Source organism: Cyanistes caeruleus, chromosome 9, assembly GCF_971803275.1.
Source record: "Cyanistes caeruleus chromosome 9, bCyaCae1.hap1.1, whole genome shotgun sequence".
NCBI classification, from domain to species: Eukaryota; Metazoa; Chordata; class Aves; order Passeriformes; family Paridae; genus Cyanistes; species Cyanistes caeruleus.
This window is the reverse complement of record NC_141709.1, coordinates 17165119-17286962: the sequence shown is the minus strand read 5'-3', so window position 1 is coordinate 17286962 and position 121844 is coordinate 17165119. Positions and strand designations below refer to the sequence as shown.

The 121844-nt window shown below is 40.1% G+C and overlaps 2 protein-coding genes and 1 long non-coding RNA gene across 6 annotated transcripts; all 3 read left to right on the top strand.

Annotated features, from left to right (window-relative positions):
- The first annotated feature begins 2851 nt into the window (after positions 1-2851).
- HCCS (holocytochrome c synthase) lies at positions 2852-9439 on the top strand. 2 transcript variants are annotated; one of them, XM_086841900.1, is made up of 7 exons: positions 2852-2950; positions 3367-3517; positions 4196-4344; positions 4928-5076; positions 6172-6291; positions 6813-6899; positions 7140-9439. In XM_086841900.1, exons 2-7 carry the CDS (start codon positions 3403-3405, stop codon positions 7336-7338), a joined length of 819 nt encoding a protein of 272 aa, XP_086698026.1. In that variant the 5' UTR covers positions 2852-2950; positions 3367-3402; the 3' UTR covers positions 7339-9439. The 2 variants fall into 2 exon arrangements, with proteins under 2 accessions (XP_086698026.1, XP_023787792.2); XM_023932024.2 differs by having other exon boundaries at positions 2944-3202.
- A 6488-nt stretch (positions 9440-15927) lies between these two features.
- RWDD3 (RWD domain containing 3) lies at positions 15928-26980 on the top strand. The gene is made up of 4 exons (XM_086841902.1): positions 15928-16107; positions 21466-21944; positions 22638-22753; positions 22852-26980. Exons 1-4 carry the CDS (start codon positions 16023-16025, stop codon positions 22964-22966), a joined length of 795 nt encoding a protein of 264 aa, XP_086698028.1. The 5' UTR covers positions 15928-16022; the 3' UTR covers positions 22967-26980.
- A 4307-nt stretch (positions 26981-31287) lies between these two features.
- LOC111932773 (uncharacterized) lies at positions 31288-109380 on the top strand. 3 transcript variants are annotated; one of them, XR_015273784.1, is made up of 15 exons: positions 31288-31570; positions 44948-45141; positions 45670-45804; positions 47198-47334; positions 52092-52202; positions 52816-52996; positions 53079-53177; positions 56881-57148; positions 101382-101586; positions 101664-101858; positions 102072-102170; positions 102571-102728; positions 103772-103911; positions 105117-105263; positions 107928-108231. It is a non-coding gene; the product is annotated as an uncharacterized LOC111932773 (long non-coding RNA). The 3 variants fall into 3 exon arrangements; XR_015273785.1 differs by lacking the exons at positions 31288-31570; positions 44948-45141; positions 45670-45804; ... (4 more) ...; positions 56881-57148; positions 101382-101586 and adding an exon at positions 78084-78141; XR_015273786.1 differs by lacking the exons at positions 31288-31570; positions 44948-45141; positions 45670-45804; ... (5 more) ...; positions 101382-101586; positions 103772-103911 and adding an exon at positions 78084-78141 and having other exon boundaries at positions 107928-109380.
- The last annotated feature ends 12464 nt before the right edge of the window (positions 109381-121844 follow it).

The window sequence follows — 121844 nt, the reverse complement described above, 5'->3', positions numbered from 1 at the left end:
GGTGGAGAGTGATGGTGGGAAGCAGGGAGATGGCACATGGACATCTACAGCATTATGTACTTTGAGAAGAAGGAGTGGAACCAATTTTCCATTTGAGAACACCAGAGAAAATCTTTTACTGTGGAGTCCTAGCACTGACTTGAAGTATTTAGAAGCAGAGATTTCAGTTGCTCTGTGGGAGGATCTTATCAAACAGTGCCATTAATTGAAGACAGGATAGGTGACTTGTGGTTCTTCAGCCTGGAGAGGAGGAGGCTCTGTGGACAGTCTAGAGTCCTTCCAATATGTAAAGGGGCTACAAGAGAGGGAGAGGGACTTTTTACAGAGGCATGTAGTGATAGAACAAGGGGGAATGGCTTTAAACTGAAAGAGGGCAGGTTTAGATTGGATGTTAGGAAGAAATTCTTCCCTCTGAGAGGGGTGAGGCACTGGAACAGGTTTCCCAGAGAAGCTGTGGATGCCCCTGTCCAAGGCCAGTTGGATGAGGCTTTGAGCTGCCAGGTGTAGGTGTCAGGAAAATTAATCCACAAATACCAGAGGTTTATGTCCAAAAAGGAGACAGGAGTCCTGTAAATTCACTTAAATAAAGGGAGAGGTCATGGGGCATTCCCCATGGGGCATTCCCCATGGGGTCTCTAAAAATTTTTAGGGGACACAGCCTCCTTTTTATCTGAATTTCCTGGTCACATTTGCCCTCTCTCCCCCATTGGCTGAAGTACTTGAGAGGTACAGACTCCCCAAAATGTCTAATACCTATGACCCTCTTCTAATGTATACCCTGTCCCATTTTTCTTTTTCCTTGAGTCTCTGTTCCTTTTCTCTAAATCCAGAGATTTAGTGCACTCTTGAGTGACCCTGTGTCAATTAGAGGAATTTCAATAGAATGAAATTATTCAATAGAATAATTTCAATAGAATTATGATTACCCCCACTGCTTCTTTCACCTCTCTGTATCTGGCCTTATCTACCATCAGGCCCACAGTTTGTTTGTAAAGACACTTCCTTCTCATTCCTTTCTTAGGGGAAGATGTCCCTGCCTATGGCAGAGGGAATGAGAGGATCTTTAAGGTCCCTTCTAACCCAAAGTGTTCTGTGGTTCTGTACATGCAGCAAGTAAAGACTTAAAATGATTGTTTAGTGCTGTTTACACAGCTCTTACTGTGAGTGTAGCTTTAGATACTGCAGCAAAGCCAAATACACCTAGACTGGGAAATGATAGACGCAATCAGAATTTTTTCTAGGCTATATAGTAGAGATTCAGTTACTGATGTGATGCTAAATTTCTGTCTTAAGATGCTCAATATGCTGTACTAATAATTCCTGCATGCTGAAAGGGAAGAAAACAATTTCCTCTTCAGTAATAAAGACTATAAAAGGGAAAAAATAACTGAAAGGATGAATATTTGGTATTGCTTTATACTTGTATTTTTATGTCATCTTCACACTGAATGGCAATATCCTGTTAGAAAGATCCTACTTAGAAAGAGGGCATGTAAAAGTTATGTTAAAAACACTCTTGAGAGAAACACATAAAAGCTTTTTAAATTCAGGTAGTTACATATTTTGAAATACTGCTGCTTAGAACTATTTCAGTGTGGTTTAGAATTTGTCTTTTTTGATAGAAATGGGAGAGAATAGCTCATTTCTGTACGTATGTACACCCTTCTTCCACATATGAATTTGGATTTTCTTCATCCTAAGATACTGTAATAACTGTGGCACTTGAAGATTAAATTTCTTTCTACTTTAGTTTTATTTTTAATTGGTACAGTGAAATAGAATTTGGAAAAAAAAAGGTTATTTTTAAAATCAGTTCTAATTGTCATATATCTATAATGAATGCTTCTTGGCTCCCTACCTGCGTTTTGCACTTGACAGCTTTAGAGTCCACGTGGTGGGATGAAGATTAAGAGTCCTGCGGGGCTTGTACCTCCTGTTGCAGTGGTTACTGCATAGCCAGGTCTTATCACTTGTTGGTCAAAAAGGGATGCGATGACGGTAGTATTCCGTCCTCTGATGCACAGTGAGCTCCATCTTCGTGTGTTAGGCACGGTACTTCACACCTAAACTGCATCTTCTGGCTCGGAGATAAGGCAACATTCTTGGGTAATCTTAAAAGAGCTGTGATACTTTTCTTGGCTAGTTGATGTTTAAAAACAATCTTAAATAACTTCACCATATTCGTAAGTTTAATAGTAAAAAGGATACACCTTTACGGTGTCGATCCGTGTTGCTAATATATGTTGTGGGCTCCTTCTGTACTTAAGCAATTATTTGCGGTTGTAAGGGATAATGATTCCACAAACAAGCCCACAGCACGAGCTACGAGCACGCGTAGCTCTCGCTAGCGCAGCTGCCCGGGGATTACTGCGAGCCTCGGCTCGCACAGTTCGCTGTCGCTGCCAAATTTAGGGCCAGCTCCTTTCCCCTGCCCTGCTCCCCCGCGGGCTCCCCCGCGCCTCACCCGGGCTGCGAGGCCTGGGCAGCCGAGCGCGGGGTGAGGGTGAGCCCCGGGCCCGGCGGCGGGCGGGGAGCCGGGCGGGGTGAGGGTGAGCCCCGGGCCCGGCGGCGGGCGGGGAGCCGGGCGGGGTGAGGGTGAGCCCCGGGCCCGGCGGCGGGCGGGGAGCCGGGCGGGGTGAGGGTGAGCCCCGGGCCCGGCGGCGGGCGGGGAGCCGGGCGGGGTGAGGGTGAGCCCCGGGCCCGGCGGCGGGCGGGGAGCCGGGCGGGGTGAGGGTGAGCCCCGGGCCCGGCGGCGGGCGGGGAGCCGGGCGGGGTGAGGGTGAGCCCCGGGCCCGGCGGCGGGCGGGGAGCCGGGCGGGGCAGCCGGCCCCGGGCCCGCCCCCGTGCCCGCCCCTCGCCGGCGGGCGCAGCCGCGCAGCGGAACCCCGTTCTCGCGAGGCGCTGGGGGCCGCCGCGGAGGCGCGGGCCGGGCCGGGCCGGGCCGGGCGAGGTGAGGAGGAGGAGGGTGCGGAGAGTGCGCGGTGTGCAATGGCTCCGGGCACGGCAGCGGCGGCTCCGGGCTCCGCGGCGCTGGCAGGCGGGCGCTGAGGGCGCGCAGAGGGGCGGGCCTGCCCTGACCTTGCGGGTCGGTCACGGCCGGGCCGCGGCGCTCCGGCGGGAGCCGCTGCCCTTCACCGCGTGCGGGCACAGCCCCCGCCACTGACCCTGAGGCGCGGCCGGGGAGGAGCTCAGGATAGCTCTGGTAGGGGCTTGGGTTTTTGTTTGGGCTGGAAGCTTGTTACTTACATCGATTTTTCAATTAATTTTTTAATTGGGGATGCATCACTGCACCTGCACTTGGCGTTCACCTTAATAAATAACCGGTATAGTTTTGTGTTACGAATGTTTGCTTTGTTTTTTCTTTAGAAGTTTGATGTTAAAGGGCCCCGGTGTGCAGAGGCCATGGGTTTGTCTGCATCCTCCCCGGCTGCTGCAGAGCAGCCACCAACTGCATCCAGGCAGTATCAGACGGCGTCTCCACCTTCAGAATGTCCCATGCATCAGGAAAAAATGAGCGGTAATCACTCTTGAAACCTAAATGAGATAAATTCAACATGGAAACCAGTCATAAAAATTTTGGGGTGGGAAGGAGGAATTCTTCAAATAAAGTTGAGGTTTTTGCTTAACAAAAGTAATTCTCCAATAAATTTTCCTTAGGAGGAGTCAGTTCTCCAGAACACTGTGCAAGCTGCTTTGTTTATAGAGACAGGAGGTGCTTGCTGTAGAACCTGTGGGTCACTCCCAGTAGTGCGGTTTCACTGGGGCCCTACAAATCTGTTCTGTGATGTGGTACACAGAGAGTCAGAGAGCCCCTACAGAGATGGTGACTGGTTGCCTGCTTGTCTCATCTGGAAAAGGGCAGCAGAAGGGTGGAATGAGATGAATGCCTGGAGAAGAACATCAGCTCTTCTTTCGATCAGTCAGTGCACTGGGTTAGCTTTCCTGAGGAAATCTTAAGTGCAAACAGTTCAGTATTGGGACCAGCATAGGGGTAGGAAATGAGCATTCAGAGACTACACAGGAAACTCAGATCTTATCATTATTTTGTGTCCTAAAGTGCAGGAAAGAGAGCAGTTAAAACTGTTGAAAAACTCAGAAGAGTGAAATACCCATTTGCATTTACATGAATCTTTTCCATTTCATGTATTAGAGTTTTTATCTTGTAGTAAAATGTATACTACTGTTGTGTTTTAAGGTTGTCCAATGCACATGAAGACTGCTAATCATAGAACTGAGAACACAGATGAAGTTCCTGCACATCAAGAAAGAGCTTATGAGTTTGTAGCATGTCCTGTGAAGTCTGGTGCATCTCAAATGAAAGATGACATAGATCCCAGCAATATGGTAACTTTTGCTTACTTCATGTGTTTTCTTTAGTCTTGTTTCTTCTGAAGTACTATACCCAAAAATGTAAATAGTGGTACTATGTAAGCTAGAAACTGGGAAATAACTTTTTTTTTATTATTATTTTTGAGACTGCCTTTCATCTTTTTGTGCAAATTTTTATTTAAAAACAAGTTACATCTTATTTAATATTGTGTTAAAATTTAAATTTCTGGTGATTTTCCTGTTTTTAAGTATCTTTTGCTCTCTGTTAACTAGTTGCATAAATGGTTTTTTATGATACATTGGTGGATTTTAGTTTTTGCATAATAGCATAATTAGCATCTCCAAGATTTCCTCTGATTTACAAAAAGCGTTGCTCTTTTGAAAATTGAAGTTTAGGCAGAAAGCTTTCCTGTAGTCCTCTAATGACAAACTTGTGAAAAGAGTTCTGCTGCAGAAAAAGAAAATTTTTGGTGGACTTAAAGGCTGAACTTCTTGATCTTTGTAGGAGTTGATTGACTATGCTTTGATTTTTCTCAAACACCGTAACGTAAAAAAATGCAAATACTCTAGTTTGTTGTTGGTTCTCCTTGTTCTCTAGATGCCTCCTCCCAATCAGCAGCCATCCCCAGGTCAACCATTTCCATTATCAACTGTGAGAGAAGAATCTTCCATTCCTAGAGCACATTCTGACAAGAAATGGGTCTACCCTTCAGAGCAAATGTTCTGGAATGCTATGCTAAGAAAAGGGTAAATACACTGTGAATTATCAGATGTGTCTGTGAGCCTGGAATTCATGAACTAGTATCATTAAATTTTTTTTTTTTTAAGAGTTTGTAGATTTTAACCAGTAAATAATAAAGTAGCTCTTTTAAAAAAGTACTATTTTTGTAAACATCTTTATTTTAAAGGGTGAGTTGGTTTCAAAGGCCATGTGTCTTCTAGTGATCAGGAGGATGGTAAAAAATGTCAAGCAACTACTCCTGGCTCAGAAAATTTTCCTTAAAGGCCATGCAGGTGTAGACAAAGTTTGCTTGATTGCCAACTTTCAAAATCAGTTGGTTTCATGGTAATGCTGTAAAATGACAGTAGAAGTTCTGTGATGTTCTAAGAACATCTAACTTTGCAGAATTGCTAGAAATGGGGAAATTTTTAAGTAGATATTTTTGGTATTTACAAAAATTTAGTGTAGGCAAGACTAAAAATCCTCCTGTGCTGATGTTTCCTTGTTCTTTTGTAATGATTTGTTTGTCATTCTCTAACAGGTGAACTTTACAGGGGTTTACTTTTGGAGCAATAGTAATTCTTTTTCCTACATGTCGATATGGTTCATAACACAGTATGAGATAAGCAGCTTGTATGGAACATTCAAGTTTTGGTCCTTTAATGTGTTAATGTTACACCAGTTGAAAAGGAAGCACAAATGCAGTCAAAGTGCAGTGTCAAGAGAGATGAAAAGTATTTCTAAGTGTTTGTAAAATGTGTTGAATACAGGATTTCTGTGCATTAGGAATGCAAGTGGGATTTTTCCTAAGCATTTTTATGAATACTGTGGGTGTGGTGATGTTTGCATACGCTTGATAACTTTCTGATCCAGTTAAGCTGTTAATTTAGCTATGTAGACTTTGTGGATCTCTGTGATGATAAGTTGGACACCCACACTTCTGCACAGAAAATGAAGTGGTTCTCAAGATGCTTAAGCAGATGAAGCAGAAGCTTTCATACTTGTCTTGTGTCTTGCATACAACCTTAAATCTCAATTCAAAAGTTCATCAGATAAACCTAGGAAGATGGAATAGTTATGCTGTAATGTTTATAAACTGTTCTCAAGTTCTTGTTTTTTAGGTGGAGGTGGAAAGATGATGACATAACAAGTGAAGACATGACCAACATTATTAAGATTCATAATCAAAATAATGAGCAAGCTTGGAAGGAGATTTTGAAGTGGGAAGCTCTACATGCTATGTATGTACTTATGAAATGTTGCATATGGGAATATTTGTTATGACAAGATTGGAGTTGTAAACTTAGCATGACTGGTGTAAAGCAAATTCTTAATTTTTAGGTCAGCATAGACCCTGTTCCTACAAGACACAGACTAGTTAAACATTCAGTACTATAAAATTTTCACTGAAATTCCATGATCGTTTTTACACAGTGGTTTGGATTATGGTTTTCTGTTCTTCAATCTATTAAATGTGTGGATTAGATTTGCAGAGAACTGCTTTCTTGACAGAACAGTGGTGTGGAGCATATCAGAGATACTTTATCATATCAGCAGTAAGTGCTGGCAGAAACTGGGTCACTTTTCAAAGCTTTAAAGAAAGGAAAGAAGTTGGTTTATGTCACTTGTAATTAATTTTTACTGTTGCTTTCTTCTACTCAGTTTCTCTGTTACTAAGATAAATTACCATAGTGGTTTAATCACTGAAAATATGACTGTGTTAAAAGGTAAAAACTGTTTTCCTTTTTAATTGTGTGCACAGGGAATGCCCATGTGGGCCGTCACTGATGCGGTTTGGAGGCAAAGCAAAGGAGTACTCACCAAGAGCCAGAATACGTTCATGGATGGGGTAGGTGGGCAGGGAAGGTCTTGCAGTGAGATGGGAGGCTAGAGAAATGTGCCTGGAAACATGGTGTAGAATTAATGTAAAGATGTTTCAAAACAGGTACTGCAAGTTAGAATTGCCAGAAGATAGAAGTACTGTTAGGATCTTACAGACAAATGAATCTTGAATTGGACTTCCACTCCCTCTCCCAGGTTCATAATGTCCATTAAAATATCTCCATGGCCTGTTCCCTGGCCTTTCCAGGTATGAGCTACCCTTTGATCGGCATGACTGGATAGTAGACCGCTGTGGGAAGGAGGTGCGCTACGTTATCGATTACTATGACGGCGGAGCAGTGGACAAGAACTACCAGTTCACCATCCTGGACGTGCGCCCTGCGCTGGACTCGCTCTCAGCCGTCTGGGACAGAGTGAAGGTGGCCTGGTGGCGCTGGACTTCCTAACTGCTCCTGTGGTGTGTACTCGAAAAGTAACCACTTTCCTCCTAGACAATGGACATGTGAATATCAGGAACTTGAGATAGAAGTTTGCTGCAGCTGTCATTGCTTTCATCATCACCACTGTTCTTTGGGGGTGGGAAGGGAGGACAGGCAAATCTGTCATTGAGTACACCAGTGCTTTGTGGTGTTTCAAATGGAATAATAAAGTTACAGTGGCAAAAACATGTATCTTAATTTTCTTAAGAACTGGGAAGCCTTTCTTACTTCATCTCAGATTCTGCATAAGTTCGCCTTCTTTTCATTTCATGACTTCAGTGCTGGTCCAAATACATTAAAATTCTGATTCTGACTGGAGTTTTAAGTATTACTTGATTAGTGAAAACTGGAAATTTCATAAGTTATTTCACATATGAATAAGGGGTAAAAGATCTGGACTCTTTCAAGTTACACGTTTTATTTACACTGTAAAAACATATATTTGTTTTCACACGGACATTTCACCTATTCAAATACATCCTCAGAAAACTTCAGTTAATCAGTTAAAGGAGGTGTAGCTTGCTATGAGTATTTTGAAGGTATGTTGTGTAGAAAAGGAGAATATACTCATGCCTTAATCTGCAATTTTTCTTGAACAGAAGAACATCTTTTAGAAGCAGGTAGTGAGTATTACTTCTAAAACAGCATTTCTAAAGGGACATAAAATTGATATTTAATGGCTATTTATTTGAATATTTAAAAGGTGGTTTTCTGATGTAAGAAAATGGATTATTTTAGTATTTTCATGTCCATAATATGTATCATGTAATGAATTCAGGACAGAACTAAGCCTTATTTAAAGAACCTCCTGCAGTGCACCTGTGTTTGGCATCCTGGCTGCATCAATATTTATTACAGCATGTTTTTTTTATATAATAAGGAATTGCACAAGAAGGTGTGACTACACAGTCACACTTGTGAGTACAGTGAGTTGTATTACAGGTGTGTACATAACAGGGCTAAAAAATGTATCAAAAGTGCCAAGGGAGAAGGTTGATTGGAGTGTTTTCTAAGAGCGACACATGGTGGAAAGAATTGATTATTGTTTGTGCTTAGTAAGGGAAACTAATTTAAGTCTTCCACTGTAATAGCTTTAAGTTTGCACGACTCAGTAAGTTTCAGGTGCTGTGCAAAACACTTGGGAAAGGAGTTAGAGAACAGCACATTGTAGCTTCTCAAATGGGGAAGCTGCCTTCTTGAAACTCCCCAACCTTAACAGGAAACTAGCTGTACATTTCATTTTCTGAAAGTGGCCTATGTTCAACTGACATTGGAACCTTTTTCACTTTCCTTTCCTTTTTTTTTTTTTTTCCTCCTTGATGTGAAGCCCCTCTTAATGTTTCAGGAAAATCATTTCCCATTTAGGGAAAAAATAGGGGAGCTTTCCTTCTTTAGAATTCTAATGATCACGAATAGTTCCCACTTCAGAGACAACTTGTGCGTGGTAGGAATAAATATTATCCAGAATGCTATGAGGAAAACCATGCTCTTACCAATACCTGCTTTCTCATTCCATTTTCACCTTTTCTGTGATTCAGACATAGATATATGATAAATACATGATAAACAGGGAAGAAAAAGGTTTCATCTAAACAGGCAATGTGTGGAGGAGATAACTGAAAAGTGAATTTGTATAAAGCATATCTGACTCATGAAGAAACTTCTCTCTTCTAACAGTAAAGATTGAGGAGTACTATTTTAGAGTGGTAGGTTGTTTTTGTTTGGGATTTTTTTGTAGTTGTTGGTTTAGGCATTTGACAACTTGCTACAATGAGGATTCTGTATTTCTTGTAACAAAATATGGAAAGGCTACACCACTGTAGGGAGTAGAAGCTTCAAAAGCATCAGTTTGCTTTGTTGATTTCAGCAGTGTGATGTTGAGAGCATGGAAATTGTAATCGCTGCTAAATCTGAGGAAACTGTCATAAGCCACTTCATGTGTTTACTATCTCCTGTTACCTTCCATCTTCCATAGATTCAAAGTTGTTCTTTTCTGTGCTGCTGTTGATGATATGTACTACTTTGTCATCAAACTAAAAGGAGAATCAAATAAATATACTTTTCTTAACTTTGGTATTTGGTGATCATGCTTTTAGCTGTAAGAATTATTAAAATAGCTTTTGCATGTGTCATATGAGATTCTAGGCTATTACAACTGAAACCATGATGTAGAGTATATATTTCATATTGTTACTATGTATTATTATGAATTACTACAACTTAACTCTCATCACATCTTTGAATATATACACACTCATTTTTCAGGTGAATATGGAACCAAAATCCAAGGACTAAGTTCAAGTGTTTGCTAACTGAAACAGCAGTTCTCAGAATAAGAGCATATGACAATAAATAAATTCATCCTGAGTCTGGCTAGCTTGAGAGGAATACAAGAAAATGAAATAAAAAAAAAATCTTAGAAGAAAAAATGAAAATAATTAATTTCTACAGGCAGTAAAACTTAAGGAAGTAAATGGAGTTTTCTTCTTTAGGCTTGGGTTTCTTGATGCATGATGCATAGATGTTGGAATTAAAATTATTATAATTCAAATGTAATTTTGAAAAATGGTGATTTTAATGGGGTATTTTTTAGTCCTTAGGAAGGATGTTTTAACTGAAAAACTATTGTTCAGGCTATATTAAAAGGAATGATTGTATATGCATAAATAAATACTTTTATATCTTTTTCTTTGTAAGTATAAGAAGGCACGGAGTGTTCATGGAGCCCAAGAAAGTGAAGAAGTATCCTGAGGAAGCTCTTTCAGGGAATTCTGCAGTGACATCAGGTTCAAAATCCTGGTCAGGCTGAAGCAGAATTTTAGAACCAAACATCTCAAATTAAGGTTAACATTGTGCACATTCCAAAGGGAAAATGCAGGCACTCAATAAAGAAAAGTTGCTTCTATAATTAGTTCTGTATTTAGACACTTAAAGTTCACCTGCGTTCTGCTTTATTGTATCAAAGCCCTGTTTGATCTATTGTGTTTGACTCTTGTGGACGAAAACAGCTAGGGGTGCCCTCCTGGTCTGAAGATGTGTTCTTAAGGATGTTGCAGTGCCCAGAAACTGCATTCTGAGACTGGTGGAAAAGGGTTCTAGCATAGCATTCCCAGCTGTAATCAGGCCTTGGGTGATGCACATGCAGTCAGGAGTGGCTCTGACCTTTATTTCCTGGAGCAGGAAGCCGTTCAGGTGTGGGTTCTGGCTGTGGTGGCTCCCCTGCACTGGGGTGCCTGGCACTGCTGCCGCTCTGCAGGGGCACCTGACCGGCTGCTCTGCCTCCAACACCTTCCCTGCTCAGTCACAAGGGACCAACTCTCTGCTCTTCTGCACTTTGTGCTGTTAGTATCTGGCCAACACGAGTGCTCCTGTAATTGGGGGTAATTCAGAGGCTGATCTTTCTGGAATGCCTGGAGTTCCTGGCTCTTCAGTTATCCTGTAACAATTTGCGCTTGCAGGCAATTTGGAACGGGGAGCTGTAGCTCTTCTGTCACTTTTGGTTTTTTTTTCCCCTGTTCCCTAGAAACACCTTTGCTCTTTCCTTTCATACTATGTTCGTGGTCCTAGCTTCAATCCCTCTAATAATTTTTCAGCTAAGCCTTAAAATTTCTGCCCTGCTTTGCTGTAAAAGAGACTGTGTTGCTGTAAGAAGATAGTTGTGTCCATTCTTATTATTGCTACTTTCTACTGCCAAAGCAAAGTGTTCTGGATTACCACTTTTGAATGATGAGGTGAAAGAGGCATGCTAGTTTAGTGTGAAATTCTGTCTAGTGTTTACATAATTTATTTACCATCAAGACTTTAATGTGCTCTGTAAATTTGAAGTCTCAAAGGCACTGATGAATACAGTTCTGCTTTCAAAAGGTGTGAGAGTGGCAAAGGACCTCTCAGTGCTCTGAAAATGGTCATAAATAGTCTGTCATCCTCTGCACTCCCATTGTGTTTGTTCCACTCGTATCAAAGTGTGGGGAAAGAGTAGCTAATGTGCTAATTGCAGAAGGTAAAGGCAGATACATTGCTGTAGCTCTGCAGCTAAAAATGAACTGGCAGACTAAGAACCACTGCCTAGTATTTGGACTTTTACTAAAGTTTGTTTTTTATAGAGGGTAGAAATGCCTCTTTCAAAACCATCTTTTTAAAGATGTCTCTTCCCAACACTTACTAAATGATATGGCATGCTGATTCTCTGTATTCTTTGCTTGCACCTGGAGAATCCATGTAGTAAGGTTCCACAAGCCAATGTACTTGATGTAGAAGCTGAACGTTTTGAGGATAAAATACACTCCTCAATGCTAGATGTGCTTATCTCTTCCGTATCATACCCTTCCCTACCCACAATTATCTTTACATATGTTCTTTTTAAAAATGCATAGGATGGCTAGCTTTTTACAAATGTTTAGGCAACTTCCTGCATTTTTACTCTCACTGAAAGAAAATATATTCTATTTATTATTCTACCTTTGTACAAGGTAAATTGCATGTGAAGATTTTTATGCAGTGAATCGAGTAAGTATTGATTCTCTCATCACTGTTAGTATTAGGAATCTATGGTCATAGTAGACATGACAGGTCATAAAAAGCAACCTTTTTAGTTTGCATTAGATGGCTAATCACTTTTATGTGCTTCTCTTTGAAGAAAAAATGGCTTGTCAAACTCCTAAGAGAAGAATCTTGGATTCTTTTATGAATGTGACAATTACATCTATTCGGTGTTGCTACTTGTATGTCACATTACACAAGAACATCTGGGCAGAGTACTTGACTCCAGACCTTACCGTGGGGCCTTGAGCATGTGTGAAATGACGTGTTATGGCCAGGGAGCCGCAGATTCCATTGGCAGCTCCCCACAAGACAGGTCTGCATATTTGCAGTGAGGGTATATATTTTTGACTGGAGTCAGAATGAATCCCATTTTCAAAGGATTATGTAAGTTTATTGGAAGTATTAAGAAAATTATTAGGCTGCATTAAGAAAACTTAAAAGATTAGATTATTTCTTTTGCTGATGTTCAGTTTGGACCATGGCTTCTCTCATAAAATAGAAGCCATCACATTTGTTTTCTATGTATTATGGAAAAAAAAAAAGACTAATATTTTTTGTTTTCCAATGTTTTGCCAATTTTTTTTGGTAACTACAGAAAGTTTTAGCTATTTTGCTAAACATGCTGCTGTTCTTGCCTCCAGCTTCTGAAGACTATGACCCCATAAACCTCCTGTCTGCAGAAATAGCTAATGCTTTAATTGATCATTAGTTCACTTTCAAAATGAGTTTCCATCTGCCAAAAGATTAAGTGTCTCAGGGAATTGACTTCGAGCAGTTTGATGCATGGAGAATAAATGCAAGTGCCTTTAAAAAGCACTGCTAGATCACAAATCCTTGAAAAACTTGCTTCTAAAATACTTACAAGGAAAAGAAATAGAAAAGGTTTTTCCTCTGTTTTGTTTTTCCCTCGAATTAAAAATCTTTTTTTATATATCAATGAGAATTTTTTACCTCATTTTCAAGAACTGAAAAACAAAACCTCATAAAAATTCTGAATTTAATCTTACAGCAAACCATGCAACTTTTGGCAGCTTTAATTTGCAATGTAAATTGTTTGTTTACTGTAAAAAAAACACAGGAAAAATAAAGAAAAAGGAAAACTTTTCTACTAGCTGTACGCAAGAATACTGGGGGGGAAATACTTCCATGTTTTATCATGTATTTTCAATTACTGGGGTTGCTTCTCTTTCTGTTTTCTTCAAGCTTTTGCCTCTTAGTTTATTATTGGAGAGATTTTTACAGGTTTCCTGTTGGTTTCTCCCTGCTATTTTTGTATAAGCCACTTTGGGTAAGACTTCTACCATTGCAGTACCACTTACAATTGTTATTAGAGAAATGGTAACTTCTTTCTCAGGTCTCTGAAAAAGTGGTGCTATTTAATTCAGGTAAGGACAGTTGTGACTGGTAAGAATGCCATTCTGGCTGCATTAGAGCTGGCAGCACTCTTGTATCAGAAACTGTGGGCACTGCAGCTGTCCTGCAGCAGTGATAAAAAGCTGGTTTGTGTTGCGCTGGTCAGCTGTCACCTTCGCTGTGGTTATGAGTTCTTCATTAGTGTTGGTCTTGTGAACCTCAAATTGGCAACTGCAGTGACTTCTAGACTTCCTAGTGGTCCTTTAATGCCTTCTGGAGGATGTGCTTTTAGCACCGCCTGCAGTTACGACTGAGGAGGTGGCAAATGGAATTGATGGTAAAAAGATACAGATGGATGTTCCAAATTTACTTTTTTCCAAATGTCTGTCTACTCCTCCTCTGATTTGCCACTCAGGTTAGGGAAAAAACAGTCTAAATGCACCATTTTATATATATTCACTAGTGGTTGTTGAAACAACACCTAATTGAGGCTGTAATTATATAGTGTGTGGAAGGCAAAGGATACTGCTTTTGCAAATAACACTTGGAAGATTAATCTAACCTATGTATGAAAGGTTGCATTCTGTTTGCCTTGTCAGGCAAAGTGGAAGACACTTGTGGCACAGTCATTTTGTGACAGGATGTTTAATATAGGAGCTGGTTTAATATAGGCTGAGAAATCAAGACTTTTCTTTTTTAACTTTATTTGCCACATGTTGATGGGGAAGTTTCCATTTAAAAAATATGGCTAAAATTCTATCAAACACTTCAGTGCTTGAAGAAATAAAGAGGGGAAATAAGATCTTGACTTACAATTTCATAATAATGCAATGTGAAGGCCAGATTGTAACTGTAGATGTTCATTTCAAATTTAAATATTTAGCATTTTCAGTTGTCTGTGAATACACAAAAATTTATTACATTAAGATGGAATTTAGATCTTTGACATGAAGCTGATATTTTCATAGAGTGAAAAATATCAAGCTGACATTATACTGTCTCATTTGATGACTTCCAAATGTCAGAGTGCAGTAACTTATTCATAGAGACCTCCATGTCTTGTGATAGTGTCAATTCAAAAGACATTTACATCGACTTTTTTATTTAAACATGTAAAATGGAATATGCAAAGTGGCAGAGGAGAAGGGGGGAAGACCGGGGCAAGGAAGTTCTTAATAATAGAATGGAGGCACTTCAAAGGCTAATTTCCACCACAGCCTTCATTCTGACAGCAGCCTGGCTGTGCTGCTCCCTCCCAGCATCTTCCTCCTCCCCTGCTCAGCCACCTCATAGTTCTTGTTATTCCAACACAAGTTAGGGGGTTAGAAATAGCAGGATATACTCTCCTGAAAAGTAACCACCCCCAGCCCTTGCTTTTAAAAGGGATTTTGTAATAATAGAAGATACTGGATTATTTTACCTGGGAGTTAATTGATGCCTGAATGACTTATATCAAAGTTTCAAGGTGCTTATATAGCTTGAGTTAAAATATATCAGTATAACCTGATGTATTTATATAACCTGATATCACTATAACCTAAATCATAACTTTTTATGTATCTATATAACCTGATACCTATATAACCCAAATAATGTCTTTTTATGCCTATATAACCTGAATCATAACTTTTATACCTATATAACCTGATAGAAATAACTTTTTATACAATGTAATGGCTAGTGTATTGCTAACTAGTTGCTTAATGCTGGATAGACAAAAAAGAAGAAAAAACTTGCCAGGTGAATAAATTTAGAGGTAGATAAGTATAGTGCTAATGAAAAATTGGCAAGTGCAGAGCCAGTGAGCCACAAAACAAAGAATTTAGGCCAGTTAAGAGCAGACAGACCAAGGAACACTGTAACTGCGCATGCTCTGAAGACAAAGTTGGAAAGCTCAGATGTGAAGATCTTAGAAGCCTTCATCAAAGACCCCCACGACCCCCGAATTGGGGAGATGCAAATGCAGTGCAAAATAACTATCAAATAACCATGAGATCATACTATGTGAATTAGTTCAGGCGTGTGGTGTCATCACATAGTGATACTACGCAATATTTACTGTACTTACTATACTGTCACAGCACTTGACAAAGGTGGTTGAGTTAGGTGGAAATATCCCCCTCACCTCCAATCTGCAATAAACACATACCTGCTCTATAGACACCGGTCTATGGGAATTTATTTCCAGCCTATCTTTCGGGCATCATTGTGGTACTGTGGCCAGTGCACAGACTCGGTCTGAGGGCTGGTAATAGGGATTGCGAAGCCACAGCAGTTAATTATGAGAAACATTATTTTATACTCTAGTAACTCTTCGAGCAGGGGTGTGTGCGGCTGCGACCCGGGTCGTGTACAGCCCGCGGCCTAGCCGGCTCTTCCTCCCTGCGTGTCACATCATCGAACGGTGCTCCACACCCTGGGCCACAGCGCGGGCTCCTCGGGCCGGGGCCGAGCACGGGGACACGGCGGGGGCTCCTCGGGCCGGGGCCGAGCACGGGGACACGGCGGGGGCTCCTCGGGCCGGGGCCGAGCACGGGGACACGGCGGGGGCTCCTCGGGCCGCGGCCGAGCACGGGGACACGGCGGGGGCTCCTCGGGCCGCGGCCGAGCGCGGGGACACGGCGCGGCCTGCGGGCCGCACGGAGCGGCCATTTTGTTCTCTTCCCTGCGGCGCGGTCCGGGCCGGCGGCGCCCCCTGGCGGCCATGGTGCAGGTCCCGCGGCCGGCAGGGGGCGCGGCGGCGCGCGCCGGCGGCCATGTCGGAGCTGGCGCGGGAGGAGCTGTCGGCGCTCGCCGCCATCTACTGCGAGCCGGGCGCCTGCGAAGTGCTGGCGGCCTCAGGTGACGCGGCCGCGATCTCTGCCCCCTGCTCGGCCTGTCCCGCGGCCCGGCCCGGCCCAGCGCCGGGAGGAAGCGTTGCGGGGCCGCTCACGGCAGGGATCAGCCCCGGGGCAGAACGGGCTCAGTCGCTCGGCGCTGCCGCTCGTAGCCTGTCCCTGCCCCGCCGCGTGTGTTTGCTGCCGGCCTCGCGTGGGGCACGGAGCCCGGCGGGCCCCGCTCGGTTATAGCTAGGGTCCCGCAGTGCCCTGGGGGCGAGCGAGGGGCAGCGCTGGGAACAACGGCCTGGCTGCTCTCTGGGTAAACAAGCAGGTGAATCTTGTAGGCGTTAACAAGACCAGGTGTTTATCCGGTAATACTGAATAGGGGTACGGCTCTTGCAGTGCATGAGAAGAGGTCACATCTGTATTTTTCTGGGGTAAGCTGACACCCTGGGAACCGTGACATGCCAGATGTTCTCCGGCTTCACGAGATGTGTACGGCTGTAGGTTTTACAGGATACTGAGGCTGGTGTGTCGTGTTTGCCGTGGGTGGAATGATCAGGTTTGTAGTACTTATCCCATCATCTGCTGGATGCTGTAGGCAGGGAGTGCAGGGAGTGTAGATGTCTTCATGGCTTCTGCACCGGCCGTGGTGGCCACTGATCAGAACATAGTACTAAGAGATGGCTTTTATCAGTCTGTGCTGTACGGTACTGTGAAGAAGTGCCTTCAGCAAGGGAGAATAAGTCTCAGTAGTTCCAGTGTGCAGTAGAAGCTCTGTCAGGCTTAAATGTCAGGTAGGATATGCAAGTGCTGGTGTCTGTTCAGATCCAAACCACTAGTAAATCTTGCTTAGTGCCTACCACAGATATGACAACTAAGATATTTGTTGGAGAGAGATACACATGCACATTTACACACAGTGTGCCTGTATTGTGTTCCACAAGTGCGCAGTGTCTGTGAGCTATTGAAGAGTTCTGCCCAGCGCCCCAGCAGAGTGGTGGACAGGGAGCAGCTTCCTGCTGTTGGACTGCAGTGAAGTTCTGGGGAATGCTGCTAAAGATGGATGTGGTGGCCTGCTGTCAGATTGTGTCTGCACGTGTCTGTGTTCAGCCCTAAAGATCTGGGATTGATAAGGAAACTTTTTACTGTGAGGATGGCTGCATGGTGGAGGCTGCCAGGAGAGCTTGTGGAGTCTTCCTCAAGATACTCAGAATATTTGGATATTGTCCTGGGCAGTTGTCCTATTGTAAGTGACTGTGCTTGAGGGGAGAGGTTGGATGAAGGCATTAGTGTCTGCAGGGAGCACAATTAACCACAGTAATCTAAAACCAGAATTTTGTATCTAGATACGCATGAGACAGCTTCTGCTCCAGTGAAGGCATGTAATTCTGCCATTTTATTTTTTTAAATTGGTATTTAGGGTTGTATTTTTAAAGCATGATTGATGAAATGTTTCAACTGAGCTTTATTTTTAAGTGAAAAATTTCAAGAATGTTATTTTGGGCGTAGTTTGAAAAAGCAATATCCAGGCTTATCAGATGTTAATTTTAAAAAACGTGAATATATCTGAACATTGCATATATGCGTCTGTTCCTCCAAATCTGTTGAGAAATACAGGCACATTCTTCTCTGTGCTTCATATATGGAAAATGATCTTGTGTTTAGAAGTTATCAAAATCTATAAGGTGTAAAAACCTTCCTGGAGATAAAGTGAGGTGCCACAAGTGCACAGTGGGAGTAGGCTATTTTATTTATATTGATGTTTTGTGATCTTGGAGGGCCTTTAACTAGGCTGTGTTCATGATGTGGTATGATCCGGTATATTTAATTGGTTTCTATAGTTTTCTGCTGTAACTGAAAAGATTATTTTGCAACAGTGATTACTGGTATTTTTCTTACTCTTGGAATTTACTTTGTTGGAGCTGCAGAATCTCTAGTCAGTATACAATTAACTTTTGCTCCAGTTACAGCTTATATTTGCTTTATCTCTTCAAACCATGTAAATTGTCATTGACAAAGGGTGCACAGACATAACTTCCAGGAAAACTGTTGTGTTATGCAATCTCTTAAGACATTAAGAGTAATTTGTGTGTAGATCCATGGGATCAAAAAGGAGGCCATTGGGGATTCATGGTTTTGAGGAATGTAAGAACGCTTTTACAGGTCTCTTGGTATGGTAAAAGCTTTGGCTTTTTGGAATTTAACAATGAAGTATTCAGCATGTAAAATGTGTTTTTATCAAAACCGATGTGTGGATGAATTTAAATAAACTAATTACAGCGTATCTTTTTTACCTTACATATCTATTTGCAAAGATTAGTGTTACAGATAGAAATCCGTAATTTAATTGTTAATCTGCTTTCTTTTGGTCTGTTCACCAAGCTTGCTATAAAAATATATTTAGATATTCTAAGCTTGTACGTTAGTAGGTGCCATTTTCTGAATTTAAAAATAGACTGCATGTGTTGCATAAAATGCCTTTGGGCAGGAGAGGAGGGGGATATCTGTCTGGTTGACATGGAACATAAGAAAAAATCTGAAGTATGCTAGAGCTAAATATACTGATAAGCATGCAGCTATGGGGGAAAATGAGTTAAAATGTATTGAGTTTAGTCTGATTAGCACATTAAATGCCAGCAGAACAGTCATACCCAACCTTTTATTTCAGAAATAATCACCATGTTGCTGTGAAGACAACTCGGCCCTTGTAGCATGTGCAAACAAAGGAAATATTTCTTTGGAGCCAGGTTGCGCAGGGCGCCGGTGGTTTGCTCTTTGTTCTGCCAGTGTCTGCAGCACTGGTGCAGAAAATGGATGCTGCAAGGTTTAAATAAACTTCAGATGCTGTAGCCCTGCAAACGTTATGAACTGATTCTTTTTAATAGTAAGTCTGAAGCAGATGTAAATGAGCACGGCTGGGGTTTTCCCGATGGCTCAGGGTGATACACCTTGGGATACAAGGCTGTTCTGTTTCCTTCAGATTAGTTCATCACAGGGAAAGGTGTGAGATTTTTTCAGGTTTAAGAATAAGATTACTGCAACAGGAGGCCCTTGTTGCATGGGCACAGGTTGGCCTGTCTCTATGCCTCTGTTACTTCTGAGTTGGTGAGATCTGTTGTGACAAGCTAGTGAAAAAATCCTAGGAGGATTATCAGAAAGGTAACATGTTTTTCTGTCCCTGTAATTAAGCTGGTGATAGAGAAGTATTTTTCAGTTTATATAGGTTGTGCATTTTAAAGTCTCTTGGGCAACATAGTTTAAAACAAAGTGATTCATGGGCAGGAGTACAATAATGCTCACCCCATTCAGCCAGATGCCAGCTGGCTGTGTACCTGGTGGGGCTGCCCTGAGAGGGACATGGGGCAGCAGCTGTGTCTGGTGCAATGGCTGTGTGTGCAGACACCTCCGTGGTGGCCAGGAGGGTGCTGGGGGCCCCAGGACACGCAGGACAGGTTTTCTGCCTGTGTCTCTTATTGTGTGCTCAGCCCGGTGTAATGGCAGAGGAGCTGCTGCTGCTGGGACCCAGGAAAAAACATTTGGCAGGGTAGCAGAAGACAGGGATTAGGAATGGGAAAGCTTGATGTCCTCTGTAGCTACTTTGTGCAAGGGTCTCTTCCAAGGCTGATGTTTTTCTGAGGAATACATTTGTCTTGAAAGTAGTCTGGAACCTTTGATAAGGTCTTGGAAGATTGAAGACAAACTCCTCAGCAGGATACGACTCTTTTGACATGTGGTGCCTATACATACAGACATGGTTGGGTGTGATTTTGTTGAATTCACTGGAATTTCATCTGCTGCTTTCACCACTGCATTTGACTCTTAGGTAGTGGTGGTCTGTAGATATTTGGAGACTTCTTTATACTACTGCTAGAATTTGATTATTGGGTTTAGAGGATTTTCTGATTTTATTTAGTGACTTCTCTGACCTTGAGAGTTCTTTGTATGACCCAGGATGGAGGTTTGGAAACAAGCCCTCGGATAAGCTCTCTAAAGTACTTCTGTCTGTCCAAGAAATTTTCAGGTTATTTCACTGTTTTAGTAGGTTTCAAATATAAAATCATACATATTTTATGAGAGGCACTGTGAGAGGTTGGTTAGTGGCATCAGCAATACTAATCAAACATAATTCATCTGACTGTCATGTGAAAGAAGGTAAGGTAAGGTGGGGGGGAAGAGTGCAAGTCTCTTCAAAAGACCTGCTCTGAAACTCAGCTCTCCTCTCATCTGCCTTTCAAATCTGGCTTCTCCTGCCCTCATAGAATGACTCAACCTGACATTTTAGCAATTTTTGAAAGAAAAGGGGTGAAGTTCTTAGAATGCATCAAAGAGGTGAAGCAGAGAATATCTGAAGAAGATCATATTTTGTCTGATTGATACCCTCTTACTTCATGGCAGAGGAGTGAAAGTAGGTTAGGACTTTGTCTGTACTTTTCACTTTGTCAAGTTTTGTATTGTTTTTCTGTGAACCTTCTAGTTAAGAAAGTTTTATTTCATGAAATACTGTACATAACTATGTAACTGTACATATTAAGCATCTTTGGTTATATGATTTGTCAGGATAATGTGGTCTTTAGCCTTTCCTGCTGCATACTGAGTGTATCCTTTCCACTCTGAAAATAATTTTGGTCTTAAGTAGACCTATAACAGATTTTGAGCAGATATGAAGATATATAAACATACATTAATATGAGTAGATGCATATTAATATATGTAGTATCTAGGGTCAGGTGTCCAACAGAGATGTGTTCCTTATGTCAGTCTAATTGTTGTAGAGGAGCTGGCAGAAAAGATGTAAGTGTATTTTCTTTGCAAGTTGTAAGGGACTAAGAATCTAACTTCTTTCTTTCCAAGTTTGTGCTTAGTGTGAAACTGCTTTTGAATGATTGTCTTAAAAAATACCTGTTGCAAGTCTGTTTCTCTTACATTAGTATTGATGTTAGAAGTCTTAGAGATTTCTTTAGGAGAAAACTTGGGGCAGTGCTGAGTCTATCCAGAAAAGTCTCTATTTTCAGTTGTCCTTGCTTTTCCTTGCTATTGAGCTTTGGAAGCTGAGTTATGTGTTTAAGAGAGACAATTCTTTATTATTGGCTTGTCTACACTTTGGAAGAGCCAAAAGATGTGAATGCTTTTTAGAATGTGTTAATTTTCCTTCTACTATGGTACAGAAATGTTTCATTTCAGGATTCCTGGCAGGTATAGCTTGAGCCATTGGTTGCAAGCCCCCAGCCTGCAGGAAAAAAAAAAAAAATCCTTTCTTATTTTATAGGAAATGTCAGTTATTTGAGTTGAATTGTTAAAGTAAGGTGATTTAATGATATATATGTATTTCAGCTTCAAGCAAACTATTAATGTTTATTTTTTTGTTAATATTTTCCAGAGACGCATGGAATCTCATTTAGAATTCAAATCAGTGTAAAAGAACTGCTGGACACAGATGTACTTTTAAAGCTGTTATTTCGTTTACCAGTCAATTACCCATCAGCTCTGCCGGATATTTCTGTTAACTCAGACCAGCTTACAAGGGCCCAGTGTATGGATGTGAAAGAGAAATTACTTGAACAAGCAAAGAAGCATCTTTCTGAGCCCATGGTACACGATCTGATTCTTTGGGTACAGCAGCATCTTAAAGATGTCATTAAGCAACCAGCAGCAGTTTGCAATGAAAAAACTACTTTGTCAAAAGGAAAAGAAGATGGTATCTGGATGCTCCTTTTGCATTTAGATCACATGAGAGCAAAGGCAAAATATGTGAAAACTGTGGAAAAATGGGCTTCAGATCTAAGGCTGACTGGAAGACTGATGTTCATGGGCAAGATAATATTGATTCTTCTTCAGGGTGATAGGAGCAGCATTAAGGTGCAGGAACAATGAATGTTGACTAGGTCTATCGATTTACCGCTGAAACCTCCATGTCTGAATATTTTGTGTGTGTTTTTCTAAGATTAACAATTTTGGAAGCAAATTGATCATTATGAGAGTAGGAAGACCCAGCAACTTTATTCTGTATTTAAAAAAAAAGAAAGCATTCTATTCCATCTACAATGATACCTGTAGACCTGTGCCCTGTATTGCTTTGCTCCCCACTGGATTTATAACCCCATATCCCTTTGTTTCCTGACCTTAATATGCCTAGATTCAGTTTCCTGTATTTCCCAAATACCCCAGAAAGTCGAAAAAAATTTGGTGAGGAATTAATAACAGATATATTTCTAACTCATTGCTTTCTCTTTCCTGGACTTAAAACCACATGGTGCTCCTAGTGCATGCCTGGGCTCAAAGCCCAGTTCTTGTCCATATGTAAAAACTTCCACTGTTTGGGGAAAATGTTTTGGCTTTTCTATCTCAAGTTCTCTTAATCAGTTAGGCCTATTTAATTTAAAACCGATGAATAGAAGCAGTTGTGCACTTTTTGGGATGGGTACTTTCAAAATTTGATTGCTATGTTCTAAGAAAAAGACTACATTTTGAGTGAGCTTTTTCATTTTACTAAACTTCGAAAATCATAGGTGGCATTTAATATTTTGGGATTTTTTTTTTTTTGTCATTTAGGAGTACTTGATTCTTCAGAAAACTTCTAAGGTAGATGTGGACTCAAGTGGAAAGAAATGCAAAGAGAAAATGATGAGAGTACTGTGTGAGACAGAAGTACAGTCACAGCATAAAAGGTATAATTTAGTACTGTTGTGGATAGAAAAGTAACAGAATCGATAATTACATTCTGACAAATGCAGGCATATTCATGAGTTTCCCTTTTACAATATAGGTTTCAGATGTTTGAAGTCAAAGAATATTCGGCACTGGAGGAGCTACAAAAGGAATTTGAAACTGCAGGACTTACAACTCTTTTCTCTGAGTTTGTGCCTTCTCTCTTAAAATAAAATTAAAATATACCACTGGACCTTTGACCAAAGCAGTAGTTGACTGTATGTGCTGATGGAAGATAAAAGGACTAATGTGGCAAAACAATGTTGAAGCTTTTCTGAAAAAATTACCAGTAGTAGTCATCCTCTTGCAAGAAGAAGGCAATTAATACATTAAGAATTGATATTTTTTGACATTTATGTATTAATAACTTTTTCAAAGCAGTGTGATGTTGATTGTGATAATTGCATGGCAAGCATGAGATTGGGAAGAAATAATAAAACAGTCAGACTGTTTTATAGTTCCTGTATTTCAGTGTTCTGTTTCTTCTCTCTCATGGTTGAATTTGTCGATAATGGCCTGTTAGAAAGCATAATTAATTTTGCTTTGGAAGACTGTATGAAGATATTTCCATAAGAAAACATAGCAAGCACACATTTGAATATGTGAGGACAGAATATACTTAATATCCCTCAGGAGTTCATTTGCTAATTTTTCATTCTCCCTTTAATTGACTATAAATGCTCGATGGTTGATTTGAAGAAAAAAGCTCATGTCACTTGGGGCCTGAAAAAAAACTGAGAAGTGTTTCTTTGAATATTAGTTTTCATTCTAAAATTTATAAAAAAACCCACTTGGAGGATTTAAATTGATAAAAAGCTGAGGTAAAGCCAATTGTAATAGTTTCTTTGATAGTTTACAGATGTCTTTTTTGCACTTTACCTGATTTTACTGTCTGTGCAGCTTTAGATGTCTTGATTCAATTAAACTGTTAGAGCAGTATATATACAGACTTCAGTCTTCCATCTTTCAAGGTTCCTGATAAGTTGTTTTTGTTTGTTCGTTTATTTGGGATTTTTTGGATCAATCACTGGCCTTGGCCATCCTGTAATTTTTTTTGTCAGTAGTCTGTGTTTTACATCTGTATAGTGTTAAAATTATACGCATAATTTTATGAATTGTGTAAGTTCTGTTTACCTAGGGAGGATTAGATACTTATTTATTACAATTACTGTGTGTTCTTTTGTTTTGGTTTTATCTGAAACCATTCTCTAACAAGACTAGATAAATTATCCAGTAATAAAAACTTTGCAGTCGTGAGTTTCTTAGTAACTAGCTCTGCCATTTGCCATTTCAATTGGCTTTAGCAAGTAGCTAAACATGTGCTTTACTGCTCTCTAAAGTTCAGTCTCTTCTCTTCAGAAGCCAAATGTCTCATGTAATCTGTAATTAAACAGATTTGATCAATTCAGTATAAACTAATCTATTTCCATTGTACTGGGGAAAGACCAGTACAATTTGCCTGTCTGACCAGTACAAAGTATGGTTTGGCAAAGCATTATGTTAGATCTAATTTCCTATTTCATGCTCAGACCATGAGATCATACCTCTATCTATTCTAGAAAAGCAGCTGAAGCAGACTAGGAAGATTTTTATGTTTTACTGTTTGATATACCAGATGCGTAAAGGGTTGTAGATTGTTTGAAAGCTTGTGAAGTTTTTCAGGAATTTGATGATTTTCCCAATATAGAGTGTCTCAAATATATATGTTGCATGTTATTTTATACACTGGTGCTGATTTACTAATTTACTGAGATTTACTAATTTACTAATTACTGATTACTTAATTTACTGAGATAATAGCAAAGTTTTTCTTAATGAGTCTTTCATGTTTACTGCATATAGTACTTCAGGCTCAGCAGAAAAGAGACTGGGTTGAACAGGTTTTATGAATCTGTTTTATATTATTTTGAAATGGCTTTCTGAGAGGCAGGAAATCTAATTTTCTATCATTTTAAGTGCATGTGAAGATGAATTCTTACTTTTACAAAGAAGAATAAAACAGAAGTATCTTTAAAATATTAAAATAACATGTATTTTAAATTACAGTTTCCAGAATTGAGCAGTTCTCAGGTAAAATAATTGTTGAAAAATAGTATGTCAATGAAGTATAAACTTTTGAAAAACTGCAGAAGGTCTCTCCTTATCCTGTGTGACAGATGTGACAAGTATCAAACTAAAGAAAAGGTCTATGCACATATAGCATAAGAAAACATAGTCTCTCTGCAAAACTAAATGTTGTAAGATTTGGCCGGATATACGTGACTTCAAAAATAATTGCGGTGTTAAGTTGTTGTGATCATCTTTCTTGCAAGATTAGATGCAGACTTACTGAAGTTTTCCTCCCTACTAGAAAAGCCATATATGGTGTCAGTGGCTGCCAGTTGCACTTGAATATAAACCCATATATTTTTTTCATTTTTTTTGCCTGATGCCTTCTTGGTCAGCTATTTGGCTGGACCTGGCATTCTGCAACAGCCAATTAAAAAGAAAATGACAGTTGGGTAAGTTGCAGCTCTCTCCTGATCTGTGTTCGTCTTCCTGCCAAAGGAAGTTGTAAGAAGCTGTGTTTCAGGAGATAGAAACGCAGTTCATACAATGGATTTTTACCATAGTTGAATTTGTTATTCACTAGCTCACACTGGAAAAATCCACAAATTCACTGTAGGAAAGGACTACAGTTTATAGCTTGCCTTGATGTGCTTCAGGAGAATTACAAATCTGATCAGCTTGATACAGTTCAGACAGCAGAGAACATGAAAACTGATGTCAGTCTTATTCTGTTGAAGCAAATGCTTTTTCCTACCTATCAATCAGTAACTTATTTTGAAGGGTAGGAGGATATCTTCTGCTCAGACTAGTAAACAATATTTTTAAAGGCTGTTCTTTTGAAAGGATGTTGCAGCTGTCTGTTAACTGATGGTTTGTTTGCATTCATTGTAAAAAGAGATGAGCTAGCCTGTGAGCCTCTGGGGCACAAAAGTAATCAGAATGGGTCCTGTGGTGCATGTTCTGCCTTCCAAGGGAGCTGAAGCAGACACAGAAGAAAAAAATGCACAGATACAGAAGAACAAGAAGCAGGGGAAAAAATGCATCAGCGTGTAAAAAGTCAGTGAAGTGTAAGTAACTATTGGAATCTGACAATTCAGTTGCAAAGAAGAAGAAATCCACAAATTAGGGGTGATTTAACAAATTAGAAGCTAGTTTTCATGTGGATATGGTGTCTTCTAACATCATGGTCAGTAAAGCCTTGTTTCCTGTGGCCTTGCTAGTTTTTCAGCTTTAGAACACACAAAGCCTTCCCTATAGGAGATGCTTTCCTGATGGTGTTCTCCCAGATGGGTTCCCCTATACCTGGTATTGTGCATAAATTGATTATTACTTGTGTGGATCTTTAAAGTGTGAATAGCATTTTTTCACCTGTTACCTTTTTCATCAAAGTTGTAGGTACTTGGTTTCTTTCAGGTTCTTAACCTCTCATTTTAATTGAAATTACTTAAATTCAGAAGTTGTAGGAAAACTTTGTGGTAAATATGCATGCTTCTGTATAGACAGCACAAACATATAACCATAGTTTCCTTTAAAAATCAGGCTAAAATGAAAGCCTGTGTTTCCTTTAAAAATCAGGCTAAATTGAAAGTTCAGCAATAGAGCTGACAACTTGAATAATCAAGTTTTTTTTTGACAAAACTGAGGTTTAATTGGTCTTTTTGAATACCTTGGCTTATTAATTATGAAGGAAACAAAAAAAGGTTGATGAAACGAGAATGATCCTGAGGAGGGAAATAAATGGGGACATCATCAGTATTGGGAATTTGCCTGGTTTTCATACTTACTCTGTCTCATTAATTCCTCCCCCCCCTCCTGAATTTGTTATGTTACAGCGAGGACAGGACACTGTAAGAGCTCATATAAAAATCCTTGATACAATGAATTAAAAACAACTAAAAATAGATTTGATTATTTAGTGAATAAGGGTGATTTTTGTGGTTACATCTCATTTTCCTGTAATAAGAGCATTTGTCTCTTACTTCTGGTGTGAATGACCCACAAAACCCACTGAGATTAATATAAATTATATGCAGAGATACTGTAATGAGCCTTAAGAAACTTCATAATGGAAAAAATATTTTGTTTATGTTGTTTCTTTTAAAAATAGTTTAATAAACTCTACATATGGATGATTTAAAGCCTACTGTCCCTTGATTTGTTCAGCTTTATCTGTGAAAATACAAACATAATCATGCTATAGTACATTTGAAATAAGATGATGAAATGTTGCACTCACTGTATTTCTGCCAGAGTTTGAGACTGAAATTGCTTATATTATGAAATAGTGCAATTGCTGGAATCAACTTTAATATATCTTACAGTAGTACTAAGCATTATCTTCCTGTCTTATTGTGTATAACACAGGCAACACTGGCAGCACTCTTTTATGGTTTAATATTTTGTATGTATACTTAATTTTTTGTTATCTTATGCTAGAGTTATGATTGCTTATATTCTTAAATATAGACCTAAATGGAACTTGGAATAGAAATACGCTGATATCATTTTGCAACTATTGTTCTGTGCTGTGTTCATGTATTGGCTTTTATATTAGTTTGTGTTGTCTAACTTCAAAGTATTAACCTGCAGTGAAGAGAAGTCTTCAGGGTGACGGAAAAATTTGCCTAAAATACACTAATTTAAGGAATTTGTTGGACTCTAAAGATGAATCCCTTAATGTTTTGAGTTAATTATGCACTCAGATGCTTTAATTTTATGCAAATAAGGTAGCAACTGCTGCACTTCTGAATTTTCTCTGTGTTTCTTAATGTGATACCTGTAATCTGTTTGTATCCTATATTAGAACATAGCTGATCATGGAATTTGGGTCAATATTTTATTAGTATTTCTCATTCTAAATATTTATGATTCTTTCTATGTATACATTATTACCTATTATAATTGATTGCAAAGTGTTATTTTACAGTGAGGCTTGTTACAAAAGGTCTCTGCATGAGAACAGTAACTCTACTTTGTGCTGCTTTTCCTATTGTCAACTTCTACATTCCTGCAGCTATGGGAGGCTGTCCAATGATCAGAGTTTTCTGGAGCTGAGCTTAACAGGCCAACCCAGTGTTACACTAGATCTCAGTGCCAGCTGGGTGGAGGCAGGGTGCTCTCCAGGCCTTTGTGGGACCACTTTTGGCAACATCTAATTGCCACTGAAGGGGTTAGCTGGATATTTCTTGAACTTCACATAGAGAATCAATGGAGTGAATTCCACCAATGCAGAAGGTGAATGGCTGGATGCTGCTTGATCTGAGCTTTACATCAAGAAAGCCCTCTGGTACTCCTTTCATGTTAGTGCCATGGAGGGTAATAAGCTGAAGTTTGCACATGTGCTAATCCCAGGGAACACTGCACAGCAAAATCAGTGCCACGATTTTAAGACTGAAGGTGGTAAACTCAATGTACTTTAACCATTTTTTAGTTGTACTTAGAAAAAAGACCAGTGGAAAATGATTTTGTTGGTCACTGATCAGTCACTCATCTGTGCTGGTATACAGAGGCAGGGTAGATTTTTATGGGAGATGGTGCTATGACTACCTTTCAGTCAAGATAAAATAAAAAGCAGTTCTTTTTTGAAGTAAAATAACTGAGTTTCTTGTGAGAACACTGTCCACGTGAGATGCTGAAAGAAGCTGAGCTGTATGGATTGAGCTGTGCCAGAGGCTGATTTTTATTTGGTGGAAGTGGAGGTGTTAGAAAGGAACAGACGGCAATAAAAACACTGGTGATGTGGCTCTCAGAGAAGCCAAAAAGAAGGGGGTTTTGTGTTGATTTCTTTCTGGAAAGAAGTTTGGGAATATGGGCAAAGAAGTTGCTACTGTATTCAAGCTTCAAGTAGAAATTCTGAAATAAATATGCAGCTTCATTGTAATTTTCTCTTTTCAGCAGAAACGGCGTGTAGAACTGAGAACAAGTAGGGGAAGTTTTCACAAGTATAGAATTGACAAACCTCACTCAAGAGCTGTAGGCTGTCCATGAAGAAATTAGTGCAGTTCTTAGAAATTGTCCTCAAATGACTCAGAAATGACAGAGACTTTGTAGAGGCAACAAACTCCAAAAGTCTCATGGTTTGAAAACCAGGCTGTTGTGGCTCCGAGCAGTTGGGAAGATTCATGGAAGAGGTGACTAGCAGCTCCCAGGAGCAGATTTTCTACAAAATTTGGGCATTCTGGAAAGAAAGGGCCAAGGGGGTTGACAAATCACTTTTGGGGAAAAGAGATTCTGCTTATTTGTGGAATCAGAGAATAAAGGTAAGTGTTTAATTTTTACAAGACTTTTTCTGTATTGATACTATAGACAACTGGTATGGAGATTTTAGATGGTTCTTGCTCAAATAGTGTCTAGTGTCTTGGGAACATGATGTATTTCAGTTCCACGTGAATTAAGAAGATTTTTGGGTGATGTTGGTGGTCAGTGGCTTGAAAAGATTTAAGTATTGCAAACCTATTCTGGATCAAGGATTTGCTATGGAATTGAGAAACAACTTTTAAGTATGAATTAGACAAGGCACATCTAGTAAGGGCAAACATGGGAGGGAAGGAAAATGCTCCACTGGAATGGCTACAAGAGATCCAGAAGTCGTGTTTCTGAGGTCCTGATGTAGCAAAGGAGAACTTCAGGGTTACCCTTACATTGACAAGGAGCCAAATGCTGTAAACTCAGCTGGGTTGTGAGGGTGCCAATCAGAGTTTCTGGCCTGTACAGTACTTGGCTCAGTATGTGTGTCTTCTCTGCCAGCATTGCACCAGATTCCTTTATTCCCCCCCCTTTAATTTTTTAATTAGTTTGAAAGCAGCTACAGGAAGGAAGATGGCAATTGCTTGCTATGAATTCTGTTCTTACGATACTAAAAGATGTTACGGGTTTCCTTCACACTAATTTTGAAGAAGCAGGGGAATGCTTTTTAAAACAAATAATGGAACAGAGAGAAAATCTCAGGAGAAGCTGTTCATTTACATATTGGAGCTGAGAAAAAAAAAGATCTGTCACAAGAAGAAGAGTCATAAAGCAGAGTGGGAATAAAGATGTCCCCCCACTGGTCCAGAGTTACCATCTCTCTGAGTTCTGGCAGAAGCTGATGTTAGTGCTTAGCAGAGAAGAACGGGTATTTCTACTCAGTAATGCCTGATTGCTGGCACTAAAGGTTTTTTTTTTTTTGCTGGAAGATTGGGGACAGCTAAAGGCAAAGCTTGGAAGCACAGGCAGCATGCTGACATTTCTTAGGGTTTCAGCTTTCCAACAGTCATGAAAGCTGGGCTACTCGCTGTGTAGCACTGTCAGTAGTCCACAGGAGCTCTGGGACTGGCTCTTATTTAACTGATCAAATCAATTAGAAAAGGTAACAAAATTGAAATTCTGTAATCATACCCAAAGAGAGGTGGTGATTGTAGAGGGTGAAAACTGTTCAGTACTGGAGAACACTGGTTTGTGAAAACTGGGTAGTTTTTAGCAGCTGGGACAATGAAAAGCTAATCCCTGGGATTTTTTTTGCATGGTTGTTAGCAATAGCTGTGACAGAAAGGGGAAAAAACATTGATTCTGGCTTATGTAATTATGGATTCTTTTCCAGAAATTCATTGCTAAGTTGAAACAAATGAGTGTGGATAATTGTTTATCAGCAAAAGTTTTCCTACTTTAGGTAGAATGTGAGAGAGTTCTAAGAGAAATTCTAAATGTTAGGTTTCTTATGGATCTGAGGTAGGAATGGGTTACAGGTCCCTAAAAATGTCTCATTAAATCATTAAGGCACTGCAACAAGCACTAGAAAATTTCAGCTGCTGTGGAATAAACTACAGCAGAAAGTTGTGAATGTAACTCCTGTTATCCAGGGACCCTTGGGATTAGCAGTAAGCCAGGGGTGGGTCAGAATTTTCTGAATAGTAATAAGAATTCAATTTTTTTTTTTCTTAGCCAGCAGCAAGAGTTTCCATTTATGCCAACTTTCCGATAGCAGAAAGAAAAGGGACATACTTCTGGAATACCACGAAGGGGTGACGGAACTTTACAAATCTGTAGGCCTCATTCATAAGTTTCAAAACCAAACCACAAGCAAACCCCAGAACAATCTGGGAAAAGATTACTTTCATGGTAAAATATAGCTTGTGGCAATCTGAAGTGATGGCTCTTGGATCGTGCACATGTATTTCAGGGATTATTGTCTGCACAGGTAAGGGCTGCTTTTTGGCTTGGTTTAGTTTTTTTTTTCCTGTTAAAGCCAGAAGGGATGCTGGAATGTGCTGAAACATTTGAGCAAGAACAAATAACCATCAGTAAACCTGAGGTCACCACTCAAGGTCCAGCATGATGTGAGTTGCTCCAAAGGTTTGCTGAGGAATTCATTGAGTGCAGGGAGCTCTGGGTGAGCCCAAGCCCCAGGAAAAGGGCCTGGACTGCCGGCACTTGGCAGCACAAAGGGCCCTTGACCTGTGGCACAGCCAGGGCTGGACGCTGGGGGACACGGCAGGAGCCCACGGCCCACAGGCCTTCCCGCCCTCGGCCTGTGAGGGGATAAAACACCTGGCGCTCCTTTCTTCGGGGTCCCTCTTGGGAGGCACCAGCTCCAGCTGTTACTTTGGGACTTAGTTGTTGCACGATGATTAAATGTTTCTCGGGAACAGGAGGTCTGGGAAGCCTGGTGTGTCTGAGGGTGGTGAGAGAGGGACTGCTGGACTGGCTCCTGGATGGTCGGACAGGGAAGCTTTTTAACAATAGGATACAAAGTAAGAAGGGTGGATGTTGCACTGGTAAACCAAAGACTCAAGTTCTTCAGAGAACAGGAAGCTTTGGCAATTCTGGAGGATCATTGCAGAATATGGTAAAAAATCAGAAATGTGCAGTGGTTAACGTTGCTCTTTGGTCCGCTTGGTTTCACAACCTCTTGTGTAGTGAATGTAGGCAGGAGGGTAATTAAAGGGCTAGTGATTATCAATTATAGTTTAATTATTAATGATAATTAAAGGTGTAGTGATTGACTTGTGATGGCAGCATCCTAAGGTTTTTAGTGATGAAGTGTCATTTTCCTGGAAAGCTGTAGCTGGCATGGTAAAGCCAATACTTGCCATGGAGGGTGCTTGTGGTCAGGACAGGCTGGGTGTTACTCAGTGTCTCCATTTGCCAGTGATGACCTAGAGAGGAGGGCAAAGGTTTGCTTGTTCCAGGAGCAGGCACATGCTGCGAGCGGTGTTCTCCCGGGCTTTCTCCGGCAGTGTGTGTTGGTGCAGCTGCTGGCTGAAGGGACACCAGATGGGCAAGATGTCAATCTGGCTGGCCCCAGACCTGAGGAAGTGGCTCTGGCAGCTGGAGCTGCAAGAAACAAGAAAGTGATGTCCTTTCTGTCCAGGTGAAAGGAGCAGAGGCTGTTCCCAGCCGTGGTTGTTCCTGGCCACCTTGTGACAGGCACAAGGGGTTAGGTGGGTATCAGAGCTGGTTTTGGGCTGCGTGAGAGCTGGTACTGACAGTGCCTGGGGACACCTGACTGTCACCCCACTTACATTACGTGACATGCCCCATCAACTGTCCAAGTTACATGAGTGGTTTTGTGTATAAAGGTATTTCTAACCCTGACACAAGGGACTGTCTTGTTGTCTTGAGGATGAGAAGACCTTAATTCTAGAGCCTTGTGCTACAAAACACCATCCTTTTGTCTTTTTACCATGAAATGTCTTTCCATTTGTAAGCAGTAAGAAAATAACTGAATGGTGAAAGTCAACTAGACAGCATACTACTCACAGCATGGGATGTAACTGTCAATCTGTCACTTACAGAAATGGAACAATAATTGTTGTTCCTCTTCAGAAATGTAGTTTATGCAGTCTCTATAAAGGCGTATTATTTAGTGCAGTGCAAGGAAAATTCTTTTTTCTTTTCTGAAACCAATTTAATGTTAACTGATGAAACCATTAGAAGATACTGAGCCCAGTATGAATCCCTTTGGTGGAATACATGATGTGGAGGAGTGGCTTATCTCACAAAATGCCTACCTCCATTTTTGGTAGTAATGAGTTTTTTATTTTTTTTGCTTTCTTAATAATAGAGGAAGAGAGGGATAGATCTGCTAGAATACTCTCCTTATCATCTTTGCAGCCTATGGTCTCATGGAGAGGAATAGCTGAGAGTTGAAAGGGGAAAAATCCTGACTATTGTGCTTTCCCTGAGATAAGGAATATTTTAGAATCCCTTGTCTCATGCCTGAAGCCTGGTAAAAGGGTTCTATATTAACATATGGAAGAGTTTTTGGGGAAAAACAGATCTTAGCCTCAGGAATCTGCTTTTGACTCTTGGTTTGTCTGGGTGTTTTATATGGCTTTGAAAATGAATGTTAAAAGGGGGACTATGAGCCACACAAGCTGAGATTGCTTCATTGACCTCAATAGGTGAAAGCACAATTGAAAAGGTCTGTTTTAAATGTTTAAGGAATTAATAATTGCTGAAAAGTGCAGATACTAGAAGAGCAAGCATCTTATATGTCGTGTACAGACAGATCTGGCACTCATGGGAGACATTTGTGACAACAGTCTTCCAGTGGGTGACATTTATGTACATGATAAAGAGACAAGACCTCTTTATGTAAAATTTACAATGAGCTTTCTAATGTCATCAGTTTTTTCAGGCTTACAAAATTGTCTCTTTTATAAAATTAACTCCTCATATTCGGCCATCAGCCTTTGGTGGTGTGGAGAACAGCCCCATGGGTGTGCATGGCAGTGGATGCCCTGGGCAGCTGTGGAGCTGGGGACCCACAGAGACACAGGACAGGATGCTGCTGGCCATGGACACGTGGCAGTCAAAATAGCTTTGGGCAACAGCTGCTGCTGTTAGACTGAGTGCAGCAAAATTGATGTTCAGCCTGGAAGCGACTGAGGTGAGACCTCATTGCAGGGGGGAAGAGGAGAGGCAGACACTGATCTCTTCTCTGTGGTGACAGTGACAGGACCCACAGTTGTGTCAGGGAAGGTTTAGGTTGGATATCAGGAAAAGGTTCCTTACCCAGAGGGTGTTTGGGCACTGGAACAGGCTCCCCAGGGCAGTGGTCACTTCACCAGCCTGGCAGAGGCTAAGAAGCTGTTAGACAACGCTCTCAGGCACATGGTGTCACTCTTGGGGATGGTGCTGTGCTGGGCCAGGAGTTGGACTTGATCCTGTGCATCCCTTCCAACTCAGGATATTCTATGGTTCTATGAAAGTGCATATTTACCTTTGGTTTTTCCTGAAACTGTATTTGAGAGCTGGGAAGACACTTTTTATTGATAAGGGGCCAGCAAAGAATTACAAAATAGAGAAGAAATAGAGTCAGAATACTAAATGAGGGAGGAGGAAAAAGACATTGGACTAGAAACTGATGCTAAAACCAATGTGAGGGAATGGATCAGAGAGTGCCAGACAGAACACAGTGTGTTAGAGCAGAAAGCATGAGTGGAGACCACAGGCTGCAGCAAGGCTTCTGTGTCTCCCTGCAGCCTCCTCTGAGCAGTGTCACTCATGTCTCTTGGTCTCACAACCCGTGTAAACTCCAAGTGTAGCCACTGACTGCTTGGATCCCTTGTTGGAGCAGGTGGCTTCTACATGAGGGAGATCAAGAGAAAACAGTGTGTACTGACTTTAATTAAACTGGGGATTGCCTGTTGTGGTGAGAACCCTGGTGAGAGGTTTGCAGCATTGTTCACCCAGAATGCTTTCTCATTTTCAATGTGTGAATTGATAATCACTTTCAGTAGAAAGCCATAAGCATTGTGTCTCTTGAAAGCAACAAGATTCTTTCATCTCTCAAACTCTTTCAACAAATGAAACCCAGTAATAGCTAGAGCTGTCCAATCTGAATTAATTTTCTCAAGCGGAACTCTGTAGGCTAGAATTTTTTGTTGGGTGATAGATGGACAAGGCTTTGAATTCAGCCATCACTTGACATTCGTACCTTCAAAAGTAAGTATTTTGTTTTAGGATAGTGTAGGTGACACCTTTGTGGGAGTTTGAAGGATGTGCTCTCTGTAGGATGCATGCTTTTGTCCAACCTTTCTGTATGGAAAAGATGATATGTACAGGGAGGCTACATTTTGCTGAGCGACGCTGTGAAAGGACAATTTCAGCTTGAGAAATCCAAGGAGGTGAATGGGTGGCTCTGGGGAAGTGGTGGTGCTGTGGGGGGCTCTGACCACATGCTTTGGCTGCCTGTGATCTCTCTTTACTAGTTTTATCCTGTTTAATATGGCAGTAGTATGTACAGGAGAAGGTTTATAGTGTGGATGTGTGCTCCCCTTGCCTCAAAAAACTGCCTTCTTGCTGAGCCTGCTGTGTCCCTGGTTTAAAGCAGAATAAGCTGCATTGTGCTAAGAAGTTCACTAAACCATTCAGATACTGTCTTAGATCTGGCAGCCTGCAGTGCTTTGGAGTATTTTGATAAGCATCATGTCTCCTTGGAAACTACTACTTAGCAGTAACTTGACGCTACATTTGAAGTGTTATGATTAATTTAAGCCTTGCTTCTGCAAAGACACATGGTATGGGCCTCCTCCTACAGAAGTGCAGAGTCTTGTCGAGCTTATCAGAACGGCTCGCGTGTTCCAAAGTGTCCCTGTGGGGTTTAGGAGCTCTTCTCTGAATCTCTTCAGGCTCTGCTTTAAGCTCGTTGGTTATAAATCTCACTTGTTGTTCTTAGGTATGTTTTTAGGAGTCTGTTGTCTAATTTGATATTTTAAAAACATTTCTAAAAAGTCTACATCCACAGTTATGAATAAATATAAAGCTCCTTCTGAGGCCATTAAATAGTATTTTAATTAGGCTGGCAAAATTGCTTTTGGCTTGTCTTTAAAGTCTTTAGTATCTTATTTCTATTAACAAAATGGTAATCAAGATTAAATTCTAAAATGTAACCAAAGTAGGTCATATTTTTATTAACTGGAGATAGATAATGAATGTGCCGTATATAAAGATTTGGATTAAATCTTCTGAGATGCTGAGGATAGTGTTTTAATTAAGGTAATCCTTATTGCATCTAGCCAACACTATTGCTGCTTAGGAATTTAAGATCTCAGTCATGCATATTAGTGCATTACCTCAACAAATCTAATAGAGATTTAATACTTGTATTTGAAGTAGCAATCTGTTATAAATTAAAAGCATTTGAATAATAAATTCAAATCATGTTATTCTTTGCAGAGTTTTATATAATTAAGGGATGCATTCAACACATTCATTAGTGTTTTGTAATTTCTATAGTGCTAAGAAGATGTGCTTTGTTGTTGCTCTTAAACTAGTTGCTGTTTTCACCTGCTTGTAATATAGGGAAGTCCAGCTATTGCAGCAGTGTTATATATATGTGCTAAGTGTCCCCCTAATCCCCCAGGTATTTGGGACACCTGGTATAAAGGATGGGACTATGTGTGCTATCCTACTGAATGCTAGAGTGAGGTTTACAAGATAATGCCTTAAAATAATAATAATAATATAAATAATACATTAATATAGAATAAAAATAAAATAATGCTTCAAAAAATGGACAGAAGGGTTACTGATTTGCACTGTAAGTTGCAGTGTATGAAGATTTGGCCTGTGGTACTGGCAAAAGGACTGTACTTGATGCAGTACATTGTAGTTTGCCAGTACAGATGTGTATGCAGAGGCAATACTCGTCTGATTTCAGTGAGAACTAGCTTAGCAGTCCAGGCAATTTATGTGTATTAAATAACATAACTGGAGACTTTTACACTGCATACATTCTGAGCATCTTTTTTCCATGAAGACATTACTGTTGCTGTGATTTCTAGGCTGCATTTCTGAGCTCTGCTCTGTATTAATCCATAGGAGTAACAGCTCAAAGCGAAGCAGGCAGACACTTTCTCACACAGCGCTTTGCTCTCGGTGTGCACTGTGATGCCAGGGTTAGCTGGAGTTTGAGTTGGAGCTCTTCGAGTACGCTGCTCTGAGTCAGAGGAAATGTTAATTTTTGAACTCAGCTTAGCTTAAGAAATACTGGTTGAAGTGTACTGGGGTCCTGTCTGTCTCAACACTTGTTCCCTGTAAGCAAATTGGATGCTTGTAGAACAAGGATAAGGAATGGGCAGTATCTGCAGAAAGGCTCCTCCCTGGTCCGTGTTGTTTTGGTTTTTCACTTGCACTGGCTTCTCCTGAGAAGACCATCTATCACTTAAAATAGGTGAGGTACAGGGACTTTCTGGCCATGTTAACCACAGAGCCCCACTCCCCACAGGGCGGGAAGAACGTGACAGCAAATCCACCATCTTCTTCCATTAAAAGCTCCCTCTATGCTGATGTAACTACCATTGTGTCAGGTCTTTCCATTTCACACGGTGGGAGGCACAGAAGAGTCAAAGCAGTTTTGGATGTGCTTTGTTGAGTTCCTATAGAGGTAGGGATTTCCTTACCTCTTTTAATTCTTCCTCATGAGGGAAAGCCATACTGATATTCAAACTTTAATTTTTGTTTGCATAAATGTTACCCTGCTGCTCCTCTGGGAAGCATGATGCACAATTCTCATATCTTGGCATTTATGGCCATCAGAAACAGTATTTTTCTTGCTCGCAAACAAAAAGCAAATCAATGGGAAGATCATAAAGATTATCTTTATTACCTTCCTCCCTGCATAACTCCACAACCATAAAACAATGTCCTATAAATTAACATTGTTCTATAAATTAATGTAAAAGAATGTTCCTCTTAGGAGTTTCCTGTTATACGCAGTCAAGTAATATTAAATACTTTATTTATGTCATAGTCACTGAATATAACATATTATTGCTCTCTGTAGATGACAACTACTAGAGTAGTCACAGATGAATATCTCTCTTTTGGGATGGATACTTTTGCTATCCTTGGTCTGATGTTCTGTTTTGTGGTTTAGTGAGGAATATAAAGAGAAGCCAGGACTACGTAGTACAGCAGGACAAGCTTGTTTAGGCTCTTCACTAACTGTTAATGTTCACTATTTGTTACAGATATTGTCCTTTAAATTGTTAATTGATATATAAACTTTACACTAATTTACACTGTTGGTTTTTGGCATCATTAGTTGGAAAATTGCAACCTTTCCTATGTTTGTTATGCTTTGAATTCTGGTTGCAGTGATTCTGCCTCTCTCCTCTATTTTAGCATTCCCTAGACTGATGCTGAAAATTACATGTTATTTTTTCCTCCTTCATAAAGCTGTGTCACAGAAGTAGAAAGACTTCAGCTATTGAGATCAAAGGTTGCTCAACTTTGCTGGATAGCATGGCATAAAGTTCGGCTGTGATGAATGGTGCCAGGACTTGAAATAAGAGTAGCAAGTCTAAGAGCATGAGTCACTGTACTAGGTCTTCATGTCTGCAGAAAATTTGTGTGAACTGCTGGCTGAAAGCATTGACAATTTTCCATTAGTAATGAATTACAGTAGTAATTTCATTAATTTCTTCACCTCAGTCAGGATATGTTAGTATAAGTTGCTTAACCAAGCATCAGAGGAGCCATTGCCGTTAACCTTTAGTCCTTTGCTGTGTAACCAGGACCAGTTAAGAAGTAAATTAGTGTAGCATCCCTTTTAAAAAAAATTACTTTAGATAAGCAATGGACATAATTTTTGCCTGTTTTTAATTTAATAGCAGGTTTATGGTTTTATGCAAAACCATTCACATTACAGCTGACCCTCTGGGAACTGGGCTTTTTCGTCTGTGTAATTTGGTGTCTTTAATAATCTGCTGTCTGTTAAACCCAACACAGGCTTGATTAATGAATTGTGATGAACCAATGCATTAATTTACAGGTTTGGCCTAATACCCTAAAAGGCTACATCAGTGCTTCCAGTTATTAATGTTAATAAACTTAAAAGAAAAAGCAATGTGAGGAGGGGTAAGGGAAGGTAGTATGTGGCAAGTTTTGTCATTATACAAGCTTTTATGTCTGCAGCTACTTTTCTTACAAGAGAACTGCAAAAGCTCTTAACAGACAACATCAAATGGAGAACAGCTTAGTAGTGTTTAAAAAGACCGTAGAATTTCTGAAGCTGTCTGTGTTCATAGTCAAATCTTCTTTTCTGTGCTGAAAGTCCATATTCAACATAGGTTTTCATGCTGTTTTCCTAAATACTGTGTCATAGTTTAGAAACCTGTTGCTATTAAATCTGTGGCTGAAACACAATCTTGAATATGAATTTCTCTGAAAAGTCACTCCAGAAGCCTGGCAGATGATAGGTAGATGTGCATATAAGGAGGCATACGTGTGAGAATGGTGGGTATTTGACATTGACAAAATTGGCTACGATGAGCAACTCATTTCTAAGATGATATTGAAGTTTTAAGATGATCCTTTTGAAGACTTTAAGTAAATCTACAAGCTAAATTGCAAAATTTTACTCTATTTTTTAAAAAAATCCTTCATTTGTCTATTGCATGTAATGATTCCAAAGTGTAGAGTGTATTCTGCTCAGTCTCAAAAGAGCTGGTACATTGAGGAAAGGGAATAGTAATTGAGTTTATTTTTTATTGAGAAAGTAGGGTTTGGGAATGGGATAGTAATATGGTGTGAGGATTTTAGGGTGGTGTAAAAAAAGTATGAAATTTTGTCTTTGATGCTGAGCCTTTAGATCTTGAAAACATCTTAAAACAGCATAGGAGTTCAAAGAAGGAGCTGTGTGTCCTCTCTCCTTGGATAATAGCTCACAGTGCTGGAGCTCAGACTTCTTCAAATTACAATTCAAGCCTTGCCTTGTTCTGATAAATATAATCTAAGAATTATTATTTTAGACATTGATGTATCCATCTTTCTGTCTATTAAAATATAGCATGACGTTTAAAGCCCATTTTAGCAATCATGCCTCAGGCATTGTCTTTCTAGTGGGGCACAGGAATTTTCACTTGTCCTTGAGATAAATGACACTGGTATAGAATTGGCATCTCTTAAGTCTTTCTTTCAGCATCCATGGCACCAAAGTATTGCTGGAAATATTGGAATGAGACAGAGAAATAACACTGTTTATACTGAGCAAAATAAATTCCCCCTGTTTCTGTTGCTTCTTTCACTTCCTTACTGGTAGGGGGAGAATAATTTCTGCTACATCTTGGCTATTTTAATAGGATTCAGAATGCACGATCACATTAGATACTGTACCTGAGGCAATCTGTGTTTAGACTGATGATAATTACATGCAAAAGTCATTCAACAATGAGGCAATTAATGCTGATGAACTTTAATAAAGTCAGCTGTCAGCAATAGATATTGCTGGCAAGTTTCCTAATCCTATATTTATAATACTTTGAAATTCCCTTCTGTTCTATTCTATTCTATAATGCATTTCTGTTTAATGTGTTAAAAAAAACACCAGAAAATATTGCCAGCAACATATTTATGTATGGCACAAATATGAACAAAGAGGTCAGAAGTCAGCCTGCTTACCAGATTTACTGCAGTGATTGGTATTTACCAAAGAAGATGATAGACAGAACAAGGCAAATCCTCTAACTCTCTCAGCAGAGGAAAGGGAAAGCATTAGATAAGGAACACAGGGCTTACATTTCCCCTCACTGTTGATTAACAAGCATTAAATTATGCTTAATGTCAGATGTAGGCAGGTAATTGTAATGTGGTGTCAGTATAAATTAGATGATCAAGCCAGTTAGTGTCTGGGATTTGTAAAATTCTAGAATCTTTGTCTTTTGCTGCAGAGACATACTTTTGTGAATTTCTTAGTTAGCCTAATTGGTTATATGAGCAGATGAATTTTGTCATTGGAAAATTCCATTTTAAAGCCATTATTCTTTGGAACAGAAAGCAGAAAGTAACTCCTAAGCTTTTTTGCCTTTCCAGCACAGGCAACTATGAAGTTGCAAGGAGCTGCTGATGGAGAAAGGAAGTGTCCTACTCATTAAACTTTATTGAACATTACAAAGGCAATGCAGACTTGTGTGCCTTTTCCTGGAGATCAGTTGCTTTGGTGGGCTGCAGTTCAGGAACCACTGCTCTGACATGAGGAAGATGGAAAATACAGAAAAACCTGCCACAGGGTACAGATGAGATAGCTAACAAGGGTGTGGAGCCTTCTGTGAAACAATACAAAAACTCTAAAAATGGGAGTAGTTTTTAAATGGCAGAAATATAATTTGTCTCTTTCCTAATCCAGCAGAATTCACATAAATCATGTGCCATTGTAGAGCTGTTTTGTGTTAGGTTTAGAGCATGAGCTTGCTCTGGGTCTCCTGGAAGAGCTGTTCTAACAGGAGAACTGAAAACTCAGTTTGGGGAAGGACTGTTTTTGTCAGAAGCTTTCTCCCCCTTTTTTTAGGAATGCAATGGGAAACAGTAGCCAGGTGTTCTTTCTTGTATGTTTTCTTACTAATATAAAGGCATTATCTCTAAGGCCAGAGATGGCCAGAGTGAATAAGCCTGTTAGGTGTATGTGTTCTCCTTTTCCCTGGTGGCTGTGATGAGAGCCCTTGCACTGGTGGTCTAAGCCAACACGTCTCTTTTCACACTCTTCCTTTATCTGCTGGAGGAAGAGCAGTGTTGGCTGTCACACAGAGCAGCTGTTAAGTACAGGTTCAGTAGCTGAAACTACACAGTATTTTCTATTTTAGCTGTTTTACTATGTTAATCAGTAAAAAACATACACAGCTGAGGAAAATCTGTTTATGGTGGCTGGAAGTGTGTCATGGTGAGCATTAAGGTTACAGATGATGGTTCATGTGTGTAAGCCTTTGTTTCAGTTAGAAAACCCCTGCTATTTGGGATGAGGTTAAGTTTCTAGGGTGAGGTTGGAGATGAATCACAGCTGGATTTTGGCCTTTGGCTTTAATATCTACAATCTCTTTTCAGCAGCTGACAGAAAGATCATATTGTACTAGATAAGCTGTAAAAATTCCTGCTGTTTTAACCTGAAATCATATGATAGAAAGGTTGAGAGTTGGAAATGGAAAATGTAATGGAAAATGTTTGTCATGAAATGTTGGAGGCAACCTGCAGCAAAGGCCCAGCTGGAGACAGGTGAGAGTCAGGAGAGGCTCACCTGGGTCTCTCTGACCATGGAAAATGTCTGTTTTGGCCTGTTTGGCTTTGGCTGCTTGTGTCCTTCAGGAGTGAAAGTAGAAGGGAGAGAAGAAACTGAGACAGGGGCTCTAAGGACAGTGGGGAGATGGGGGTCTTGGCACAGGGAGACAGAAAGATACAGGCAGTGGAGACTCAGAGGAGAGGCAGTGGTGAAGAAAGAAGTTAATGATGTAAAAAAAAATGGGGTTGGGGGTTCACATCTTTTCCTGCTTGCACTGAAGCAGGTGACAGCAGCATGGAGTGGCTTTTACTTGCTAGTTAGATCTGTAAAGTATTGAAACATCTGTTACGCTGTGTAATGACTCCTTGAATTGCTCAGGCACTTATGGCATAAGGCAATGCTGCATAAACAAGCTTGTCTCTAAAGTCAAGTGTAGGACATTCCTGTGGTTTTCTTACTTCTCCACTCTTTGTTAGGAATAATGGTCTTTTCCAGTGATTGGGTTGCCTCATCTGCCTATGGAGTAGGTTTGTACTGTGACATTTTTGTGTTACATCAGTTCGAGAGAAAACACTTTTAAATAGGAGGAGGCTGGCAAGTACCCAGATTAGGAGGCTAAGACCTGGATGGGTGGAAAGCTGTGATACTATAAACCCAAGAGGGGTCTTGCTCTGCATGTCCCAAGTGTGGTGCTGGGGTCTGTCCTGGCATCTGTCCTGTTTGATATCCCTGTCGGTGCCCTGGGGAGGTGATGGAGTGCACTCTCATCAAGTGTGCAGGTGTCACCAGCTGCAGCTGGGGGAGGGATACCAATCAACATACTCGAGGCCTGGGCTGCTCTTAAGGGAGAATTAGCCAGGCTGGAAAAGGGAGCTGCCAAGGGTCTTGTGAAATTCAATAGTAACAAATGCAAAGTTGTGCCTTGGGGAAAGGGAAACCCCTGGGTTCCCCTGGGATGGGCTATCTGGGGACAGCTCTGTGGAAAACTGCAGTAGAAATGAAGGTCGACAGCATCCTGGGCTCTTAGCAGGAGCAAAGCCAGGAAGTTGAGGAAAATTATTATCTGCTTCTCAGGACTTGCTAGATCTTGTCTAGATAACCATCAAGTTTGTACCTCCAATACAGTCATGACATCCTGGAAGGGGATTTCAGTGAAGGGCCAGCAGCTTGGTCTGGCCTGAAGCCCTGAGAGGAGAGACTGAGGGAAGGGGACTTGTTCACCTGGGAGAGGGCATGGATGGATGGATTTGGTCACCTATCAGCAGCCTGTTGGAGGCACTTTCCCCATCGTGGGTGGGAGGTCAGGCAGTGCAGCAGGGGCCCAGGGAGGCTGTGCAGCCTCCACTCTTGGAGGTTTTCAAGAACCTGACAAAGCCCAGAGTGACCTGGTCTGCTCTCCTGGCTGACCCTGCCCTCAACACAGGCTGGATAGGATGGACTACCATGCTCCCTTCCAATCTGAATTGTCTGACGATTCAGAAAATTTAATATAAAAAAGGGGAGGAAGTGTTGTGGGGGGAGGGGAAGTGGGAAGAAAGGAGAGTTGATCAAAATATATTACTCAAAAATACAATGGCAGACACCCTAATGTTGTGGCTCATAAATACTTAGGTTTCTGTGGGCTCCCTAGTCCAGAACTTGTTTGCCCCATCAGTCTGTTTAGATTAAATTTAACAATTTACATTTGTTCTGGTTGGATAATTACTTGAAAATAATGCTGTGGGCCAATTTACCTGCTTTTATGTGTTTGAGTGACCCTAGAGATATTTGTAACTTCAGATGGGGCTCTTAAAGGTCTTTTTTTTTTCTTTCCGTTTTTAAAAAAAAAAAAATTTAAAAAATATTTTTGAAATTTTACTTTCTTTTATTTTGTGTTTTTTTTTTTTCTTTTTAGAGATTGATTTTATGCACTTATTTTTGAAAAACTGATAGTCTGTGATAAGGCATGTTTTAAGTACTTTGCAGGCACAGTGAAATAGCTTTCAAGAATAGTCTGAAAAATGCAGAGCCCCACTTTTTCACTTGGGAGGAAGCAGACAAAGATGGAAAAATGGTTGTAAAATTCAGCTGCTGGTGCCACCTGAGCGAAAGCAATTCCTTTTCTAGGTGCAAGAATGAGTCATGCATTGTGCTAGAGTTTGTGATTTGGGCAGATGTGCTTCATCTCTCACTTGCAGCCGGTACGGCAGTTCCCGCAGTCAGTTCCCACAGCTCAGTGGCAGCACACGAGCTGCTGGTGCTGTCCGAACCCGTGGAAGGGTCTGTGCTGCACAGCTCTGCCTGTAAAAAAGAGGCAGCGTTAGGAGAAGAAATGGCACGTGCTGGTTTGGTTTGTCCTCATGAAGAGGTCACTGCGAGATATGTTGGTCCAAGGTGTCATGGTGAAGCGGCCTGAGCTCCTGAGCAGGCACACAAGCACTGGGCAGTGGCTCCTGCAGTTCATGCTCAGTGTGTCCAGACCGCTGTGTTTAGTGGATTACAAGGATGTAGAAGAGATTGTGTAGAGACCCCAGGTGCAGGAGCCTGCTGCCCCCATGCTTGGGGTTTAACACGAACCCCTCGAGTCTCTGCACAGCAGCCCCGTCAAAGCCTGCAGAGCTCTGTCCCCAGGGCTCTCGAGGGGCCTTCGGATGTCAGGTAAGTAGCAATTAATTGTTAGGGCTGAGATTATTCACACTGTTTGCTTTGCTCACATTCATTCCTCCCTTTCTTGTTCAAATAAAGTGACATTTAGTAGAAACTTACAGTGGAGCTTTTTATCCCCCTTTCAGCGGTTTATTTGATTTCAACCATCTTTTAAACTCATAATCAAACTGATTTTTGTAAGCAGAAACTGTCTGATCTTACCCCTTTTATTTTCCTGTGTACTGAGGGAACAGTTCAGTCTTGCAGAGCTCAACAGTCTTTGTTAGAACCGAGTTTGGGCCGGGGCTGTGAAGCAGTCGGAGCTTTCCGCATGTGCTGGTGCGGGACAGGAGTGCGGATGGGGGGAACGCGGCAGCTGCGCCTCCGCGGGGAGCCAGGGGCGAGCTGGCCGCCACCCCGGGGCTCCTCGGTCAACGAGGGCTCGTTGCCTAAAATCGGGATACATATGCGACGCCTAATACTATACATGCCCTTTTAAACCCAGCAGGGGCCGCGATCGCAGGAAGCTTTTGAGAGGAAATTTTTGTGGAATTGCGAGCTTGCCTGGAAAATCGCCTGTCTGAAGATAACGGCATTTTAACACGACGAATAGATATTTTTGAACATTCCCCACCGGTTTTTCCCTCCCTGAGTGCCAGAAGGAGACAGACGGTGTGGAGGCACACGGCGGAGGGAGCGGTACGTGTCTCGGGGAGCCGGGCCGCTGCGGGCGGTGTCGCGGCCGGGGCTGCCCCTTGGCCGGGCGGAGCGGCGGCAGCGCCTCCCCGGCTCCGCCAGGGGCTGCTCGAGCACCGCGGCGGCGGCGGCCGGGCCTGCCCGGGCCCCGCTCCGCTCCGCTCCTCCCCGCTCCGCACCGCTCCGCACCGCGCCGAGCCGAGCCGAGCCGAGCCGAGCCGAGCCGAGCCGAGCCGAGCCGAGCCGAGCCGAGCCGAGCGCTCCGCTTCCCCTGCTCCGCTCCCCTCGGCCCGGTCCCCGCGGCGTGAGGCACTTCCCTTGCCGGCCCCCCGCCAACCCCTACACGCGGGCTGTAATTAATTCCCAGAGCCACACCGGATACTTTTTCTTTCTATTTTCCTTTAAAAATTATTATTATTATTATTATTATTATTATTATTATTATTATTATTATTATTATTATTATTATTTTAATAATAATAATAATAATAATAATAATAATAATAATTTTTTTTTTTTTCCCCCCCCAAGGCATGAGTGTGGTGATTTAAACTCCTAGTCCCAGCCCGCCGGTGTGCTGTGAAGGGCCGACTGCCGCTCAGCCCCAGCGATAATCATAGAGGAACGTGTTGGCGGGGGATAACTCACGCGTCTCCCTTCCGTGAGGTGGTATCAGCGCGATTTTTATCTTGGCTATCTGCCAAAGACGGTGTCGTGGTGCCTGCTTATTTCTCTTCCCATGCTCTGGCTTCTTTCTGCTTGGTTTTTGTAAAATAATGATTTGAAAATTGTTTTAACATTGGAATTAATCTAAAATGCCCTAAAAATGTTTTTAGCAATACTATCATTCAAAAGTGATGGAGATCACTACACTAGGCTTTCCTTCAATGCAGAAATATGTAAGGTAACATGGAACTGAGTAATGCAATTTTTGTTTTCCCAAGGCTAATATCTCACTTGTAATAGTTAATGAGTTAACACCAGAGATACAATAGATTGAAGTAAGCAAAGGTAAGGCTTTACAGATTTCACTGGAATTTATGGAGAAAATCTAGTGTCAAGCAAAAAGTCCATTTTGTGCTTTCTGATAAGTGAAGTCAGGGTAATTAAAATGCTTTGATGAAATGTTTTACCTACATAATAGGTGTCCTTGGTCTGTTGCTTCTCAAGTTTTATGTTTTTGGTTTTTTTTTTTTTTTTTGTTTGTTTTGTTTTAATCTCCCAAACTTTTACAACAGCAGCAGTAGAAGGACCAGAGTCACAGACTTTTGGGAGAAAAGGAGTTTGTTTCTCCTGGTTTTGTTTTACTTTGAGTAGGTTTCAGGAGTTTGTCAGTAGCCATGCTGAAAGCATGTTTATAATAGTTGTGTGCTCTGCTGTCAAAAACCTTAACAAACCTTTAAGTGAATCTAATTAAAGCAGTCTTTGATAATGGCAATAATAAAAGATTGCTTTAATTTACACTGTAATGAAAGAATTGTGCCATTAAATGTAGCAGGAAATAGTGGAGCTGCTTTTCCAAACTAGGTAGAAATTGCATGCTGTGCTTTTATGATCTCAGTGAAGTCCCAGTGATTGTCTTTCCAGCCATCAGCCAGAACTTCAGAAATGAGGTAGTTCCTCCCTCTTCTGAAGGAGCGGTATGTATGGTCCAGTTACCCCGTTTGGTGTTTCCAGTGTGTTTCTTCTCTAATCCTTGCACATCTATCCCCAAAGCCTGTCATTTTAATGGAGCCTGGCTGTTTTTGTGGTGTCTGAATACCAAGCCTTGGGCTTGTAACATTAGAAGTTCTTCTGGTTGGTAGGCTGATTTTTTTTTTTTCTCCTTGTAGTTTCTTTTGCATTATGTTGTTTCTTGGTGTCTTGTTGTTTAAGCCAGGATAGCTCCAGAGACATGAAATGACAACTTCTTTTTTGGACTGTAATTCTAGATACCAGTTGGATTGCCAGTCTTTGAGGAGTGGTGTGGTGTGACAGACATGTCAGCAGGATGTGTGGCTTTGCACTGCAGGTTAATCACCAGAGAGCCTCATGTCATTTCTCCACTTTTCTGCTGCAGGTTCTGGTTTCATTTTTGTTGTGTACTGAATTTTATATTTATTTTCATGGGACCCTGGATGAAGCCTGAACTTTATGTTTTTGAGAGAAGAATCCAAAAAAGGAAAGTAAGCAATTTACCCCAGATTATTTCCTAAGGTAAATTAGAATGTTGAAGTTAAGTTCTATTTAATTTTCTGAAGTTTCAGTGTTGCAGTGAACAAGCAAATGAGGTTGCCAAAATATGACTAATTCCCACATTGTATTAGTCTTTACAGGATAAGCTGTTGGAAGGACTAAAACCATATACTTTTAAATATTGAGATACAAGAATAAGATGAGACTCAGGAACCTTAGAGCAAAATATAAAATGCTGCAGCTGGAGCTCATGCTGATTCTTTATATTGTACAGAAAACACCAGCAAAACAAAAAGGAGATAAGCAACTGAACTGTGAATTCCAGGTTCATTTTTCTGTTCTACCTAACTCTTCATAACTTTACAGTGAAAGATTCAGAAATTGGAGCCAATTACCATAATATGTGGTGGTTTGGTGGGAGCATGTTCTACATCAGACAGTTAAAAGGTTTTATTGCTATTAGGAGCTTGTTAATGCCCTTGATAATGTCTCCAGTTGCTTTGTAATGTCTCTTGTTGAAGTATAGAATTCTTTTATCTTCTTATTACATTATGCAGAAACTTGAATTGAAACGATATTTGCAGGAACACTTAAAGTAGTGCATCAATCAGTTTCAAAGAAGAGAAAATGTTCTCAGAATAGGTTATAAAAGGATAACTGTCAGTTTTATTTTGGATGAACAAAGAAACCAACGTAAAAAGCACTTTATTGTAAAAGCACACTGTGCAATTCAATAAATATTCCATATAAATATAAAGGAAAAGAAAGTTCATAATTATCTGATGGCTTGAGTATAATTTAAGTAATACTTCCAGAATACAGCAAGCAGTGAAGCTCCTTCTTTCTTGTGTATTCTACCCCCAGATCAAGTCCTTGGTAGGAGATAGTTTAAATCGACTTGTTAATGATTTGAATGGATAAAATAAGGTTATAATTTAACATTATCTTGCAGGGATGTAAAGCTCCTCACAAACAACCTCACCACATGAGAAAAATAAGAATAGCACCTTCTCTCACTCTCCTTGTTTTTGGTTTGTTCGGTTTTCTTCCTCAAACATGATTTCTTGTTGTTTGTTTTCCCTCTGGCATTTTTTACCTGCTCTAACACAAAGTTATTTGAGTATTTATACATTTGGATTACAAACCTTCTATATGATTTGGTTAAAAAACACTTGCACGTGGCATTATTATCCAGGAAAACAGTTGCAAATACTCTGCTCCCTGAACCAGTAGTAGCTTGCTAGACCACACAAAATATGGCATGTTGCAAATCTCATCTTGTAGCCTGTAAACCAGAAGCAGCTCTCTCCCCTTCCCCCCTTCTTTATCTTCTAAAAAAAGAAAAAAAAAAAAAAGAAAATACCGAAGACTGCACATAGAGAGTTGTAAATGCTCTGCTCACACGGCAAATGTTTCACAAAGAAATTTGAGTGTCTTGCCCTTTGGATCCATTGTCTTTTCAGAATCCAGTGTTCACCCTGTGACTACAACAGAATAGAGTATTTCTAGTTTAAGAAATGTATGTTTATTTCTGAAGAGCTTATTAAGGCAGAGAAGCAATTGACTGGCTGAACAGATTTTGGGTTATTTATTTATTTCAGACTGTTCTGGTAACTAAATTCTATGTGCAAGGGACTTCTAACCTTTTTTGCTGGTCATTCTGAAAGGGTATGCAGCATGCACCTGCATTATTCAATTGTTTATTCTTCACTTCTGAAACTTTGAAAAGAAAATTTATTTTTATTTAATAATCATACCACAGTAAACTCACCTTATTCATGCACCATTCTCAATTCTACGCTTCAACCTAGGTATGTTTTTAAACTTGCAGGTGGTTTTAAAATTGTAGGCTATTAAAAAACTCCTGTGGGATTTAGGGACTTACAGTAGTGATTTCATTGAAGTCTGCTATAATTGATCAATCAATTCACAATATTCACAATGTATTTAATGAAATTTTATTTCCATGACACATTTTTCTACATAGGACTTCCCTCCTTTAACTGCTTCCCCATGTTTCCATAGCTGTGCAGCAGCTCTAAGGGCAGGGTGCCAGCTGGCCTTTGTCCCCCAGCACATCCATACCCCTGCTCTTCTCTCTCTGGCCAGCACCTGCCTTTAGTGTCACAGGTGTCATTTCAGTGCCCCAAAAAGAGTTTATTTCATAACACTTCAAGCAACTTCTAAAGGAGCACCTCCATAAGTTACTGAGCCCTTGAGAAAACAGTAATTTACTGAGAGCAAGCTGCTGGGCTGCATGCATCTGTGTGCTCTGCCTGGCAAAATAAGGTTCCCATGGCAACCCCCCCACGCTGTGGATGTGACATCCTGTACACAGGTGAGGCTGGGGATGTTGTGAGGCAAGCCCTCCTTGGCCCTGCACTGTGGGCTCTGTGCCTGCTGCACGGGCAGCCTGGTGTGCAGCTCCATCCCTGACTTGCTTCCACACTGCTCTTCCCATTGGACAGGCTCCTTCCCTTAAAACTCGGGAACATCAGCCCTGGCTTAGAAACCCCAAATGCCCAAGGTAAACAAACATCATGCTTTAAAAATATACTGTACAGAAATCACAGTTGAGCCCATGATCATCCTGGCATCTTACCAGAAGGCACTGGTAAGATATCAGATAATCAGTTCTTTCTTTGGGAAGGAATGTTTACTTGCCTTAAATTTACTTGGCTTTTAAATTCGGTTATTAATAAAGCAGCCTTTGCTGACCTGAGGTGAGAGCAGGGGAACAGCTGTGCTCGCTCCAGGAGCATGCATCAGAAAGCTGACTTGAGTAAGATGTTGAAACTAGGCAGAAAGAGCAGTTTGCACTTTATCTGTTCCAAAATGTAGGTTACTGTGCCAAGTGTGATGACGATGGCTCTCATTTTGCAAGAGTTCCTAGGAACTAGACCTGATGTCATTTCAGAGCAGGACTTTGGTTTGGGAGGTGGCCAAGCTCTGCTTTCACCTAAAGGTGCAAAGGAGGTAAAACACAGGGCATTCTTGGGGAGATGGGGGTCAAGGCTTTTTAATCCACTATGGGTTAAACATAAGAGACCTGTGGCATATAAACAATTACACAAACATACGTAAAATTGTTGCTAGTTGAGCTGGAAAGCCTCTTGTAGGATGTAATACTTTAAATATCTCTGAGGATAGGAGGAGGAATCTGGCTTTCCTAGAAAGAAGCGTTTTTGGAGGAGTAGAAAATGTTATGAATAGATGTGACAAAGGCAACGACAAGACAGACTTTTGCATGAAGCACAGAAAGCTGATCTAGCTTGGGTGACAATAGTGTGAACCATAAAGAACCTTAAAACTGATGAGTGTGTCTTGTTTTACTATGGTATGACAAAAAAACAGAAAGAAGGGAGCACCCACTGCACCAGCAGCACCCACAACACCCAGCCAAGAGCAAGAGACATGAGAGACCCTTTAGTTTATCACTTTCTAAATCAAAATGGAGGGGAGGCTTTAGGAGGGAAAAACCCAGAGACTGAGTAGCCTTGCACGGTGTTTCTTCTGGCTGCTAATAATGCTTCTACAGGTGTGACCCAACTTACAGAATGAAACCTCTGGCCCAGGTAGTGAGCATCACATTACTGTGACAGGGCTCACTTCAGATTGCAGCAGAGGAGAAGTGATGCCTTGGCAGAAGAATTGAGTGGGAAGTGACAGCTCTTGCTGTAAAAAAAAGCAGAGTGTCTAAGAGTTAAAATAGATTCTTCTCTGAAATGCCCATGTAGCTTCAATAGCTCCACAGGAGTTTTAGGATTACAAATGACAGCAAAATTTGTGCCATTCTGCATAATTGTGTTCTCTACAAAGAAAGTTTCCTACATCTCCTAGCAAAGACGGTACTTTCATTAGAAGGAAAGTAATTTCAAAATGACATTTCTTTGTGCCAAGGATTAAAAAGATCTAACAAGGAGTTCTAAAAAAAAAAAAAAAAAAAAAGCATTTACACTGAATCCTTTGGTTTTACAGGTAGAATAACGACATGAAAATAAAAGAAAAATTTAATTGGTGAAGGGTAGGGGAAACATCTTCGTTCCCGACTCGTCACTACGTTCATCCTCTCTATATTCACCCTCATTTTTACTGACAATATACAGAACTATATTTGTCTTTACTGAGGTTCAGCTCTGTTAAAAACAATCCAATTCTATCTCTCTGCTAGTGTAAGATTTCAGCCTTCCTTAACATGAGCCTATGACAGACAAGGAACCCAGAATGTCTTGGTTTGGCAATGGTTCAATCCCCCATAACTGTGTTAATTTAAATGTAGTTACAGGCTGCACACTCAGGAAATGCCATCTCTTTTTGCCCCGCCGCAGCCTAGAAACTCTCCGCGATCGCTCTGTTGTCATAGCTGGAGAGCACGAACCCTCTGTGCTCAGCTTGCAGTTCCGACTGCCATGTATGGACATTTCTAATTACTTTGGAGGCGCTCCATTTTGTACTGCATGCATAATTAGTTAGTTATTTACATTTTATTTCTGCATTTTTTCTAGCCGGTACACTAATGAAATCCCGGCGTGACATCAGAACCTTCCCGTTGAAGTGGGTCTTCCCTTCAGGGATCAGCCACCCTTTTAAATTAATGAGCCGCTTACAGAAACAGCTTCATGATTTTATGTGCAGTGTTTGCAAGGAAATTTATAAATGGTCTGACTCCTTTCAGATCCAAAATCTGTTGAAATTAAAAGAAAATCTCCCACTAGTATTGCATGCTTTGGGTCATCTCTTATGTGGATTTTTTTTCTCATGTATTTACCATAACTCAGGGAAAAGGGTCCTCCATCTTTCACACAGAGGAGCAGATGGTGGGAAGGAAAATATGGATGTAAGGAAGCTGATTAGCACTGGAGCCCCCAAAAGTATATAATGGCCTGTAGGTAAGAATTAGTAACCTATTATTAAGAAACTTGTTTTTCATTTGAAGACTTTATTTGAAGAATATAGGGAATACAATTAGTCTCCACAAAAATGGGCTTCTTTTTGAGGCACTGTTTTCATAAAGAAATTGAGAATGTTAATCTTACGTTGTTTTTCTTGTAAGTTCAATTGAACAGAAAAAAGCAAAGCAAACCAAAAAAACCTCCCAACCAAACTAACCCCAAAAAAACAAACCAAAAGAGAAAGGAAAAAAGTGTTGCTTAGCAACAGCCTCATTCAAATGGCCAGAAATTGGTGTATTTGCTGGAATTTGGGAGATATCTCACAGAGCTTGCCAGGCGCATGGGATAAGGAAAGAAAAGAATTAATGTCCAAAATGGAGAAGGGAACCACTGCTGCCATCAGATTAAGCATGTGCACTTGGCTCAGTGTGGTTTGCAGCACACTTCTGGTTGCCTGGGTTCCGCACATTTGCACCTCCTCATGTGCCTGTGTTGTTTCAGTGGTGCAGGACTGTTCCGGTGGCAGGTGGACACTGATAGTTTCTTTGTTATGTTTGTTAGTGTGGTTTTTTCCTTCATTTCTAGGTATGCTCATCTTCTCTCTCCTCAGCCTGGTTTACTCACTAAGCAAGCTTGTCTCGAAGGCAGCACTTTCCCTTGGGTAGAGCTGATGTGTTTGCAGCAGCCACCTCTCCCTTACGCTTTCTTGCCTGTTGAAGAGTCCAACCCAGCGTGGAAAAAGAAGAGCAAAACTGCCCAGGGAGCACAGCTGTCTGTCTGGATGGAGGGGAGTGCCTGGAGAGGAGTGGGGGAAAGGAGGGCTTAAGAGTGCTTATTCCTAAGTGAAATCCTGCACCTGCCATTTTCTCGTAGGAGAGGCAACCCTTATGCTGGAGTCTGGGGAGAGCAACATCATTGCTGAGTAGGAAGCCCACAAGGCACAGCAGAAGGCTCTATTGAGCTGTTTTGGTGGTGAGTTGCAGCCTTAGGTGTTTTTTTGTCTCTTCTTTGTATACTGGTAGGTGACCACGATGCTTTTGGGCTGCCATGTGGTCATTGTTTTGTGACTTGGACTTTTTTTTCTTCAACCTTTTGTGTTCCCTCTCTTTCTTTCTATGGTGTTTGAGGAAGGAGAGAGAAGTGACTCAGTACAATTCCATGTAGTCTTGATTTGCCATTCACCAGCCTGGAGAGGGATCTTCAGCCTTCACATCCTGTCCTTAGGTCACACAGGATGAAGAAAATATGACACTGGCATTCTGGATACCTGGACTTCAGGAAAAGCACCCTTGAGGGTGTGCATTATTCTGCATCCCTATTGAGAGCTAATTAGCCTTTTGCTTTCCTCGGTATTGCTAGGGATTTCTTTAATATCACTGTAAAAAGTATTTTTAAGTCTGGTTGTGCTCTTTAGATCCAGTAGCTGGGGCATGTTGACTTTGTGGCCGACAAGTATTTACACTCTTTGTACAACAGCGGGAAGGAACTGCAGGAAGGTAACTGAATCATCAGCTCTGTTTTGGAATTGACCATTGCTTTATTCCTGCCATTTCTGTTGCTTTTTGGGAATGGCTGCCTTTCCCACACAGCTCCAAGCAAGAAGATGTGCAAAAGAAGAGCCAGTAACTTTTCACTTACACAAAATGAGGAAAGAGCTCTGAGAGGGAGAAAGTGACCACACCTCACAGGCAGTTAAAATTCTGTGGCTCATTTCTTTGTAGAGAATTCTCTACAATAGAATTCTCTCTTCTTTGTAGGGGAAGAATCTCATTTTTATGTGGATTGACTTACCAACTCATTTGCAGAAAGAATTATAAAATGCAAATATTTATGAATCACTGTATATGTTGTAATCTTATTTCTAAAACAAACATTGCTTTGTACTGTGGCTCCTGTGGGCTGTGAGCTGAAAGATTTTCCAGCATTTATCCCATTTTGAGCAATAAGCTGCAGGGAATAAATGCTGCTAGTCAGACTGGGATGCAGTGTCTCCTGGAGCATTTGTGCTCCTGGGAAGTTGTCATCTCCTTTCAACAAGTGTTAGCAAAAATATTCACATTAGCATTAAAACTGGTTATTTTCTGATATTTAGCTTATATTTAGGCAGAGGTCATAGTCAAACAGGTGATAGCATTCTTGTTAAATGTGGCTTGTGAAGTCTGGCTGGGGTTTCTTTTTGCAGGTAGAAGCTTCCTTCCTCTGGGGTGGCTTTTCTCCAGGGGGTGAGTGTGGAGCAGGCTGTGGGAGACACGAGGCATGTCTGCTGTGTGCTGAGATAGGAGAGACAGCTGGGAGGGGAAGGGAGAGCAGGCAAACGACCAAGGGCACCCTGGAGGTTTCGGAGTTTGGTTCCTGCACAGTGAGCCTCCAGGACAGGGGAGGGAGTGCTTTGTGTTTTTAGGAAGGCATGTTCCTGCAGTCGGGATGGACGGGGTCCCTGCTGAGTGGGTGTTTGTGCCTGAGTGAGCTGCAACCTGGCTGGGTGGTGATGGTGGCAGGGCAAGCCCTGTGCCTCCACTGCTGCCCCTTGCAGCTCTCCCTGGGAAACCATCCTGCTGTGCAGTGCTGGGCAGGGGATGTATTGGAAATGTATTGGATGTATTCTTGGGTGTATTGGAAAACCTTCTGAGAGAAAAATCGGTTGTACCGATTTTGAGAGAAAGCAACTTGTGATCCAACATATTGGCAACTGGTGGGAAATAAGGCTGCTGCCATAAAATTATGCAATAAATATCTCTGCACCATGAATTCTGGTGCCTTTTCTTGATTATATTTCTTCTTATAAGAGGCTATATGAATAAATATTGAGGCTAAATAAAAGAGTAGCCTATCTGCAAGGAGCTGCTTTGTGTCTGGAGCAATCGGTAATATGCTTGTATACAACTACTAATGGTTTGCATGAAGCCTGAGGACTTCAGGAACTGGGTTAGTTACAAAGGTTAAGACCAGTCCAGATGGATGGGTGCAATGCCCTTTATCAAAATACAACACAAAAATAAGAGAGAGTAAATCAAATGATATGAAGGAAGCAGATTCTTTTGTTGTGGAAAATATCTTGAGCATTAATCACTTCTTCTGCTGGATAGATGCAAACATGAGAAAGGAGATGATTTCCTTCCAAATTACAGTGCAGAGTGTTTTTAAAGGAAGATACTAATCCCTGTGCAGAACAGTAGTTGCTGATCTCCAAGCTGAAAATTATTATGCACTTCTTAATTTGTCTCTATTTATGATTAAGCTCAAATAAATCAGGGTATAAATGCATTATTAGAATGAAGTTATGTAATATGCATGTGCCCCTAATACTAATATGTTATGTATGTCTGCTATATACAGCTGCATGACACAGTGTATTTATTAAAAATCTAGAAATTGTACATTCCTGAAACTGCAGATTTTTATTCACCTGCTTGTGAGCCTGGGGGTATGCAACAGTTATTTATCATTGTACTCTGATGAAACCCTGCTAAAAATGAAACTTCTGTGAAGAAATGTGGACCTACAGTGGGAAACTAAAATTTCAGGTGCTAATACACTTCTGCATATCAAAAATTGACTTATGCCTTTGCTTATTTTCAAGGAGCTCCTTTATAAAAAAAGCAAAGAATATGTAGTCTCTGTATGCTCAGTAAGGCAGAGATAGAAAATTTTTTAAAAAGGCAAATTGAATATGATGTTATGCATTTAGGATTCTTCTCAGCCTGGTTTAGATTTCTCTCATGTGTTTCCCCAAGAAGTCAGACTGCTTAAAGAATAAATGAAATAAAAGTTTAAATTACAGAATCAAGCCATGGTCACAGACGAGGATGAAGAGCAATGAATTGGTGAGTCAGGGCTTTTTTTTTTCTTTCTGTGACAGGTCATAAATAGTTACTGTTTTTGGAAAAATAAAAAGGTAAAAGTCTACTAAAACTTAAAATCTTTGCTGAAAGATTACAAAATGGACTGCAAAGACATTTTATTTGATTACATTTCTAAACATTTAGCTTTCGGGGAAAAGATTAAACTCAATAAAATTGTCACTCTTTTGAGCAGTCTTACAGGTAATAAATAAACAGAAGAAGGCAACTGTCTTCTCTCATTACGCTCATCAGGGTTTTTCTTGGAATATAGACAATGCATCAAGGAGTTTCTTTGTGAGTTATTGGAGGGAGTAATCCACAGGCTAAGCAACATACACATGCATTCTGAAACAGGATGGCTGTTAAGGCTTGCTGAGAGTGTGGTGTACATTAAATACTGTAGTACCCCTTCACTTTTACCAGGCCTGACAACTTTACAGGTTGAAGAAAGACTTAAAACTGGTCAGTTATGGAATACAGAAAACGGAGCAATTTTTGTGGCACAATCCAAAATCTTTTTCTTCAGCCATCATGTGGTGTCTCTTTTTATTCCTTGAGCCAGACTCCTGAATGATGAGAGCTGGGTTTGTGCTTCATCATTTTCTCTCACAGGAGCAGGGAAGCACAATGTGTTTTATTTCATGTTATTAGCTGAGCTATCACTGGGTTGCTTCATGATTGCAGGCCTCTTCCTCTCTCCTCATCGTTTTCTGTCATAGTGGTAAAAGCATGGTGGTGATGAAGGAAGCAAGCAGACATTAGGAAGGGAAGTAAAGGCTGTAAATTGCAGTAGGGCAGGAGGATCTGTAAACATCTCTTGTTCTGCTTTGCAGATATCTGTATAATTCTGCTGGAGCTGATATGAGAAGGCAGTAAAATTTTAAACAGAAATGTTGGCTATTGCTGCACATTACTGCACAAGCATGCACGAGTGAGAATACTCCTCCCTGCACAGCAATATTCAGTGCCGTGTATCCTCCTGTCTTGCAAGCTCTTACGTACCTGTGTAGGAGTGCTGGAGCAGACTGAACCTTCTGCAAGGAATGAAGGTTTCCAAGAACTGCTGTGGTGATCCATGTGCTGCCAAAGGCACAGCTTGAGGTGAGCTTTGTTCAGAAATGCATATTCCAAGCAAAATATCTAGAAAGAATTAAAGTCAGAATTGTAGTAGTGAATGAAATGAGAGAGTCACCTCCTTTGTATGTTTGAGAAGTGAGGACATTGCACAGCTGGAACCAGAAGTAGGTGAAGTCCTTCTATCAGCATTTCCCCTCATGACTCCACAGATGCAATGTTTTGTAAGGGCTGCTGAGCAATTACATGAGCAATTTGAAAACCAAATGGCAAAAGTATGGCTTATCCATAGGCTGCTGATTTCTAAAAATAGCCCCAAGTACTGGCTATGTTCAGGACAGCATCTCAGCAAGTGCCCGTTTTGAACTTGTCCATGACTGTTTTCATGAACCGAGATGTTTCCACTGTGAAGATAGTGCAGAACTGTCACAAATGCAGCTATTCAATGGTTTGTTCTTTGCACTTTATTTTTTTTAAAACTTAAAATACTTTATGCTGCTAAAGCTTTTCTAAATTTCCCAGTTAAAACAGCAAATGTGTATCTTTTCAGGACTTTGACTGCTTCTGCATATTATGCTTTTAAAAGCTAATTTCCCTTGCAGAATGGGAATAATAGACTCAAAATTATTGTGCTCTGTAACTGAAATAAATCACAGTTCCTGGCCTGTGCTGTTGTCTGCCCAGAGATGGGCATAGGGGGTCATGGTGGAAAAGAAATACTAACCAATAGCAGAGAAATACAAATGTTCTGGTCCAGAGGAACATGTCCATAAACAAATATTTCCTAATGGGTTTCATAAAACAATTGGTTCTGAACTGGTGAAGGGTAAAATTGAGCCTTTATGCTTAATTTTCGTGGGAGTAACTTGTCACAGCAGTTAAGGATTGAAAACTGCAGGGTTTGTAAAGCCCTTCACTGGGATAAAACACCTGTTATTTGCATTGGTGTGTAACTGAATATGTTGGCTTGTAGCACCATCAGCGAAAGGTGATGCTCTCTTGAGCTTTGGGAAGTTACCAACCTCTGAATGCAAAACTCAGGGCTGGAAAAGTACTTCAAGAGAAACAGCTCAGCCTAGTCTTTGGTGACTACCTGTTAACTGAAAGCAAGAGTGGAAGGTCAATCCCTCTGACAGGGCTTCAGAAATAATACTTAAGGACAATATCAAAAAGTAGTGCTGCTGTATTGTGTTTAATGTGGAAATTAAAATATAAGTTGCTAAAGGATTAAGGATCCGAGAAACATCAAATCAAAAAGGAAAGAATTGGTCCAGAGCAGCAGCACATGATGAACCATGGCACAAAAGAGACAAGAACCGGTTTTAAATGAGCACCAAAAGCAAAAGCTGCCATTCCAAAAGCATATTATTGAAGCTGTTTGCTAGCAGCACACCACACAGTTTTGCAGCATAGTGTAAGCTTTTAAAGAATAATGCTTTTACCTTGGATCATAGACTATACTTTTTTATTTTAACTTCTGGTGCTAACCTCTTTGGCACTTGACTTTTGAAACTCCTTGCAAGTTTGAACTCCTCCTAGCTTCTCAGGTTAATCTTTTGTCCTTTGAATTGCTGAAATGGACATCCCAGCCAACAAAAATATTATTTAATTCTTCCTTATGTTTTCCATTAATTCCCTAAAGAACACCAGAATAAACTTTCATATTATCTCTGTATTTCTCTGTACTCAATAGGCTTTAGGAAAGAGCTGGCAGTTTCCAGTCTGTGGGAGGATGGGCAACATTTAGCCCATTTTTTAATTTTTGGATTTTATATCTTTCCTGCACTGGATAGAGCATCTTCTGGGGGAGTTTATGGATTTTCTCCCATTAAACCAGTCCATAGCCTGCATATCTCTCTGTATCCTACTTGTCATTAAAATCTAAGCAGTGCCCCTGTTCTAGAATGGCATCTTGTGTTTAATTTTCCTGCCTTCTTTCAAATAGAAATGACTATATTTGCACATAATGTGGAAACTTGGACTCAATTATTTAAGAGGTTGGGACTGGGCTGAAGAAGGAAGTAAGACATGTGTTTTAGAAGTGTTGAAAAATCAAGTCATGATTTGAACCTTATAGTAAAAGTGTCTTACCTGTAAGTAGGTAATGATTCTGACAGAAGATGGAGTGGTATCCATCAGATTTGGAACAGATTTATGCTTAGATTATCAGAAGGGGAAAGAAGAAATATGTCTGAAAAAATCGTGAGTGAGCATGACTAAAAAAATGAATCACTTATGTGTAAGAGCTAAAAGTCCCATTTAAGTATAGTTCTTTTCTGAAAAGCAGATGTCATCTTCTAACAGCTTTCTAACAGTTGACCAGAACATAATAACCATTCAATAACATACATGATAATATATACTATGCTCAGCTTCTCAAATTTGATTTTTATTTATTTTTTCTGAATGATGCAAAATCTACCAGTCATCGTTTATTGGGCTGTTTTTTCAGAGGCTTGGAGGAGAGTTATTCCCCATCCTAGAGCACCACTAACACAATTTTCTTGCAAAAAAATGCTTTTAGAAAGTGCCAAAGATTTGAATCTTAATTTTGTAAATGTCATTTCAGTCACATTTGTGCTCTTCGTACTGTCATTCAGGAGCTCTTTTGTGCTACTTGTTGATCATTCCATACCTGTGGTTAGAGATTGAAGGGTTTTGATGTTTGAGTTCTCTACATATTCTTGTTTTTTTGGTTTTTTTTTAATGGTCAAAGGCAAATGCATTCTTAGATTAAAAAAAGGAAGAAGAAAGGAGAAAGCCAGGGCCAGTGAGCAGCTGTGGAAACAGGAGATAGAAGGATACTACAGCACTACATATTTTTTAGCTTCTGAATGGAAATGCAATTCCGAATGCAGCAAGCATGGTGGTTTCCTGGTTAGGGTGAGCAAACATCTTGCTTGCCAGGGCCAGGGTGATGTCCCAGGGCAGAGTGTGCTGGCCAGTGGGTGGCAGGAGTGGCCAGCAGCCAAGGGCAGCTCTGCTCTCCTCCTCACCCAGATTTCACTTCAGCACCTGAATTTTTCCCTACTGTTTTTGGCTTAAACATGCTCAGCCAGGCAATGAAACTGGGACAGTGAGTGGAGCATTTGTGATGGGTACTGAATACATGACGTGTTTCCTTTTGGGATGAGAGCCGGTGTGTCTGCAAGAACGACGTTTTGAAGGAGCAAAGGAAAGTCATACTGATACATCCCTTTACATGGTGAAGTCATGTCATAAGTACAACTTGAAAGAAACCTTTGATGGCCTTAGAAAAGGCAGACTAAGAAAGAAGACTAGCAGAGTTATAAACTACCCACAGTTGTAGATCTTGTTTTTAGTTTTGTTTCTTTTTTCTGATCAGCACTACCCACATCCTGTAATGTCTGGCAGACCTAATCTTTTCATGTAGCTGACCGATAGAAATAAGTGTCACTATAAGCCATTTAGATTGAAAGAAGAAAACAATCCCTTTTGTGTTAAAATCATTCTTCAAAGTACAATCTCAAGAATTATGTATAGCCTCAAGCAAGTCTCATTGCTTGATCAGACTCTGCAAAGAGTGGCTGGGGCAGTTTTTCTGGCCCAGAAATGGAAAAATGATGCTGCAAGTGTTCAGAAAGTCTATCTCCAGCAGAAGGAGGACATAAATCTGAAGGCATGGAATTTTCCTACCTCCATAAATACTTGTGCTTATTCTGAGAGTGTGAATTCCGAGAGTTGGTGTTATCCCTTTCTTCCCCCTGAAGGATGAGGAGGATGTTTGGAGAAGCAGAGACTTCAGGTGTGACAGTACAGTCAGTTATGCTAGGAATACTGAGGATTGATTTTATGAAAGTTAATTCTTCTTCCTTTCAAAGACTGAAGGTTGTATACAAGGGCATGAGAATATATTGACTGGCTGGGAATGAATGTAGGGTTTAAGGAGTCTGAGCTGCTTTGTGACACATGTCATTTCTGGAAAAATGAGCCATCCAGAGAAACAGTTTGTCTGCCCTGATGTGCCAAGGAACTTTATGTATTGGCAACAGTGATGGAGTGAGAGTGCAGCGAAAGCTAAGCATTGTGAAAGACTTGAATTTTCATGAGCTACATAAGCAAAAGACAGAGCTGTCTGAAACACAGACCACAGAATCTGTGCTAATTTAGTGAGTCTAAGCAGCGTGCTCCAGTAGGTACTGTACTGCAGGTGTATCAATAACCTAATCAACAGCAGTTTACAGCCCACTCAGTAACATAAATGACCATAAAGGAAGTTTAGGTAGAAGTTTAGGAAGAAGATATAGAAGGGTTTTTTTGTTGTTGTTTGGGGAGGGGGTTTCTCAGTTTGTTTTGTTTTTAATTTCTATTCCTTTTGTTTGTGGGTTTTCTTTTTTTTAAAACTATTAATTTCCTACTAAAAGATGTTTTCTGCTAGAAAAAAATAGACTTCCAGCAGCCTGAGGTTCTATTTCTTAGAAGGGGTCTTTTGAAAGTAATCTTTTTAGTTCTGTTATCCACAAGTTTGAGAACTGTTTCCACCTGATGGTGGCTTGGGCTGCCTCCTTCTTAAGGTTATAAATGTTGCCCATCTTCTCAGCACCTTTAACATATAAGGAGAAAGTGACTTGCAGTGGTCTCTTCTTGCTCTGCAGAGAGTTATCTTCAATATGCTTAGACTGTGTTTGGTCTCATTTTCTGGAATGGGTCTTTTCTTTCCTCCTCAGCAAACACCTTATACTTACACTCATTCTCAGATTGGAAGATGGCCAATGGCTCTATCTGTTTGGACAGCTTTAAAAATATCTGCTTGCAAAGGAAGTTCTGCTGAGATTTCTTCTTCTGACCCACCGACACAAGTCTGCTATTCTTGCAGCGTGGAGGGATGGAGAAGTCTGTAGCACAGTGGAAAGGTATGCATTCATTGAAGCAAAGAGTAGAGCACAGAGAAAGAGGGTACTTCAGGGGTTAGAAAAAAGCTCAGGAACAACTTAAATATCAAATAAAGAAAATGCCAAATGCAGCAATTATCATTGTCAGTGGTTTTCAGGATTTTGGTTGGACTCCTGTCCTTTGTGCCTCCTAATGAAATTTTTGAACCTGACTTAAACAATAGGGAATCTAATATCTGAGGTTTTAATTTTCCTTCCCTGTTGAGTAAAGCCTTCTGTTTTTGATTCATGCTTTAATGTAAAACAGGTTATTTTTTTTTTTTTTTAAAAAAATGATGGGTCCACATCCCCTCTGTACTGGTACTACAGGACTATTGAGATGTGGGAAATTAGGGAGCCACCACAGATGGAAGCCTGATATTAGAAATTTAGCCCCTACATTTTTCTCCTTCATCTCATACTACACTATGAAACATCCATCTCTACTCAGGAAACAAAACATGCGTGCAAACTTGGAATCTCAAAGTTAATGTTTTTGGCATTATTTTCCTAATACAGGAGCCAAGAGTCCTTTTATTAAAAATGCACAGTGGCTATGCTTCTTTATTTTTTGAAGAACAGCACATTACTTGACTGAATACAGAGGTAATCAAAATTCAGTCAAGTGGGATGACTCTGTGAGTTCTGACATCAAAGGGCAATGTGTTTGATTGATATCAGTCAGATGGCAATATTGTTTGAAGAAATGTAGTCAGAAGACTGGCAATTTAAAGGCTGTAAAAAGTTAGGGGAGATGCGAGTGCAGTGTTCCATACTGATTTCCAGTGTACAAGACTGTGTATTAGAGAATTGGAAGTAACATGGCAATCTTGTCTCTCAGACACAGGCATCACAGTTTGAAAGGACAGAGAGGAAGAAAATCAAGCTCTACTTTTCAGGCAAGACAGGCAGTGAGGCATTAAAGATACAGTAGTAAATAATTGTTTTGTCATTGTGTTCCTTGCTGCATGAGACCAGGGTTTGCATTTTGCTTGAAATATACACAGCACGTGATATAACTGGGCATTAATAAGCAATAAGCAACCTTTTTTTTATTTTGTCATATATTTATTTGTAGAATAGTATTGACTTCACTCTCTGCATACAGAAAACAACTCTGTTATGTCTTTCTGACAAATATCAAACATTAGCTGTACAGATACAGTTGTTTTTACTCTATTTCCCTGTCTTGTTCTTTTGTCTTTTTTCTTAATGTAAGTAATGGAACAATGTCCTTTTACAGTAAATGGTTCCTTTACTGAATATGTCACACAGTCATTACTCCCTGCAGGGTTAAAAACAATGTAGAAAGCTACCTACAGGATTAGAACATTGCCAGCAAAGCAAAGTGAAAGGGAATTATTACAATTACTAGAAAACATTTTCCACTGCTGGAAAAAGTACAAAAATTATATCAAAATGATTATGAAAAATAAATTAGTTGCACAATAAAGCCTTATGATAAAGAATTGTCAAAATAGTCACAGAATATCAGAATAACTCAATGTTGAGATAAAAGGGCTAAAGGCTACAAGATAAAATCTTTATACCATTTGATGTATAAATGCCAAACTAGACATAGACAATAACTTGAATTATACTAGTCTGGGAAGAAGAAGCAAAGATATTATTGAAGAAATTAGCATATCAGGGTTGTTCTTAGAATAAAGTAATTTTTACTGCTAATAGAGAGAGGTGCCTTGAAACCTGGGCTTACAGCATAGATCTCACTATGCCAGATTTGCTCAAACATGAGGTAATGTAGTGACCTAATTTAGAAACAAAATTTAGAATACAGGAGATAGGTGTAGTTGAGCCAGCATCAGTACAGTAGGGTCTCAGCATGGGTGGTTTCTTCCTTTTTTCTCTTTGAAGCAAGTAAATCAAAGCAGTTTTAGGGAAACTAGATATATTTATGGGCTGCTACCACTGGAGCATAAGGAACAGTTAGAAGGAAGCAATATATCTTTGGAAATGTAACAAGTGGGAGACAGGTTAAAAATACCGCCGTTCTGTATTTTTACTTATCAGCTTTCTCCATATTTTTTATTTTATTTTATTTGTATCAGGAAAGGTGAGATTTGTCTCACTGTTGAAGTGATGCTAATTTACAGAATCACCAAATCACAGAGTGGTTGAGATGGGATGTCTGGAGCCCGTCCAGTTCAGCCTCCTGCTAGGACAGGGACAGCCACAGCAAATTGCTCCAGACTGTAGCCAGCTGGGTTTTGAAGATCTTCAGGAATGGAGACTCCACAGCTTCTCTGGGCAACCTCTTCCTATGTTTGATCACTCCCATTATACAAAAAAAACCCAAACCATCCAACAAAACAATTTGTTTATGATTAAGTGAAATTCATTGTATTTCATCTTGTGCACATTGCTGCTCATCCTTCCACTGGGTACTACTAAGAGTTTGGCTCAGTGGTTTTTGTTCCTTCCCATCAGGGATTTATAGGCACTGTATTTGGGTCTAATTGTGTAAAAACTAAGGAGTTTTGAAGGGACGGTCATCTTTGTTTTCAGAGAATTTAGTTGATGTTGAAAACTGAAAAACTCAGGAATTTTGTTCCTGTTGCTGTCTTCTTCCTTGCCATGGAAAGCTGCAAACCAGAGTGGTTTCTGTTTCTCTTCCTATGTCACTTTAACCCCTTTCCTCGCCTGAGGTCTGCAGAGGGGGCTGTTGTTATGAATATCAGCACTTGCCACTGAGGACAGTGGTACTTTGGGAGCTCAGACCTGACAGGATTTGAGCCTGGACAGCAGAGGAGGGTCTGGATGCAGCCTGGTGGCTGCAGTGTTTCTGAAGCTGGCTGGAAGGGGCTTGGCAGGGGAGGTGCTGGGTTTCTTTTGGCTGGTGCTGCCACTTGGGGTGAGATTTGGCAGCATGGAGGGAGCAGGGTCCTTGATAGCAGAAGCCAGCCAGGCATGGATGTTTGCAGCACCCCACAGCTGCTGGCTTCCTCCAAGCCCAAAATGGATGTGAACAACTCTCAGTAGCTCCTTGCTGCCTGGGCTGGGCGCTAATCTGCTCCCGCTGAACAATTCAGGTCTTTACGCTCTGAGTACATCTTGCTTTGGATAAAAGGCTCATTGCCCCTAGGCTGTCAGTGGAACAAAAATAACCATCATACACAATGAGTAACTTCTGAGGCATGTCAGTATTCTGTTCAATAAAAGAGTCCTTCTTGGAGGTAACATCGCCATTTCTAGCTTCTGCATAGTAAGCTGTGCAATCTTGCCACTTGTGTAGTTTAGGGATATTTCTTCATAAGTGAGTGGAAATACTAGCTTGGATTTTCAGCCAGGCAAAATGATTGGTGAGGAGATTTGTAGCATGTAAAAAACAGGAACTGGTAACACTGTACACCTGGTTAGTGTTCCATCTTTCAATTCCAATTATGTACTAGTAAACCTGTTAACCTAAAGTTTTTGTTGTCTCGTTTGTTTGTTTGTTTGTTTTTTAATCAAAAAAGAAAAAGAGAAAAAGGAAAAAAAAAATGGAGTTTGGAAACTCCTTTGGATCTCTAAGCATAGTTTTGTTGCCAACAAGCTGGGGGATGTAGGCTGACATGCATCCTGTTTCTCATAGCATACACACTGTTTCTTTATTTAGAGCCTCTTTACCAGTATCAATTAAACCCCAGTTAAATTTGACACATCTTAACCTTGCGTTGGATCCAATTCATTGCTACAGCAGAACCCATATGGCACTGAGACAGTTGCAGGCATCAATTCATTGCTTATGTAGAGTTACTGGCTAAATGCCAAGCAGTAATCACTGCTTTTTGTTAATAGACATGTTTGCTTTTGCAGTAGTTTCTATACACAGTGCTCTAGATTAATTAGAACAAAATCTGTCATCCATCTAAGAAACAACCAGAACTCTTGGGAATTTTTTGCCTCAGATTTAAAGAGAAATGAGTTCTGGCTACCAAATGTGGTGGTGGAGGAGAGTTGTTTATTTTATATACTTGGTTTATTCTAGAATGATCTATTTTGTCTATTCAACACATAGGTATCTGCTATTTTCTTGTGTTACTGGTGTTGCATTTTAGAGAAATTTTAACTTGTGATTATACAGTTTTGGCCTTCCCCACAGCTTGATGCTTGAATAATTAACATAGTTAGGTGAACTACTGGATATTGAAGTCTTCTGGTTAAATCATTAGCAATTTAAGATCAAATTACTTTGTATCCAGATCTGATCTGGTGAATACATATATGATGCCCTATGCTATGCCTGAAATGCACTTGAGAGTATTTTACTGTGCTGAAATAGGGGAACACTTTTAAGCTAATGCATTACATGATAGAAAGATCATAAATTCTTTCACTAGAAATTCTTATATTGGCACCTACCATCATCAAAGCAGTTTAAGAAAGCATTTTGTTGCACGTTGTTTAATCAACTGTGTAGTTTTTTATCTCCATAAGGGTATTTTTCTTGTGTTTTTTTTAGGTCAACTATTTTTGTTTGCATACATTCACAGTAAATTGTTTTGGTTACTCTGATTTGAAAGTAAAGCTTTCCGATACCCAGTTTTTCCACTCATAAATGTGTCACATAGGTCCAGATTTAAAATCTACTGTGACTTTCCACTGGATTTATTGGGGATTGGATGGTGTCCACCATCCTGAGTAACGACCTCAGACTACTGATTGACCAAATACTTCTTGTTTTTCTGTTTCTTGCTAAGGGTTTGAAATGGTCCCATTTGAAGTTGAAAGAAAGAGACCTAATTGTGTTCAGGGACTAATGGCAATTCCAGCTTTCATTTAAAGTAGCAATGCTGTTTATAAACTTTGAGATATTTCTGTTTATATAGCTGATTAAATGTGATTTATACTTTAGCAAAGGATCCCATTAACTGACTCCCTTACCTCTTCCTGAGTATTCCTGATATATGCCCCATACCTGTTACATAAGAAAATGTGCGTATATACAGATCTGTTTATCTATCTATCTATCTATCTATCTTAAATAATTTCACCTTGCATGAAGGGGAAGTAAAAACACCTATATTTATGAAAGTTACAATCTCTTTCAAAACTTTTCCTAATGTTGAGTTAATGTTTTAGTATTCCAGTGCTGTAGGTCCATTGTTCGGAAGTACAGCTTTATCAGCAGAATGTGTGGCAGATGGTTTACATTTGCATTAGCCTTCTGGAAAAGGAATCAGCTCCCACCAACATAAGCTTCATCTTTTCTTTTCAAAAATTACAACAAATTCGTCAGAATAGCATTTTTAGAGGAAAAAAACCCAATCTGACTGTCTTTGAGTTTCCTTTTTGAAGAGGAAAAATGAGTCCTGTTCTGATACCCTCATCTGCATATATATCTTTTGTCCCCTCCCCCACTGTTTGTTAAAATGATTTAAGTATTTCATTATGCAAAATGACTTTTATAAAAAGACCTTCCTTTTTGCCCCACAGTCATTCTTAATTTCGTTTGTCACTTGTTATAGAGTGGAGTTATGTGAAGCTAGGATATATTATTTGTTCTAGTCTGTATTGGATAATTTATTACATTAAGAAACCAATAATTTTCAAATATAATCAGATTTAAGTTTTTAATAAGATTCATCCTCCCATTCACACTTGCTTAATTTAAGGATATTAAATCTGCTCAGGAATGAGCTGCCTCTCAAAGCCTCATGTGCCTATTAAAGGATTTTATTCCTGATGTGTTAATAGGATTTAATTACATTAGCCCTATAGTCCAGAGACACACCACAATTGTTAAACTTGATAAACCGGGCAAATACATGCTAAAAGAGTCACGGCCAGCTCCTCAAAAAGAAAAAAATTACAAGATGTTAATATTTTAATATCTTTGCTATGTAACTACAGGTTTGCATAATGCTGAAATTTTAAATCTTGAATGTTTAACACATTGTTAATACTTTTTTTTCCTTACAAAAAATTAAAATCAAGACTAATGCAGAAATTAATAAACCTTTCTATTGAGTGCTTCTGTTTGTTTCTTATTGCTGATTCCAAGAGATTAATTTAGATAAACTTTTGGCTTTTCTCTTCTTGTGACATCCTCTTGTTGTGTACAGACAAAAGCTGCAGCAAATCATTCTGGAAATTCAGCACACTAAACACTGTCTTGATTTCTTGTTTCCTCTTGCTAATTAGGTTAATGGCACAGTGACAGAAACAGACAACAATGGCTTGGGACATGTTGCAGAGATGTGGCTGGGGAGAGGGAGAGAAAGGAAAGCACCAAGTCCTGTAGTGTGTAAATCTCATCAAGGCCTCCTCTGGCAGCGCTGGCATCGATCAGGAGCGCTGGCTCCTGTCAGAGTGCCCGAGTGCTCAGGGTCCAGGAGGCAGCGCTTCTGATGGCTGTGGACATGCAGAGATGCAGGGAGGGACTCGGGCTGCAGGAAATCACAGGGAAGGAGGAAGAAATTAGCAATGTGCCATCCGGTTGGACATTTTGTTTCCAAAATTAGATTGATGCACATTATGGCACATTTCCATCGGTAATCATAGACATGCAACATGTATTTTGAGAAGATTTAGGCCCCGAGTTTTTCTCTCACTTGCACAGAGCTAGACTTCAGGCCTCTCTGACGTGGTCTAGGCTGCATTTGTTTGGAGGAGCTAAACGTGTAAAGAAGGCTTTCATTTCAAAACAAGGAACTTTCTGGCACTTTTCCTTGCCATGATAGTCTTGGAAATGTAAACTGATATAAGCTGTTCTTTGGGTTAGAAAGGAGGTAGAATCAGGGTTGTGCCTTGCCCAGCAAGTGGTTGGTGTGGAAGCCACAAGGATTTGTGCTGGCTTCTGCCCCAGCCTGCCTGGGCCTCAGCCTGGTCTGCTGCAGAGCTGCTGCTTCCCAAGCAGGGAAGGACAGGAGCAGGCTGGCCCTGGGATGGACCTGCAGGAGGAGGCACAGGAGAAAGAGTATAGGCTCCACACATAAGAGAACTCCCTTCTCACCAGTCTTGTGGCTCTAACTAAAATAGGCTTTTTGAAAATCCTATTGCTCTGGGGACTCCAGGTGGTTGAAACACCCAGACCAGCACCAAGGTGGGATGCGGATGAGCTGAGCCCAGCCGAGGTCAGATCTTGTTAAGGCTTAGGCTAGGCTACCTTTGCACTACCTGCCCCAGACTCTGGAGCGGTTTGATTCAGGAACTGACTGTGGGGTCTGCAGCCAAACCTGCAGGGAGGAACTGAGCCACGCTGCCAGACCTTGGTTCCCAGCAGAGTGCAGACAAATAAGCATCTTTAAGAGAGTCTGAACAGCAGGCAAATAATTATGGTGGTCTTCTTATACTTAAGGTGGTTTCTGCATTTTTGTACACTTGTAAAGCCTTGCTTGTGTCATTCCTAATTTATGAATAGCTTTTTAAGACAGCATTATGGCTTTCACTTTATATTTGATAAACTCCTGAAAAAAATAATTCAGGCTTGATATCTACTGTTTGAGCAAGATTATTGATTGCTTTGTTTGTCTGCATTGGCATATATAAAAAGCTGCATGTGTTAATTAAAGACAAAAGGTATCTTGCTTAAAGATGAGTGTCTGTAAACATGCAGCTCATCACCATTTATATATATATTCACTTTTTTTTGCCTGCAATACTGTGCTTTAGGTCTTTCCTAACTTAACATGGGATTCATGGCTCTGTAGTGTTTTTCCCAGTTAGGTGCCCATATTTCTTTTCACATGAATCTCCCAGGCATTTAAGGGATATTAGCTGCCTTGTGTTGCCACTAGAAGCAGAAGCAGAAATGGTAGCTGCCAGCAGGGATTAGCTGAGTGTGCCTTTGTTGTATCAGATACCAGGAGCATGAATGCAGCCGTCTGCCAGGTCTGGCAAGGTAGTCACCCTGCTCTGCCTCCCCACTGCTCCTGGCTTTTGTTGCTTGGTTTATAAATGATGAAAATTGAAATGACATAGGAATTGTGTTGCTGTGAAAAATACTGGGATTTTGAAATTCACCTTTTTTCCTCTTCCAAAGTTCCAGGACTCTTCACTGAAGCAGGAAGGATGGTCACTCAGTGGGATTGCTGCTCCCAGGGGTTATGGGGCTTGTTCTGGGACACTGGGGCCATGCCTTGTCAAATGTCAGAGAAATGCTCACATGGAAAAAGGGTCTGAAATCACATCTCAGGCTGTAAGCAATGTTAAGGAACTAAAACATAAAAGTTTAATTGCAAAGGAAAAACAGGAGACCTGAGAGTAGGAGGATGCATTTCACAGGGACTCTCAAAGGAGAACTGATACACAATTTGAAAAATAATAGCAACACTGAAAAAATCAATGTTCTTGAGAAGATATAATGATAAAAATTAGGAGGTACTTTCAATAGAGACAAGGATTAGACTATTACATGAGCAGAAATAGGTCATGGTGGACACTGAAATATAGAAGTGGGATGAGTTTCATAGCATTAAGTGTAAGGTCCTCTGGTGCAGGCGTGATAGGAAGAAGAGCAAAACCTTTTTGGGGACATTTGTAATGAGACATTATGGCCCTAAAGGAAAGATTCTTCTAGGCTGAGGCAGGCAGAAAAGATACAAGCCTCCTCACTCCCTCCAGACAGACATCCCATCCTTGTAAAATGTAGCCTGGCTTGGGAAAAAACAGAACCTGACATGCCCTGATGGTAGAATCTGCTGGCAAGCACTGCAGTCTTTAACACAGGTTTGAATTTGCTCTGCACATCCTTTTTATATCCACTGATGCTTCTCTCTAATGCCTCATATGTTGGTGGGGAGGAGTATCTATTTGCACTTGAGATGCTATTGTTATTCGCATAGTCTGTATCACTCACACTTTACCTCTTGTATTATACTGACAAGATCATTTTACCTGTCTCTCATCCTTTCAGTGCTTCTTTTTAATTGGCTTGCCAGGCTCCTGCCTGCATGTCCTGCATGTCTGGCTCTTTTTACATCTCTTTGTTCAGGCTTCTAGTAGGACCTTACTGGAGTACAGTAGGAAATTCACATTTCAACTGCTTTTCTCTACATCTCTCCTTGCCATTCCCTGCTTCCATCCAGCCTGTCTGGCATGTTTTCTAGCTGATGTCCTCCTTCGTGATGCATTCCATTGTTTTTTCTTTTTCCCTGAATAACTTCAGCTGCTGTTTGGAATATTTTCCACCTTTTTCTTCAAAGTGGGAACCATCTGGTGCTCTGTTTGGCGTGTCTCCCACGCAATTTGGGTGAAAACAGGCACAAGGGAAGCTCCCTGCATCCCGTGCTGTTGGGTGCCAGGGCAAGGTCAATCAGCAGTTGCTGCTTCTCCTCTTCCTCACACCATGTTTGTCATTGGCAAGCTTTGGCTTCTCTTGTACTTGCTGAATTCTCATCCTTCTACTTTTCTTCCAGACTTAAATTGGGGCTGAGGAAAAGGTCACATTAATAACAAAAGTATTAATTTCTAGGCGTCCAGAATAGTTCAATTCAGTGCTACCAGGCATTGTGTCGTCTTGCTTGTGTGGTTCATGAACTACACGCTAATTTTCTTTATATTTAATTACCGTCGAATGCCTCCTGTGCTTCAGGGTACAAGCCATCTTCTGAACTAATTAGGGCTTTTTCTCTGAACAGGCTATTCCCTACAAGTCTACAAAGGGTTTCTTGTGCTTTCCTTTGAAGCATGTGGTAACCGGCCTCTGCCAGCAGTAAATGGATTGCTGGACACTCTGCTCCCAAAGTTCCTCTGTTATTAAATCCACAAATTTACACAAAGCAAACTTAATAAATGTAGAGCAGGCTTGGATCAAATCTTTGGCAGGAAGATGTAATGGAGTGCATATTGGGCAAGCTACTGTGCTTAAAAGAAAATAAATGTATTTTATCTTAAGACAATTGCACATTCTTTCATGATAAGAGTGCACTCCATGTTAACTCCTTCTAGTCCAGGCTTTATCAGACAAGTCTCCCTTGTCATTATGTAAAAAAAGTGCAGACAACAGAATTTCATCTTTTGTACTGCTTGGTCAGTGCTTGAATCAGCGCATGCTGCATACTAAAAGTGCTATAGTAATGTTAAATATTATTATTGATTATGCATATAGCAGTCAATACCAACATATTGTGTTTCGACTGCAAAAATGATCATCTTAATTAGCTAATGATTTTTAGTCTGATTTCTCAACAAAATGAGAAATGTGGTCGCTCTTTCTATCTGACTGTTCTCCCTCTCTCCTGTCCCTGTCACTTTTGAACGTGTTGGGTTCAGACAGTGTCAGTCTGGTTTGACTGAGGGTGGAGATTTCAAAGGCATCAAGTCCTTATGTGTTTAAATAGGGTATCTGAAACCTTTCTGATACACCAGCGAGGGCAGCGCTGTGTTAAAGCAGAGCAGACACTAGAGCGCCTGCAGGCACTCACCCTGGGAAGAGGTGTGTGCAGGAGTGAGGCTTCACTCGTGCTGCTACACAACAATTTAGAAGATTTTATCAAAGCTTCAGCTTTTCATTTAAGAAGAGATGATGTGTCCTCTACTCTTAAGTAGCTGAAATGTGAGATCACATGAAGAGCCAAGTCATGGTTACCACCTACTCAAAAGTAAAACCTCAGATTATTTTTCTTTCCTTTGTAGATCAGCTTATCCATTTAAATAAATGAATCAAACATTCTAGGCTGCTGTAGTTGGTCTTTCAGAAAGAATAAGAGCCATTTAATGTGCCAAACAGTTTGTGATGTAAATGACAAAAAGCTGCCTCTGTGCGCAGGACTCCCCTTTGGGACGGGTTATACCAGGCTTCCTCACACAGCAGTCACTTTCTACTAGGAACTACATCTCCAAAGCCTTTTTACAGACACAAAACCTTCTCATTTTCGGAAGTTGGGTCATGTCCAAGCATATGAGCTTCTTCAAGCATGAAATTCCACTTGACCCCATTAAGGTTTCCTTGGCATCAGATATGTACACCACAGAGTGGTTAATGTTCATAACTCATTTCACATTACCCCCGGGTAGTGCCAGTGGAGAAATCCTGTCTAGTCTAATGCAATCAAAGCTGTGAATATGAGGAAATTGAAACATCTGGCCAGGTTCCTCTGTTGTGCTCCAGGAGGTGTGACAAGAGAGATTCAGGTCAGAAAGAGGGGGGGGGGGGGACAAAGACATCTCTCTAGGGATGCATGTGCTGCAGAGGACAGATGTCCCAGCAGTGTTACCAGCAGCACCAAGGGGTGCCTTGGCTGTGCATGTCACCTCAGCTAATTTCCTATACTAACACTGAAGTTCAAAGGTACAACTACAGTTCATGTAAACTTGTTGAAGCTAACCCAAGAGTAGGGATCTGTACACAAACAGGGAGATGCTGTGGGCTGGAGGAGCTTTTCTGGACTAGCTGCGTGGATATTGGAGTCCACTCAAACGCTGCAACACTGTGGGGGGTGTGGCTCATGGACTGAGGTGGGTACTGCATGCTGAGGTAGCCCAAGGGCAGGAGAGACATGAAAGCATGTTTAAATCCTTACAGAAACAATTTTCATTAAACTTGAAAATTTGTAATCTTTTTATTTAGTGCTCAAATTCTAAGCTTGGTCTTGGCCCCTCAGTTTTGCAGTCCTGGATATGAAGTTCTCCAGGCTGGTTTCTTATTAAAGGAACAGATATTTTTCTGGAAGTCTCCAGGACACACTGCTCATGACTGTCAGGAATAGTTTTGCCTTGGTGTTTTTGCCTGTGCTGAGAAATTCTCCTAATGCTCTTGTGGATTTTGTCCTTATGTTCATAAATATTTTTTAGATTCTTTAATTAGAATATCCCTATACAATATGTAGAGTACTATCTTTCATTGCTTATTTTTGAAGGATGAGACATTGTTCTTTGCCTGCAAGTACTGAAACCTAGAGCAGCACTGTTTTCTTCTCCATAATTAGACATACTTGCCAGAGTTTCAACTATTGTGATAGACAGTTCCTTCTGAAACTGCTGAAACTTACTGTATGCCTTGAAAAGGAGAGGAGGGAGAGGGGAGAATGGTGATATCAGACTTCAGCTTTTAAAACCAGGACATTTTTTACTGGATATCTCCTAAAGTGAGGCTTTAACAGGGATTGATGAGTAGATATTTCTAGTCTTTACATTTTCTAGCTCAGTGGGTTTCAGTACAGAGGAGAGCACAAACTTGTTCTTGCACAAGAGTGATGATGGACGGACTAGAAAAAAAGTAGTTAGTAAAACTGTCCCTCATCCAAATTTCAGGGAATAATACTTTTACCATTATTGTTCAGCAGAAGTCACATTAGCTTGGCTGGATGTGATAGCTTAGCTGTATTGCCTTAATTAAAGCAGCTAAACTGTTTATTCACAAAGAGCCGGTGTGACTAGGATATGTGTTTGGAAAGAATGAAAATCAGCTTTCCACAGAGGATGCTTTCTTTTTGAAGGATGTTTATAGCCTGGTCCCCAGGTATTCTTTCTTTCTGAACACATCCAATTTTTTCAGTTATCACTGGCCGTTCACCACGATGATTGATAACAGCACAAAAACAAATAGTTATTTAACCATTATAAAAAAAAGCCTTTCAAAACAAGCCTTGAAGAATGGCTCACTTTGTACAAGTAGGATTTTGCTGGGCTGTCTGAATCAAAATTAACCTGCTTCCTTCTGTGTCAGGGAGGATGTAATGGATGGCTCTCAAGGCTGGCAGGTTACTCCCGCCTGTCTGCCTGAAGTTACTCCTTCGAATGTGGGCCAAGTTGACACAACTTGAAATTTACCCTCAGGCAACATTCAGGACCATATTTGATGATTTTTGGGCTCAGTCCTACTCTCCCTGGGCATATGTTCTCACAATAAAAATATGCTCCCCTTCCCTGACTTGACACTAATTGCTCAGCCAAGAAGTGAAGGATTCTGACACTGATTTAAGCATGTTCTCGAAGCCATCATTCTTCAGCACAAAAATCAGAGGCAGGTAACATACTTAGCTACACTTCAAGTGCAGTAGTATACTTTAAACACATACGGAGGTGCTGTCCTGAGGAAGGATACTTTCTGGATTCACTCTGTGACCTGTCATTTCTAACCTAGAGCTCACTTGTCAAAAATGATGAGGCAACACGCAGAGATGCCCATGGCATCTATGGCTTTTCCACAGCATCAGGAACTAGGAGAAGTCTACGGTCATCAGTGGGGCACTTTTTGGAACAAGTAACATTCCCTTTTATCCTCTCTGCATCTCCTGGGAGGTTTCTCTTGTTTCCCTTCTCCTTGTGTTAGCTAGCTGGAGCCTTAGGACTGCCACATAATGTCTGGAACCTTTTCTTCGGTATTTTTATTTAAAGCCTCCAAAATTTACAGACAGAAAACTAACTCTGCATAGACAACTAGCCAGCCCCCTGCTGCATGATTACTAGTTGCACCACAAGGAGGAGTGAATGTGGGAGCCAATGCCTGGAGAAATGTTTTTTAAATATCTTTTTTTTTTTTTTTTTTTTTTTTACTTTGGCTTTCACTCTTTGCTTTTAGACTGTCTGTGTTTTTTGACATGTACATTTGGCTGTCCTGAAATACATGTGACTCTTTGAATGCTCTATAGCAAAGATGTGTTTTTGTTTCTGACCACCTCCCTAATCTTCAGCTCTACTGCCTTTCTCAGTGGGGAGGCTCTATTTTCTCTTGTGTCCTGAGAAGTGTCAGCACTGTATGTCCAAGAGGCAAATCCTTGGGGTCCTCCCTATATAAGGAGTCCCTACTTTGTGATGACTTCTCAACTATAACTAGTTCGAATTACTAAGATGAAGCTTGACTGACTGTTTTTAGCACATTAAGTGCTAACTGTGTTGACCCTGTATTATTTGATCTCCTCTATCAGGACTAGCAAGTCAAATACCCTACAGAAGGCTGAGTATATTATTGCTGTTCTCACTGAAACTTGTCCTTTTCTTAAAAAAGGTAAACAATTGCTTGGAAAGTTCTATTCTTCTTCATAAATCCACATTATTTGACATCACACAACCTTTCATCACTTCTTCTTAGCTGCATTCTGTATCAAATGCTTCATTATTTTCCTCTGGTTTCAAGTAGGGCTGAGAAGTCTACAATTATCCAGATCATCTCATTTACCCCTGTCAAATACTGTCACGAAATATTTAAGTATTGATAGTAATGGGTAAAAGGTCGAATCGATGACTGTAGCAGATTCCTGGCCCTAATGCAGCCCTCACTGTGGCATCCTGGCAAAGAGCTGAGGGTCTGAGCACCTGAAGGAGACACAGCTTGAAAGACCTACTTCCAGTGTGTAACTCTCTGTCACTGTTAGCTATTCCAAATGCATGCTCACTTTTGTTTTGACAGTGCCTGAAAACTATTTAGGAATCATAAAAATGACATGATCCCTCCCAGGTGAGCCCTTGGTTGTCTGTGGTGTTTCATGGTTTTAGGCAGTTTTACTGAAATCTGGAGCACAAAGCAGATCCCCTTCTGATCAATGTCCCTGGGAGATAAATGTAGGGCTATTCATCAATAGTGTTAGGAGACACCTTGCAAGTGAAGCAGCTGTAGCTACATCTGTTTGGAAAGTGAAATCAGATCCCATAGGTACTGTGTGTGGATGAAAAATAGTCAAGAGTTTTGTTCTAAGGTTTCCTCCTTTTGCATTTCCCAGGATGCGTGTGTGAAGCATCCAGCATCACCAAATAGGTGCTCTTTGCATCCTTTCCAAGATCCTATTCATACATTTTTACTGTGATTGCTCTTTCAGGGGCTATCCTACTTGATGGCTGAACAAATTAAGGCAGTCCTGAATTGAAAGGTTTGAAATCACCAGGTTGACCTATATCAGCCAGTTGTATTACTTTAATTTCTTTGCATGACCTCTGCCTCTTGCATGACAGCCTTCTAGTATATGGGTGTTTTGTAGTGGAAAGTTGCTGAACGAGGAAGAAAAAATTAGCCACTCACCTTGAATATGAATCATGAAGAGCTTTCTCAGAGCTGTCTATTCTTAATTTCCTGTGGTCAGTTTCTTAGTGACATTGCTGGTGGAAAGCCAATATGATCTGTATTGCTATTTCAAAACAAATGCCTCTTTATCTGGTAAGACTATGTGTTCTTTCAGCTTTCCCAGCAATTCCAACAGGAAATAAAAGAAAATCAAATTGCATTCTTCTCTTCTCTTCTTTTTTTTTTTTTTTTTTTTTTCGTATTATTTTCCCCACTGTTGGAAGTAGAAATGCTCAAAAAAATACTTAACACATACAAAATAATAGTAGTAATAATATTATATGAGGATATCTTGTCTGTAAATCAGCAGTGACAGTCAACCTGCAGTGCAAGCAAAAAAAAAAAGTTCAAATGGCTTTATTGAAAATCAATGTGCATTTGTAACTGAGGATTGTTTTTTAAATCCTTTGTGTTCGTCGCTGGCTTTGTAGTGATGACACTTGCAGGGAACGCTACAGCTTCGTTTCCAAGAGTTAGTCTTAAATTGCTGGAACAGTTAAATGAATTTCCTCCCTGTTTTCTTTCTCCACCTGTCCTAACTGCCATCGTTCTTGAGTAAAAGGAAGCTGGGTGGCAAATGCTTTTGTAGTTTGCAGTGTTGCCTATGGCACAGGCAAGTCAGCAAATGCAAGTAGGACATAATTCCCTGTGCATGGCTGGCAGACAGCTCCTCATCCACAGAAGAAGAACTCACATAAAGCAGGAGGATGAGAAGGACCCTGGTGCTCAGCTGTGCTCTTCAGACACTTGCTCTATTGCCATGGATGTAACACTTGTGACATTTTAGTGGTGACAAATTTTCCAGCAACAGCATAGAAAATGTGTGTGCCTGGTGTTTTTCTCTCTGCACAAAAGAAAGAAACACTTGTACCTCAGCCAGTTCAGGGAGGGGAGCTTAAACCAATGTTAAAGGCAGGTTTCCATTGAAACAGGGAGTTTGTGGTGGGGCAGCTGAGGTGTTGGTGTGTGCACTTTCCTCCATCCCTTGCAGAACCGGCAGCCTCCTGCAAAGGGGTGAGTGAAGCTCCTGCGAGCTGCAGCGGCTCATCTGGGGCACCTATCGGCTGAAGGTCCAGTTGGCTCCAGGTGTGAAAAGAGCTTTTTAGGGGTCCCTCAGCTGTGGGCCTGTAAAGGTGGCAGGATATGCCTGGGGCTGCAGCTCCTCAAGCTGGATTGTCCAAGGAAAAGTAGGTTGCTTATTTTTTTTAATTCGGTTTTATATTTGTGTATGTCAGCTGTTCGTTGGAGAACTGTTTTTCAGCAATTTCTACTTCTGTCTGTGTTGGCTTCTGGCAACATTTTTAGTTTATGCAATCTGGTGGGATTTCAAGGTTGTTTTTCCTCAATAGAGATTTCTCCTGTATTGTTATTCTATCCATGTGCATGCTATAAACTTAGGTGACCTTTTCTATGCACTGCTACCAGATACATGTGGATCTCTGGAAACGCTAAATCACAAAGCTGCTGTGATCAGGTCTGTGTGCTCTGCACAATCTCCAGTGACTGGGCCAAGCTAAGGGGCATTTTTAGGCCCTGAATAACAGTAAAAAGTGTTTTGTCTAGGGAGTGTGGTAATTGTCAAGAAAAAGGACTATTCTAGCATTTGTATAAAATCCAAGAAGACTGTCCATTTTATGACTGAAGATTAAAACAGGAAATGCTGCTCTCATTTGACTTTTGCCTGATCATCCAAGCAGTTTCACATGTATGCCATATGCTTGCATTATTTATACTTTCACATTTTGTTATGTATATATTACCCCATCTGTGTTTTTTTTTTACTTTTAGTCTTTACCATTTTACCTTAGGATTGTATTCAAATAGAAATGTGTAAAATAAGTTAAAACATCTGTTTTACTACTTGGAGTGCAGCACGATGTACTTTTCAGACAGGAGTCCTAATTAATGTTTTTTCTAGTTTTCTTACAAGATAGAAGATTATGTATTGGGCATAGAAATGCTATCTTAAGTTATGGCTTACTGACTTGTTAAAACAAGTCTGAATTAAAAAGAAAAGTCTGCTATAGGCAAATCAACTTGTGTTATCCTTGGTTGCTTTATTTGAATAATTTTGCATATAAAGTGGTAGTATTCTGGGCATAGTAAAGGCTTTTTGTAGAGTTTCTGAGAATGGTAAAAACCATTGCTTTTCACCTAGTATGTAAAGCAAATACTTTCTCAAAGCAGACTGTTGTTAATTATGTTCTGTGTGCAGCGTTTTGACTGAAAGTCCCTATCACCTGTGCAGCTGTATAAAGAAAGGATTCTGTAAGATGCATCCTTTAGCTTCAGAAACCATTCTATCAGCAAAGGAAGTCTCTTTGAAAAAACAAGGGAATGAGAGAGAGACCAAAAAATCCACATACTACTTGGTATGTGTGAATATTCTAGCTGCTTACAAAATATCAGTTTTCCAAAAGGAGAAAAGTTAGAAAAAGCTTTTGTGCTGTGCTGTTAGAGATGCCACAGCTCATTACCACCCCTTCTCAATGAGGAATGAATTAAAGACAGCTGACTTGGATACCACAAGGACCAACATGGCATAGAAAACCAGGAAAGAAGAAACCTAAAATATGGTGAATTTGAACTAAGAAGCTTTTCAGGGAATATACAAAATGAGAGAAAAAATGTCACATAATACCTGTTTTTTTCAGTGTGGAGGGAGGGGAAAAAATGTTTCTTAATTAATGTACTGGCATGAATCAGTGCTAAAGGTTTGACTCAGTGTTCATAGCTGCTGCTTCACCAAACTATGAACCTTCTGAAAGTTCCTTTGTGGTTAAAACATTGAGTCCCATCCAATAAATCACCAGGATTTTACATATATCTGTTCTACATAATGCAGTTACTTGAGCTAGCTGTAAATGGGGTAGATAAAATACCAGATATAGCTGAACTGCTAAAATGTGGCAAATGGAGAGAGCTACTTAATCCCACTGGGCAAACAAAATAATACTGCTCCTTTTATGCAAGTTAGCTGCTGTCTAGACATACCTGTAGCTTCCTAAATCTCTTAGTACTTTTGAAAGTTTTACCACTACACTCATCAGTCATTTTATATGCTTTAGAAAGCCATGAAATGGCTGTTTAATTATGCAAAGTGAAGGTGTAATTAAATTTCACTGGAACTGTGGGGATTTGAATATGATGAAATAAAATGGGTTTAGTTTTACAGGCTCAGTGTGCCACGGAGTAATCACAAAGCCTTCTGATTTTCTTTTTTTTTTTTTTGTATTTGTATACCTCTGGGGGATATACCTCTGGGGGAAGGGAGAGTTTAGGCCCTCCCAAGGTGGCTCTCTGCCTTTATGCCAGGCAATATGGATGTATACTTAAAAAAAGTTAGATGTTGGCAAGCGCAACTCAAAGATGGTATTTGTTTTGCTCTAGAAAAGCTGCCAGGGGTGTTAATATGCACATTTGAATCTTCTTGATCCCTGGTAATAGGAACAGTGACTAAAGCCAAATGAAAAGTCTAAATAAGCAGCTCTACACTACAACATTGAAATGTAGTAGCATGAAACTGGACACCAGAGCACGAGGACTGAGAATATAATACTGACAATCTGAGAGCTGCTAGCTTAGCTGCTCTGGATAATCAGGCTGATTGCCTAAAAATGGATGCAAGAGATTGGTTTTTCCTTGATACTGCAAATCTTCCTCCTTCAGCCTTTTAACATGGAGCTGGCTGGTTGCTTCTGTGTACTGCTTACCATGTAAGATAATGTGGTAGAGATTTGGTTTCACTTTTCTTTTTCTGATTTAAGACCCGTTTTGGAGAGCACAAATTGAAGCCAAAAGGTGTTTAAAAAATTATTTGAGTAGTTGTTGCTTTCCAACCAATGGAGTGGAGACTGAGGAAGAAGAAATGGCTGAAAGGGAAGGAAAATGTGGTGGAAATACAGCATTACTCATCTAGGTCAGGCTCTCCTGAAACATGCTTAGTGATGGTGGGCTGGTACATGCTGGCTTTTCTCTGTCTTCAGTACAATGCTATAATAAAGATAGAGGAGAGGAGGTGCTTTGTGGATCAGTCACAGCACAAGATACCTCTATCACGTGGTTGTCTATTATTGCAACTGTATTGTACAGTGACATAAAATATGCACCTGGCATCACAGAGGTGTTAAGGGCAAACTTATAGCTCATATCATGACTCTCATTTCTTATAGTGTTTGCTGATTGTACCTGTTGAGTCTGAATTTTTCAACTGTCTGACATGAGCTGGACTCCCTTTGTTCTCTCAAAAAAAAGTTTGAATGTAATTCAGCCATTTCCAGGGTATGCCTGTGTAGAAAATGTGTAATTTTTTTTCTGTTTCTTTCTTTTGTGAGCGTGTTTTCTTTTTTCCTTTGGTATTAGTATAATATTTTTTCCCCTTGTATCTCTAAATAATATGTCAAGAATTCAGTTTTATTTGGATGTAATCACACAAACCCCCATATCTGTTCAAGCAAATGTTTTGTAGATCCTGCAGTACAAATAACTGGTGGGTGGGGAGTAAGTGCACATGTCAGGAAAGCCTTGCTGGCCTTGGCACCTTTTGTGACACTGCAAAGCCCTGAAGTGACATGCAGCGTTTCCCTCTGGATTATCTGTCAGCTGAGGAGAAAAATTATATTCAGCAGCAATACCCTGCCTTTTTTTCCTCAGTACTGATTCCTGACCTCACCTGTAGGCTTTTTGGGAAATGTGTGTATTTTTCTTTATTCTCTTAAAAAGCTACCTGAGCACTACTGTGTGGTGTTGGACCATCCTCTGAGAGAGTGGGCTCCTGAAGTCTGAGGAAGTTTTGGCCAGGTTTCTCAACTGTTAGGTAATAGCTGTGGTGTATAAACCATTTACTGACTTGCCTAGTTTGAGCTATTTTCCTTTTAAAAAAGGAACAAGGCTCCCCAAGGATAGGTGAAATTGAATGCTGTGGAAAAAGATGCTTTTTGAGACAAAACAGCTGTTTCCCTACATTCTTTTCAGGTAGATGACTGTGCCTCTTTAGGTTTCTCATAATCTTTCTAGACCATAAAGTAAGGCAGAGGAAAGGCTGAAACAGGAGCTGTATGAAGTTACAAGCAAATCAAGTACTTAATCAAGTACTTTCTCACAACACTCTTACCTAGAGCTGAAATAATATTGAGGGAGAGGGATAGTAACCATCTATCAAAAAATGAAACAAAAAAACCCCAAATAAACTGAAATGGTTCCTTTCAGAAAACACATCTACTTACTTTAGAACATTTTCTCAACATTCTTGCAATGGGGGAAGGAGGAAATCCTAATGGTTCATTTGAATTTTGTATTTGATATATTAGTTGTACTCTTCTCTTAAATGCTTAAACTTCTGGGCACTTGCACATCTTCCTTCATAACTGCCCTTGGTTTTTTTCCCCTTCTTAGAAAGAATATCCTGAATAACTGATGGATAGAACATTTTAAATGTTTTCTCTCACTTTGCCAGTGCTGCACGGTTCCTTTACCATTTCAAAAATGTGATGTTATGAGATAACTTGAGGTAGCATATACAGTAAACAGGTGATATTTTTCTGTCATATGATTAAACTTTGAAAGAAAATCTTTGGGGCTTGTGTATGCATGAGCTATAGTTCCTGCAGGGAGCTTATGGCCAAGCTTGCAGATGACTAAATCGATTTGTTTGCAGAAGTGCTGTATGGGTAGATAGCAAGACTTCCCACTTGGCTCTTGCTTGTCTGATTTTTTTTCTTCCTTTCAAGTATTATTTTTCTCTAGAATACAGAGCAGGCCCTTGTTAATGTTTTCATCTCTATTTGGGCAGGTTCTCCAAGGGTGACCTTATAAAAGAATCATCTTTCATTTCTTTGAAAAGAGCTTGTCTGCTAAGGAAATCAGTAGGCTTGAAAACTTGCGATTATGTGTAACTGAGATCTGCAAAAGAAAGAAAAAAAAATTAAAATAAGTACAAGATATTCAGACTTAAAACTGTAATAAAAATAGTTTGTCAGCAACAGGTGTTCTTTTCATGCTGCCAACTTTCTGTTTATTACACTGTTGTCCATCTGTGTAGGTCTGTTGCTCTTGGAGTTTCCTACTAAAGTGAACAGGACATTTTTCTTCCTGAAATCAGTATTCTGATGAAATCTGCAGACTAGCATAGATGAGGGAGTTGATCTTACCTTGTCCCTTTTCCCACAGGCATTGTTCCAGGGTCTGTGTTTTGCTCGGAGTGTGTGAGGGTTGTGTTAAGACACGGGAAAGGGGAAAGAGGTGTTGAGGTAGTGCTGGCTGTGGGGAGAGATGAGAGGAGCTCTTTAGTACTGGAAGAGTGGGCCAGAGGGGAAAAGAACCTGAACATGTTTTTTGTTAGAAATGTCTTACAGGGAGGAGGCCAAAATAAAGCATGAACAAGGTACTTCCCTTTTCTGAGTTCTGAAGAAGGAGGAAAAATTAGTGATAAGCTCTAGTTCATGAGCTTTATACTATGGGCTAGCATGTTCACTGATATGAAAGCATGTTTTTAAAAAGTCAGAGTGCATTTCTGGTTTGGTCTGTGGTGACCACTAAAGGCTTTATACTAATGCTGTTACCGGGGGCAGCTGCATTATAGTAGTGCTTAGGTATTTATTCACTGTAGTGACAGTTACATTCCATGTAGCAGCTGCTGAAGCCACGGCTGTTCAGCAAGGATGAAATGTGATAAAACTTCAAAGAGGTTTTCTTCTGCAGTATTAATTCTTTATATAGGAACAAATAATTTTTATTACTATTTTTAACTTTTCTCTTTAGTATTATCAAAGAAATTCATTAGCTACTAGTTAGGAGTGTCAAGTTCACTTTATAGCATTTGATTTTCTTATATGCATATGTGTTCTAGATTTGTAAAACTAAATTCAGGGAAGTCTTGACTATGATAGAAACAGCCCACCTCATGTTATAAACACTTTCAGATTTCCTTAATTCCTCTAAGTGTAATGAGGACTTAGTCTCTGGGCACTGGGAGGAGAAAATCCAAGTGTTGTATACAAACGATTTAAGAAACTCTTGACATGTGCAGAAAATAGTATCTGTTTTGGAAGAGTTATTGATTGCTTCTGCTTTTTAGCTAAGCTTTGATGGGGAAAGGGCAAACTCCATCGTGGAGGATACCAATGAGATTCTCAGGTTAGTGAGAAAATATGACCAGAATGTCTGTGGCTTAAGGGTCTTTATTCTGCTGTAATTTTTCAGTGTAGTCATTTTTGTTGTGCTGGAAACTAGATCAAACATATCTGTGGGTTGGTTTTTTTTTTTGTTGTTGTTGTTTGTGGGTGCATTTTATTGGTGGGTTTTTGTTGCTGCTTATGAGTTTTTACTTTGGGGCTGGAGATAGTAACTTGTACAGCTGTAACTGAAGGCTCTGGGTTTGGCTCCTGCTGGCAGCCATGCTCTAATGAGTGGATCCAGTTTGGTCACCAGTGTAAAAATATGTCTTTGCCTGGGCTCCATTCAGCCTGGCTGGGGAGTTTTTAATGTGCTAGCCAGACATGTGCTTGCAGGGTCTTGTGGTGGCTGACTCCAGATAGACCTGCTCCCTGCCTGTGGCAAAACTAATGGTGCAGTGGGCCAGTCTGCTTTTGGGAACTGGCTCCAGAGTAGAGCACAGGCCATTTGTCATCTTTTCTCCATCTGCATGAGGAGTTTGGCTACTGCCCAGCAAAGAATGACACTTAGAGGAAAAGGTTGTTTGGCCCCATTTCTGTTAATGCTGTGTCACATTCTTCACTTAAAACTGATACTAACCCCTTTGTTATATAATTATTTCTCTCTTAACTTTGAAGGAAAGTGTCTATAACTTCTGGTGAAGTACCAGTACTAGACTCTGTGGATAGCAAACACACATTCCAAGGTAATAGATGCTGTATGCATAATCATGTCCTGACATAAGTTGCTACCAAAGACATTGCAGGCTTTCTCACAGTTGAGTAATGGCAGCTCTGAGAAAATACCTTTGATTCAGGATTTGCTGACCATGATAAAGAAGGTAGAATTGGTATTTGCATTTTACTTGCTGAAGGTCCCTGAAAAGCAGTGATGTTTTTTCTTCAGTACATATACAGGGGACACCAATAAAGTGACCAAAATGAACACTAATGTTCTGTCTCAAGATGTTCCCCTCACACTTCTCATTTTTTGTGAGCTATTACATAGCTGTAGTGATAGAAAACAAGCTGCTATATTTAACTATATTTTAATATATATCAGTAACTGACATATGTTTCATATGTTTAGCTCTAATTAACAGGTTTCCAAATTTATATTATCTAGCTTTCTGTAAGTGTTTATTTTTGTGCAGCACATGTAATGTTATATTCACAGAACCGGTCATAAATTTTTCAACAAAACAAATGTCAGAAAGTGGCAATTTTGAAACTTTCTTAGGGAATGTGAATTTTTTAATGAAAAACTTATTTCCCGAGAAGCTTTGACATGCCTTCATTATGGGTTCTGATCTGAGGAAGGAAGCGACTGCTGTACTGGGGTGTAGGACATGGAAGGAGCTGGTATGGGATGTGCTCCTTTTGGCAGAGGAGGCAGTTGATCCTGGTGAATCTTCTCCCTTTGGCTCATTTACATCCCAAGAGGGAATGCAGAAATACTGAGTCTCAAACAGATACCATGTGGATGTAATCACAGCAAAAATGATTAAGCTTAAAAATTGTTAAGCAAGCAATAGAGTCCCTGTTAGAACTGTTGCTCTCTTTGTAGGACAGCTGATGCTGAGCACTGTGCTCATGGAGTACTGGCACTTGGAACCTGCCTCTGACTTCATGTGACAGTCCCAGCTCCTCCTCAGCTCAGCCATGCTTTGGAAAGCAGACGCAGCCTCCACACAGACCTGCTCCCTGCCATCATGGTACACAGATAATTCTGTATGAGAGGGCTTCCTCCGGGCCAGGAGTCAGGGGTGGAATAAACAATGCAGTCTTTTGACAGTCTCTTTGAAGGAATCTGGGGGAAAAGCCATGCCTCAACTCCTCCCTGCTCCCCTCCTGCCCCAAACCTCACGCTCATTTAATTCCTTTTGAACATTGGATATCAAACATAAAATGCTGGACCTGGTTGTCCTCATTCACACTCAAACAACATGAATTCACAGGAGCTGGTGAGAAGTTTGCCAAGCCCATTTATCTACCTAAAGGTTTATAGGATAAAGGGACACAAAAGCCATCTTTCTTTGCTTTTCATGATCTGTAAAAGGCAGCTGCCTCTGCTGATTGCTGTCAGGTCCCAAGGAAAGGCTGCATTCAGGGGAGGGTGGGACAAACTGACAAGGATGTTTGTGAGCCAAATCCAAGTCTCCATCAAATAAAGCAATCTCCTGCTTGCAGGGAGTTTGTGACAGAAATGGTATAATTTGCCTTGAGTACATATTTTTGCCCTCTCTAATTCCTAACAGAAAGAGCTGACATTCTTTCCCTATAGAAAGGGAGGAAATCCCCATTTGGAGTTTTCCCCCCTAATTTGCCCTAAACTAGGACAAGAAATTTCTTGGAAATTCCAAGTTTGTCTCCTCTAACACCAAGTGTTTCTGCACCGGGCTCCAGTAGAGTCAGAACTTGCTATGGCATTGCTGTGTGAGGTGTTCAGAAAGGTGTTTCTTGCCTTCACTAGGTTATGGATGTGGCCTTGCTGCTTGTCAGGCTTACTGAGCCTTCCTTTACCACTGGAGCTGGTACTTCTACTTCTCTCATTCCCCAGCATGTAAAATAACTTTGTTGTTTGGAACCCCATATCTTAGCTGTGCTCTGTGCAGCTGCTCTCTCCTACATGATAAGGGTAAGGAAAGCATCAGCATCTCACTTCTGGCTCCCCTGCTTGTTGCAGAAGTTTCAGTACATCATTGCCATATTCTCTGCCTATGTAGCATTTGGTTTGTTTTTTTTTTCTTTTTAAACTGAGCTCTGTGTCTTTGAAATGTGATGCCACGGTTTCCATCATTACCTTCCCTACACAGGGTCTGATTTTGAAACACACATTTTCACTATGGTGGAACCATCTGCTGCATGTGGGGAATTAGCAGTACTAGGCATAATGTTTCTTTATACTATCTAGAAATGTGCCCAAATAGTGCAATATGATTGGGCATAATAAGATTTAAATGCCTGTTCAGTGCATAGATCTGCAGGAAGGCCATTTTCACATCATCTTGCATTGCCTTACATTATGCTATATTGAATTTCATTTCAGGTTTTGTTTGCTGGTGTCATACAGGACCTGCTGTTGTTATTACCTCAGACACATGTGTTTTTAATAATAGTGATCTGAGATTCAGATATAGTTGAATTTACATGAGCTGAGCCATGAATGTGCTATAAGCTGCCTTGTATTTACTGGACAGTAAAAGCATACATGTGGGTAGTTACTGTAGAGCAATAAATGTATTGTAAATTCACACTTAACCTCCCAGGTGGTACCTGTTTGTGGAGCCATATCTAAGGGTGGAAAGGAGTTACAATAATATTATTGTTGTTCTTTTCATAAATCCATGGCATTTATAGGGCTCTAAGCAAGCTATATACTTCTTTTCACAGTTGCTATTTATCTTTAAAGGCTTGTATTTTCTTCTTTCTTTTTATTTCAGCATGTCTCATATACAAGCCTGGGTGCATTCTTTCACACAGTATTGAATTACACTTTCATGGGCATCATACAAAATGGTTTTTTCCTCCCCTCAATAGCTGGTGGCAGTTTTGTGCCTTTTCAAGCCTTAGGTCCCTTAAAAATATTAACTAATCCCTAGCCCACAATTATAATCTATAATTTTCAGAAGTGAAAACTGAGGCAGAGAGGTTAACTTGCTGCAGATGTAGTGGTACAGCAGTAAGCCATGAATTAATCATTGCAAGCATCCTTGTAGAACCACAAGTACAGAATCTTGTCAGGCATCTCAAGTGTGTGACTTCCCAGCTCCCAGTCCCTAAATTGCACCACTGATCTTCAGAGCGTCCCCTCTGTGTTTTTCCTGTGTCCCTGATGATGACTGTTCATCGAGAATGATGTATGCTATGCTATTAGTTACGTTTCCATACTGTCAGAACATAAAACCTACTGAGGGTGAAAGATGTGGGGACACCTTTTGCTCCCTCCCTCATTCCTGTTTCTGCAAGCCTTTTGCAAATTATCAGTGTTGAAGGAAGTCATGAGGAAAGGAAGATGAACGCATGACTGAAGAAAGCTTGAGATGCTAGAAACCTGATAAGTTTCTAATGTCCTTTAGCTTCCTGGCAGGTTGTAAGGGACCAGAAATCTGTTTTTACTATTTCTAATTTTGTGAAATGCTGTTGGCTGAGAAAAAGAATGTTGAAGCCAAAATATTGGTTATGAAACTCTTTATCTCTCCTTTTGTTCAGGCTGATAGTGTCCAGAAAAAGCAAATGTTTCACATGGATCCTTGGTGTTCCATGCTGACATAAAGAGACCTACAAACATAGAGAAATGTGACCAGAGCTGTTCTCTCTCACATTTGCCATCACAGATCAGGCTCTCTTCATACCAGAAGATCGATGTTCTCTCTAATAATTCAATAGTAATAATTATTATATAATATAAACAGTATAACTTTATATTTGATTAAATTTAAAGTATAATAAAAATCTAATAATCGAAAGATGTCTTTTGATTCTGACCCACTTTTATTCTATGAAATTATGCTCACAAGAAAAATCAAATCAGGTTTTACTTCCTTTTATTGCACCTCCCTGCCCCTACTGCAAAACACACCGATTTCTAGCAGGAGTAGGATTTAGGCTGTGTTGTATTAGAGTTGTTGCAAATATTCATCTTGGCACCACGCCAAGTGGTTAAAGAACATTTCATCTCTACACAGAGATGAAAGAAATACAAAAATCTAATTGGAATTGGTGTTGTTGAGACGAGTGGGAGGATTTAGGGCTAATATCAAATAAATACAAGCTATGTTCACCTCCTATTTGTGGAAGTGAAGTTCTTGGAAAAAGCAAAATGGCTTCTGAAAGAACCTTCACAATAATGTATAGAATACATGTTGGAAACATTTTTATGTCCAGAAGAAAGGCTTGAATCTACTTTTTGTTGTCTTTCATTTGAAATCAATAAAACTGAGTTTGCTTGGTAGATTTCCCCAAAAGAGGAGTTCTGCCAGCTCTTGAAATGATAGATGTATTTTTCTCATCTTTCTTTCTCCAGACTCTTTAAATACATTTGGGTCTGCCTTGGACCTAAGCTGTGTGAAGCACTGTGGGGATTTGTGAGCCCCCTGCCCCGGAGAGTGGTAAATCCCCTTGGAGGGATGCCACTATAATTTAAGGGTTAAGGCGCCCCCATGGTCCATCCCTGTTGATGGTGCCAGTTCTACCCTTCCCCCTGGCCAGCCCCTTTTCCTTCCCCCTGGGCAGTTCCTTCCCTGCCTCCTTTCCTCAGACCGTCCCTTATCCCTAGAACCTTCCCTCGTCCTTGGACCCCTATTAGCCCAAGTTCTCTGATCCCTCCCCTGCCTCAGACTGGTTGGCTCTGGCACCCTGGACCCTCCTCTGTCCCACCCCCCGGCCCCAAGTTCATTGGTCCCACTTGCTCTCCACCCCTAGTACAAAAGATGTTGCACAGCCCTGCCATGGGCCCTTTGTTCCTGGACCGTTCTTGGTCTAGGGGGAATAAATTCTCCTTGTGGAACCCATACAAAGGCCTCTCTCTACTCCTTGCTGCTGGCTCCAACAATATCTGTCCAGCTGCGTGAGTGTCTGTGTGGGTGCGTGGCGCTGACCAACGCGGCTTTCCCGGAGACGCTTCTGGGAAGGTTGCGGCACCCTACCATCGACCCCACGCCGCGACAAAGCACTAAGCATTTCCAAGGGGTTTGTCACTTAAGGGCAATGTTGGCTGGTCACAACATCCACAGCATCATTCAGTCCTGCTTGTGCTGTGTCTCTTGCCTGTGCTGGTGTTACAGCTGGTGGGGGCACTCCAGATGCAGTGCTCTCTGGGGTCCAAGGGATAGCTTTGTGAGAAGGCAGTGCTGTGAACTGGATCATGGTTTCAAGCCCATTTACACAGAATCACAGAATTACTAGGTTGGAAGAGACTTTCAAGATCATCGCGTCCAACCCATGCCCCAACACCTCACTGTCATTAAAGGATATGAAATGATTCACATGAATACCTTTTGGTGTCAGAACAGAAAAGCAGAACCTCTATTCTCTGACTTCAGTATTTATAGATTCTCAACAATGACCAGGGATTGGATAATTAAGTTACCACTTCCCAAGCACACTGGTCATGAGACACATCCATCAAAAGATGTTTCTTAGAAGGAATGTGATAAACAACTTATGGTTATAGAACTTGCATGGGAAAGTAACTGAAACTGTGAAAACATTATCAGAAGGCTTTAATTTTCAGGGTGACACCTCACCTGCTGAAGGTACACCAAGATGTTTAGATGTTATCTCCCAGTGGCAGATTCAAATGAGTACCCTATAGGCGGGAGGCTTTTATGCTGTTCTACTCCTCCCACCTCCTTCCCTGCCCTGTAAACATCCTCTTTCACAGCCCTGTGCTGCTTCTGCAGACCTGTGCCCTGGTGCCATGGGAGGAAGGGTACATGGCTTCTGGCTATGCAGCATTTCCAAAGCAAGGCACCAGACTGTCTGGGAAGTGGCGAATTCTGTGCACCCAACAATTCTGGGCACTTTGCTTTAATGTTTTATGACAAAGGATATTATTGAGTCACCTTAAGTTTTGTGGCTCTCAGCTGTTTTCTTAGATTTTTTAAATTTTTTTTTGTTGTTGTTGCTTCTAGTCAATTGCTCGGTCTGGTGAGGTGATTGGCCCCATACAGACCAGTATAAATGGTAATGGTACCCTGACTGACTGGGCTGTATGCATGTAGATTGAAAAAAGTTGCTGCCAAACATATGGCTTTCACAGCATGTGCCAAGAACTCTTTCATTCCTGTGGCATCCTACAGCTAGAGGTAGGATGGACAAGATGTGAGGGAAGGAAGAGAGGCAACATAACGTTATCCTTGTCGAACAAGATGGAACACGTCTGTTTATTCCTGGATACGCAGGATTACATTTAGGGCTCTTAAGAGAAGCAACTGCTAAAGTCAATCCCACTTTTGCCTAGAAAATGGACAGACTGTCTCTTGGTGACAAAGACCCTGTGACAAGCATCAGAGCAAGTGAAGCTTGCTGTGTCACATTTTGTGGAAAATAAGATTGGACTCATTCTATCAATCTCCTTCTCTAAATCTCTTTCTTTTTTTTTTTTTTTTTTTTTCTTGTTCTGCTGCACACCCCAGAGGACATGATGGTTATTGGATATATTTGTTTGCTGTGTCAGATGAGTGAAAAGTTTTACTCTGATGCTGTGGCTTGTTCTGAGCCCCTGGTAGTGTCGTGTTCAGCTGAGACTCCCATCTGAGCCTGCGGGTGTGTGTGTGAGCATGTGTGGAAACTGTCTGTGCCTGCCAGGCACAGTGAGAGCTTGCTGTTATTGCTGTCTCATCTCCATGACAGATTTATTTTCTTCTGCATAGTTGCAGTGACTCTTGCTCATGTTCTGTCCTTATTGGTGTCACTAGCCTCTCCCTTTGAGTCTGATCTAATGCAGGGAGGAAAATCTTTGCTGATGCTGTTGGACTCCTCGGCTTTGTTCCCCTGCTGAATAGAATCTTGAATTTCTTGGCCTCTTGTCCAAGGTCCCACTGTGCTACTCCACTGTATGCCAGGCTGTCTGGATTTGCAGCATTCCCTGCAGGCATCAGTGGCCAGTGCATAGGTACCTTGCAGCTTGCTCTGCTGCTCTTCCACTTCTTGCAGCTCCTTGGGGGGCTTGCAAAGCCTCCAGAAGACTTACAAATTCAGGTTTCTAAATACCAAGTTTTTATGAGACAGTAAATAAACTTGCCGTGGATTGCTGGTGTGTTCATGAGCATCCTCAGTGGCTTGTCTGATGTTTTCTTTCCTGCCTGGCACTGTGTGCAGAAACATTCTGTCCAGAATGTTTCCAGTCTCTTTTCAGAGTGGGTCCCTGAGGGGAGGCTGGATGTGCACAGGTGAAACACACTTCTTGTATTGGTGAAATTTTCTGTCTGTGCATCTTGCTAGGGGAATTTTCCCAAAGTTATCCCAAGATGATGGAGGGAACTCTATCATTTGCTGTAAGAAATAAAATTGAGGCGGTAATGATGGCTGATAACCAGAATGTCTTACAGCCAGAGGCTTTTTTTATTTATTTGTGTTTTGTTTGGGTTTTTTTTTTTTTTTTTTTTTTTGCTTTTTGTTTCTTCTCAGTGAACCAGAAGATAAGTGTTCAAAAGCAAACCTAGTCCTGAGCCTATCTGCAAGATCTTAAAACGGAGCCAAAATCCCTTCTAAATAGGGCTCCCTGGCTTTCAGTTTCAAAAACATCTGAGCTCTGGGAGTCTGTCACAACCCACAACCAGGCTGGTTTCTGCAGTCTGGTATCAAAACTCACTGAAGCTTTTCTTTCTTAAAAACCAGCCTTTGGGATCCATCACTGCAACTTTTGGCCAAACTGAATATAACCTGGTGGTCTGATAGCAGCACAGTCAGCCATGGCAGGGGCTGTGAAGTGACCAGGTACCAAATTTAAAGCACTAAATTAAAATGAAACTGCCCAAGTAACACAGAAGGAAAAGAGATTTGGCTCCTCATGTTCACCAACTCTTTGCAATAAACAAAACTCAAACCAGTTTTGCAGTGTGAAAACATTTATTTAACTCTGTACTTAGTTATTTAATGCTTGCTAGTGCATTAAGTGAAGAATTAATGTTACAAATGATTCTACTCTATAGCAAGCGTACCCATACTTTCCTAGAAAAGCCCTTCTTAAAATATTTTACCTTAATTTTTCTGTTCCCAGACCCTAGAATTTCCAAGAAGATTGAGATAGTACTTTAGGTTGTATTTAAATTGACCTGTTTGGTACTTTTCTGCCACTAAACACAAGTTCTTCCCCAGAAGTGCTGCCTGCTGCTCCTGAAATATCCAGGGTAGTGCCTGATGCTGCCAACAGTAAATAACAGCCCAGGTAATGGAATTGGTTCCTGCTCAGTGAAGAGATGTGAAGGAGTTAAAATTTCTCAAAAGTGGACTGTAAATGGAACTGAACTGTCCTGGTGCTGAGATCTGAGATCTATTAGTTTTGACAACCTCAGTTATTCTGGTGCTTCTCATCATCTGTAAAGTTAACAAGGGCTGATAAGAGATGATGAGGCACCACATGGGTTTGTATTTCAGAACTCATAAATATCTCACAATACCATTTTTCTTACAATCAGATACATTAATTTGTTGACTGTAGATGTTGCTGAATATTCACTTGGTACAGAAGTTTAACAAAGGCATTGCAAGGATAAACATTTTTAAATCAGTAGATAGAAGCCATGGGTTGTGCTGTGTGCTCAGCTGTTAAGTGTTTTCAAATGCATGTTCTAATTTTACTCAAATTGTTGATTTCTTTGACCTGCTTTCTTCCTTGAAAGTATGATTCATAGGCAAACTTCTCCTCCAGCTGTATTTCTATCCCTTTTTGGTGTGACTTGGTAATTTCATACTAGCGAGTCAGATACCTGAGGGTAAATTAAATTTGAAATAAACCTTACTCTTGGAAGAGCAATTTTTACGAGGGGATCAAACAATGTAACATACAATCTTCTCAGGCTGCATGTCACCTGGAGATGCCTGCAACTCAAATTAAGTAAAGATGCTCTTTCAAGCAAAAAAATTCTATGAAATATAGTGTGGACAAACTCTCCAAAGTAGTAGTTATTCTTGCTTCTGCTATAATAAGATGAAGCACACAAATATCACTTGATTAACAGCTGCAGTATTAATTTCCCTTTTTGGTTGCTTGACTCACAGCAAGAATCGTGTCAATGCAGCAGAGAAGCAATTAAATTGATTTTAATCTTTGTCAGAGAAGATAACATGCCTTTTTCTCTTCTCATTTAAATAATTAAAGTTTCAGCAGGTATTATTTCTGGCTTTAAAGAAATTGGTATCTTAATGTAATAGAATCCTTGTAATTATACACTTAATGGATCTTAATAAGTTAATCATGGTTTTTCATTTAAAATGTTTTTTTTACTTATTAAACTTTTATTTGCTTTGATGGTTATGCTTTTAAGAGGGTAGAAAATATTAAAAAAATAAAGTTCTAAAAAAAGCCTCACATCTTTTTTTTTTCCCCATATTCCTACATGGCCTTTCAAATTCATTCTCAGTAGTTGGATTTCAACACATGCTTTAAAAATTCTTATCCAGTGAAGCTTTCTGTTATGCTACAGTTAATTATTTTGTTGAAAAAGCTTCATGTAATGAGGACAAACAAATACTCTTTTATCTTCGTTGTAGTGCAGACTCCAATTCTGCAGGAGTATAGCAAATATTTCTTTGTCCTCTTTGATCCAAGCTGTTAGGCAGTATTTGGGGTCCTCCAGGTTATTCCCATTAGGCAGGAAAATGGCTGCTGGAGTCAGGTGTGCCTTTGATGTGATGCTCTGTTTACCTGGAGCGTGTGCACAGCCTTTCCCTGCTCCCAGTAAGCAGACACCGTCTTGCCTGGCAGTCCCAAGCTTGCGTGCTCAGGCAGCACTTTACCCCACAATCTTTCTCTTGGTAATGACTTGACATTGCAAACTGCATTTATTTCTTTTGTTCTGAATTTTCCCCTTTGGAAAATTCCTGCTCCCTTGGAGCAGGATTGCCACCAGTCTTCTGTTATTTGTTCTGGTTTTCTGGATGACAGAGCCTTAACCCTTCTTGCTGAGAAAAAAACTGATCCTAGAGTAAACCACTGTTCTCCGGAGCATCCATGAAAGCTCCCTGCTCCGTAATGACCCACTTCATATGGGAAAGGCTGTAGTAAAAAATTTGCTTGCCTTTTAAAGGGGACAGATGCCTCGTCTAACAGGGAGGGCTGTCCCTGGGAAGACTTGCTTCTTGGACTGGGTTCTGGGACCGCCCTGGCCCTTCCAGGGGCTGTTGTGAGCCCTTGGGGCCATGAGTGCCTTGTACTCACTGAGGGCAGGGACTCACTGATGCAGAGCCAACTTTTGCTTTGGAGTTGCAACCTGTATCTCTTGTGGTTCTTCCTGTTTTGGCAAGAGAGGGGAAAGAAAAAAAAAAAATATCAAAGATTAACTACTTTACAAGGTTTAGTACAAAGGGCTCTACAAATATTTGGAAACTGAAGGTGTTTCCATCTGGGAATCTTTACATTTTGAGAATAAAAATAATGCAGAGTGACATAGTGACAGGCAATGTGAAGTTTCATTAAAAAAATATCATGAATGTACAAATAATATACTTTATATTTTATAAACAAAAAGTGAAAACTCCTGTATCTACTATATGAATTACTAGAAGTTAACAAATCATCAATGTTTTCTCACACATTGGATTTGGTTGTGCTCTTTGATAATTCCCATTTGCTCAGTGACCTTGGTAGAAAATATTTGTTTGTGAGTATCATTGTTTACGTTCCTGAATTTGCATTGAAATCAGTTGCACCCTAATCTTTTTTTTATAAGAACGTTTTTTCCACGTATAAATTATGGTAGTGATGAGCAACACCACACATAAGCAGCAGGGAGCATACCAGCATCTGATTTATGTCCATGCTCAACAGCAGCTCTGTATTTCTCCTTTTTTTTTACTGCATATTAAGGTTCTTTTTATGATATTTTTTCTCTTTGTCTAGAAAAATGCTTCATATTTGCTCTATCTTTGAATAGATATAAAATCTTCTCTTCTAAAATATCTTGTTATGTGTGATTTGGAAGCTGTATTAAAGGTTTCCTGACATATTTCCTTTTTCTTGGATTTCATTACAGGTGATGCAAAAAATTTTGGCAGGGCGCTAGACATAATAGATAGTAAAACTACATGAGAGATGCTGGTGTGTATCCCTACATCTCAGAATAAAGTAATCTTAAAAAAACCCAAAAAAACAGCAGGAAAAGCAGAGGAAGTCACTTGTTCGCAGTCTCTCTCAGCCTGGTTCTTATATCTCTGTGAGTAAAGCTACTGGAATGTGATTGCTGGACTCTTAGGGTTTCCATTGCTCTGCTTGGTAAAGATCTTCATGTATGTCTTGAGCTCTAGATATGGCTGTGTCAGTTCTTCAGTATGTACAATTCAGGGAGACAAATATAGTTTCATAAAGCACATATGCATAGAAAGACTGCTATTCTTTCATCTCCAGTTTATGAAAGGAAGAATTCCTCTCTTCTGTGCACAAATAACTTGTCTGTGCAAAAGCCTGCTGCTTCATGGCTTGGGTGACACCTCTGTGTCCTGCATAGGTGAAAAAAATGCTCGTCATTGAACTTAAAATCTGTTTCATGGGGTCTAATACAATCAATTAAGTTAGTCTCATCTCATTTATATCATTGTGCCATATGGTGTGTGTGCAGGCAAAGATTTAGCCCAGGCGGAAATTTTATGGAAGAGAATTGCAAATGGGAAAGCAAGGGAGAAACAGGGTGGTTAATCAACAGAGACGGGTTCTTGATAAATACATACTGTTTACCCTAAATAGGGAAAAGATACATAACAGATGCTGAATTCTTCGGCGCTCTTGGCAGCGTAACACTCTTGATAGCAACAGCAGTATGAACAATGTAAGTGATGTAGCATATAGGAAGGGATACTCTTTAACTAAGAACCAAGTTGGAAAAGATAATGCTTGTTGCCTTGCCTACCAACTCATTGCTGGGAGTGTTACAGGCAGTCTGCAGATAAAAGATAATACTGTCTGAATGGACTAACATGAGCAATTACTGCCTATATTGCTCTTTGTTTTTCCTCTTTCAAAATCTCAGCTCAGAATGATTGCAACGGCTTCCTAGCAGAAGTTTTTGTAGGGCAAATCTGCTCTGCCATGTATTCTCAATTGCATCCTAAGTTTTTGATCAGAAATATAGAGATATAAACCTTTATCTGAATGATTTTTGAGACATTATTTTTTCGTGTCTCTTAAATGTCAGCCAGTGGATATTACCACTAGTAATACAGTGCACAGATTGTTTAAACTGTTTAGGTGAAGCCTTTGAACTGTAGTGGGGTTTTTTTTGTGATGAACAAAATTCAGAATGCTTTTGACTTTACTGATACATGTTTCAGGCTTATTTCCTTATTTCTACAGTTCTTGCAATGCCACCTTACTTTTAGGACAAATCCAGAAGCCTTAAAGTAGGATCTGAATTTTTTCTTTCAGTCAAAATTTCCGTAAGTCTGACATAAAATAGTTTGTGTAGTAAAAATCACATGGTAGCAGATGTCATTGTCCTGATAGATATTTTTGTTGTATTTGATTCAGTATAATTAGGAATTGATTTGGCAAAACCCCTTCACCCTCCTTATTAATCAAATAAAATATTATCATCATAAAAAAATCCATAGGAAATGCCTTTAATGACTCTCCTATGAAAAAATTTACTAACAGATATTGTATATAGAAAACCTTGAAGTCTTCAACACTGGGTGTATGTGTGTGTGTTAATAATGCCCTCAGTAACCATGCATGACACACTGTTATCAGATGGCAAAAGACTCTCAATCTTCTTTGTCACTTCATTTGTTTGAATATTTTATCTAGGAGTCAGCAATTGAAATCACCTGGTGTTTCTGTGTTTGGAGTTAAGCTGTAGTATACCTTACTGCTTGTCTGTAGTTGAGCTGAACAACTTCTCAAGAAAGTTTTTAATTTTGTTTTTTTCCCAAAAGCAAATTCAGTTGTCCTGTTAGGAGCACAGGTTAAAAGCATTTCTCAATTTTAGATGCAATAATTTCTGTCTAATAGCAGTACCTTACTTTCATCTACCTACTCAAGTAGTTTTAAGATGTGGTTTGATAGGAAAGGTATATATGGTATGGCTGCCTGATGATGGGAGAGCAGACCTGATGATCCAGGCAGCTCTTTACCCATCCTGCCTCCCCATACACTGAGGTTTGGGCTAAATTGTCTCTGGCCAAGCAATGCAGCTCTCTACAAGGTGGCTCTGCTGAAAGGGTGCCTGGGCTAGGTGGCAGCTCAACAGGTCTCCATGCCTGTGCAGCCAGGGGCCTGTGCTGCTTTCCATGTCCATTGTTGAAGCATGTCTTGTGGCTTCCTAATGCTCCGTGTCAACCAACTAGATGGAGCATTCAAGAGCTTAAATCTAGAAAATTAATGGGTTGACATTTCAGGTGTATTTACTTTTTGTGACCGGCAGGATAGTTACATAGGAGGATGCATAGGAAGAAAAGGAAGCTGAAGTTTCACATCTCAGTCAGGCTTGGTTGTCAGCCTCTCAGGCCACTGGCAGTGCCAAACACTTTTAAACAGTACCAACAGTATGAACATAGTTTATAGTCAGTAAATTTGTGTGCTCCAGACTAAGCATGGCTGCTTTATTTTGCCCTCCTTGTGAAATTGCCCATTGTGAATACTGTGAATAGAAGGTGCTTAGAGTAGCAGTGGGAGGATGTAATGTGGTAATAGGTGTGGTGAAGGGCAGGAGTCTGTTAAAAAATCCAGAACTGTAGTTGCAGCACAGAGGCCTTTAGGGCACAGTAGTTATAGCAGTGGTAAGATGTGAGCCTCTGGGGAAGAATTAGAGAATGTGTACTGACAGTTAGGCTTGCTTTTCTCTACTTTTATTTATTTGTGTGAAGTTTTACTAACAGTCACTGTTTTCTTTGCCTAATATGAAGGTCTTGCATTTTTTTTTTTTTTGTCCTGCAGTGCTTTGTTAGGGTGGTAGGCAGGGTAAAAGTGTGGGTGCTCCTTGGGAAAGGATGAGTTCATTGCATAGGAGACTTTCTTGCGTGCAGGGCTGTGTACAATGGCTGCTCACCATCCAGCGGCTGCACATGCAGTGTGATCCACCAAAAGTTGTCTTGTGTGTTCTAGGGTTAGTGCCAGTGGATGCCATGGTTCCCTGACACACTTCCTAGGAAGTTTATCCTTACTTACATGTCTGGTGGCCTCATTGGCTGAATCTGCCAAGTTCTACTCCTGCTTTCTGTTTGAAGCACTCAGCTGTCCAGGCTGGGCCTGGTTTCCTCATCTCACGTGTCCTTGAGGCTCAGTAGCCACTTCTACCCATTTGGGGTCTGCCAAGCAGGACTACACAGCTGCCGCTCTTTTTGGATAGGACTCAGCAGTTCTGTCACTTTGCCCCCAAAATAGTCACAGGATACCAGAATCAATTAGGGTGGAAAAGACCTCTGAGATCATCAAGTCCAATATATGACCCAACATCACCATGTTAACCAGACATCAGTGCCATATCCAGTCTTGGTTAAACACTTCCAGGGACAGTGACTCCCTGGGCATACCATTCCAGTCTCTAATCACCCTTTCAGTGAGTAATTTTTTTCCTAATGTCCAACCTAAGCTTCCCCTGGTGCAACTAAAACCTGTGTCTTCTTGTTCTATCACTAGTCGTGGACTCTCCCCAGGTTTGATGCTTGATCTGACAAAGGATGCTTCCCTTATGGCTTTGGTTATGCCTCTTCAGAGAGAACAGAGTAATAAAGCATAGAAACCCCCCCTTTCAAGTGAATTTCTTATTCATAAGGATTAAATGAGAATAGATAGTGAAAGTGGGATGGAGAGTGTGGGCTCCGATTTTACCTTGTAAATCTGTGCTGCATTTTTTCCTGTTTTCCTGTTGTGATGATAGTGGTAAAATAACTTTTCTTTCACAGTGTCTATGTGTAAAAGCTTTGATGTTTCATTCTTTGCTGGTTCACTTCTGTAGAAGTTTTCATGTGCGCTCCCACCCTGTCTGTACCATGACAATACCAGAGCCATAACTGGCTGATGGTAATTGAGAACTGCTGTGGATATCTCTCTGTGCCTCCACAGTGAAAGGTAAACCAATACTGGTCATCCACAAATAAAATAAAATTCTGGATTTTTTGGATATAACTCAAATATTATTGCAGTAACTTCTGCAGGCTCGTTCTGTATGTCACGTTGTCCAATTTGAAATATATTCTCTTGTATCATTGAGATCATTGTGTGATATGAAATATTTGAAAACACTGAAGAGCTGTACAAGTGCACCTGGCTGACCTCTCTCATTCCATTCATTATATTTTATGTCATATTGTATCATCTTTTATTCATCTCTTCACTAGTTAACTTACCCTTCTTTTTAATTGCTCATTATAAAGTTTTTTTTTTTGGAACTTGTAGTACTTTTCATTTTACCTCTGTGAACCTATTTTGGTTTTGATTTGTGTTTTTTTGCCTTCTTTAAATAATTGACCATGAAAAAATATGGTATTATGCTGGTTTTGGCTGGGGCATAGTTAATTTCTTCACAGTAGCTGCTCTGGGGTTGTGTTTAGGATTTGTGCTGAAAGCAGTGTTGATAACACAGGGATGTTTTAGCTATTGCTGGGCAACACTCACACAGCATCAAGGCCATTTCTGTTCCTCACCCTACCCCACCAGTGAGGAGATTGGGGGTACACAGGGAGTTGGGAGGGGGCACAGCCTGGACGGGTGACCCCAACTGACCCAAGGGATATCCCAGACCATTTGGAGTCATGCTCAGCACATGAGCCTTGGGGAAAGAGAAGGAGGGGTGTTTGGAGTGATTACACTCAGCTGTTTGGTTTCATGGGTATGGTGGTATTTAGTCAAAGGTTGCACTTGATAATATTGGAGGCCTTTTGCAACCTCAGTGATTCTGTAATGGTGTTTGTCTTCCCAAGTCATGATTATGTGCAATGGAGCCTGGCTTTCCTGGAAATGACTAAGCCGCCTGCTTGCCTGAATTCCTTGCTTTGCTTGTGTGTTTGTGTCTTTTACTTTCCCTATTAAACTGTTTTTATCTCAACCCACAAGTTTTCTCACTTTTACTTCTCTGATTCTCTCTGCCATCCTGCTCGGGGGAGTGAGTTAGTGAGTGGCTGTGTGGTACTCAGTTGCCAGCAGGCATTAAACCTTAACTGGTATAAAGATGAAGAATGATGATATAATAGCTCCAGTTGTCTTCTCTCCTATATAACCTAATGATTATCACTAGTGTTGGGAAATGAATTTTCAGAATTTATGATTCTCCAGGAAAAGAGGTAAGAGGGAAACAGGAATTGGGGCATGCAGATAATAACAGAAATAACTTCAACAGAGATATTCTTTCTCACCTTGTGTCTGATCTAATTATGACATGATTGTCTGCTGTTCTCAGGTATTTCACTGTATGGGCAAGTGAGCCCATTTCTGAGATTTAACAGATCACAGATGAGAAAACATAAGTTAGCCTGAGCTTTCTTCTCAGTCTTGCTGTCTCCAATGTTTTCTGCACCAGATGCTCCCTTTGTTACCAAACTATTCCTGCTGGGTGTTTGTTGAGGGGTGCTCACATGCAAAGAGGCAGGGGTCTCTGTTCTCACCTACTTCTGCTTGACAGATTCTTGAGCAACAAACCGAATGAGTTATTGAGAAGCAAGGTGACGTGCAAGCAAAGTGGCCAGAAAAAGAGCATTTTATCTTCCTCTAAGTATGACTTCAACATTCTCGTTTTGGGAATCTAATTTAAAAATAATTCAGTGCTTCACTGCTTAATTCTCTTGTGCTGTTGATGTGGGAGACTTCAGAGTGACAACAAAAATAAGGTAATAAAAGCAGACAATGACTTTGGTTATGTATTGTGTATCATAAATATTTGTGTCTCTGACTGGTTTCATTTTAGCTGGCTGAGGAAATATAACTTGCTGAAGGCGGTTACCTTTGTTCAAAGCCAACTGAGACAGCACCAGCACTCAGTAATTACAGCCATACAGTTTCCAGGAGACTCCTTCTTCACCAGCCCTGTCGTCTCATGTCCCCATTTGTAACACTGTTCATTATATTCAACCTGCTGCCGTCACTCCAGAGCTTTCAAAAGGTATTCTGTGGGCTATCGTGCTGCAGGACGTGGATAATGGAATAGTTAGATGTGACTTGTATTATAATCGGCTCACCTAACTTTCATTTGGCTTGAAAAGTAGACTTAATAAAAGCAAGAGTGAAAGGCATTTTATGTTTTTAATAAGGAGTCTCATGTGCCATAACCTGCTGTTTTTCATTGTGTGTCTCTTCTCATGGTTTCTTTTTGAAGCACCTGACAGAAGAAGAGCAGTGAATGTCTCTTAATCTTAAAGCTTTTTGAGAAACTGCAGCGGTAATCAACAGTACTCATCAGTAATTTCCAACTGCAGTAAGTGACTCAAAGTTTTTACATCTACATCTTATATTTTAAATGGATAATTATTTGTTAATAGTAAAGACAGTCCTCTTCATCAAAAACAAAACCAAAATATCTACACGCTCTAGAACAGCACATCTGTTTAATCACTTATCAGCAAATTTTTTTCCAATATCTAATAATAAGTTTGTAAAAATTATCCCCCTATCCTTGCAGTATCTCCAGTTGTACTGTAAAAGGGCTGAAGGAGTTTGTGCTGCTCTGTTCTGTGGCGAGACAGAGCCATGCTCCACATCAAGCTTTAGAAATTCCTAGAGGAGCAATGAATAGAGACAAGTTCAAACACTGAAATCTGGGTGTGACAACCATTGGAAAATAGCTTCCTAATGTAAACCAGAACTCTTTGTTGTAGTGCTGTTACCTTGGTTTGACTAGACAGTCATTGCTTCAGGAGGTCCACCGTGTAGCTCCAGGGAAGTCCCATCCTTGCTTCTGTAGACCTGGATCAGCACATGTGCCATAGCTCAGACGAGAGGCAGGATGCACGTCTGTGGGCAGCATAAACTGAAGGTGAGGTGGAAATTCAGCCACTGTAGGAACTTCTAAATGGATACCTGATTTCTGAGGTCATATGCATAATGGTAGTGGAGTAGGTTCAATAAATGCAGGCATGACTGGTGGGATTGCAGAGAGCTGGCTAAAAAATACCCATCTTGCTCAATAAAAACCAGAGGTAGTGTTGGCCAGTGGTGGAAAGCTCTTTGAGGGGGGCAGCTGGTTTCCTGCCCCTTTGATTAAGAACATCTGGATTTCAGTGCACACCTTCTTCACCTCCCAGCTCTCTTTCCACTTGTTCTGGGTACAGATCCAGAACTGTACCACCAGAAACACTACTTTCAGCTATGACTGTGAAGTCATGGTATTCAGTTTTTCTCCTTGTCACAGCTACTAATAGTCACATTTCCTGTAAACTTCAGACATCTGCTTTGCACTTTCTACTTAATTTTAACCCCAACTCCAGTTGGAACTAGTGGAACACTCTTCTGCTCATAATATTGGTTGTGCAAAGTGCACAGTAGTTTAGTAACCACTGCCCTCTCTTGACAGTTTTGATGGATTGGTTCAGGGACTTGTGTCAATACCTTGTTGTCTTTTTAGCTCTGCAAGAAGCAGGCAGTCACTGGCTGGATTTTCTAGGCTGTTTATATTTGGGAAAGGTATGTGTATGCAAGACAAATATCTGTGATCATGCAAGTAGATCTTGCTTTTTATATTAATAAATGACCAGAGAAGTAATCAGAGACATCTTTTGAGTGCTTTAGACAGAGCTAGGCAAAAAAAAAAAAAAAAATTAATAAAAATAAATTCAAGAAATCTTTTAGTTAAGTTTATTGCTGAAAAGAAGACCTGAAACAAGAGCCTTGGTCATGGTCTTTGGAACCATGCTGGCGTCTTTTAGCTCTGATCCACCCCCTCCCCCTGAAAACCTATTACTTGTCATCACTTTCCCACTAACAGTTTCCAAGATTTCCTAAACTCCTTTTAGCTGCACTCACACATGACTACTCACTGACCCTTGTAATCCATCCTGTCACTCACAACCTATTCTGCAGATGCAGCAAAACCATGTTTTCTCTTCCCTGGTGAAATGCCTTCAGCTGGTGGAGCCCAGCCGTGCCTCGGTGGCCCTTTAACCACTTCCACTTGCTCTGACCTCTCATTCTCAGCTTTGCAGTTGTTATGGTTGGCACAGGTATGGTCTGTTTTCAGTTTCTTTAGCCAGGCAGTATTTGTGCAGTGTGAAAGGGAACGCTGCCTCACTGCATTAAATGACCCAGCTGTTGAAAGAAGTGTATTTAATTACAGGATATTGAATGAAGTTTGATTTGTCATATTGTATACTGACTAGTGGATGTAATAATGAATCTTTTCTGCAATTATACAAGTTAATAACATTTCTATTGACTACAGTTTCAGGAAAGGTCTCTGTGGTGAGAGATATTTAGTCTGTTGAAGTCAGTGACACAAGTCTGCTTGAATTCAGCAGCACCAAGATTTAACAACTAACTGACAAATCAGATGAAAAATAACAGTGAAATGATCAGATCATTTACAGGTTATTCTTATGCTTCCTCAAGTTGCCAAAGCTTTATATGATACTTAAATAAATTTGGCAGGTCTTCTCTACAGCTGTGGCTGTGTGCTATATCCTTCACAGCCAGAGGTATTTCTGGACCTTTACCACCAGTGGTGGCCAATACCTCTGTGGTAGTGTGCATCCCTATTTTAAAAAAACCCAGACAATTGAAAAATTGGACTAAATCCAGAAGTGGTGTATATGGAAATGAGTTGTTGCTCATACCCTGTGTAGGAGGACTGCTGGACACTGAGGTGGACGTAATTCGCTCTCTTTAGGGGTTGGTCTGAGTTACTTCTGGGAGAGTTAATGCTCCTTGGAAATGTCAATCAGTTTTCATTTTAATTACATGCCTGATTGAATTCAAAACTGGCATTTAATATTGACACTGCGCATGAACTGACATGTCATTATACACATGCTAACCTAGATTTATAAAATAATAAAATCATTGTGGTTTAAATTCCCACAAAATATTGATGGAAAAAGTGTCACACACTTACAGGAGTAGCTTACTTGCTGATGTGTTTGCCATTTTTTACTGACCTTATTGTGAATGCAACCTTGCTGCAGGCTCCTGCAAATTGGAGCTCTGCTACAGTATTTCTGTTCAGTTAATACCTGCAGAGCCACATATTTACTGGAAGAGCACTCTATTCTTCCTCCCTTCCTTCTGGAATACATTACCCTAATAACCAAAATGACAGTCTAGAATAATATGTCTTTATTTATTGATGTATTTCTTGGTTCTGCTCTGTGATAAGAGGCACAGTGATTTCATTCAAGCAGGGTATGACACTGACAATTTCTTTCTACTTCAGTGTTCATCTACCTGAAGGAAAACCAGCCTGAGTCAAGAAGAAAGAGTTTCCCTTTATTTGCTGTGCTAAAATAAAGCTCTGCTAAGGGAACATGAAGGCTGCAAAGGCACGCTTTCAATAGAGGGAGGAGACTCCAGGATTAATATGGTCAGTGTCATGTTTTAGGACTTTCATACTCATGCATTATAATACTGCCTTTTGTTAGAATTTGCATACTATTTCAGTTGTACAGTAATGCTCATAATGCCATTTCAGTTTAAAATGGTTTTCAATTATGAGAACGGTAGGTCTTTTGGGGAATACTAAAGACAGAAGTCTGACTTTTGTAATTTCTGAGCCAGAAATGGTGGAAAGATTGAAGGAAGACAGAGTGGTATTCATGTGGAAAAAAGATGGGGGTTTTCTTGGTACTGGGGTGTTACTTTTCTCCTAGAGGTAAAAACTTGGAACTGGAAATGAGGTTAATTTGTGGCAGATCCTCCACTGTAAATCAATTACTAATTAAAAAAGAAATGAAACAGCTGAATGGAATTATTGTCCAGTTTTGAAAAATAACAAATGTTTGATCTTTGACTGGAGCTCTTTAGTTTCATTTTTTGTTTCTATATTTCTCTGATTATGATATTTGGTAATTTTAGGGATGTCTCTGAATTTTTTTTTCCATCAAATTATTATTTATTCTTGTGGCAACAGTGCCTCTTTTATTAACTCACTGAAATAATCATACTACAGCTATGTGTGTGATTGAATGTCTAAGTCTTGATAATGCACTTAAATAGAAAGCCATGCTTTTGTAAGAGGCTGAATGCTCATAGATTCCCCAACTCTTGACTTTGTGTTGGTTTCCCTATCTTGGTTACCTGAACTGTAGCTTGGTTCCCTCCTGGAAGGAATTTCCTTTTGTGGTGGGTACAGACAGCATTATTCTGGTGAGTTCTGTGTATTTAGGAAAAGAAAAATATGAAAAGACATTTTTTCTATGTCTGGAAAAAATGATTTTTAATTTGGGCCTGAATTATCAAACTTTATATTAATAGTGTGCAGGGAATTTCAACTCTTGTGTTTCAAGGTAGCAAAACAGGATGAAAGCTAGAGAAACAATCTAAGAAATTTAATAAAAATAGTATTTTAGGCATTTACATGGGGAAAAAAGAGCAAGTAGAAATATGTCTCTGAACAGCTAAAGTCATGTTGTCCTGAAAGGATCCTGTCAGATTGAGGCTGTGAAGAAATACAGATGAGTTGTTCCAAGTTGTTTTGGACAGGGTTATTAAAGCCAACCAACCTTCAGATACAGTGAAAAATTAATTTTCCAACATAGTAGAAAGTGAGAGAGGAACTGAAACTATGACATCTGTGTTTGAATGTAAAGAGGACACAGAAATTGAAGGAGAACAGACCTGAGATGCTAAGGGAGGCACAGGGAGCTTGTAATGATCTTGTCACTTATATTCCACAGTAATGTGCAGTTCTTCCCTTCCTGCAGAGATTTCTATTGAAATGACCCATATCTAGACTGTTCTAATAAACCTGCTGGTAATTAGTTGGGCCTGAGTTGCTTTCTGAGATTTGCTTTGGAAAGAAAAATAGAGCTAGCTGTTCTCAAGTGAAATGAACTTGGTGTTTGGTCACAGAACGGGCTGATTTAGAATAAAAAGTTCAATATTTGACATTTGGGGAAAAAAGTAAAGAATCTCTGAATTGGCTCTGAAGAAGGAGCAAATTAATTTATTGTTTATTTGGCTTGGTAAATAGAAGTATTGCAGTTTGTATGAAAGAGAATACTTTACATTTCTCTTGAACAGAAAAACAATGTTAGAGGAGCAATGCAGAGAGAGTTCAGAGGCATTGGAATATGTGCTAGGAGTTGAAAGTAAGAGGCATTTCAGTTCGATAAGTCATTTATAAATAGCATTGAAATAAAATAATGATCTTTTAGGAACAAACATGTTACGCATTTTGAAGAGGTAACTTTTAAAATAGTTCAATAGTTTTCACGTGATTAATTGCTTTGGAGTTGAAACCTAATAGATATTTTTGCCTTCCTTTTTAGTAGTGTCAAAGGGAGAAATATAATGAACAGTTAAGGAAACAGCAAGACAGAGTGTGTTTCTCTAATTCTTTCCAAAATTATGTATAATTTTACTAATGTTATTGTTCTCCACCCTCCCACCCCCTCTTTTTATAGATGTACAAGGATTAATGTGTTAAAATGGAAATTTGATTTAGGGCTAAGCAAACTATTTCCATGGAAATAATAACATTGTTGATGTCCTTTGGTTTGGGAAGCGTTCCAGAAAATGCAATCCATCAGTTTTTCTTCAGTCTAGACACTGGCCAGAAATAATGATCACTTTTGCAAATGAATGTAGTATTAATAGGAGCCTTTGTATCTGGACTTCGTTATTTTGAACAGCAGCAGTTTATGGGGGTGTGTGTGTGTATATATGTATATATATGTGTGTGTGTATATACACACACACATACACAGATATAGAGATAAAAAATTTCTTTGTGTTAGGATTTTTTTTATCATGTGAGTTTTCTTAAGAGACAGTAGATGTTCGTGAAATTTTCTTTGAGCATCTTTTAGTCTGCAGACTGATCAGCATCACTTTTATTCTTAGCCATTTATCTAGTTCTGGTCAAGTAAGGACAAAGAAGCAGACTATTTAAGTGTACATGATCTTGTGTGGGACTAATGGCTTTCTTGAGATTATTAAGGAGCAAAAATGTAAATAAATCTAACTCATTTAAGAGTTAAGGGTAGAGTCTCACAATGAAAAGTTAAAATTTGTGTTCTGGTTCCAGAGTCACCAATGGACACATACTGATGGTGCTGGGACAACCAAGAAGTTGCACTTCATCCTGGCTAGAAGCAAGGTAGTGAGTGGGCTTCTGTCTGATTCTCTTGGGAACTTCCAAATGGCAAAACCAACATGAGAAATGTAAATCCTCCTCAATCTGGTATAATGATGTATACTTATTTATTAAGGAAAATATTCAAAGTACTGTAAGTGCTGGCATTAGATTGTAATGTTTGCAGTAATATGTATGAAACTCATGGACAAGAGGTCATTGTTAAGCCTTAAAAAAAAATAAATTAAGCATAAAAGATGTCAAGGCATTTTCTTAAATGTCAGTGTATATAAAACAGTATTTATAAAACCTTTGTAAATTACAGTCTTTACTGATGAGGCATATTCATATTGATGTTCAATTTATATACCCAGGAGACCAATTTATTTCGCTACCTCAGTGCTAACTGTTTCCATTGACATCCAGATCTGCTCTGACCAAGCAACTGTGACAAGTGGTTTATTGAACTGTAAACGGGCACTGTCTGACTCTAAACAATGGCTTTATCTAATTATGAAGCCCCATGCACCATTTCGGTCCAGTGTTGTTCGTTATACAAACAAGATTTTAATGTCATTGAAAAATTAATTTAGTCTGGCTACACCTTGCTACAGTGAAAGGTAGTCTGCATTGTGACTTTATAAGCTGGTAGCTCACATCTGAAGGCAGCTGACTGGGATGTTCTGACTGCAGTTTGTTGGACTATGAATACTTGAGAGGGCAAAAGTGAACTGCCTTAGAAGAACATCTAAAGGAAAGCGAATAACTGAACAAAATCTATTGCTTATGCTTTAAATGAATCTGATATTATCAAGATGATTTTTTAAGAATAACATCGATAGAAGAAATATAGGTGTACTTGTAGAAAGGAAAATTGGATCCTCAAGAAGAAGCTAACTGTGAGGCTTGGAACTACTAGCAGAAATTGAATAGGCCCACTTGAAAAAACCACCACTATTGTACCTATTGCTTTGTCAGAAGATAGTTGATTTCAATCAAAGCTTTTGTTTTCACCTGTCAGTAAGTCAGCTTCTTCAAGAACATTCACCAATAACCACAGAAAAAATTCAGAGAGTTGACTTTACTGCTGTAGGAAAAAAAAAAAAAAAAAAAAAGATGGGACCATATGTGTATATTGCAGAATTAAAGAAGAATGATATTTTAATGTTCTAGTAACATACTTGATACATTTGTGAGTGAGAACAAATTTCCTTTCCAGTGAGAATTTGCAAAAACAGTGGTTTGTAAGCAAAATTCTCTTAATTCCTCTTTATCACTGAGAACTGTTTGGATTGCTTTTTGAGGCATTGCATAATGATCTTGTATAATTGGTTTCACATGTTAAGTCCCTATTGGTAGTTTCACTGTGATTTTCTTATGAAATATGAAACTCTTAAAAATTTAATGGTGAATTAATATTAATTTAATAAAATATTTCAATATTAAATTTATTAATATTTCATCTATATGGCTATGCAGATTTTTGAAAGCCACTCCAGTGTTGTCTGGCAAAATACTTGGTTATACAAAGACCATTTAGAAATATCTTGGCTCATGTGGTTTCTGCGCAGTAGTCAGGCTGCCTGGGTCATTGGTTATTTTTATTCATCCTCCAGAGTGAATGTAAACGAGGTGCAGGAAATGGAGAAGCTAAAGAAAGTTTACCAAGTCTGACAAAGTCTGTAGTTTTACTGTGCCTGGCTAGAATACACACTTAAAAGGAGCCCTGCATGATTTTGCAGGTTAATCTCTGTTCACAGCAGGGTCTGACTCGTATCAAGCCTGCCATGCTCAGGCACCTGAGGGCTGTCACTGACAAGGGGCTGCCAGGATGGACTGCCACCGATCAGGTCTAAATGAGTCAGTTGCACAGAGCTGATAAAGCCGGAGATTTACTGAAGTAGACAGGCCCGTGCTAAAACAAGCTCCTCTCTGGATTGAAGCCCTGTCACTTTAATCACTCATCTGCCCCTGTCAGGCACAGCCAGCGGAGAGCGCAGTGGGAGCGACTGAGGGTGGCACTGGCTGGTGGCTGGGCCAGTGCAGGGTGCCTCCCTGCTGGCCCAGGACTCTGCTGGGCAGAGGCAATGCCATGGCACGGTGCTGGGGCTGTTCTGCAGCCCACGTGCTGTCCAAGAGGTGATAAACACTGCTAAAGGAAGACTGTTTTTTCCAGGCGATCTGTGCCTTCTCCTGTGTTTTTATTACGACATCATTCTTGTGTCCCAACTGTGCTTTTCAGAATCTGGAACAGTCTCCTGGACAATAACTCAGCTCTTCCATCTCTATTATCTCTATTGCCATACAGAGCTGTAGTTGTAAATACATATCCGAGTTCTATAACAGCGTTTTGAGCCAACAATCGAGTGATGACTATTGATACGGTAAAGAATATTCAAAGTAAGGGTTTTTTTGGTCCACAAAATTTCAGTTTCCTAGTCTGTACTTTATGCACAGAAATCAAAATCCATGAACAAACAAGACATAATGACAAATTGTGAAAATGCATGAAAAATAGCTTTGACCTTAGAAGCTCCCAAACTGCAACAGACAGATCTACTTGCCAAAGCCAGAAGTAGTCTATTGAATCATGTAGGCACCAGAAAGTTAGCTGAAGTGCTAATTAAGTATGGTCATCTTAAAAGAATTCATGCTTCATCCTGGCAAGGTGCCCATAAGGAAAAGCGAGATCTGTCACAGTCTTGCAGACTGTAGTAATTAAGGTTTAAAATACTTCCTAGTCTAAAACAAGAATAGTTCAGACAGAGCTAACTGTTTAAACAGCATCCCTTATGAACTGACACTGCTTTTCTATTTCAGACTGGCATGTTTTAACTCTTTTTTATTATTGGCATCTGTGCAAAATGTAGAGAAAAACAAAAATCAGGATTTCTGAATCTTGCATTTCGTCTCACATTCCAACCTGTGAATTCTGGAAGAGGGAGACCTCCATCAATGCTTTAGTCATATTGCTTTGAGCAGTGACTAAATACAAAATGAAAGGTCATGCTGATTGCATATGCCCCTGACTTAAATAGGACAAACACGTTGTATGTGAGCATGATCTCCCAGTATAATTTTGGATAACATCTTTAGATCTCTGAACTCTCACAATCTATTTTCTATTCAAAAAGGTCAGTCTAAGGGTGCAAGGTATTCAGGGGCCCAAGATCATGAACCTTTTTGTAGTGCACTATTAGTCTGTGTTACATTTCTGGAGTAATCCAATATTTGTCTCAAAAAAATCTTCCCTCTGGCATAGTCATTCTGCTGTCATAAGAGTTTAGTTTTCTGTGTTCTTGGTGGTATTTAACAATAAGGTATGAACTGCATGTTTAGCACAAGCTGTGGGAACATGGATGTCAAGTCCATTAATCACAGAAAAATAAAAAAAAAATTCCCCTGGCTGGCCTGTCAACCAAGGATTAGCTTGTGTCCTCACTGCAAAACCTATTTAAACAATGCACTGATTAGGTCAGCTAGTCCTTCTGCCCTGAGACTTTCTGGGAGGAACTGGCAGTTACAGCTTACAGCTCTTGGGTCTGTGTATAGATGTGTGGCTGGAAGACCATAGGCTACTCCTGTGTAGTGCCTGCTCTCTGATGCCAGGCTGGTGCAATTGCAGTAAATCGATGTCAAATGCATGCTCCAAGAAGGAGATGAATGCATGAGATGGAAGAGTGTCAGCAGCACTCTGATAGCAGCTTATGAGCATCTTTCTGTTAATCAGCAATTCATTTTTGGTCTGACTTTATTTTAAAGGTAAATATTAGGTGTATATATTTATTAAAAGATAAATAAGATTAATTTATTAGCATGTTTTCTAAATATTTTCTCATATACTGAAAAGATTAATTTTTTGCAGTGATGATGTGACTTCCATATAAGCATGTCTGAGGGCACATGAGGAAATGCTACAGAAATTTTTTCTGGATCTGCTGCTTTGGTTTGTCTAGTGAAAACAGGCAGTGTCTCTTCTGGTGGGCCTGGTGACCTATCTCTGTCTTTCAAGTGATGTTGTGCTGGTGATTTGTGGTGGGTGAACTGGATGACATTTGTTTTTATCTGGTTAAAAAGGTCACAAAAATGTCTTGCAATCCTCTGTTGTGAAAAAAAACCTTTTATTTTTCTCTACTGCAGCTCTCAATCAATGTGGCTGTTCTGCATGGTTAACAACATATCTCCAGAATCCTATTACTATGCAAAGTAATTTCAAATTATTTTGCAAATAAAGTGCTCAGACTCTGTTGGATTTCCTGACTTTCTGGAGTTATCGTAAATTCTCAGAACCATTTGGCCCCATTCATTTTCATTTGCAGAATTATCAGTAATATGGAAATCAGTGTTAATTATTTCTCTAGCCACTATTGTCATCACTAGCCAAAAGTGACATTTTAAATCTTTGTTTTATTTGCAGTTCTGGTATAGAGGCACTCATTCAGCATGGTGATCTATGTCTCTGGCCCCTTCACTGACCATCTAACTCCAGGCTGCCCAGGAGGTCAGTGGGAAGCAGAGCTGGGTGGGATATTCTCACTCCAGTAATAAATGCAGTAACATTTTCTCCCTGTCTGGCGCTGGCCTGGGTTTCCAGGAGCCTGCCTCAAGGTGCCTGCCTCAAACCCTATGGCGTTAGTTACTTTGCATCCAGGGCTGGCAAATTCTGTCCCCTTCACTAACTGCAAGGGTAGCTGGACCCAGCTCCAGCAAGCTCTGTGCATGTTCAGCCTTGCTGGCTTTGGAACTGGCTCTGGACCAGGATGTTAGATAAAGGACGTGGGAGACATGCGCAGGTTGTAGCTCGCCGCACCAGCTTCTGGGTGCGTGCTGAGAAGGCCTTTCATTCACATTTGTCCTCTTGGTATAAAGAATTTCTAAGGTATGCCCTTCACTTCATAGTTTGACACATTGAGATTTATATTTAAAATTCAATTATACATTTATTAAAAGGTTGAGGCAGAATATGAATATGTAAAGTGAGAATTGAAATTAAATGTCATATTAGGGTTTGCTTTAGGGTCTGCAAAATTTGGTGTACCTAGAAAATGGCTTTAAAATCTATAGCAGCCTTAATGAGTTTTCAATATACCTGTAATTTTGAAGCTCTTGAGAAAAGTAAAAATTTTTCATTTTTGTTAGATAATGAATGACAGGCCAAGCAGAACAAGTTCCGAAATTTGATATTTTTTCAAAGAACCACATATATATATATATATAGCAAAATGATGACAATGGAACTTGTTTATTAAACTAATGTAGTGATTTTATCACTTCATTCTTGGTATCTTTGTACTGATATTAGCCTGGAATGGTTGTCATAGTAACAGAACACACTGTTCCTTTAATTTGACCTTAAGTTCAAGCCCTGCTGTTGTGGCAGAAATGCCAAGAACACCTCCACTTTTATTAAAAAAAATGCTATCAAATGCATGCAAAGACAAAAACGGCTGAAAAGGAAGGACAATCTGACATGACATTGTGAGGCCAAAAAAGAGAAGAGCTTTATTTTAACTAGGGGACCAAGAAGTAAGAAACTGTTAGGATGCATTCACTGTTGACAGTGGGTTCTCTGTTTAGGCTGACTTGCTCCACCACCATTATATTCATTAGTCCCAGTAGAAGTGGTTTCCCTTTAAAAATTTGCTTTTATTTATATATTTTGAGGGCCTGTTGGACTTGCTCTCAGAAAAGCAGCATTGACCAAACTGGCCAAGTGCCAAGGCAGCAAATGGTCGAAGAGGTCAGAAGATGTTCGGGTTAGGGTCTGGCCAGAGGAGAGCTCCTGCTGCCTAATGTTTAGGGATTTCTGTGTTGTTTCTATCTACCCTATAACTCCACATGACTTTGTGGTCAGTGATGTTTTTGAGGCTCTGATCCACAACCCGATGGAATCCATTTGCTCTTGGATGGAGCTCAGAAAATGGAGAAACTCTTGGTATTGTTGGAGGAGATGACATTTCCTGAGGCCAGCTAGTGAGATGAGAATGTAGAAAAGATGATCTCAAAGAATACTCCGCAAGTCAGAGCAATGGAGTTTGAAAACATATATTGTGCTGAAGGAGTAGCAGTAATGCTGTTGTAATCTTTGGAAAGATTATGGACACAACATAAATCTGTGTTGCAGTAGAAAGGGTAAAACATGACTGGCTGCCTTTGTGTCCATGTGCTGTGCTGCTCTCACTTTGTCATTTTTGTAGCTTCAAGGAAGATGTCTGCTTCAAATAGCCTTGGTGATCTAAACTGGTCTATGTTTTCAAGAAATGATTAAGATAACACTTTATAATCTCCAATTTTCAATTTCAGAACTGTGGCAATGACTTAAAAACAAAAAGCTCACAACTTGAACAGACCTAATGAGATCTTGGTGCTGTTCACTGCATGGGAGCTCATGCTTTGCATCTGTCCAGAGGCTGTGCTTTGCCAAGTCATGCAACAGCTGCTCTATTTTTGTTATTTATTGCTGCTGAAATTCAGCAGGCAGCATTTTCAGAATGATGTGTGTCATCCATGCTGCAGTACATCTGCACATTGCCCACATCAGCAACTGTTTGGCCAAATCAAGGTGGGTTGGGTGGCTGGTTGCCTCTTTAGAGTTGAGGGACACAACTGTGGGATCTCTGTTCATCCATGCAATACTGTCCTGGCCTGGGATGTTGGCTGTTGACTGAGGACTGTCTCAAGATTAAAAAAATAGGGGTGAACTTCAGCAGTCTGTATGCAGTGGTCATTTGTGTTTGGTGTAAAACTCTTCTAATACCCAAAGCATTCTATCAGGACTGGGCACTGATGGCAAGCATGAGTTAAACACTAAATCTTTGATGCATGGTGGTGCTAGAAGCCAAAAATCTGGGAAAAACATACTGAGGGCAACATGGGCTTGGCTGATCCACAAGAGCTGGCAAACTGGGACTTGAGGACAAACACGGCAGGGGACCCTTAGAGTGGTACCCATCCTTCAGTGCCCTCACACAGTGGCTGGGGCTGGCCCAGAACAGTAACTGAGGTCAGGCACACAGCAGTAGTTGCCAGGCAAGTGCACAGTGATGAAGCAAGTCTGATGTCCAGAGCAGATAAATCCTATGGTAATGAAGAAATGTAATCTGGATGAGTTTTCAAGGTCATTTACTGCCCTAAAGATTTAGTGGTTCAATTTTCACACTGCTGTGGACTAGAAGCATGAAACCTTTGTGGGTATGTGGTTGGTTCCCCCAGGTCCCTCTTTGAGACTTACAACTATTTTGGAGCATAACCAAAAGCTGTGAGTTACTAGTCTATTATTGCATTTACTCAGAACAAAGTGATAGGAAAAATTATGTGTCCTGGAGAATTATCTTTGCCTCCAAAGAGTAAAATATGAATACAAATAAGTTTGCAAGTATCATTCTATCATCAGTAATTTTCAGTTGAAGATAATGAGAACAAAGTATAAATAACCTAATTATTAGCGTTCTTCCTAACACAAATTATGCCTTGTGAATTCTGATCTTACTGAAAATAGATGGCAAAAAAAGACACAACACAACAAGTACAAGCATGTGAGAGTTACTCTGTTCTGTTCTAATAGTAGATCATCTTAGGTTTATTTGCTATGCAGTGTGCCCTTTGATAAAGCTAAAACATTCCAACTTAGTCCTCTTTTCCGTATTTTCGTGGCTGTGATATAAGCTTGTGTTTTATTTCACAGTGGTGATCTGAACACCAGTGTCAAACAAAAAGGCATCACCCAATGTTGATTGCTTCTAATGTTTCTTTTGAAGATGCTCAACTCTCCTCTTCCTCTCTAAAAGTGAGTTCCAGATCTCATCCAATGACTTGTACTTGTTTGGTCCCTCCCAAAGGACATGAGCACCCACTATCAAAAATGCAGCTTTTGGGCCATGGTGTGCAGCTCTGGGGTTGTGGAATTTTTGGGCTGTGGGACAGAAGCACACAGCAGGCCCATGCTACACAGTATGCAGACAAATGTTGGTACGTCCTTTCTTCTTCTCATAAAGTAATGTAAAAAATCAAACCAGCCCTTCCCCTTGTCTTCCAAGCCCTTCAGGTTTGTTTTGTAGGCAGAGCCCTGCTGCTCTTTCCAAAGTGCCTAAAGAGTTATTTGTAAGCTTTGCTTGGGTTTAGTACAAACATGACCCTTGCAGCTTTCCAAAAATCAAAAGCAAAAATCAAAAGCATCAACGTTTTGGTATGCTCATTACAGCCTGCCTATAATGCAGAAAGATCTGCCCTCAAAATGATTGCTGAAAATTTTTTTAGGGTAGTTTAACAAAGGTTTTGAGTGTTCAATTTTTCACCTTCCAACATTTAAGTAAATGTTTGTAGAAGGTGCGTAATGGTCTTAAGTCTTTGTTTGTTAAGTCTTGTTAAGGTTTGTTGTTTTGTGTGGTGGTTTATTTATTTATTTTATTAAGCCCTGGGCTGTATTCTAATGTAATTTGTAATTGCTGGTTGAGGAAAGAAAATTTTGAAATAATGAAGATATAATTAACACTAGACAAAATGTTCAGGTGTATAAATAAGAATACTGTTGGTGTTATTAGATCAACTTTGAATTTTGGTAAAAATGAATAAATTAGAATGCATATTTCTTCCTCTTAGTGTTTCTTTATTTGAAGGTAGGTTTTGCCTTCATTTTTTATTAATGCTGAATTTCTGCTGTAATTAATGATCTTGATTCTGAGTCAATCTTGACCAGTTGAATGGTTGGAACAAGAAAAATGCTTTTAGATCATTTTAATTGGAGCAGATATTTAAAAGGGATAAAAAAAATCTTAAAATTTCTATCTAAATGACCTTTCATGAGGAAAAAAGTCAAATGAAAATTCTTTCATGGTAAAGAAGCAACTTTCATTTTGATTCTTATTTTGCTTTTTGTTTCCATGTCTTTCAATTATAAACTTTCATTAGCAATAGTCTTTGCTACCATTTTCCTTGCACTCAAATGCTTAACAACTATTGTACTTTGTATTTTTTCCCTAGATGTTTTGGGGCAGTTTTTATGTAATGTAATGATCTCATCTAAACCATTAACTCTCCTGGTGTAAATCAGCCAGGAGACAGTTTGACCTAGCAGGTACTGTTGTCTTTAGAAATAGCAAACTACATGGCTCTAAGTACTAATGCATCATTAAAAAGCATCTGAAGAATGATGTAATGATCAAGAAATATTATTTCAAAGTTCTTCTGAAACAGCATGTTCAGTGGGGTTTCTGTAGCTGTTCTTGCAGGAAAAAACCTGCTTTTGATCTAGCTTCTGTTTTTAATTGTTTGTTTGTTTTGCACTATTCTGGGCAGAAAGAATCTGAAGTGTGTCATGTTTAGGATGGCTCAGGCTAAGAATTCTAATGTCCTCAGTCATTCCTCTGCGTGATATGTGCAAAGGTGTCAAGTAGCCTGTGACATCTGATAATAGCACTTCCTTCTAAACAGCCTGTGCAAGGAAATTAGAATATTGCCAAATTCCATAAGCATAAAAAGAGCATATTTTGTCTTATCCATTTATTCTTGTTAAAGGTAATCCAGATAATAGCATGTAATGTGTACATCTTCAAGTAATCTTCACTGAAGATATAGCTCATTCAGAGGAACTACTGTGTGTTCTTCCAGCTGCAACTACTAGAAGAGTTCTAAAAGAATTAAAAGAACTTTTTAAGCATAACTTGCTTTGTTTACTGAGAACTGGAAATTCAGATTTTTTCATTTTCAGCTTGACTCTTTCAAGGTGTGTGCAGAAAGGGAATGTGAAATCCAGTTTCAAAGTGGCTTTGCTTGATATCAGGAAAATGTCTTATTTCAACTCAGCTATTCATCTAGTTCTTTTGTTAGCCTAAGAGAAAATTAAATTAATCTTGGTGTTGAGGTACTTGTACAAATAAATTCTGGAGATGATCAGAGCTGTAATAATTATGGTAGAAGTCAATTATTCATTAAAATGACCATTTATATCTCCTAATTATTTCTCATTTGTGCAATGTGGACTAGTGGCAGGGTCCAGTCTCTCCAGCACAGAATGGATGGGCCACTGATCATCAGCTGCTCTCTTAACTCCTCAGGGCAGTGTCAGGATTGCAGAGAGGTGTGAGATGTGACTTTCAGAACCATCTTGGTTTTCCTTTCCATTCTCATCTAGTTATCTGATCACTCAGATCATGTCAGCATATCAGGTGATGGACTGGAATCAGTGGTCCCTCACCAGGGGGTTGCAGGTTGTGCACCTCAAATTTAAAAAGAAAAAAAACAACATTTCAAATCTGGCATTAGGGTTGGTTGGGTCTCTGGTGTGAGGAGGCTGGCTAGTGCAGAGTGCTGGGGCTCAGATGAGCTCTGCTCAAATTGTGGCTTTTTCACAGGTATCCTATATATATTTGTTTTTATTACTATGACTGTTCTTGCTGACATGACTGTTATAAGGATAACTATGCATATAGTTGAGTCAAGAATATTTTTTTTGTCCAAAAGAAAGCTGTACTGTCACGTCCTGGTGTTTTGGGGAAAAAATATAGTTTTCCCACTTTAGCTAGCGGGGATATAAATTACTCTTCTACTTTTCATCTGCTTATCTTTCCAGACCAGCCACTGTGAAAGGCAGAGTATCTCTGTGTGTGATGCCTCCTTCCTGCTGAAATCCATAATGTTTTTAGGCTTTTTTTTTTTTTTTTTCCCCTGGAAGACCATAGTTGTATGTAGTGGGTCATATCCAAAGCTGTGTTGATGTCATTAAAGCAAAGGCTGAGGTAGAGTGGTGCTGCTGCCTTCAACTCCTCCCCTGGCTTTAGGCTGCATCCACCAGACCTGGATGGCTGGGTCAGATCAGTCCAAGGGTGTAAGGTACTCCTTGCACTGCCTTTGCATTTCAGCAGGGAAGGGAGAGCCTGCAGCCTCTGACCATCCCAGGGGCATGGGCTGGGGGCCCATCCAGCTCCAGCCCACATGAAAAGCAGGGCACCCATGGGAGCTTCTTGAAAGGGGCAAAAAGAGGGATTTAACTGGGGAGGGTGATCCCTGCTACAGCTCTTGATTATCAGTGGCATTTGTGTTACTGTCCTTAAATTAACATTAGTAAACACTGTAGAAATGGCACCACAGCTAGTGGTGCATATTGCACAGGAATTTCTCTCTGAGTTCTTTCTTTTGTTCATTGAAATATGTTTTATTAAGGAATATATTGCAATTTCCTTCCAGCATTGAAGCTACCCTTAAATTTTAGGAAAGCCACTATAAGTTGTGCCAGGAACTTTAGTATAGCTGTTAAGTTGGTGGCAGCTGTCAGCCTCGCAGTTTGGGAACTTTTTTGATGGAGTACAAACCTTGAAAGCATTCTGCATGCACAGCTCAAAATATTAGTTCTGCTCCTAGGAAAGTGTAGACAAGAATGGTGAAGTTGCCAGCTGTCATTTTATTTTGGTACTTATTTATTTATAAAGTTACTCTATTGTCATCATGCGAGCGTAGTGGTGGGTGGAATGGTGGCTCATTTTTAGCTGCTGCTTGGTGTTGAGGCTGCACCTGGAGTTTTAAATAGCATGCCCAGATCCAGAGGAAAGATTTTTACCAATCACAACAGCCTGAGACACCTTTAAACATAGCCTGTATTTTCTGTCATGTCACATGTGTGACAACAGATCCTAGGTTATTGTACTACAATTAGACAGGTGTATTGTGGTCATTAATTTATCTTTTCAAGATCCACCATGAGTATATTGTGGAATTTTGCTCTTAAGAATAATAAAAATAAATGTATCCATTATTTTCCAACACCATTTGCTTTTCCTGTGTCCCAAGATGAGAATTCTGTAATAAAAATTAGAGATTAGAGGTTTGGGGAAATGAAGGAAATACTAAAATAACAAGAATATAATGGCACAGGAATATAAAAGCCTGCTTTCTTAAGGAAAAGAGGCTTGAATGGCTGCACTGTTAATATGTCTTAATAACTTCTGAGGTTGCTGGCTAACTTTGAAAAATTCAATGGATGTAGTGGGATCTCAAAGGTGTTGAGTTTCTAAAAGTTTTATGAGACTAAGAGTCTGGAGAGAAGAGAGAGATACATTTGTACCCCAGCTGTGGGAAAAGCTGCAGGGTGAGCTCAGGTATACGATCAGAGCTTAGAGTTTTGGAATAAAGGAGCTCTGCTAAGGGTACAGCTAGACAGGTTTCTTCCAAACTTGCTCTCTTATTCCAGTTCTCCAGGAAATGGAATCCCAACTCAAGACAAGGAGCATCAGGGAAGCAGGCAAAGGTGTCCAGTAAGGTGAGAGGATTCTATGAGCCCATCCCATGCAGGAACATGATGCTGAACTTCTCTGCATCAGTTTTGACTGGTGCCTTGCCTGTTGGATCAGTTTTGGTACAATTTTGAGCTCGTGTGATTTTTCTGGCTGATTCCTAGTGGGTCAGATGGCACTGGGTTGGAAAAACACCTCTGTAATGAAAGCTTTATTCATGGGAGTAATTGCACTATATTCTGCAGTGCTGCTGAAGTTGTATGGGGTGGTACTGGCCACCCCCTGCTTTATCTTTGAGTGGGGCTACCTGGAAGTGCTGGATTCAGCTGCAGGGGCTGGCTGGGGAAGTTCAGCTTTCCACTTCCATATGAAAACCTATTGGGTAGTTATTACCCTTAGTTTTCCTCTCTTCCTTGCCTTTATTAAAATAGGAGTCATGAAATGACTGTCACAGTATATTTCGTAAGTTTCGGCTCCGTAATAGATCCCCATGTAATTTTGGTACACATTCTCCTGGGTCTAGCAACTATAAACCAGCTCTATAGCCTTCACTATGGCAGCTTTCCTGCAGAATCTGTTTCATAAAATGGCCTGTTAAAGGTCTTCAATATTTCCTTATTGTTGCAGGCTTCCAAAGTACCACCCTGAACGGCTTATTATATTTCTATTCTTTCTTATGCTCCTTAAGGAGAGTATTTTTTTTTATTAGGTCTTGTTCCTCAAGGACAGACTCACTGTACTAGGCTTGTTACAATTTTAATAGACTTTCCTGTCACTTAGTCTTGTACACGGGCCATGGAACTTCAGGAATCTCGAAGATGTAATGTTATTTAAAAAGTGCCTCCTGCTTCTTCTCTAATTAATTGCAATCAGAAAGGCTAGTTGGTGGACACATGGTGTCGCAGCTTCTGTGAAATACTGCCTGATGGCTATAAACACTGCCATATGTTCTCTGTGAAATATTGCCATAATCATTGGCAACAGGAACAGCTGATAGGAGATGAAGGATTGGTTTTCTTCTGTGTTTTTGACTTTATTTTCAAAATCTGTGAAACATTTCTTGATCACCTTAGTGTTTTGTTTAGTTGCTGCTACCTACAGCGGCCTTGTTTTCTTATAAAATGTTATTTCAATAACTTTTTTCTTTCATGTTACAGCTGCTAGCAGCTTCTTTGCATGACTCCATTTGCTAAAACCACTGTTTAATCAAAGATGGCAGTTAAAGGAAGTTTTTTCCCCCAAATGAAACAGTCTCGTTATGAAACTAAATAGTTAAGAAATTAATTAGAACACTCAAAAGCTTGACGGGTACTGAACTACAAGTTTTCATCTAATGAGAAAGTTCCTGTTCTTCACTTTAACATAGGTAAAAGGACAATTAAGCAAACAGCTTAGCTATTTACTGACTCTTGATTGTGAGAAAGTGAAGTCTTCAAAGGTGTGATCTTAATTAATGTTAGATCTCTTTTCAGCCTTTCATCATGGAAGGAGTGGCTGTTGCAATTTGTAGTAACATCCAACAGTGTTAATAAAACATTATTTCCTCTGCTAATACAACTTCATTACACTATAGCAGTAGCCTAGTAAGAAAGATCATCTTTTAGTAAAATAATGTATTTCAAGATTGTTCATTGGCATTTCTGAA

Bases quoted from the DNA above. Each gene is read 5' to 3' on its own strand.
- RWDD3 (XM_086841902.1), top strand. From the start codon at position 16,023: ATGTCGGAGCTGGCGCGGGAGGAGCTGTCGGCGCTCGCCGCCATCTAC. The intron at 16,108-21,465 runs GTGACGCGGCCG...AATATTTTCCAG, and splicing joins CGAAGTGCTGGCGGCCTCAG to AGACGCATGGAATCTCATTT. The intron at 22,754-22,851 runs GTATAATTTAGT...TTTACAATATAG, and splicing joins GTACAGTCACAGCATAAAAG to GTTTCAGATGTTTGAAGTCA.
- HCCS (XM_086841900.1), top strand. From the start codon at position 3,403: ATGGGTTTGTCTGCATCCTCCCCGGCTGCTGCAGAGCAGCCACCAACT. The intron at 3,518-4,195 runs GTAATCACTCTT...TTGTGTTTTAAG, and splicing joins GCATCAGGAAAAAATGAGCG to GTTGTCCAATGCACATGAAG. The intron at 6,292-6,812 runs GTATGTACTTAT...TTGTGTGCACAG, and splicing joins TGGGAAGCTCTACATGCTAT to GGAATGCCCATGTGGGCCGT.